At 44.4% G+C, this 144179-nt stretch overlaps 1 protein-coding gene across 1 annotated transcript; it reads right to left on the minus strand.

The window, feature by feature from the left end:
* Positions 1–42369: 42369 nt before the first annotated feature.
* LRIT1 (leucine rich repeat, Ig-like and transmembrane domains 1) lies at positions 42370–110440 on the minus strand. The gene is made up of 4 exons (XM_069240659.1): positions 110218–110440; positions 95570–96036; positions 51833–52138; positions 42370–46407 (listed from the first exon to the last, which is right to left on the minus strand). Exons 1-4 carry the CDS (start codon positions 110337–110339, stop codon positions 45344–45346), a joined length of 1959 nt encoding a protein of 652 aa, XP_069096760.1. The 5' UTR covers positions 110340–110440; the 3' UTR covers positions 42370–45343.
* Between the last annotated feature and the right edge of the window lie 33739 nt (positions 110441–144179).

Raw genomic sequence — 144179 nt, forward strand, 5'->3', positions numbered from 1 at the left:
CACATTGTGTGGTGCAGGAGCGACGCAAAGGGGCTCATAAATTTGCCCCCAAGTATGTGGCCTGACTTCTATTTTAATAAAAAATCATTATCAAGTAGGACACAAAGGCCCACATTTATACTTTTTGACGCAAAACTGCGCAAACGCAGTTTCACGTCAAAAACTTTAGCACTGCTTGCACCATTTTTTAGCACCGTCTGGGCGTAATATTTATACTATGACGCACAATGGTAGCAAAAACTGGTTAGAGTAAAACATTTTGACGTTAACCCTTGCGCCCTGTCATAAGGCAAACTGACGTTAACCTTACAAAATTGACTCTAACCTGTTTTACGGCACATAAATATGTCACAAACAGATATGCACCATTTTAAGTCCACATTAGCATTAACTTTGGATGCTAATGCAGAAAACATTGCAAAAGAGAGACAAAATGGAACCAGCAGTCCAGGAGAGACCCCAGGGTGATAATACAACCAGGAACATTCCAGGAGGTCACACACAAGTCTAGGGGAGGGAGAATAAAAACCGCAAGTGTTGTTTTGGTGCTGGAGGAGCATGAAATCCTAGTGAGAGAGGTGGCGGAGCACCAACATTAACTCTTCGTCACCTCCAACTTGCCAATTGTCATGAGAGAGGCTATATGGCAGCAGACAGTTGACAAGATTAACAGTGTGGCAGAGGTGAGGGGAACCGTAACCAAGTGCAAGAAACGCTGGCATGATTGTAAGTGGAGAACAAAGGAGAAAATGGTAAGGAACAGGAAGGCAGCACTGCAAACTGGTCCAGCACCACAAGCGGACCGGGACGAGATGGAGGAAATTGTTGCAGCGGTCGTCCCCCAAGGAAATGGTCACTGAAATCGCAGGAAAGCAAGGCGCAGACTACTAGGAACAACCACAAAAGCAATGTAAGTTGCATGGGGCAAATTCATGCAAAATTGTCAAATGCAAGAAGGGGGAGGCACATAGGATGTGAAAGGAGCGCAGAGGGACACATTACACATGAATCAAGTTGCACAATTCAAACGTAAGCAACGCACGTACACACTCCTTGGTTGTGCCATGCACCACAACACATACACATCCTGGACATATGTTAATCACCAGGGCTACATACCAACATGTACATATGCAGCACATAGGATGGAAGGCATCTCTAATTACTGTGCCTGTGGTTGTGTCATCACAGCATCCCTTGCATATAGTCAAACAAACCCTACCAACGCAACCAAGACATCAGAGACTAGGAAGTCAGTCAATACCATTCCTGCGGTTACATCATGGTGAAGTCCCTTGCAGAAAAACCTTGCAACTGCCTTGTCCCATTGCCAAAACATGTGTGCTGCATCTTACAGCATACATTAAAATGTAACCATAACCAACATTACTCAGACATGTGCGGGAAGCACCACCACCCTGCACATAAACTACACATCCTCATGAGGCAGCCACTTCCCCATCATGCAGTAAGGATGCCTCTCTGAGTGTAGGGAAAAGTAATCTGGGGAGCCGTAGGGTGGTCCTGTATCACAGAAAACATGGCACTTCCCAGTGTAACTAAACTGGTGTAGTGTGGAGCCACACATATTGACGCTGATCAGAACTGTGCCACTAGAGAAAATATGGACTACAGATTGCAATCTGCAGGTCACAACACATAAAGGCTGAGCCCACAACTACTCTGACACAACCATGTGAGCCACATAGGAATGGGTAAATAACTAAACAAACACAACAAATGGTGTATGTCTGTGAACATCATGGTGTACAATTTCACACTGATGGGAGGGGGATGGTGCATGGGCAAGTCTGGCATTGGTACCCTTTGCGGTTGGCAGTATGAGTTACACACTGGGATGGGGGTGGAAATCTGTCTCCTCATGGCAGCCCTGTGGGGCAGTTACCACTACAGTGTTGATGGATCAAATAGAGTCATTGACAATCTTGGGGTGCATTGGCTGTGACAGCACAACACTGCTCTTAGCACTGCAAATCAGTCAGTGGAAAGCAAAAAAGGGCTGGGCATGGGGCCCCCTGCACTGCCCATGCAAGGTGCAGCACCAAGGGCACACCACACCACATTCCCACCAACCTTTGTGTGGGGGTTTCACCGCCATGCAAAGGCTGGCGGAAAAGAGGGAACATTTCTGGAGGGTAGTGCTGATCGTAATACTGGTCTGGTGTCACAAGACAGGTGGCATTGCCAGTCTGTAACCTGCTGGCAACCTGCCAGTGCTAGGCCATGGACAACAACATGTGCCACTTCCACCTGTGCTGTTGGCGGTGGTCATACTGCCAATAGCAATCTGGTGCTCACAGGACTACCAGACTACCAAACTTGTAATGAGGGTCCATATATGCACCAGTACAACTACCTGCAAAATCTCAGTCAAACTTAAAAGAGGCCCTGATTTTAAGTTCAACATAAGTCAACTAGCTATGTCCATTATTTTGTGGCATCAAGCACTGTCATGTAGAAAATGATGTACACATCAACAAATGCTACCCATGCTGCCCATCCCTGGGACCACCTCTGTGTTAAATTAGCTGCACTGCCACAATGCTGCATCTCTTGCACCACAGTGAAAGGATGGTTACATTGAGGGGAAGATCATAGTTGTGTAGGAAGCAGCACCTTCCAGCACAGCCAGAAACTGGAATGGCAGTCTGCAAGGTCCATGTGTGTTGTGCAATGTAGCACACATGCACTTACATCAACATGAGGAGCAATTAAAGGAAACAACAATATAGCGCTTTGGTAATGCCATCCCTGGGGTGGTGGAATGTTTTCGTGCCACCATGGTGTATATATGTAAAACATGTAGAAGTGGGACTGGGGCATATTGCAATGTGTGTTGCAGTGACTTGACCACTACAACACCCGTGGCAAGGCCCTACCATTCAAATGGATGCATAGGAAGGGTCCACAATAAGGAGATGGTGTCAAGCCACCAAAAGGAAATATATCATACCTAGTAAATATGACGCAGATTATTGCACCACCTGAACTTCCCTTTATGTGACACTCAGGTGGGGCAAAGGGCTGAGAAATTGCACCCATGATGTACAGGAACAATGTTTGGGCTGAAAGTTGTCACTGAGCCTCCAATAGCAAGTCAGTGACGTGACATGTCAGCTGCCACAACATAGAAAAATTGATTTTACACCATCTCATTGCAGAGGATGATGGTTCTCCTGCTGATCTGCCTGGCCTGGAGTTCCCTGATGACATGGACGACCAGCTGACAACCATCAGGCAAGAGACCCTCCAGTTGTCCTAGTATGCCTCCAGTCCCCACCTCCAGTTGCAAGGAGGATAACCAATGTAGTAGCCATCCCAGATGACCCACCCAACACCCAAACAGTACAACTTGCCAGCACCGACACAGCTGAGGACTCAGAGGACCCAGGGACAAGCTTCCAGAGGACAGTGGTGGGAGTCCAGCGGGAGCTGGAAAACCAGGTGGGGGTGAGGATGGAGACCGTGACAGCCAGGCTAGAGGGAGCGTGCACGTGCCTTGTGATGGCAAATGAACACACAGCTGCAAAACAAGCCCTAAACTCCCCACTGCATGGAGTCCGGCAGTGTCTGAAGGACATAGGGGCTGCCATGAAGGAGAGGCCACAACAACTGCCCTCCCAAACCTGCAGCAGCTTGATTGAGAACAAGCTGGACTCCATGCAGCGTGAAGTGGCTTCCCTCAGGGCAGACATGGCTGCCTACCACCAAGATGTTGCTGCTACACCAAAAAAATCAGCTGCTCCTCCTTGCTGCAGTGATGCCATATGTTATTCCACAAATGGCAGCTGCTGGGAATTGGGATTCCATATCTTCAACCACTGAAGTGTGTGTGGCCCCCTCTACCTCCCCATCACCACCACCAATGGCACAGGAGACACCACACAGATCGGAGGATGAAGATATGGAACAGATCACCTTTGCTCTGAAGAGTTCCCGGTAGCACCAGCCTATGCCACATGGGCAGTGTTCTCCTTTGTTCTGTGCTTAATATCATGGCAGTGTTAGAACAGCTAGATATGTGCACTCTTCACCCACACACTGTTGACCTGTCTGCTATGGACTGTCATTGTCACTCACTTACCAATTGGCAATTATTGTTCCTCTGCACTTATCAACACTACTCCGAAGCATGTCCCATGACATGTCCCTCAACCCTGGACTTGTGTTGTGTCACAAATTTATGAATTTCACAAATGGGGTCACTGACCTGGACATTGTAAATATATCACTACAACACTTCCACTTGTAAATAAACACCTTGTACACAATCAGCAAGTCTACGTGTATTGTGATCTATTGACTTAGGTAAATGATTGCAATATGTGAATCCATGTCATTGGTCACAGAATATCAGTACAAGAGTGCAGGACTATGGGGGCACAAAGCTACACACAAGGTCCCTAACATTACAAATGTGTATGCAGGTTGCATCACCTACAAGCAATTCACTGAGTATGTCACAAATGACGAACACATGTATGCCTCCCTCACCATATATCATCAGCTGGGAGTACCAGAAGAACTCATTGGTGTGATACAGAGGTAGCTAACCTCATTAGTGATGTCCACCAGTCAGTTTTGCAGGATAGAGTTCCAATATAGGCTGTTGTCAGATGTGCCACAGTTACCAACATTCCAACACAGGACCCAACACTGACAGTTGAAGTACCAGACCTACCTGTCCAATACAAAGTAAACATAGTCATCATGAGTGGTGGGTACACTGGATGACAGATGCATGGACTAGTAGATGTGATGTAGCTGCCAATGTGACAGCTCAGTTGTCAATAGGTGACAAACATGTTAAGAGAGGTATTTGAAGGCAGGACGATCCCTAGGCCAACCCCCAATTTGCCCTGTGCACTCATGGAAAGACCCTGAGACTCAAGCATATTACACAAATTGTAAGGGAGAATGCAAAAATGTGTATTATAAATTCCAGTGACCTAAAAAAAATGATAACCTACCGTATCCTAAACAAACCTATACTAACTATACTTATCCAACAACTAAAGCTATCTACCCTTTGCTAAACTTAATTGACACATTGAACAGCACACTCTAAACATTGCCCCCTTTACACCCTCCTTAACCCCCAGGTTGCTCAGGATGAGCTGTTCATGCCCTCGGCAGAGACCAGCTCGTCCTCCTATGGTCCCTCGGGTGGAGCGCAAGCACTCCCCCAGGGGCCAAGCACCCCCCTCCCTGGGCAGAGATGGAAGGGGATCGCTTCCCCTTCCATCCCAGATCTCCCCTGGTCCCCCCCGTGCGATCGCGCGCTGACCGCATCAGAGGCCTACCCCTCTGCGCTAGAAGTTCAACTTCCAGTGCAGATCGGAGGAGAAATGCAAAAGCATTTCTCTTCCGATCATGTGGAGGGGTGAGAGAGGCATGAAAGGAGAGGATGGGCCTATCCTCTCCTTTCATGTCTCCCTCAGCATTTCTGCTGCCTGATCGCGCAGCAGAAATGTAACTAGACACAAGGGAAATTGTTATTTTTTTTATCCTATGCATAAGGGGATTGGCTCCTTGGGCAAGGACAGCTCCCCAGGGGGGCAAAAATTATTTTAGGCCATTTCTGTCCCCCTTGGGGGCAGATCGGCCTATTTTTATTATGCTAATCTGCCCCCAAGGGAGGCAGTAACCACTAGACACCAGAGATATTTTTTTTGCCGTCAGTTTCACATGAGGGGAGCGACCCCTTAGACAAGGGTCGCTCCTCTGGGGGGACGACGACAAATATGTTTTAGGCCATTTGAAGATCGGGCTATTTTTATTTGTCCGATCAGCCCCCAAGGGGGCAGAAACCACTAGGCACCAGGGATTTTTTTTTTTTGCACCAATTTCACGCAAGGGGAGCGACCCCTTCGGCAAAGGTCGTCTCCCTGGGGACAAATTTATTTTAGGCCATTTCTGCTCCTCTGGGGGCAGTTAGGCCTTTTACTTTTAGGCCAATCTGCCCCCGGGGGGCAGAAACCACTTAAGCAACAGGGAATGGTGTGTGTGTTTATGTGTGTGTTTTGTTTGGGGGGCCCCACCAGTGGGCAGATAGGGCAATTGCCCTCGATCCACTCCCGAGGGGGAGGGGGCAGGAAGCCTACTAGATACCAGGGAATTAAAAAACATAAAAAAAATATTGGGGTGGTGGCTACCAACCAGTATGGGCATGGTTATGCCCCTACCCCAACTGAAGGGGGTAACAGTCTTTCAGCTCTCCCCCGCACACTAAAACATCTTATCCAATGGCAAGCAAGAGGATATTTGATTATTTTGGATTTTGGTATTACATTTGTGCCATGAGAGCTTGTCTAACTCTCAAAATAGTCCCACTTGGAATGGTGAGGGCTGCACTTTTTGGACTTTGGGACGCAGCCATGTAGAAAAATCCACAAGATCTAGACACATCTGAAAAGTAAACATCTGGGTGAGCCCGGGTGGTGTGCTTCACATGGACCCCACACATTTTCTTACCCACAATGCCAAGCAAACCTCCAACTTTGCTGTAAATCACACATTTTTCCCACATTTTTGTGATGGAACTTTCCAGCTTAAAAATGTTTTTTGTCAAACTGCCCTTTTGGACCCACTTTGGTTCCCCCTCAATTTTGACATGTTTTTGGCTCTTTCCTGTCACAGGCACTTGGCCCACCTACACAAGTGAGGTATAATTTTTACCGGGAGACTGAGGGGAACGTTGGGTGGTAGGAAATGTGTCCCGGTGTAGTGATCCCACACAGAAATGTGGGAACATTTTGATTTTTTACCTAAATTTGAGGTTTGCAGAGGATTCTGGGTAGGAAAATACTGGGGGATCCACACAAGTCACACCTCCCTGGATTCCCTCGGGTGTCTAGTTTTCAGAAATGTTTGTGTTTGGTAGGTTTCCCTATATGGCTGCTGAGCCCAGGACCAAAAACGCAGTTGCCCCCACGCAAAAACAGGTTGTTTTGTATTTGATCATTTTGATGTGTCCATATAGTGTTTTGGGTCATTTCATTTCGCGGGCACTAGGCCTATTTTTATCGGGAGACTAGGGGGAATGCTGGGTGGAAGGAAATTTGTGGCTCCCTTCAGATTCTAGGACTTTCTGTCACCGAAATGTGAGAAAAAAGTGTATCTTTGGCCAAATTTTGAGGTTTGCAAAGGATTCTGGTTAACAGAACCTGGTGAGAGCCCCACAAGTCACCCCATCCTGGGTTCCCCTAAGAGTCCAGTTTTAAAAAATGCACAGGTTTGGTAGGTGTACCCAGGTGCCGTCTGAGCAAGAGGCCAAAATCCAAAGTTAGGCACTTTGGAAAAAAGAGCTCTGTTTTCTTTGTGAAAATGTAATGTGTCCATGTTGTGGTTTGGGGCATTTCCTGTTGCTGGCACTAGGTCTACCCTCACAAGTGAGGTATCATTTTTATCTGGAGACTTGGAGGACCATTGGGAAGAAGGAAATTTCTGGCTCCTCTAACATTCCAAAACTTTCTGTCACCGAAATGTGAGTAAAAAGTGTTTTTTTGACAAGATTTTGAGGTTTGCAAAGGACTATGGGTAACATAACCTGGTGAGAGCCCCACAAGTCACCCCATCCTGGATTCCCCTAGGTGCCAGTTTTAAAAAATGCACAGGTTTGGTAGGTTTAATGTTGTGTTCTCAATCGAACTGGAATGTATCAGGAGTCTTGAATAGCCCTTGTACACGAAGTTTATTTCCTGATCAACATCAACGTCCTCACAGCACGAGTCGCAGCAAACTGTCAACCCAGCATCTGTGAGATCATCGAAGTTCTTTGCTGTTAACATTCCATAAAGGCATACTACAAATTACAGAACAGCATATGTAGAATTCATACATAGGCTGTAGAATTCAAAACGAAACACAATACATCTTCCCCCTTAAAAACAAAATAACAAAATAAAACCCCACAAAACTATTAGCCACTTACTAAAGATACAAAATAGTTCCTAAGACATCACATGTTGATTTAACTACTTTTGAAATGTGACAAATTCTCAATACATAACATATTGATTTAAATACTTTGGTTTAGACACATTCCTTTTTGGCCTATCCAACACATCCTCCTGAATAACACCTCCCTCAGACCTTTCAACTTTATCCAATACACCCTCAACTTGAGTAACCAAATCACCACATACATCCAACACCCCATCACCCTGTATATCTCCTTCCGAACTCCCTGCAAGCACTCCAGAATTTCCTTCCTGAAGAACTCCGCATTGCCTCGCCTTCTCACTCACACCCCTCTCAAAGGTACCACCATCACAAGCATAAACGCCTAATTCTCCACCAACCCAAACACCAGAAAAATTCACCTCTGGAACCGCACCAGCCACCTTCACCACATTCCTCATATTCCACCACTTACCTCCTTCCACCATAACAGAATGTTTTGACACTCTAATAATCTTAGTGGTGGGAAAAAAACTCGAAACTCCCTTTCCTTTGCCCTGAGGTTTCTTCACTCTAACTTCATCACCAACAGCAATTGGAACCACCTTGACTCTTTTGAGATTGTTATATCTCAATTTGCTCCTACCTTGTTGTCTTTTCACATTATCTCTTACTTGACTTATGTCAACATCTCCGGCACTCCCCAAAGTTTCCTGTACCACCCACTCAGGAGAGAGTTTGTTACCAGAGTGTCTGCCTTTCAGAAGCACGAAAGGAGTAACACCTGTAGAAGAAAGTGGCATGTTATGATAACTCCAGATCCTTTCTGAAACCATTTCTTGCACGTTTTTCCCTGAACTAATGGCCAATTGTATAGTCTCCTTGAATATCCTGTTCATCCTTTCAACCAATCCGTTGCCCTGCGGACTATACAAAGCAGTTGTAAGATGCATTACATTAAGTTTCCTTAAAAAAATCAACCTTCTGGTGTGAGATAAATTGTACGCCATTGTCAGTGACTATAGACTCGGGAATCCCTTCCCAATGAAAAATCTCCTTCAAAAAGTCAATTGCGCTGGTGGTATTCGGTTCTCTTAGAAACCTGTACGATACCCATTTAGAGAAATAATCCACTGCAACCAACACATATTTCTTCCCATCGTTGCAACCCCTTATTGGACCCATAAAATCCAGACCCCACTTTTGCCAGGGCTTGTCAGGAAAGGGTACAGGACATAAAGGCACTTCCCTGGTATGCAAACTTTTATCTGCCTCTCTGCAACAACAACAATTCTTAACTGCTACTTCAACTTCTGTGTCCATACCTGGCCACCAATATTAGAAATGTAATCACCTTCTCGTACCTGTGATACCAACATGTCCTTGATGAGCCAACTTTATAAACCTGTGCCTTAACTCACAAGGAGGTATCAAACGTTCTGCCCTCAAAACTAAGTCATCTTCTACATTTAACTCCTCCTTGACTTTGCCATAAAGTTTAATCGTGTCCGGAACACCACTCCCCGTTGGCCAACCTTCACAAATATATTTCTTAAGGAGTAGTAAAGACTTATCTTTGTTCACAGCCTCCTTCCAAACCTGTCTAGAAATGACCTCATCAGCTGCGAACACACCATTGATCATTCCCACCATAATATCCTCATCCACTGATTGTTTCCCAATCCCAGTGTTGCGCACAGGACACCTAGAAAGAAAATCTGCTCTGCAGTTATTTGCCCCCGCAATGTGCTTCACCTTCATGTTGAACTCATACAACTTAGCTAACAACCTGGTCAGCCTAGGGCTGGTCTTATTAAAGACTTTATCATTCCAAAGGTAATCCAATGGCTTGTGATCCGTGACTAACGTAAACTCCCTTCCCCAAACATACGTTGAGAAATGATTTACACCCCAAACACAAGCCAAAGCTTCCCTCTCGATCATGCTATAATTCATCTCAGCTTCAGAAAGACGTCTTGATGCAAATGCGAAAGTATGCTCTTTACGTTTCTCAACTGACTCAAAATAGCTCCCAAACCAACCCCACTTGCATCCACAGTAATCACTAAAGGTAGATCCTCATCGACTGGATGAAGGCCGGGAGCCTCTATGATGAGAGACTTAAGCGTAGTGAAAGCCTGCACCTGCTCCTCCTGCCATAAAAATTTCTCGCCCTTCCTCAAAATCCTTCTTAACGGCTCCGACAAATAAGCAAAATTGTGCACAAAACGTGAGTAGTACTATCAAAGACCCAAAAAAGACCTTAACTGGTCTTTATCATTAGGTGCAGGAGAATTTTCAATAGCCAACAACAAATCCCTCTTGGGAAGAATGCCTTGTGCAGACATTTCATGACCTAAATACTCAACTGAGTCCACCATAAATTTGCACTTATCTTTTCTTACAGTAATCCCGTGATCATTTAGAATTCCTATAACTCTATCGAACTTGAGCACATGATCTTGAATTGATTCGAAGCCTATTAGAATGTCGTCCTGGTAAGCCAGAACTCTCTGTACATCTCCAAATAGCTGAAACATAAGTTTCTGGAACACTGACGCTGCGGAAGCTAACCCGAAAGGCATCCACAAGAATCTGAAAGCCCCAAAGGGTGTGATGAATGTGGTAAGGGAATGGGACTCCTTACTCAACTCAACTTGATGGTAGGCAGACCTGAGGTCAATCGTAAAGAAAACTTTCATCCCCCCTAAACGAGCCAATAAGTCTTGAATTTTGGGTAAGGGAAAACAATCAACCAAGATGTTTTTGTTCAAGGACCTCAAGTCCACACACAACCTCAACTCCCCGGTTTTCTTAACCGTGATTACAATTGGAGACACCCATTGTGATGAGTCAACTGCCTCAATAACTCCCTCCTTGCACAACTCACGCAAGTGCTCTTTCAACTTCCCCCTGACACTCAAAGGCACATTACGCAGTTTATGCACCACAGAAACTGCATCAGGTTTAAGAAAAATTTTGTGCTCGTATCCCTTCACCAACCCAAGCTTATCTCCGAAAACCTCAGACTGCTTGATGAGAACATCCTGGATAGAATCCAGTTTTACATTCACTTTTTCTACCAAGGTAATGGGTTGTTCAGTCCCCGGCCTAAGAAACCTCCCTGATCTTTCCACCCCAAAATATTGTACCCTCTCTTGGCTACGTACACTTTCTTGTTGATGATCTTGTGCTGGTAACCAATCTTTCCAATAAAATACCCCATCATGTCAATCTCTTGACCATCAAACGCTACAGTTTTTATATCAGGAGCGGATAAAGTAAGGTCACCCCAAAAGGAATAATAATTCATGTCAGATACTATCATTATGGGTGAACCTGAATCCACTGTAACTTTCAGCTTAACTTCTCCTATCATGACTTCACAGATAGGATCCGTGGAACACTTAAGGCCAGACTTACAATTGGACGCATCATAAACAATCAAAACACACTTTTTGGACAGATCCAAATCACTATCATCCATTTGCCTCTCAACAAGTTGTTGCTGTTCAACATCAGCTTTTGGGTCTGCTTACATACTCGTGCAAAATGACCAGATTTCTTACATTTCATACACATCTTTCCCAAAGCTGGACAATTAGGGAAGTTTGCCATATGTGATTTAGAGCCACACCTGAAACACAACAAACTCTTGGTGTTGCTCTTTTTCAACTCCGGGGTCGTTTTGTGCTACCAAACTTATATTTTCAACTTGAGTCCCTGCCATTTTACCCAACTCCTTGGAGGCTAACACGGAACGTTCGATGCCTCTAGCAATTTCTAAAGTTTCGTTCAAAGTCAGGTCACTGCAACATAAGATCTTTTCCTGAATTTTTGAATCAAAACAATTTACTACAAGTTGATCCCTGAGATACTGGTTCAAAGGACCTACGAACTCGCAAGTGGATGCTAAAACTCTAAGTTCGGCTACAAAACTGTCAATTGACTCATGCTGAAACTGCTTCCACGTAAAGAATTTGTGTCTCTCAACAATTATGCTAAGGTCATTCTTGAAGTGATTTTCTAATCTTCTCACAGCCTCTGTGAACACGTCCCAATCACCAGTGGCAAAAGGTTGCGCTTGGGGTTGATGGTCGAAAATTCTCTGCCCCTCTGTACCAAGGCAATTGTACAAAATTGCCTTCTTTTGAGCAGCAGAAAAGTTAACCCCATCTATAGCAAACAAATAACTCTCAAAAGATTTAAACCAGTGTTGCCATCTTATGGTAGGGATGCCAGGTTCAGGTAGAAATGCCAACGGTGAGTTAGCTGTTTGCATAGTGAGAGTCAAAAAGGTGAGCACAAAGTATGGCAGCAGACAGCTAGGTGTAAAAACAACTTGAACACGTGACGGAAATGAAAATACAAGGGTCAATGTTTAACACAGATTTTGTGCCGCACGCGTCCAGACGCCGTGAACCTTCATGCGTCTGTAACTAGGTAACGGATTGCAGCGCGCATCCAACTTCGCGTGAACAGTAGACTTGGTGTCTGCTACCCGGCAACAATAACAGTGTTGCGAGCAAGCTAAAAACAGACGGAAAAACAAAGGATTAAAGGGTTACCGCAATAGTATAAATGCGGAGTCCAATCTCCATTCACAGGATGCCGGCTGTTTCAACGCTGGTTACACGAATGGCAAAATGAAGGGCTGCAAGGACCTGAAGTAATAAATTAGGTCGCGTAGGTTCGAATGGTGTTGACAAGCTCGTCGCCAAATAAATGTTGTTTTCTCAATCGAACTGGATTGAATCAGGAGTCTTGATTAGCCCTTGAACACAAAGTTTATTTCCTGATCAACACCAACGTCCTCACAGCACTGAGTCGCAGCAAACTGTCAACCCAGCATCTGTGAGGTCATCGGAGTTCTTTGCTGTTAACATTCCATAAAGGCATACTACAAATTACAGAACAGCATATGTAGAATTCATACATAGGCTGTGGAATTCAAAACAAAACACAACATTTACCTAGGTGCCGGCTGAGCTAGAGGCCAAACTCCACAGCAAGGCACTTTGCAAAGAAACAGCTCTGTTTTCTTTGGAAAATGTGGTGGGTCCACTTTGTGTTTTGGGGCATTTCCTGTTGCAGGCACTAGGTCTACCCACACAAGTGAGGTATCATTTTTATCGGGAGACTTGGGGAAGTGCTGGGTGGAAGGAAATTTGTGGCTCCTGCCAGATTCCAGAACTTTCTGTCACCGATATGTGAGGAACAAGTGTTTTTTCTTGGCCAAACTTTGAGGTTTGCAAAGGATTCTGAGTAACAGAACCTGGTAAGAGCCCCATATGTCACCCCATCCTGGATTCCCCTATGTGTCCAGTTCAAAAAATGCACAGGTTTGGTAGGATTTCTTAGGTGCCGGCTGAGCTAGAGATCGAAATCCACAGCTATGCACTTTCCAGAAAACACGTCAGTTTTCAATGTAAAAATGTGATGTGACAATGTTGCGTTTCCTTTGGCAGGCATTAGGCCTACCCACATAAGTGAGGTACCATTTTTACCGGGAGACTGAGGGGAACACAGAATAGCAGAAGTGTTATTGCCCTTGTCTTCTCAACATTTTGCCCTTCCAAATGTAACACAGTGTGTAAAAAAGATGACTGTTTGAGAAATGCACTGCAATTCACATGCTAGTATGGGCACCCCGAAATTCAGAGATGTGCAAATATCCACTGCTTCTCAACACCTTATCTTGTGCCCATTTTGGAAATACAAAGGTTTTCTTGATACCTATTTTTCATTCTTTATATTTCAGCAAATATGTTGCTGTATACCCAGTATTGAATGAAAACCCATTGCAAGATGCAGCTCCTTTATTGGCTCTAGGTACCTAGGGTTCTTGATGAACCTACAAGCGCTATATATCCCCACAACCAGAAGGGTGCAGCAACCGTAACGGTATATTGCTTTCAAAGATCTGACATCGCAGGAAAAAGTTACAGAGTAAAACGTGGAGAACAATTGCTGTTTTTTTCACCTCAATTTCGATATTTTTTTATTTCAGCTGTTATTTTCTGTAGGAAAACCTTGTAGGATATACACAAAAGACCCCTTGCTTAATTCAGAATTTCGTTTAGTTTTCAGAAATATTTAGCTTTCCAGGATCTAGCATTGGCTTCACACGTATTTCTGTCACTAACTGGAAGGAGGCTGAAAGCACATAAATAGTAAGAATAGGGTATGTCCCAGTAAAATGTCTACATTGTGTTTTAAAATGTGCCTTTAGGATTCAAGTTTGCCTGTTCCTGAAAGCTGGGAAGATGGTCATTTTAGCACCACAAATCCTTTGTTGATGCCATTTTCAGGGAACAAAACACAAGCCTTCTTCTGCGGGACTTTTTTCCCATTTTTTTTTTTAAATGAAACTTTTGCTGTATTTTGGCTAATTTGTTGGTCTCCTACAGGGGAATCCCCCAAGCCTGGGTGCCTCTATAATCCCTAGGATGTTGGAAAAAAAGGATGCAAATTTGGCATGGATAGCTTATGTGACAAACAGTTATGAGGGCCTGAGCGTAAACTGCCCCAAATAGCCAAAAAAAGGCCAGGCACCTGAGGGGGAAAGGTCTGGCAGCGAAGGGGTTAAGTTACAAGACACATGCAGGACAACAAATACTAATAATGCACATATACTTACTAATCCTAAACAAATATATATTTTTTATTTTTTTATTTTATTTTATTTGTTTTCATTATTTTTTAAATAAAACACAGATACCCCAACGCCCCCCCACCCAATCACCCACAAATAAACGCATAAGAAGAAGAAAACCCACCCCTAACTACACATATCCTAACTAATCTATCAAACCAACAGTAACCTAACACTAACCCTCTAAAACCCACAATAAAATATCTAATAACATCATAAGGGAGACGTCTGAACTGGGAGGTGGCAAATCACATAGCGGTCACAGTTTGGCCTTTTTAGCTTCTTTTTGATGTTTTTTAATAACTTCTTCTTGCTTGCAACTTCCTCCTCCAATCTGTCAAACGTGTAAGAATGAGGGACATGTCCCTTTGCAGATCCTACAGCAACTGTGTTGCAATGGCAGCAGGTGGTGTGGGCTGTTGCGCTGGTGTGGTGACTGCTGCAGCCAATGTCGTTGGGGTCGTGCTAGCTGTGCCCCCCTGCACTGCTGAAGAGCCTGAAGCTTGGTGAGCCTTTTTAGGTAGTGTGGGTGCCCCATGTGTGAATGCCCGCCATTCCCCTGTAGCCATCTCTGCCCGGAAGCAGCGACCCATACGTCTGTACCCAGACTCCATTGCCAGGATGTGGCAGTACCGTACTGCCCTCTTCTGGAACTCTCGCCTCCCCTCATTTGTCATGTTGGCAGCTGTAATATGAAGACAAGCAACCGTCAGTGTGAGCATTGGGTGGAATCTGTACATATTACTAGCTTACACTGCTACATCTAATTACACATGCACTCCAACTCACATTCCAGAAAAGACAAAGGCCCTAATAAATGTAACGTCAGCGCCGCCTTTGCATCATACTTTTGACGCTAAAGCGACACAAACTTACAAAATAAACTTATATTTAGTAAGTTTGCGCTACTTTTGCGTAAAAAAGTAATGCAAAAGTGGCGCTAACTTTTCATTAATCAGGTCAAATTTTCCTCCTCATCTGTGTCTAGTTCCAACCATACATCACCAGTAACTTGGACATGTCACTGGGAGGAGGGGATGCTGTTGGTAACCATAAGGGGTCAGAGCTGATAGGTACACAGGCAAGCCTGATCAATATAACTGTAACCTACACTGTACACATCACATCTACCTACAAATTTGGGCCAATATTTATACTTTTTTTGCACCGCATTTGCTTAATTTTTTGATGCAAAAGCGGCACAAACACACAAAAAATGATAGTATTTTGTAAGTTTGCGCCGCTTTTGCGTCAAAAAAGGACACAAATGCGGCACAAAAAAGTATAAATATGGGCCTTGGTATTCCTCTTCCCCTTACCCTAGGGGGGATGGCCATGCTATCCATCATCTCAACAGTCCTGGTCATCCTCCAAGGCCTGACCACTCACACATGGAGTCAAGGACCAAAGGTTAGGAGTGCTGCCAGGTAGGAAGCTGGTATCCATAGGTCAATCCCATTTACATTCATGTGTCCAGGTGTAGGTACCCATCAATACGGGATCTGCCTTAACTATTCCTTTCACACACAGTTCCATGCCAGCACATGTTGGGCCTTGACCTGCATGCAAGCCAATGACAATCCACAAAAGTAAAGCATACATGGAGTGCAAAAGATGGAGCACCATGCTGGGGGACAATTGCCAGCCCAGTCCCCCATCTTCATGACAATACTGGGATGCACCAATTTAGGATCAATATGGTGCACCCCTGTGTTGTCACCATACCTGGGCATACCACAGTCCAGGGAGCCTTGCCTCATAGTGCATATTTGGCTGTGTTTAGGAGGAGTTTGATTATGTGCCGGAAGGCACACCTTCCAACACAATACAGTAATCGAGAAAGAGGATATATAATAGATGTGTGCTGCCTAATCCATCAGCCACTGAAAGATTCCAATGGGAGGATACATAAGAGTATTCATCCTTATTGCGCAGTGCTAAGGCTCCTCCTTGGGGTGTGTGCTGAATTTGACACTGGCTGTGGTGTGAGCAAATCTGTTAATCTAGGACTGTGTCTAAATGCAATGGGTGTTGATGTGGTTGTGCCACAGCAACACCTATTGCAGCTTATCACGCTGCCCCAGACATTGAAGTCTACTTACACCTCAGTCTGAGCAGATTTAGCTAAGTGGTGGCGTTAGCAGGGTGCAATGAGGAGAAAAGTTGCTATATCCCCTTGTTTGTTGCTCTTTGAAAGCACGCTGCACACTGCAACACTCAGAGTAGGAGCAAATCACATATGGAGATACTATTTTGTGCAGGAGAGTGTCCCTCCTGCACAACAACCTACACCCCTTCTCAGCGCAGCCATCCGTGCACCATGGCACAAGGGTGGCTGCATTGGGGCTTGGCTGAAAATTTAGCAACAACACAGGGGACAACACAGGGATGCACTTTATAAGATTAAATATGATGCATCCCTGTGTTGTGAAAATGACGGAGTACGCCACTGTCAATTTTCTCACAGCCTTGCACCCTGTCATTTATAGTTACATATGGACCTATATGTGGCTTGTCATCACCTTGTATACACAATGCTGGCCATTGCACATCATGAGCCTCACAAGATGTGACCCTCTGGTGGTGCTCAGGGCTCTTTAAAATGGGCTATGATATCACCTTCCAGACTACTATGATATCTGACCATTGGACAGTTTATCACATCAGGCACTGTATTCAACACACATGACTCACTCACACCAAACACTGGATTACTTCACAGGACACACATTCTCACACTTACTGGATGCATCAGGGTCTTTAAACTGCACCACTTCACTAATTGTGTAGGGAGGTGGTCTACCTGTAAGACATGAATGGTAAACCATGCTTAGTCTCAAACCTTAGTCACTGTGAGTGAACAACAACTTTCAGTGTGAACTATTTAAGAGGAGTGAGCTAGTCATTCTAGTGGGAATCAGTGCAACAGACACACCACTACGATCACACAATGACACATGCACTCAGGTGAAGCAGAGCCACACATCTGAACACTAGCATGGGCTAGAGACTCCTGCGGTGCTACAACCTGCAACATTTATGTGTGGCATTGTCATGCAGCTGTCTGTGGGCACGACACCTCCATTGCCAAATGGGACTATTTGATCATGTATTTTCCATCTGAGGGCCATGCTATGGTTGCAGCAGAAGCAGAACCACTGTCACACCCATGGCATTTCTGCCTGCAACAGATGTAGGAAACAACTATCTCATCATCATATCTCACAGACATGCTACTACCCTGGGATTGTGTGGGTACTGCAAGGTGTTGGGGATTTGCATTACACACCCTGCAATGAACAGAGTTAAATGTGTGTGCCATCACAAGGCAGACACACTTAAGAAATTGCTATGGCTGTGGACTAATGTGTAGTTAATTTACCTACCTGCACATTGACTGCATTGTGACATGTATGTATTGCAAATAGTGGGTGGCCTGTCAGTGTTGCCATTGTACACTATTGTCAATCCAGTGAGGGAAAAGTACATGGGCATAGAAATAGCGCTCAACAGAGACACACTTGCTCTGTGGTCAGAGGATGCATTTGGTGTTGCAGGTTAGTGAGTGATATGGCAGAGACGGAACTGATGCAGTGCAGCCTCATACTGTCAGTGAAGAAATATAGAGTGGAACAGACTCTGCACATGTGTGTGGTATGGGGGCGGTAGAGGCTGTCTGTGCCAGAACATTAACGGGAACATGGAACTGCAAGTATTCTCTTCCCAATTCATGTTCAATCTCCTTGCCTTATGACACAAAGGGGCCAATAGGACAACAGTGGAGCAGCACCTTGGACTTGAGTGATGAAAATTAAAAGTGAGCGCCACCTTTGCGTCATTTTCCCATGCAAAAGGAAAGCTAAATTACAAATCATGTGTTTGATGTTAATTTTGTGCTGCTAATGCGTCATACAATGATGCAAGGGCAGTGCTAACCTCTCTTGAATCCGGCCCCTAGTTCTGCCCCTACATGAAGCGTGCCCCTTACCACACCCCTGACAACACCATTTGTGGGCCATCTATACAAAACTATTACAGAAATGCCACTTCAAGAAAGTGAGCATTTCTCTGTGCTTATGACTCTGGTGTTTTGCAGCTTGACTCCAATCCACGTCCGGCCAGACTGACTGTTGGGCTTTGTGCATACTTTTCAGACAGCCTGTACACAGGGAGGGTGAAAATGTCACAGAGGTGCATCTACATATTGTATGGTCCCCCTGGGCTGAGAGAAGGGAGAGGCGGGGCACACCTGCATTTGTAAAGGCTGTGCCCTGGCCTCGCACAATAGGGTCGTTCACCCCTCACTGATGTGTGGAGCCTGTGGTGGAAGAGAGAAGCAGCACTCCCAGAACCAGTTGTATCTGGTTGAAACCCCCTCTCCTCCTCATTGTAAAACACACTGTAAACTGAGTATAAGTACAGGGGAATTTTCCCCACAATTTAGATATTCTTGGGACTCCAGAAACTTACTTGAAACTGGACACAGGAAGCTGCTGAATGGATTCACCAGGACCCACCTTGGACTGCTGCTGCTTTGCTGACCTGTGACCTGCCTGGTTACTAGGTGGAACGAACTGCCACCATCTGCATCCCTTGTGCTGGCCTGTTGTTGAGGCCTGGTAGCACTGTGCTACCCTCCCTTTTGTCTCCAGGGTGCTGCGGCCCCTGACCCCTGTACTTCCCAAGCAGCACAAGGAGTGCTACTTTTCTGCCTTTGTATCATCTGGAGAGTTCTTTTCAGCATCCCTCCGGCACTTCCAGAGAACGTTGCTGTAGCCATTCCTCGCCCCGTGTGCAGTGTGCGTGTTTGCCACCTTCAAAGTTCACCGCAGCGACACAGGATACGAGATGTGCCTTAAGCACTTTTAAGAAGCGCTCCATTTTCTGCCTGACTTCACCGCCGCAGCCCAAGTGTATTTGCTGTTCAAGCACGTCACACCCAGGGCACCAAAAGAAGGAAGAAAGGAGCGAGCGCACTTCAACCGTGCCCCCGGGGCAGCGTGCTTTCAGAAGCGGCACCAGCAGGCACCTTTCTTGATGCCTGCACACTGCACCGGCCTGGGAAGAGCAGGAGGGCAGCTCGTGCACGATGTCGGGTGTGGCCGCTTTTGTGCAGGAGAGAAGCCTCATCGGAGGCCCCTGTTCCACTCTTCATTTTAGGCAGCCGCACAGAGGACGAGGCCGGCTGCCTACAGCGACGCAGGGCGTTGGAGGGCAGAAAGGGAGTTCCTTTCACCCCGGCCACTGCCTTAGGGGCATGAACGCCCCAGTAACTTGTTTTGGGCATCTGTGGTTTGTGTGCCCCCCCCGCAAGAGGGTCAGTCGTGACCAGTGGGGGGCCCACCGAATGTGTCGGCACCGGATTCAGGTGCAGGCCCCAGAGGGGCCCCCGAACCTCAGCAATGGATGGGGTGCATACCGCCCACCTCCCCCCAGGATCAACGTGTGGCCCCCGCTTCACGCCTACGAGTGCCGGGGGCCCCTCTAGTGACCTTTGTGCCATTCATCATACCAAAATAGGTACTTTTGCTTGGACATATTTAAAAGTTCCTAATATGGGCTTTAGGGGTTTATATGCTAACCTGTTTGTTTCTTGATGTACCATATTTGTTTTGCTAATGTTCCTTTTATGGACCTGCTCTGAAGATATGTTTTCATGACTTGCCATGGGTTTCTATCATGCTCTTAGGATAGGCATTTTATGTTCCATGACAAATGCATTTATATCTTTATTGTGATTCCTGACTACTACTTAGGTTGTAGAATTCTGAGTACTTACATGTTCTAATGTGACAACTGATTATTCTTGCACAGTATTAGTAACCTGTGTAATATTCTGACAACTGCTAAGGTAGCAACGTATTACTGACGTGTAATGTTTGGTCTAATTATGTTTTGTGCAATACAGTTTATTTTTACATAGCTCAGTGTTGTGTTTACTTTGTGGTGTATATCTTGCGTCACGTGTGTTGTGTGTTGTGCAAACGCTTTACACATTGCCTCCGGGTTAGGCCTGACTGCTCGTGCCAAGCTACTAAGGGGGTGAGAAGGGGTTATCTAGGACGTGTAACTCCCTTGCCCTGACTAGAGTGGGTGGGTTCTGCTTGGCTTAGGTGCATACCCTAGCCAACCAGATACCCCATTTCTAACAATCAGTAACTATGGTTATCATGATTTGCCCAGGGATAGTAACTAATGGAAGAAGTTGAGCATGTGCAGTCTATCCATGGCAAACTGTCCTGCCACTGCCATGGGGCACAATCTTTACACAGGGTAAACATGACCTCACTCATTGCACAGACTCGTCTGTGGAATGCACATTGGTATGGATGAGAATTTATGCAGCTAGTGCTGCAGGTCCACAATACAAAAACAACTATTGGTAAATGTAATGAGTTAAATCAAAAATGTGTGATCAAAGCATATTCTGGCTGGAATGTAGGCAGAGTGTGACACACACACTTTGTACAAAAGATGTACACATGTCAGACAAATATTCTGTCTTCACACATGTCTCCAGAAAATCTAAATCTAACTATGGGGACAGATGCGTGGTTTTATTTCCTAGGTAGCAACAGTTTGCCCATCATCAACAATGCCTAACCTGTGTATGCAGCTTTAAATAGTATGCTCTGTATGATAACATCACACATCATATACCAAACCACAATACACAATCACAATACAGAACAATTGCATGGTACTAAATGTTAAAATGTGTCCCATACATGTTACGGACTCCAAAAGCACAATCTGGAGTAGGTGCGCTACTATGTGTTGCAATGTCCGATATGATCAGATATCCAACATCACATTGAGTCAGAGTACACCTAGCCATGTAGGTAGGTTGTTCCAAGAGATGAATACAGACCTGAGATGATTTCTAATCGTTACATCATACAGTCATGGTTAGAGTCAGCTAGGTTGAGGGATTCTGGAAGAATTGCATGACCATGTTCCATGGAGGGTGTGGATGCACAGCTCAGAGATACCCACTGATAGTTCCAAATAATACATGCCATATCACCTGGAGACTACACAAGTGCTGTGCCATAAGTCATGATGAGTATGCGTGGCACTCATTACATCTCACAAATACCACCAATGGTGCGGGAACTAAAGTTGCCAGTAGGAGGAGGAGGAGGCAAGATCCCAACATCACTCAAGCCATATGTTGGATTCTGACCCCTTATCACCACACAATGTAGTTGTAGAAGATGCATACAAAGCAGTAGCTGCCAAATATCTGTGATTGATGGAGGAGATAATATATAACTTCACAGTAATGACAAAAAATAATAGGGAAATGAACAGAGATACTCCAAAACAGACAGCGCAATACATCAATGATTGCAGATCTATCCTTCACATATATATATTGAGGCTGGCCAAATATGTACATGACCCAGACATCTTTTGCATTACCATAACATGACAATTGGCCTACACCTGGCACCATGACATGAGCACTTTACGTACACCATCTGTATCATGCAATTAGTTGATCGTTGAGACAACTACGCTCACACAACCCCTACACATGTTACAAATGGAAACAGATGATGAGTTCCATGAATGTGAGATGTCCTACATTGTGCAAGCATCCGAGCACTGTACATGAGAGGAGAAGACCTGACACCAAGTGCTGCATAGCAAAGCAGCACATCGTGGTCTGTATGAACATATTTGTGCATGTGTAGCACCACTGGGGAGTCAGCATAGGCTGCTGAGTTCCAATCATTAATGGCCGAGATCCCAGCTTTGTTAACCCTCAGACCACTGTCCTGACTACATCAACATTTGACATAGTCAGGTGCCTGTTGTAGATGCACAGGGGCAAGAACAAAGTGGAGCACCAGGGACTTGCAGCCTCCCCAATAAACATGCGTTTATGTTGCCAGTCATACCCACACAGTGATGATGGAGAGTAGCCCTGCAAAGTATGCCACACTGCAACAGTGGTACAGAAGACTATGTGACAGTAATAACAAACATGAACAAGAAAAATCTGATAGTCCATTTGGAGGCTAGCACACATATACAACATATCACTACACATTTTCAACCGTAATGTCCCTGGCATTGCAATGTGTCAGGATTGAGGACAGTAAACAACCTAGCAGTACTATGATGGCATAGGTAGCAAAACACCTGTGACATCCATACATGGTCTCCACATATGTACCCACATACAGAATAGCTGCCAGTGAGGTAACTGCATATGCAATAGTCAAATTCCAATATCTGCCCATGCTGTAAGATTTTAATGTGACCTTCAACATCCCCTTCAGAAACCAATCTCATAGTGTGTTGCCAAAATGCACTTACACTTGTTTCTAAACACAGGGTATATTATTACATATACCACAAACACTGGTGTACATGACATCACAACCAACTGAGATACATGACACACATGTACCTGAGCCACAAGATGGAACATACAACTACAAACCACAAAGTCAATACACAATGCCACGTAACTCATCAGTGGAAATGTGATGTTAAAGCAGGTAAAGTACACTGCATACTCTAAGTCCAAATTGTAATGGCTGACACATGACAAGCATGTGTTGGAGTAAGGTCATCTCATATCATCAGTCATGGGTATGTCTAAACACTATTGTCACAGAGTTTAGTATGTGGTACACCCACACATTCAGATACCTACATATATCTACACATTGGGCAGACATGTGCCAAGCATATGTGGACACACTGTTGGTGCACATGCATGTATATGCACAACATGCAAATGATTGCATGCTGTTGACTCCATAACACACTTATTGGTGGAAATGACCAATCACTCTTACCGCGTTGCTGCATGGACGTCCACATGTAGTCATACCCCATATGCCACATTGAAGCACAGCCCATGCCATATGTGTGGTGGATCATGGTGCATTCAAGGACAATACAAAAAACACGAAAACAAGAAATGAGGCAAACAGTATGATGCAAATGAGTCAAAAATATCTGCAAACGTTAAGAAAATGGCACAAGGGCCCTTAGCGTGAATTCTAGGTTCACACTCCTCTTAATGCAGCCTTCTGTGAAATTGATGCATACCCGTCATGCGTCAATGTAAACGACAAACATACGTTATGAGTCTAAAAAAACTATGCAAATGCCTAAAGCATCAAACAAAAACATGCATAACTGAAAAATGTGACGCACACGCACAGAAAGTGATATAATAGTATATCCTTTCTACAAACACAGTTCAGTGGTTGTAGTTTCACTTTTTCTTTACAGTCTGTGCCCTTGTTACTGTGTTTGGTTGTGCATTGGAGCTTATGGTCAATTTTTGAGTGTGATTGGAAGTTTGTGGTGTCCCTTGTGCTGTGTCCTGTGTGTTTTTGTGTGCCTTTTGTCCTAGAAGTTATAGTTTTATGTAGTTTTCGTCCAGTTTTGTAATTGTATTGTGAGGTGTCTGTCCGGGGTTGTTAATTAGATGGGATAGTTGGTTTAAGTTAGTGGGGTTAAGTTACCTTTTATTTTGCATCATAATTTATTGGGGTGAACTCGTTACATCTGTCGACATGTTTGGCACAGGGAGGATGAGCAAAATGTCTGCGGATGAGCTTGGAGGATTCATTTGCCTAGTTGCGCACTACCTGCCAATGATGCTGCAAATAGGTGGCTGGGTGATCCTTGGCTACCGGAGAGAGGCCAGGCAGCTGATGGGGCAAGGTGATCCACTACCTGAGGCGTGTCTACCAAACAGGCCGGAATTACCACCAGCTGAAGTATTGTTGGGCTGATCTGGTGGCCAGGGAGCAGGATCTGCTAGATCACCTGGGGATTGAGATAGGCGGAACTGTTGGTAAGTCTCCCATTGACATACTATTGACTGTTTACTGCTTTTGAAGGACAGTAAAAGATAAGTTGGAGTGCTGCATGCAATGCTTGTGAACAGGTTGTATGCAACCGGTATGGAGAGTATCTGCGCCAGTTCAGGCCTGGAGTTCACATGTCCAACAATGATACCAATGCAGGTCAGATGTCTGATGAGTCTTGCACAACCATCATGAAGGCCTAAATTTCAGAGCCCATAGCATCACCTGTGCACCAGCATTGTGTCAGGTATGCAACGCTAAGGAACAGCCACCCTACAATTTTTCCCAGAATTGTGTCAACACATTGACGCAATGCATGCATAACGCTACTTTGTCAACATTTCACGCACATGAACCCTGCCCCAGCCATTATGTTTGCAAAGGGGTGTTTACTCGCCTTAAGGGGGCAATGAATATGCCATATTCACCAGTAAGCAGCATTACAACCATACCAAACATGCCTACGCTACCCCTCATAAATCAGACAACACCCCGTACACATAAGGCAGGGCATTTCGAATGCAATCCTATGAGAAGGCAGCACTCACAGCAGTGAGACACCAAGTTAGGCTGTTTGTCACAACCGGTACAGGCCACACAATCTGGCACATGTCCTGCCTTTTACATACATGGCACCCTGCCCATAGGGCTGGCTACGATGTACTTTAGGGGTGACTTACAAGTAGTAAAAGGGGAGCTCTGGGCCTGGCAAGTAAATTTAGATGCCAGGTCCTTGTGGCACAGAACTATGCACACAGGGCATGCGCTAGAAGGCCTGAGACAGGTTTAAAAGGCTACTTCAGTGGGTGGCGCAAGCAGCCCTGCAGGCCCACTAGTAGCATTTAATTTACAGGCCCTGGGTATAGGGATACCACTTTCAAGGGACTTAGAGGTAAATTAAATATACCAATTAGGTATAAGCCAATCATACCAATTTACAAGGAGACCACATGCACTTTGGCACTCATTAGCAGTGAAAAGGTGCCCAGGGTCATACCGTCAGCCAACAAAGGTTGGAAAAACAAGGAGGACAAAGGCAAAAAGTCTGGTGAATGACCCTGTAAAAGGGCCAGGTCCAACACAGATGAAGTCCCCCATCACACATGTTCCATGCAGCCATTGCAATTATCACACTGAGTTGTGACACTGTTCAGTTCCAACATTAGTGAAGTTAAATTTTTTGACATCCCCTAACTCATGTGTGGGTGCCTTGCATACATCATATTAGGACATGATGTAGTTGAGTGTTATGGGCTATTAATTAGCAAGTTGTCAACATGAATGTACAAAATATGTAGTGGTCCATTGATTGTGTCCTTCAGTTGTCACGTACCAGTGATAAGGCTGTAAGTGATGGTGGCAATATGATCTAAAACATCACATTTGATGTTGCTAAAATACTTGTCAGTTTAGTGTTTGTTACATGCTCCCTGAGGTTGGAGTCACATCTCTATGGTATATGTAGTGGAGACTGAATAAACCAAAGCAGGATTGGGGGAAAACTGTGAACTGTTTATTTACAAATTTGACATGGTGATTGCTGTGGTTCTTATGTATATACGTTGTCAACAATATGTTGTCTCCGGCGTACCCCAGCAGCTGTGTTATGCTATTCCCCCTCCATATCGTCAGCACCATCCTCCTGCTCTTCCTCAGGCAGGTCAGCAACCTGGTAGTGCAATGGCACGTTCATTCTCACACATATGTTGTGCATGACGGCACATGTGAGGATTATTTAACACACAATGGGTGGGGCACAAAGAAGGCTGCCTCCTGTCAGGTCCAGGAACCTGAATCTGGATTTGAGGATGCCAAATGTCCTTTCCACCACACTGGTTTTCTGACGGTGTCCCTCATTGTAGGCACGCTCTGCTGCTGTGTTAGGGTTTGCAAATGGGGTTATCACCCACGGTTGTATGCCGTAACCCTGATCCACTGCAAAGGTAAAAGATGGAAGTTGTTGTTAAAGCTTGCATCATGTTTAGTATGTAGTATGGCAGTTGTTAGTTGGATTTGGTTGTGACTTAGACGTGTTTGTGGTATGGTGTGAGTTCCTGGCCTTGTGCTAAGTTTTACCACCACTGTGTTGTTGGACATGATATTCTTGGGTATTGGCTCAAGGACCTGGGACATATAATTTGAATTCCTAACTGATGCTTGGTATGTATGTACCATCTTGTAGCAATGTGCTATTACTAGAGGAGACATGACATATCCTTGCAACACAATGGGGTCAGATGTAGTAACAACTTGATAGCCCTACAAAGCCTGGACATCCCAACTATTTTGACATGTGGCAGTACAGATGACGATCAACACTTAGGCCCATTTTAAAGAGTAAATGACAGTGTACAACACAGCTCCAAAATTGGCAGAGCCGTGCTGCATCATTTTCACTTTGCAGGAATGCACCATCTGTAATATGTTACAAGGCAACCCTTTGTTGTCCCCTGCACTGGTGCCATATATGCAGCCATGCACCAACACTGCCAACCTTGCACCAGGGTGCTTGGATGGCTGCCATGTGGAGGTGGATACGTCTGTGCAGGAAGGGACACCTTCCTATGCATATACTATTTTCAGGGGCAATTTGCTCTTTCTGGGTGTGCAGCAGTATACAGCACGCCTAGGTGGCACATTCATATGAGATCAAATCACAGTCTATTCCCTTACTACAACCTGCAAATGCCACCTCTGGGGTGGTGCTTGATGTAGACACTGCCTCAGGTTTTAGGAGACACCTACATTTGAGTCCGTGTCCGTGACACACCTACCGCAATACACATTGCATGCCCCTTCCATGCAAAGTGCTGCATGCAAGGGGGCCCTTTTTACAATGTGGGATCAAATCACAAGAGAGTGGGCATCCGCCAACTTATACATACAGTGCAGGGCATGACGATGGCACTAGGGTCTCTCACATATGCCCCTCAGTGATCTTGAATGGCAGCTGATGTTTATGCCAGCCATCTGGTGTATAAGGGTGTGTATCCCATTGTTTCAGGATGATCAACATTACTACAAGTGTTTCTCCCATCTTCCAGTACATGAATCGGAATTTATACTGTCAACACATGCACAGTGCAGGCTATGGGATGTGACACACCTACTTTACAAAATGTGTCATTTAGCACAGTGCATGTAAGGTCAGTGATGTCCTAAATTCTCCTACAGGGTCCCACTATAGCATCCATGATCTGCATTGTCTGACAGTGACTTTGTCCCATGGTGGGCCATTTATTGTTTACGGTACAGACATGATGGTGTTGTGGGTCAGTAAGGGTGCACGTGAGGCAGTACTACAGTATGTGTGGTGCCACTTCTCACAAATATGGCACATGATATGTAATGGCTGTTAATTTGCTATGTGTGTGACCCAATGCATCAGGCAGATGTATGTGAACACTACAGTTAAGTCAGGTATAATATAATGAGATGTAGTTGGTATTGGCACCAGTTGTATGGCATTTGATGTATGTTCTGGCAGAGACTTGCACAGCATAATTTAAGGGGGCTGTGCCTATGTGTGACTTTCTTTACATGAGCATGGTGATTGCCACTGGCATTGCTGTGCTATTCTTTGTTTGGTGTAATGTTTGTGTGAAGTGTATTTAGTAGCCAACCTGTGGGCATTTGTTGTGGTTTGTGGACATCTGCTAACAAAGGGTACATAGTTCCACCTGTCCTTCACGTGGTGTGCCTGTCAAGTTGTGTGTGTGTTACGTACATGTGGGTGTATGTGTTTGTGCTGTGCACTGATTGTGCTGTACTACAACATAGTGCATATGTATTATTACTTGTACATTTGTGTTACCCTGGCCATGTGTTCTTGGAGTGGTATATGTGTCCCACAGGGTTGGTGCGTTGTGTGCATATTGCTAGGTTTTTTGACTTACCCACAAGTAAACCATTGCCATATTGGCCTTCCTGGAAGTGTTTGTTGATCCAGCTGTGCCTGAATATGTAGGCGTCATGGACACTACCAGGATACTTGGCTAAAATATTTGTAAATAGTCCATGGTGGTCCACTATGGCCTGCACATTTATGGAATGTGTATGTTTCTGGTTCCTGTATAAATGTTCTGTTGCTACATTTGGGACGAGTCAGACATGGGTGCAGTCCTTTGCACCCAGCACATGCAGCAGAAATCCAGCTAATTGGTAAAAGCCTTGTTTTATCTTCTGCTGCATTTGCTGGGTGTTGGGGAAGCAGATGTGGTGGGGTGTCAGGGAGATGATTGCATCTAATACCTTCGGGAGGAAGACCGAGAAAGACGGCTGTGACACACCAGCAACGAATGCACCCGTTGTCTGGAATGAGCCACTTTCAAGCATATGCAGGACGGCTAGCAGCTTTGTGACAGGTGATATGTTATGTGGTGTCTGCAGCCTGGCTGTGATCTGTGGTTAAATGTGGTGCAGCAGGCGTAGCATGGCTTTCCGGTTGTGACGGTAAGTTCTAATGAGGCCTTCTTCCCTGAGGCCAAGGAGGGTTGTCCTGTTCCGGAATATCCTCTTCTGCTTTCTGTGTTGCCTTTGTGGGTGCCGTAGTGGTGGTTGTGGTTGCTGCAGTAGTGGTGGCAGTTGCTGTTGTGGTTGTTGTCCTCTACATCATGTCCTAAGCTGGAGCAGTAACACTTTCATCTTGTCCTATGGGTTGCCAATGTTGCTTCTGTGTGTTTTCATGAAGTAGTGGTATGTGAGCCTCATTTTAACACCTGGTCTGACCCAGGCATTAAAGTTAAAATTTGACACAAATCGGGGTCAATGTCATTATTTGCACGGGTGGATAAATAGGGCGCTTAGGCCCATATTTATACGTTTTTTAGCGCTTCATTTGCGTCATTTTTTTACACGAAAGCGGCGCAAACTACAATTGTATTTTCTAAGTTTGCGCCGCTTTTGTGTTAAAAAGAGGCGCAAATGTGGCACCATAAAAATATAAATATGGGCCTTAGAATCATTTTTTGGACGGAAACGGCTACCTTGCATCTCATTGTTGCAAGGTGGTTTCACGCATCCAAATAATTATGTTAACTTGTATATTTTGGCGCTAGCTGGGTCTAGAGTAAAAATATAAATAAGGAGTTAAGTTTTCACTGAATTAGCATCAAATAAAATTAAGCTAATTCAGCGCAAAGAGAGTATAAATATTCCCCAAAGTTCAAATGAAGCAAATCATACTGAGATTTACACATTGCACTCTTTTGTCACATTAAATCCCAAAGTTGAATGATGAGAGGTAACTTCTGTAGTACTTGTGATTGCAGCAAATTGTCTATCAGCAGGTTTTGCCACAGATAGCACATCACGGAGCACTATGTCTGCAGGAAGAAATATCTAACTGTGTGGGCTGTGAGCCACATTTGACATGTTTCTGTTTCCAGCAAGATTACAAAGGGCACTGAAATATTTCTCTTCACTGCAACGGGCTTCTTTCACTTCACTTTCTCCAACCACTGTACTTCCGAACAATTTTCCTTTTCCAAAAGTCAGTCGGTCTGGTGGTTGGAAACACCGTTTTTATTTTATTTCCTTTTGTTTCTGCTTCAGCACACCTTGTTCCTATTTATTTATTATTAAGCCAGCTTATAGTTTCAGATGAGTTATTAATAAATGATGCCCCCTTGGGGCAGGTGCCTTCCTGCTCAGCCTCCTCATCAACTGAATCTTGCCTCACCAGACACATGATGACCTACTCTATATACAATTTTTACTGCACTGCAACATCCCACAAATCGTATCATACAGCCAGTTTGAAAAATGACTCCTAATTCATAGAAGGATGCTACAGCAGTTAGTAGCTTCTGTTTAACAAACTCAATACCTTATCCACAAACGATACAGCAGTACGATTATAGAGAATTGTTAAAATAAGGGACAGACATTTTGTAATGATGCTAAAACACTATTGATGCGGGTGGTGTAATACACAGCGTTTCAGAATATTGAAGTTTGTGGAAGGTGAAAAAGTGGGAACTCATCAGTGCTTACTTTTTTCCACCTGTTGCAGGTGGGCATCAGAACTAACTTTTAGGGACCAGGGACTGAATCACAAAACATTTTGGCGGTCATTACAACATTGGTGGTAAAAGCCGCTTACCGCCGTGCAGAAGACCGCCAACACACCGCCGCGGCCACGGAATTCCGCCACAGCTATTATGACCCTCATTTCGGAATCCGCCAAAATTCAGACACCCACAGAAGTCCGCCACACCAAAGGTCAGTGATAAACTGGCGAAAACAAAACCAACACCGTCACGCCAACAGAAATATGCCCACACTATCACGAAACACGAATCCACGCGACGGTCTTTCAACCACAGTATTCCATTGGTGGTACACACCGTTGCGCTCAAAATACACACACTCTTGCATAACACTACCACATTGGACAATTCAAAATACACACACATGATACACATACACACACCACTCCCACTCACCCATTACAATATAAAACACACACCCACATCACCCAACAACCCCCAAAACCACAAATTCAGAAAGAAGGCCAGCGAGAGACACCACCAGCAACAACAACCGCATCCACAGGCACACAACACCATCACCCACAGAACTTCCACGCACCTCACACAACACCCCACTACATATCAGCACACTTATCACCCCACACATCACCTACACCACCCCATGGCACGGCAAAGACACCCCAGGTTCTCGGAGGAGGAGCTCAGGGTCATGGTGGAGGAAATCATCCGGGTAAAACCACAGCTATTCGGAGCACAGGTGCAGCACACCTCAATTGCAAGGAAGATGGAGCTATTGCGAAGAATAGTGGACAGGGTCAACACAGTGGGACAGCACCCAAGAAATCGGGAGGACATCAGGAAGAGGTGGAACCACCTACGGGGGAAGGTGCGTTCCGTGGTTTCAAGACACCACCAGGCGGTTCAGCGGAGTGGCAGCGGACCCCCACCTCCTCCCCCTCAACTAACAACATGGGAGGAGCAGGTCTTGGCGAATCTGCATCCTGAGGGCCTCGCAGGAGTAGCTGGAGGAATGGACTCTGGTAAGACAAATCTTAATTATTACATCCCCGACCCTACCTGCATGCTATCACATACCTCCACCCTCACCCCCAGCACCCCAACTCCTCACATATGTCCCAACATCACAAACCACCCATCCCAACACCAAGCCCTGCATGCAACAACAAAGCATGGACACCCATCACTAAAGCATGCCCACTGCACATACCCATACATCCCCCTAAACCATCATCACTCAAGGTCCCACACAGGAATGCAAGCACTGGGGTACACGGTCACCCACCCATTGCACACCATGACACACACAGATGTAATAACCATCCTTTTCTACCCCTGCAGGACCCCTACCCAACGTCACCGGACAGGAGGGTCCACAAATGTCCACACCACCAACAGAAGAGGCCCACAGTGACAGCACCTCTGTCCAACTAGATCTAGATGACCAGCCCGGCCCATCGGGGACCTCGGGACAGTTGGTTCCCCTCACACTGGCACAGGCCACCACAGACCTTCCCCCCTCTGGAAACAACAGCACAGCACCCACCCAGCGGGCCCATACCTCCGTCCCCAGGGCACGTCAATCAGCTGTGTGTCCACCACTACAGGGAACCCAGGATAACCCACCACCCCAACAACAACAGGGACCTGGGGGCAGTGGCAGTGGGCACACGGTCCAGGGGACGGAGGCACAGGAACACAGGGGAACTGGGAGGGCTGCTGTGCGACAGGGGGCGGACAGGCCTAGGGAACCCACTCTCCACGAGGCCCTCTCCTCCATCATGGGAGCCTACCACCACTCCCAGGAGACAATGGCAACGGTACTGGCCAAGTTTCAGGAGACCCAGCGCCTGCAGGAGGAACAGTATTTGGGCTTCAGGGAGGAACTCAGAACCATCAATTCCACCCTGGGCACCATCGTAGGGGTGCTGAAGGAAGTACCCAACACCAGGAGGGACACTTTGGCACTACAAGGGGCCCCTGACACTAGTATGGACGATGAACTGCCCACCACCTCCGCCGGCGCTAGTGGACAGGACGCCCCGCCCCAGGACCACCACACCAGCACCCCACCCCGTGCAGAGGGAGAACCACCCCGCAAACGGTCCCTGAGATCCAGGACAAAGACAGAGCACGATGCCAAGACCCTCGCCAAGAAATGAGACCACCCTGATTGTCATCCTACTGTCCCACTTTGTCACCCTGTCCATCCTTAAACTGCCCCAGCTCCACTTCCTATGCCCATTTGGGCAATGCACCTGTGAGACTAATAGACTGGACTCTGCCATGGACATTCCTCCGCCATCACCCCTCACCATTTCACTACCCCCTCCAATATTGAGCACTAAAATAAACACACTTAAAGCACAAAACAATGTGGAGTCTGTCTGTGATTTTGAAATAGTGTATTATCAATTGCAGTGACAAAATGCTCTTTCAATTATAATGTCAACATACCTATGTCACACAGCTCTAGTCCATGAGGAATCTAAGCAGATGTCACACAGTGGGACCCACATCTGTGAAATTGTAAGGGAAAGTGACAACTCAGTGACCATACACTGGGTGAAAACGACAGACAGTAGAGAGGTAGTAGTGTTAAAGTACATGTAGTAGGCAGGTCTGTACTCTTACCTGTGTCTCACTGGAAATATTGCTGGATCACTGAGTCCCTGTTGTTCCTGTCTTCTTCCTCTGCGTCCTCGTCTTCACTGTCCACAGGCTCCACAGTTGCAACAACACCGCCATCTGGATCATCCTCCTGCAGAAAAGGCACCTGTCGTCGCAAAGCCAAGTTGTGAAGCAAAGAGCAGGCCACGATGATCTGGCACACCTTCTTTGGTGAGTAGAATAGGGATCCACCTGTCATATGGAGGCACCTGGACCTGGCCTTCAGGAGTATGAATGTCCGCTCGATCACCCTCCTAGTTCGCCCATGGGCCTCATTGTAGCGTTCCTCTGCCCTTGTCCTGGGATTCCTCACTGGGGTCAGTAGCCATGACAGGTTGGGGTAACCAGAGTCACCTGCAAATGGTGAGAGATAACTGTTAGACACGCACTAACCTGGAGGGATATCCCCAGACCCAGACAACCATTCCCACTGACTTGCCTCCAGGTGCTCACCTAATAGCCACACACAGTGCCTCTGGAGTTGACCCATCACATAAGGGATTCTGCTATTCTGCAGGATGTGGGCGTCATGCACTGAGCCAGGGAACTTGGCATTCACATTGGAGATGCACTGGTCTGCCAAACATACCATCTGTACATTCATAGAATGATAACTCTTCTGGTTTCTGTACACCTGTTCACTCCTGTGGGGGGGGACCAAAGCCACATGGGTCCCATCAATGGCACCTATGATGTTGGGGATGTGTCCCAGGGCATAGAAATCACCTTTCACTACAGGCAAATCCTCCACCTGAGGGAAAATGATGTAGCTCTGCATGTGTTTCAGAAGGGCAGACAACACTCTGGACAATACATTGGAAAACATAGGCTGGGACATCCCTGATGCTATGGCCACTGTTGTTTGAAATGACCCACTTGCAAGGAAATGGAGCACTGACAGCACCTGCACTTGAGGGGGGATTCCTGTAGGATTGCGGATTGCTGACAACAGGTCTGGCTCCACAGTTCCTGGATTGTGGCACGGTCAAGCCTGTATGTGATAATCACATGTCGCTCCTCCATTGTCAACAGGTCCACCAACCGTCGGTACACCGGAGGATGCTGCCATCTCCTCACATGTCCCAGCGGACGGTGCCTATGAAGGACAACAGCGAGCACAGAGTCAAACAACTCAGAAGTACGTACCCACAGTTTACCCAGAATACCAATCATACACAAAAGGTGGCCTGTATGTGTGTTGAGTCTAGGCCTAGGTATGTGGGACGCAGTTGGAAATGAAGCCATGTGGACCCCTGAAATGGCGTCTGCCTGACCTGTAAAGTGGGACAATGGGATGTGAGGTAACTGCGCTGGCGAACTACACCGTCACAGTAGTTGGTTAACATTGTACACTCTGGGTCCCAGGAGCCAATGACATTTGTACGCCGGCGGTGACGGTACGCACCGCCGCGTACGTGACAGCCATTTTCTATCTGTTCAATCACTCAATACCTGATCTTCGACAGGAGAGGACCTACACTGCAAGTGCTGCTGTGACCTCGGTCTGGAAGAGACAATGGCTCGAGTGTCTGGGGAAAGGGCCCCTGCCTTCACATCGGAGGAGTTGGAGAAGCTCGTGGATGGGGTCCTCCCCCAGTACACGCTACTCTACGGTCCTCCAGACAAACAGGTAAGTACACAGGGAGCATGTTGTATGGGCTATGCCTGTGTGGAGAGGGCTGGATGTAAGAAGGAAGGGGGGAGAGTGCTGCATGCATGAAAGATGGTGAATGCGTGTGCCACATGGCAAGGATAGGGATGGGGGCCAATCACTTTGACGGTGCAGCTGGTAATAACTTATCTTTTTCCTCTGTACATTTCATGTAGGTCAGCGCCCACCAGAAAAAAGAAATTTGCCGTACCATTGCCAAGAACGTCCGGACCCTGGGGGTCTACCACAGACGGAGCACCCACTGCCGGAAAAGATGAGAGGACATTCGCCGCTGGAGCAAGAAGATGGCGGAGGCTCAGCTGGGGATGGCCTCCCAACGTGGGAGGGGTGCCCGTCGCACCATGACTCCCCTGATGTTCAGGATCCTGGCGGTGGCCTACCCGGAGTTGGATGGGCGCTTGAGGGCATCACAGCAGCCACAAGAGGGTGAGTTTACTCTCATTCTGGTGACTTTGCGCTCAGTGGAGGTGTCTGGGTGGGGGAGGTGGGCTGTGGGTTTCCCTAGGCCAGGGCGAGTTCCGTAGGCAAGGCCCCTCCGTAAGGCAGGCCATGTGGCACCCCACCCCACCTCTGTAGAGTGCCAAGTACACATAGTCATGCCCCTGTGTCATCTATGTGTGCAGATGTCGTCCATAGCTTTGTAGGCCATTTCCCAGGAATTGAAGAGTGGATCCCAAGAGCACGGCATAGCGCAGGGGGCTTCTGTGTCTGTCGTGTCCGCCAACGGTAGCGGTAATGCATGCACTCATCATGTCTTTCTTCTTTCTTCCCCCCCTTTTTGTGGTCTCCCTGTTCTTGTGTGCATTAGCATCATCAGGCGGAGGAGCAGTGGCACCGGAGCACGAGGGAGCTGCATCCCACATGGCCCTGGAGGGCAAGACTACGGACTCAGAGTTCACCAGTGGGACGGAGGGCGAGGGGAGCTCCACAGCGGGGACAGGAGCTGACACCAGCGACACGGACTCGTCCTCTGATGGGAGCTCCCAGCCACCACACCCCCTACCAGCACTGCCCTCCCAGCAGCCCCTCAGCCTTTGCCCTGTGCCCGCTCACCCAGGAGGGTGGGCATCACCTTCACCCCAGGCACCTCAGGCCCAGCCCCAGTCACCCCTGCTGCCCTCAGTGAGGTGGCCATTTACCTCCTCAGGTCCCTCACTGTTGGGCAGCCTACCATTTTGAATGCCATCCAGGGTGTAGAGAGGCAGTTGTAACCAACCAATGCATTCCTGGAGGGCATTCATTCTGGTCAGGCGGCCCTTCAGCGAGCTTTTCAGACTCTGGCCTCAGCACTGATGGCAGCCATTGTCCCCGTCTCTAGCCACCCCCCTCCAACTTCCTCCACCCCGACCCAATCCCCTGTACCTCAGCCTATCCCAAGCACACCTTCAGACCAACATGCACACACGTCAACACACAAGGGAAGCTCAGGCAAACATAAGCACCCCACATCCCACAGGCACTCATGCAAGCATCACACACATGCAGACACAACAACATCCACTGCCTCCACTGTGTCCCCCTCCTCCTCGTCTCCCTCCTCCCTCCCAGTCTCGTCTACACTCACACCTGCATGCACTACCTCTACAGCCACTACGTCCCTCTCCAGCACACCCACCACCACACCCCGCTCACGTGCAGTCACCACCCCCACTACCATTCACACGTACCCTGTGTCCTCTCCCAGTGTGTCTGTGACGCCCCCTCCCAAGATACACAAACGCAGGCACACACCCACCCAACAGTCATCCACCTCACGACAGCCTCCAGCGCATGCACCTTCACCCAAAGTCGCCAAACGTACACCTCCTACAACCACCACCTCTTCCTCCACTCCCAAACCCCCTCCAGCTACCCGTCCCAGTGTGTCCAAAAAACTTTTCCTGTCCAACCTTGACCTCTTTCCCACACCTCTCCCACCCCATCCGTCTCATAGGTCCCGAACTAGCACCTCAGCCACAACATCTCAGGGACCAGTGGTGCCTGTAGTCACCGGAATCTGGAGTGCACCGGCCACCAGGGCAGCCAGTGTGGCACGGAGCCACAGCACAGACAGTCCCCCACCTGTGAAGCGTCAGAAGTTGCCCAGTGCCCGGCGGGAGAGGGGGAAGACTCCAGCTACCAAAGCCGCTCCCAGGGGTCCCGGTGGGAGTGTGGAGTCAGCTGTGACATCTTCCAAGGTGGGGAAGGGCCACAAGAAACCCGGCAAGTCTGGGAAGAGCAGCACGGCGGAGAAGACAGCCATCATCCCGGATGCCCAGGATCCCACCTCCAGCACAATCCCAGCTGCCCAGGACAGGACCGCCAGCACTAGCCCAGCTGCCCAGGAGGCCACTGACAGCAACAGCCCAGCTGCCCAGGAGGCCACCGCCAGCACCAGCCCAGCTGCCCAGGAGGCCACCGCCAGCACCAGCCCAGCTGCCCAGGAGGCCCCCCCAGCACCAGCCCAGCTGCCCAGGAGGCCACCACCAGCACCAGCCCACCTGCCCAGGAGGCCACCGCCAGCACTAGCCCCGCTGGGCCTTGAAGTATCGCCAGCAAAAGCCCCGCCGGGCCATGAAGGACCACCAGCAAAAGCCCCGCTGGGCCATGAAGGACCGCCAGCAAAAGCCCCGCTGGGCCTTGAAGTATCACCAGCAAAAGCCCCGCTGGGCCATGAAGGACCGCCAGCAAAAGCCCCGCTGGGCCATGAAGGACCGCCAGCAAAAGCCCCGCTGGGCCATGAAGGACCGCCAGCAAAAGCCCAGCTGGGCCTTGAAGTATCGCCAGCAAAAGCCCTGCTGAGCCATGAAGGACCGCCAGCAAAAGCCCCGCTGGGCCATGACGGACCACCAGCAAAAGCCCCGCTGGGTCATGAAGGACCGCCGGCAGCTGAGACCCTGCAATGGAGACCGCCATCTCAAGCACCGCTGCACAGGGCACCACCATCTCAAGCACCGCTGCACAGGGAACTGCCATCTCAAGCACCGCTGAACAGGGCACCGCCATCTCAAGCACCGCTGACCAGGACACCGCCGTCTCAAGCACCGCTGCACAGGGCACCGCCGTCTCAAGCACCACTGCACAGGGCACCGCCGTCTCAAGCACCGCTGCACAGGGCACCGCCATCTCAAGCACCGCTGAACAGGGCACCGCCGTCTAAAGCACCGCTGGCCCATGAGTGGCAAGGGAGCCGACGCAACTGAGTCCTTCACGGGGTGAATGATGCACTCTGGGCACCTATCTCCCTCCAGAACCAGTGGAGAAAAGCATCCACTACCCCAATCCTTGGCAGGATGAAGCACTCTGGGCACCATGCCCCCTCCAGACCCAGTGGAGACTGTCATCCACTTGTGAGACAGTGGTTTTGCACTCCCCAGGATATGGCTGTGGGCAAACCACCCACTGTAGAGACTTGAGAGACTGTGGCTTTGCACTCCCCAGGATATGGCAGTGGGCAAACCACCCACTGTAGAGACTTGAGAGACTGTGGCTTTGCACTCCCCAGGATATGGCAGTGGGCAACCCACCCACTGTAGAGACTTGAGAGACTGTGGCTTTGCACTCCCCAGGATTGAACAGTGGGCATGTGGCCCCCTAATGGATTTGGCGTTGTGCACTCAAGCGGCTGAGGTGCCCCCCCTTTCCCTCCGTGAGGTGCCTATTTAGTTGCTCTATGATGCCCCTGCAGTGTTCTCTCCGTCATGGTCGGGGATCTTGTGTGGGCCTCGCCCATACCGTGTGGTCCCAGTGCTCCACGGACTTTCTTAGTGCAGTACCTGGACTACTATGCTTGGTATATATTATGTACATGGTGTATATATATATATTTCTGCCTACTTGCTTTTAATATATTACAATGGTTACAATCATTTTCTATTGTCTTTGCATTCTTCTGGGGGGTTTGAGGGGTGTAACTGTGATGTATTGATATGCATTAGTGTGTGTGTTGTAGTGGGTGAGGGTGGGGGTGGGGGTGTTGCGTGTGTGTGTGCCTGTTTTTTGCCTCCCCCCTACCCTGTGTCGTAGGTGCAGTACTCACCGTGGTCTTCGTCGCCGGCGTTCGTGCTCCTGATAGAAGAGCAGGAAGACTATTGCAGGGAGAATTTGGAGTTCCGGGTCCATGGCGTCCTCATTTCTCGTGGGGTGTGTAGAGGTGAGCGTTTTCCCTTCGGGATTCCTGTTTCCGCCGTGTTTTAATCCGCGGTGAATCCGCCCCGGAAAAGGTGGCGGATTGGCCTGTCATAATAGTGTGGGCGGTACATTGTCTCCCGCCTGTCTGTTGGCGGTGACCGCTGCTCTGTTTGTTTGTACCGCCGTGGCGGTCAGAGTGTTAAAGTGGCTGTCTTTGTTGGCAGTTTCCGCCACGGTCGTAATTGCAAAATTTTTACCACCGGCCTGTTGGCGGTCTTACCGCTGATTTAACACCGGCCGCCAGGGTTGTAATGACCACCTTTGACTGGTGGTAATTCACGTCTTCGGTGGTAAGCGAAAGGTGTGCATGAGGCAAATTTTACAATTGTTTTATGATATAGCTTCTGTAGTTTCTAATGTGTCAGCCACAGCCTGTCTGTACAGGCAGAGGGGTCATGTCCTCAACCTTTTTCCCAACAAGAAAAGTGTCTGTCAGGCTAAACAAAGGTCAGCCTGACAGACACCCTTCTTATGCACGTCAGGGGCATCCGGGAGCTAGACGTGCACTGAGTGTTCAGGCGGCTCCTGGTTGCTTGAGCTGACCTTTGTCAGGCTGAGTATTTTACAACCCTGTGAGTGTAACCGCCTCAGCCTAGCAAAAGTGCCTCAAGGCCCTCCCCATTGTTAAAAGGGGTAGCGCCACTGATAGCATGTGACCTAGGTGCTTAAGGGACGATTATCACAGAGTAGGGTGGGATCAGCGGTCTTACTAACCCCATCCCTCTCTGTGACAAGTGAGGGACTCCTGCCTTCCCTTGTATAAATGGATGGGTGTGAGTTAGTGTGTACATTTCTGTGTGTGTGTGTCCACCACCCCGTCCCTCCTAAAATTTCAGGCTGCCTCTGTAATGTTTAACACAGACATTTGTGCCTATTTGTTGTGCAGCCTTTTTTGTGCTGGTGATACGTTTTTATATTGTTTGAGTTATTGTGTTTTAGCATTGTATTTTCTCAATGTGGTGTACCTGTCCTCCATTTTGGTTGTAGAGTTGCATTCTGTTAGAACTGTTTTGCTGAGTTGTGCTCTCTTTTGTTTTAATTGTGTTGTTATTTGTTTTATGTATATTATTGTTAGGTTATGTCGTTTATTTTGGATGTGTCAACAACTGATGCTACATTTCTAGCAACAAGCAGCACATGGCTTTAAAATTCCCAGGGCAAGAAGCCTTTTACCACTGCCTGGGGATGTAAAATATTGCTGCAGAAGCTCTTCAACTATTTGAGACAACAATCAACCTGAAACTGTTTAAAAAACTGTGCCTTAACATCTCTTGCGGTGCACACTGCATGTGGTTCAGCAGAAGGACCTATTTTTCTTCAGCTGGCTTTAAACAAAATCAAGTGACAAAAGGTGAAAAAGTGAGAAAGAAGGAGGAAGAGAATGATAAGAAAACAGTGACAAAGTGTAAAAAGAAGATAGAAAAATAAAAGAACTTGCAAGACTGAGGTAAAGAGACAGGTAGAAAAAGGAGACAAGATGTGGACTAAGACTAAGGGCCTGATTTAGAGTCTAGCAGAGGGGGTTACTCTGTCACAGACATGACGGATATCCCATCCACTGTATTATGATCCCATAATTTGTGGAGATTGTAATACGGAGGACAGCATATCCGTCACGTTTGTGACAGAGTGACCCATCCACCAACTTCTAAATCAGGCACTGAGGGGCATATTTATACTTTTTGATGCAAAACTGCACTAAAGCAGTTTTGCATCAAACAGTTTAGTACCGGCTTGCGACATTCCTGAGTGCCAGCCGGGCGCCATATTTATGGAATTGTGCAGGCTAGTTCAAAGGGTGGGCTAGCATAAAAAAAAAAATATGTTAGCCGGGTGGGGGTGGTGGTATTGTAGAATGGGATTTTGCACCAAAAAATGACGTTAGGCTGGTTAGAGGCAAAAAATAATGCTTCTAACCAGCCTAACATAATTTTCTGATGCAAAATCATGCATACCACATGACTCCTGTCTTGAAAAAGACAGGAGTCATACCCACCACCCCAATGGCCAGCACAGGGGTCCAGTGTCCCCTGGGCATGGCCATTGCACCCTGTGTCATGCGGGGGACCCCAAGTGTGGCCCGATGGCACTTTAATTTAAAATAAAAAGTACTTGCCTCTACTTACCCTACTTACCTGGGATGGAGTCCCCCATCCTCTGGTGTCCCTCTGGTGTGGGTGGGGGTCTTCCTGGGGCTTGAGGAGGGCACCTGTGGACCCATTCCATGGTGTTTAACCATGGAAATGGGTCCACACGTCCCCAAACACGTGGTCTGACCCAGGCGTTAAATATTGGTGCAAAGCACACTTTGCACCATTATTTAGCCCCTCATCCCACCTGTGCGCCATTTTAGCACGGGGATAAATATGGACCTAGGAGGTTAGCACCATTTTTTAGATGGGAACACCTATCTTGCATCTCATTCATGCAAGGTAGGTTCACGCATCTAAAAAATGATGCAAAGTCCAATATTTTGACGTTAGACGTGTCTAACGTCAAAATATAAATATGGAGTTAGTTTTGCGACGAATTTGCGTAAATGGAGTATAAAGATGCCCCTAAGTATTTGGTAACCCAGCATTAGGCAACGCTTGTGGAATGCTTCTAAAAACCTTTGAGCTCTTTGATTTACAACTCCGTGGAATTCCGCAGAGGCGGAGTGCCACTGCCACCTGCCCTAGTGACACCCTGTCCTGAATGCTACCGATCTCAGAAGCGCTAGCCCCGACCCTGTTTAGCGCTTCTGAGGTTGGGTGCATTCAGGAAAGTTGCCGTTTCAGGCCTTTTGTGCACTGGCCTCCCCCATGTGCACTGAATTCAGGCCAGGGCCGTAGGCAGCGAAAGCTGCCATTTCAGGCCTCATGTGCACCATGTGCACAACATTTTTTTTAAATGACGGCTTACCTGGGTCCTCGTTCCCAGTGGTCTGGCTCCCTGCCTCCCTCTGTCCCCCTGCTCCCGGACTGCTGGCAGAGGGAGGCCTGGACTCGGAGCTGGTGCTGGCAGCAGCACAAAGTCAGGCGAGAGTGCACACTGCAGCCAGGTAAAGGGCCACACAGCGCAAGCGCAGACTATCTGCACTTGTGCTGTGTAGTCCATAACTGGGCTGCAGTGCGCATGCAGTAAGCTCCGCTTGCGGAGTTTTGGGCTGAAATCATGGCAAAAACTTTGTTCGTTCCACCAGCACAGTGGAACTCATCGCCCCCGCCTAGTTTTTTGTTTTTTTTTTACAAATGAATCACTGAAACATTCTGTGCTTTTCAGTACCTGGATGATGCATACAATATTAAAATGTTGCTTTGTTCAGTGATGCAGTAGAATTTGCAGAAATTAAAAAACCTATACATAGTGTATAACACCTGAAAGATTACATGGTCTTTGGAAGCAAGTTGTCATCAATGCAGAAACTGCTAAAGCCTAAAATTTACATTAATACGTATTTTTATTCATTGTTTACATAGGTTCACATAGATCAATGTACATTTCCATTTACAAATATGCTTATAGATCCTTATGAAACACACCCAAAGTATAAGTATAAACTTTAATAAATCTGACAATTGGCCCTATTCAGTAATGACTGGGCTTTGCTCTTTTTGGCAGAATGAGAGATCATTGTTTACATATCAAAATATCAAGATCTTAAGTATCGACCTACAAAAATATTAACTGCGGAGTATCACTACTACCACTATATTGTCAAGGTAGGTATATACCATTAAGGATAGATTTACTATTCTTAACACCAATTCCGTGTATTTTAGAGACGTATATCATCAAGGTCAGCAGTTGTGGAGTTAAGTATGGGAAATCCAAACTTACCTCAATTATATATATATGCTCTGATCGTTTGTACCACTGACGGGTAGGTGCTGCTTAGCACACCTGATGAATACTTACTCCCAGGAATTCATAATTTATCTGGTATCATAAAATGCGCATGTTTCAAGTGTTTGGGCAATAACATGTAGAGTTTGGTTCATACCGGATGTTGAATGAAATACAGTTTTCTCTTTCACTGCTAAATTCCTGCATGTTTGACCTGCCGTAGTGAAGGGTGCAGAGTTTGTGCAGCCGATGGAAAACTCTTGCCCACACATAACTAAGGCCCGAGTGTCAGTAGACATTGTGCAGCAGATATTTTTGTTGGTCAAAAGTAGAAACTCGACATTATGGTAGCTCACCCCTTCAAGAATGGTGCATGATTTGAAAAGGGCTACTCTGTACTGTCTCAAACTGTGTATGACCTCAAACATGAAAGTCACAGATAAATAGTACACGCCCAGAAAATTGCCTGTTGGCCCGCGGAGTTGTGTCTTAATGTTATATTGTGTTACGTATTTGATTGACCTCAGCAGAATGACATTTGAATACATTTTCTATCTTCCCGGACAAAATATAGCTATGCATGGTCAATGTCACCATGTGTGACCATTGTCTATCCGATTCTTTGACCGAATATTTGGCCAGGCGCTGGTAGAAAGGGCACCCAAGAGGTGTAAGGTACAAAAAAACGATTTTCACGATTTCCCTCTACATTTCTGACATCTTTCTTCGTCGTCAATTAGAACAAAAGTATTGAGTGTGAACACTTTAGTCTAAACCTTCTCTACCCAACAGAATACCAACCAAAGACTAACTTTGCTTTCGGCCATCCTTGTCTTTTTCAATCACAGTCGTGTTTTTTCCGGATCGCTTCCATGCACTATGAACAAATATACAAAATCTGATATAGCAACAGCAAAGTTGCTCGATTTGGCACCGAGCCCTATTTACAGAGTCAGCAGGAAGGAGAGAAAAATCACTGCTACTTTTAGAGACCATTAAAAAGACTGCAAGCTCTTCTTAACCATAAAGCCCACCTCAAGAGCATGCAATCATGATGTAACCCTGTTTTACCAGTTACACAGGGCGAAATTACATACAGATTGGTCTTGGCATTCCTATTGTTTAAAGTCATGGAGCAATCTTGCCACGTGTAAAACGTCTGGCTATAATAGGGCACGAGTAAACATGTAGTAACAGACTAAAATGCAAGTAGAGCAAGTTTAAATTACAAGTAGGTTGCAGGCTGTATGAAGTGCATCAGAGGGTGAGCACATTAGATTTGTGATGTGTGTGTTCCCTTGATGTACATATGTTTTCAAACTTATATAGAGCACAACTAGATGAGCTGTAACAGACTTATAATTTCGTTAAAAACAAGCTCAGGGAGATCAGTGATTATGTCAGTGTCAAAGTAGAAATGGATTGTGTGCCACCTCTACTGATTATCAATTGATGTTGATACCCAGAAAGAACGTTTCTAATTATCCTTAGAAAGAGTGGTCAACTGACCAAAGGCAACGGCATCACTGGTCCTGGCTCACAAAGCAGATGCCATTCATTTATTACTGCAGTTGTTATAATTGCTTATGATTAAGACATTTTGATCTGCAAGTGGGGTGATGAATAAAACAGGACTCGTCTAGTGTGATGGCACATCCCTCACTCTTCTTTGATGAAGACTGTTTGGTCTTTCACCAAAGAAATCCCATTTTCTGACCATTCTACCATATCAATGCACTGTTTTGTCATGTCCTATCATTCTCATCTCTCTTCCTAATTCGTTCTGGAGGATTGTTCTCTTTCTTCCACAGCTGCCAATCATGACATATTCTGTTACTTAAATCCCAAAACGAACCAATCAAAGGCATGTAGAGTTCATGTAGTGTGTAGATCCTTCATCTCATCATTGGCAACATTGGCAACTACCATCACATTTTGTGCTGTGCCCCTTTTAAGTAACCATCAGCTCCTTAATTTGTGATACATGTTTTTTACTTTAAATTTTTATTGCAATCAGATCTAAAGTTTGAAAGTTGGGTTTCAAAACAGAAGCGTTGTGTGCAATGGACTATTGCAAATGTTTCATTATCATCAGGAACATCAGCAGAGTCCTTATGATGGAGGAAATCCAGCCAGTGGATTCTAAATTGCATTTAGAGTTTCCTTCAAAAATAACTAGATTTTATTAAACCACAAAAACTCTAAATCAGGCCTCAAGTGTTCATGGTGTATTTTAAACACAGTGGCTTTCAAAGGGCATAACCAGTTCAATTGCTGGAATCGTCTGGTTGAAGAGAGACTAGAAATGGTGACTGAATGACAACAGCAACTGCTGCCCCTTGCTGATAGCACTTCTAACCAGAGAAAAATCCTTTTTCAAGTTATGGTTAACCCAGTGAGGGACCAGCTGAGTCAAATATCCTTTGCTGCAGAAAACGTTAACAATGTGGATCAAAAGAGACCAACCCTGCAATGCACTGTGATCTCAGGATCCATCCAATTGACATGACCTGCATTCTCAATAACCATGCAGATCAGCAAAGTAAACAGTCTACTAAGTAACTGGGAGTCATCAACAAAAGAACTCATTGGGCTGACCCTCAGTTTTTGGTACTGCTTCAGAATCCACACTTGACCGTGATGAAAGCAATCTGTTAGACTCATCTGGTGTGGTGTGCCTCGTCAGGTACTCCCCTTCCACACCCTTGGGACCTCCTGAGAGGCTTTCAAATGTTACATAGGACTCCTGGATATCCTTAGACTTACGACCTAGTCCTTTTTTGTAACGTCTCTTCAATGCGCCGCAACAGACCACCAGCGTCAAAGGGACAGCTATGACACAAGCTACACTAACGACCACCACATTGATGAGCTTCTGTGTTCCACCTGCACTGACTGCCTCATCTGTGGAAAAGATAACACATTGCTCCTTCCTAGGAATCAGCCCCTTCACACAGATGCAAGCAATGTACTTTGTCTTTGGCATAAGTCCATCTATGGTGATCTTCATTTTCCCTGGCTCCACGTTAATTCGGCGCATGTCTCGCTCACCAAAGACAGCATAAAGTACACTGAAAATGGTGGCATATTTTGCCATGGGGGCTTTCCATGCCAGAGAGACACTGTGATCTGTGTCTCCAATTACTTTCACAGATCTGACTATGCGCTCTGACCCCATCTGTCCAGTGGGAGGACTCAACAGAATATTCCCTTGAACTTTACTGTCCGTGGTTATTGTAAGTCCCACATTGGTCTCGGATCCTTTCCCTTCTTTCTTCATTGGTTCCCCAATCTCATTGATTCTGTACCGTTGGGGACCTCGTGCCTCCTCAGTATAGATGCGAAGAGGTTGGCTTGCCACAGTAGGGGTGACCAGATATCGAGCCACCAGTCTCTCATTGTATGCCGCTGCTTCCATGGGATTTCCATTCCCTGTCCACACCTTCCGAGCACCACTCATGACAGAGTCGGGATCATCCGTGGTGTCAGAATCTGTGACAAAGAGGGATATGAAGGCCTCTGTTGCTCCTAAAAAATTCTTTGCTTTGCAGATATACTCTCCAGAGTCCTTGTATGTAACCAACGGTAAACCGAGGATTGACCAACTCATGCCATCAGTTGAAATCTCCTGGTGTACTAAAAAGAAAGAAATATATTTGCTGTAATTAATGAATGTAAACAAAAATATGCAGAAATAGCTTATCAACAAACTAATAACAAATCCCATCTTAAGATGGTTCCAGCTTTATTTATTATTATCATAGCCTTCTAGTTTTTTTCCCTTATTTCTGAGGTGCGTATCTTCACATTAAATAATAGTATCACATTTGTAAACCTGAGCTTTGTAAACAGTTTAATCCCCTACATATTTCTAATTATATTTACACAAGAAAGAAAGCAAAGCACAACTTGAGTCCAACGGGTGTTTAATGACCCGTTACATTATACTGAATAAGTGTTCTACAACCTTTTTTCCTCTAATTTTATTGTGGTAAACTTCCTCTAGTTTCTGGTGGCCCCACATGGTGATTAGCCGAACCTCTATTGCACTTTTAAAATCACTGTAAATTGCACTGTGCAGTAAGTTGTTCATAATATGCATTTGTATGTTTAGTTGTCTGTATCAATAAGATTGGCTAATTGACATCACTGCTATATGTTTAACACCATTAATGGAGAAATTATTTCAGATACTTGATTTCCCATTTATTTTTTGTGAATTACTATTATTACAATGTGGATGCATAAAAAAATGCATATTGAGGATAAAAAGCTGGAAACCTAATTGTTGGAACCTTTGTTCCAATTAAGAAAGTCACTACACAATTAAGCAATTAATCTCAAATGTAATTGATAAGTATTTGACTGGTCATTGGTTCTTTCTTTGCCTTACATATGTTTTATATTTGTTTACTTTTGATAAATCAATTTACAAAAAATATATTTTATTAAAACAATACTTAAAAACAAACAAAAATACTAATGCCCTATTTCCCTGCTACCCAGGCCTCCAAATGTGTTGGTAAAAACACATAATCAAGAACTGATGAGATATCTAGAAGATCACTCACTTCTGGATACCTCACAGTTTGGCTTTAGAGACATTCATTGTACAGAGTATCACTGCTTTGGATGACTTCAGAATGATAGTCGATAGAGGTGGAAGGGCAGTTCTCGTTATGCTAGCTCTTTCAGCAGCATTCAGCACTGTTAAGCCCTGTGTACTCTTTGGCCATCTAGAAGAGTTAGACATTAGAGACAAAATCTGAACAATTCTCAGGTCTTTTTTATCAGACAGGGTACAAACAATTAATATCAATAATTTTACTTCCAAATCTTTTTCACTCTCTTGTAGAGTTCCTCAAGGCTCTTCCTTGAGTCCCACCCTGTATAATCTTTACATCTCTCCCCTTCCCCATTTAATTAGTTCCTTTGGATTTTCCGTCATATTTTAGCAGATGATACCCAAATTATTTCCAGAAATTAGTAGGAAGTTGCTACCAACTTTCAAAATTGTATGATGAACTCAGACCCTGGGTGACAAAAAATTGCCTTAAGCTAAATGCTGGAAAAAAAACAAAGTAATCTTGTTTGTCAATAAGACATCTTCCTGGATGCACAGTTGATGGCAAAGTGAGCTGGGAGCTCTGCCATCCGCAACCAAGGGCTGATACTTGATGGCAAATTGACATTTTCTGTACAGATCAATCAGATTGTCTCAACATGTTTCCATATCTTTTGTATGCTTTGAAAAAAAATCCCTTTATTCATATTTCAATGCAGAAACTGGTGGTACTTGCACTGTTGTCTTCTCAAATTGATTGGTGTAACGTATGCTATCTTAATATTAATCAGGAGTCACTAAACAAGCTTCAGAGAGTCCAAAATGCAGCAACATGCCTTATTCTTAATCCACCCAAATTTTGATCAGTATCACCGGAACTACCTAAATTACACTGGTTTCCAGTTAGGAAGCAAATTAATTTTAAGACACTATGCATTACTCACAAGACATTGCACAATTCTGGTCCAACCGATGTGAAAGCCTAATTCCATAGCTACCAACCTAAGCAAAGCTTTAGCTCTTCTGAGAGCAAAACTGTCATTGTTCCCAGGGTAGAGAGTCAAAGATTGGGCAGAAGAAGTACCTCTCTGGTAGCTGCAAAATACTGGAAAGCCTGGCCTCCGGGCATTAAATCTATTTCTTCACATATCAAAATTAGGAAGGCTCTGAAGACCAGGTTGTTCACTTCTTAAAGCTCTTTACTCTGTGTGTTGTTTTCATTTACCCTCTGGTTAGTGGAGTGGTTTAGCACTATGACGACTTTTGGGTATTAGGGTGCTTTACAAATAAGATAATTCATCATCCAGTCAATTAGTCGCTGAACCTAAATATAAAGGGAACATACTTACAGTCTAGAAAAATCTGGACTCCTTCCAATTTAGCTTTTATTACTTTTATAGGTGTGACAAGGTCTCTAAATGGTGCAAAAATAAAAACGATAATGGTCTTGAATTAAAGGACAAATATACTGCAGCCCTCTAAGAAAGCCTTACTTGCAGAGTAGAATACTTATTGTGCCTATAGGTGTTGAGAGTACGATGCATGGGGAAGAGTCATGAGACATGCTCTTGGTCTAGTATCAATAACCTATGTTATGATAAGTGATTGGGATCAGCAGTGTTGGTGAATGATGGAATTAATCAGGTTTAGCAATGTTAAGTTAGCTGCTTGTAAAGTGATGGGGGGGGACCTTCGCATAATTTGCTTTTTCATAATTATGTGAAATTACACAAAAATTATGGAAAATTATCTGGATTCAAAACTGACATTTAGCGCAATATTTTAGCACAAATTGAGTCCTTACATCCATTTTGATGCAAGGGCGCATTTGCTCTAAAACGAACAGCACAAGAAACACAAGTGCTGCACACAACACAGTTGAACCTGTGCTCTGCACTAAAATGTTGCTTATTTACATCACATGACATTATGGAGTAATTTTGGAAATTTCGCATAGCAAAAGTAAAATTTACTTCATGAAATTATGCAAGATTACGCCAGCATAATGGAACATCCACGGGGGCCTAATGTAAAGCTAGTACAACACCAGATAAGCCATTGTGAGTTGGGCTTGATTTCACAGAAATTAACCACTTCTTAGCTTGGATACTCTGGGAAACTGCGGCAAATGGCTTTTAGTCAAACCATGACCTGTTGATCACAAGATTCAGGGTCTGGTGGAACTATGTTGGATACACATGTGTGCCATCAGGGGCAATGTGTACGTACTTACAATCATGATTGATATGACATTTAAAATGGTGGCATCTACAGTTTCATGACAAAGCTTTGTAATTTCAATATGCAACCAGAAAGAACATTGAGGCTTAAAGAGCAAAGGGCCAGATGTAAGAAGCATTTTTCAAGTCGCAAACGGGACGATTTACAGAATCGGCCTGTTTGTGACTTGAAAAATGCTTTTTGGGATGTACAAAGCCCAAACTGTGATTCGGTTACTTTTTATTGAATCACAGTTTGGGTTTTGCGATTCGGTATTAGGAAGGGGCGTGTCAAGGGCATCCCTTCCTAATACTGAATCCAAATGGTATGTATGATTGTTTTGTAACCGCAAATGTGGTCGCAAAACAATCACAGTTAGCACCAGTTTCAAATTGGTGCTAACCCATTCGCAAACAGGAAGGGGACCCAATGGCACTCCTTCCCATTTGTGAATGGCAGCAAAGATATTTTTTTAAGCAGGCAGTGGTCCCACGGAGCACTGCCTGCTTTGAAAAAATTATAAGAAAACTTTTCATTTTTGATTTTGAAATGCATCTCAAGGTGGTCTGCTGTCTTCAACAGGCCACCATCCCTGTGAGGGCGGCCATTCCCAATGGGGTCGCAAATTGTGACCTACCTCATGAATATTCATGAGGTAGGTCATTTGCGACCCCATTAGAAATTGCAAACAGTGTAAAGTACACTGTTGTACATCTGGTCTTGTGAGTCGCTAAGACTCGCAGTTTGCGAGTTGCAAAACAGGATCTTTGTGCATGTGGCCGCAAATGCGATGCAAAATAAAGTGAAGAAAGTTAGATCCTTTACAAATAAGCATTATACAGTCATTCAAATTAAGAAGTTGCCGTAGCTGTCAACCACACTACACAGCGTACCACCCACAAAAATGAAAGTGGTAAATTCAGTTTCTAACAAGCAACCAACAGAACTAGTTAGGAATGCCGAGGTGAAAGAAGAAGTGTATTGCACCAATTTCAATTACATATTCCAGGGCTCGGAAGACGTTTATGTTACACAAGCCTTCCGAAAACAACTTTTCTTTTTCCCCAAAAACTTTTTATTTGCATAATTCACTTGACGAATTCATGCTGGTATTAAGTTTTTATATGAATTCATTATCCTTTGTAGTTTTTTAACATTCACAAGAATGGACCTAAAGTCTTCAAAATGTCCTCTAATTTTCCAAACTCCTTGTCCTTCTTCAAGAAATGCCAATTCTTACATAAATGTTGACTTTCTTGTCAGTTAGGAAAAAGGCTAAGCTATATTTTTATTATTAGATTTTAATGAATGTATTACCTTAAAGGTGGGAACAGATTCTTTCCTATGGCAAGACAAAGCATGACACTAAGAGGCAGATTTATAAAAACTTTGCTCTAATGCAAAGTCACAAACATTGATGAAAACCAGAGCATTCTTGATACACTTTTTTGCTCTACTTTGTATTATTTTGTGTCAAGGAAGCATTCCATTGTGATATATGGACATTCATATACTACCACTTATGGTTTTTGAAACAAAGTGAAATCTACTAAAACTTGTAGGCAGGGATTAGTGCCACCTCCTGGCAAGCGCAAAGAAGGGAATACACATTGTTCTGGAAACGTTTCAAACTTTGAACATATGCTACACTAAACAGCACTCATACGAAGTTGGAAAAGTTTTAAAGTATAATATTTTTTACAAAACCAATGCTAGACATCACAAACACGCATTTGCACTGTGGTACAATGGTGTGTCCGTGGCTGCACTAGGCAGCTGGAAAGTGTGCGACTAATTGGAAAGAGAGGCACAGAACCATATCTTAGTAGATATGGCACTAGCCTGCGCACACTAGCCTACCCTGTCACACATCTCAGTATTGCTATTTTGGTTGCTGCACTGCATGATATATTAGTAAATCCACCTCCAAATGCCTTTTGAGATTAAATGGTAAATGGTCTGCACAGTCAATGTAAATTGGAGATCACTTATTTACCTCTCAAAGAGCATATTGTGCTTGAATAGGTTGTATGTTATAACACAGTATAAAAATATAGTCTAACAGAAAAACTGTGTCCTTAATATTTTTATTTTTTTTATAAAAGATTTTCTGTAATTAATTCCAATGAGTGATATTTTTTTTAATGTTATTTAGGACATGATGTTTATGTTGGGCTATATTCTAACTACAATAGCTTGGTACCACCCCATTAAATGTAATAAGCAATATTTTTTGATGCTGTTGCTATTTCACTGAAATCTGCTTTTTGGGCTCACCTGTCCCATTGAGTTGGTATCCATCTGCCCTGCGCCAGCTGAGCTCTGGAATGGGAACACCAGTGGTTCCACATCGCAGCAGTACAGTGCTCCCTAGCATGGTCTTCAGCTTGTCAACCGTTGTGTGTACCACAGGACTCTGACACCTTCTCAACTCCACTTGACTGAAGAGGACTCCAGAGAGACTTCGTGGGGTGAAGCATTTTAGCTGCGACTCTATAAGAGCTACCAAAGGAGACTGAACGGTTAAGAAATGCACCACTTCATATAAACTGCAGTCGCAGGCCCAAGGATTATCCTGCAAGCCTGTAAAGGAAATAACAACACCAGTTAGCCTTGGTAAAACATTTGAAAATAATTGCAAGCCAAAAGTAAACGGTAGCAAAAATGTAATCGCTTAAGTAACTCATCCACCCACCAACAATGTATCTTAATGAGATTGTTTTCCCCTGTCCAAGGGGTGAATATATTCTCTACAAAACAAACACAAAACATGTATAATTTATATCCATACCATTAAGTAATTGAGACAATGGACAATATAATGAAGTTAAGGCTAAACAACATCTTGAATCTTGTGGAGTTTAAAAAAAGGTTTCCCAACAGAGAGAGCAAAATGCAGAGGCCAGTTAGCCTGTCAGCCTGTGGTTTGATATCTTCAGGCAATCTTCAGAAGTCCAATCATGGGTGGTTGGAGTATGCATAGAATTCTATAAATTCTGAGTATACTACGGAGGATCTTGGTTTGTTTGAAAACTGAAATAAATTACTGGAACTCATAGAAGTAGGCCTGGAATGCAAAGACTTTCTTATTATTTCGACAATTGCACTCAATATAAAATAAACATTGATAGTGAGGCGAATACATAAAAGAGGGACAAAAGGAAAAGAAAAGAAACATGGAACAGAAAGAAGACTAAGCAAAGAAAAATCTAAAAATATAGAAAGGAGAGAACTGGGATAGCTGACAGAAGGCAGAAGTGCATGTATTTAAATCAATGAGTTCTATTCAGTGGAGCGAAATCAAACTTGTTACTTTTTTCGCTTAGGCTCTAAAGATTTTTAGGTGAAATGTGAATAATCTGTTGAACATAAAAAAGAGTAAAACATCTTTCAGTTTTATATTGTAATGAATCTGGCATGCCTTTCAGAGACCTGTATCTCATTACACAATATGAAGTTATTGGTGCATTAATAAAGCACATTTCCAAGGAAATTATAAGGGTTTGACTCTAATTCGTTATGAAAAAACATATACATCAGTGTGGTATGAGATACAACAGGATGTGGGGACACAATCCACAAAACTCGTAAATGAAGGACATGTATGTTGTTCAATTAATGCTCTAAGTAAAGATGAATCTAGAATTCAGTGATCTTGGCATGACCCTTCTCAGGGAAGTGAGAAATGAAGAATAGTCCAGACACCTCTAAATCATGCATAACCGTTATAGAATACAGCTTTCCTTATTGGAACACAGCAAGAAGTGGAAAAAGGGACATTAACTAAAAAATTAAAGGAGATGCAGTAAAATATTTGATTATGATTCACCTAATGCAAAGCAAGTCTTTTCTTGATTGAAACTGTGATAACCAATCAAGAAGAGATAATAAAGGACATCATTAAGCAAATTTATACTCCGAATCAGAGAAGAATTTCCAATCCTGTGATAAAATCAATTAGCGATCATAGCTAATCAACAGGTATCTTCTGTTTTTATACTAGGGGACAATTATGGGAATGAGAATGGAATTCAATCTGATTTAATAAACAAATTCACGAAATACATTTTACTAACAGTGCTGTTCTGAATCAAATGAGCAGGGAAATATGGATGGAAATCCTGGAGTGAGGTTTGACTCTATTATAGAGGTCTAATTTATCATGAGAGATGAGTAATACTTAAAAGATCTCAGCCCATATGAAATTCCTGTCAAAGTGTCCTAGTTCCTATGAAGCCGTATCTAACCACTGTTCACACAGTTTAGTTACATATTCCACAGAAATGTGGCAATTTCTCAGATGTAATGAGAAATTGCCTAAACCTAAAAGTCCTCAGCCCACAAGGGGTTCCTGTCAAATTATTCTAGTGCTTCTGAATGTATCTCTTACCACTGTTCAGCCAATTTATTCATTGCATATCCAGCACAAAACCAACAAAAAACTGGATGATGGAAAACATTTCAATTTCTTGCATAAAATGAGCGAATGAAATGAGATCTAAGTGAAGTAGATCAATTTCAATGTTGAGTACTGACAGCAAAATCTTTTCTAAAATTCTTAAAAGTATTTGAGGGCATAGTGCAAGCTTCCAAAAATATTGTTTTATCTTGAACCAGGGCATTGCTGCAGATACAAAACTTGCTATCTCCTAAACAATTATCATTGAAAATGTGGGTTAGGACCCAGTTAAAATATATTGAGCCACAGAAACGTTAGATTAAATATTCAGTCCTTTTGGAATTCATGGAAATGGCAGGATTGCCATAAACGTTTATCTGTAATACATTAGTAAGAGTAAAAAGTGTGTGCTCTTCTAGAGAGTGTGAAGCAAGTCGTGCTTATATTTATTAAGCATAGCATTCTTTTTATATTGTTCCTGTTATTTAATGGTACAATGTAAAATAATAGTACAATACATTTATGTAATTGATTTTAAAATTATGCAATTTCTGCCAACAAAGAACAAAGTAGCTGATGAATGTATTCTTCCTATTGGCCTACAATTGCTTCTCCTGGATGTTCGTCGGAAAAGCCAATGGATGTCAAGGGCTAGGAAAGGTTAAAAAAAATAGCCACTTGGTCAATAGAGTCATGGCCTCAAAGGACCATCAAAGCACTGGTTAATCTGTAAAAAAGATAAGTGCCAAAGGCCCTTGTCAGGAGGCCAGTGTAGCTTGCACCCTCACTGCCCCTGCTATTGCTGCCAATGACAGTAAAACACACCTACTAACCATCACACTCCTACACGTGTGACTATTCAAGGCCCCCAAAAGCTATAAGAATGCTTTAGGTGGGGGATAATTGTCATTTTCTTAATGTATATTCAATTAACATACAACTGTTGTTGTGCTCATCTCTAAAGAAGACAAACAGCATCAGCATGTGCAGAGTGTCATACGTGCCAGTGTTAGTAATTAAGTAACAGTGCCAAGCACCAGAAACCACTGGCTCAAATTAAGCACATCAAAGGAAGTAAATGATAAGAAATCTACAACTCGCTCTTGCCTCCTCAGCTCATTAGAAGAAAAAACAAAATGGGAGTATGGTGATGGATAAGGGGAACTCAGCCCATGCATCATTTATACTGTAAATACTGCTACCCCACAAGAGATAGTCAAGGAACCAAGGGGCCCTCAGGATAAAAAAGAATATGCAATGGAGATTAGACGCTGCGTGAAAGCATTAAGGGCAGTTGAAACACAGCCAGCTGAGAAGTAATCCAACTATTTCATTAACACAAACAGCACAAGAGTATATATCTGATGCTTCCCAGGTAGGGGATGAATGGAACAAGAAGAATCAAGCAAGGAATATTGAGAAAACAAATGAAATAAAATAGAATAATCAGAATCATGCAGTGGATCACCATAGTACAGAAAGTGTGTATCATTGAGCTATAAAACATCATGTATAATTTTGAGACATGAAAGTTTGACGATTCAAGATTCCCTGGTATTACAAATAACACATAAGCCCTCATTATAAGATTGGCGACAAATGCCGCCTACCGCCACGGTGACGGCCGCCAAGATACCCTTGCCGTGGCTACATACCGTCCTTGCCATTATGACCATAGCCGGAATTCTGGCAGAAGGCTGGCGGAATTCTGGCGATGGTAATGGCGGCGGAAAGCCGTAAGGTGGTGCTTCTGCCAGCAGCAGCGTCATGTCAACAAAACACTGCCTACCGTATCATGTTCCATAATATGGCCTGGTGGTGTTTTGCTGGCGGATGCTGCTTCTGGCGGTAGTGCTGCATTCCATCTCCTGCCGGGCGACCCCCTGCAAGCAGGTAAGTCGGGTTCTCCGAAAGGAGAGGGGGTGGGGGGTGTTGTGTGTGTGTGTGGGGGTGTGTGTGACTGTGTTCGAATGCGTGCATGCGTGTGTAGTGCGTGTGTGCATGACTGTGTGTGTGTGTGTACGTGCATGTTATGTCGTGTGCTTGCGTGTGTGCCTGGATGTATGGTTGTGAGTTTTCCAGTGAGTGTGTTTGTATGTATGCATGCGTGGGTGAATGGGTGTATGCGTGTGTGTATGTGTGTGTTTTGCTGTGTGGGTATGTGTCTTTATGTTGGGGGGACATGAGGGGAAGGACTCTGGAGAGGGAGAGGGGGGCAAGGGAAACCCTACCGCCATGGTTTGCGTGGAGGTACAGAAATCACGGAAACCATGGTGGTGGGTGGGGTCAAAATGCCATGGGCGGTCTAGTGACGGCCGCCGGGCTGGGGACTGAAGTCTCCAGCCCGGCAGTCGTTACCACCATGGCGGTCGGTGTATTGACTTGCCGTTTGGCTTTGGCCAAACCGCCAATGTCATAATAGTGGAGGTAGGTACCGCCAGCCTGTTGGCCGTAATACCTCCAATATAGCACTGACCGCGGGGGTCATAATGTCCCCCATAATCTCCTCTGTCACCAATACTAAGAGCAGAGATGAGTCATGCTCACAGTTTAGGGTGAACAGTGAGATTACAAAATACACATTTTATAACAAGTATAATGATGTAGGGCCTGATTCACAAAAAACGTAGTAAATCTAGCACAGGTGATGATTTACTACTTTTTGGGATTCACAAACATTCCCAGAAATACAAATGGAAATCTGTGCCAGATCCAGGTTTCCAGTTGTACTTCGGTGAGTGCAATGTGACTTTTCCCAGAGCATCTATTCTCCACATGGAGTTCTACATAGCAACAAACGCTGCACAGGAGGAAAGAGGGTTCCTGTGCACATCTATTGTTATTCTGTAGGGAAAACATTTTCCATATGGAGAAAAACGTTCCTTTAGATCCCCACTAAATCTGGATTAGAATTACACCCTTGCCATCAGGGAATGGGAGTTATTCCAGCACTAGACCGGAGTAATTTCCCGAACACTCACAGCATAGGAATAAGTCAGAGAGGCATTTCAGAATTCCCATAAATGTGTGTTTCTATACATTCCCAAACCTCCAAGGAAAACTACGATTTGCAATACCCAATTCAAAGCCTCTGAGATGGATTTACTAGTGAGTGTACATAAATTCGTATACTTGAAAGCAATGATGCCTGCTAGAATTCCCTTTGTGAATACATGGAAGGAGGAAAAGGCATATGGCCAGCGGAGCAAAGCGGTTTGAAACTGAAAATCATGAAATTCGCAAAAATCACAGGTTTGAGACTGCAAAATACCTTTTAGGTATGTGTGAAAACTAGTTTGTGAGTCAGAAAATACTTCTTGATTCACAAAATTAGTTTAGTGGTCCATGGGGAACTGCAAATTTGAAGGGACTTCAAAAAGGCTCCCCCTCCTAATTTAGATATTATACATATCTTATGATATTTAAAGAGGGAGACAGTTGTCCTCGGTAAACGTGTGAGAAAATGTATACATTTTGGTTTACACCTTACATGATATATTTGTTTGTTTATTTTGCGCTTAACGATTTTGAAAAATGTTAAATAAGATAACTATGAGAGGTGAAGTTTCAGGCATTCCAGAAAGAGTATCTATCCCATAAAACAGTGCATCAGGGCCACACACTGGTTACTCTAGTGCTTGCTGCAACTAGCTAGCTGCTTCTGGAAAGGATAGCTACATAACATAAACAAGGATCGGCCTTGTTTCTCTGAGCAGGCTGGAACAACACTGAATTAGGAGCAGGGAAGTATGCTGTGGGCCTCTTACTAAGCTCTTGTTTTCGGCAATAATTTGGTACTACTTTAGCCATTAACTATGGCTAGGAAAACAAGCATTTGCAATAGAAAGGGTCTCGCGCTTGCTTGAGTTAGCGTTGTAAATTCCTAACTGAACTTTTCTTGTCACATAAGTTGAAAATGGTAAGTAAACCAGTTGACATAAGCGAGCTGACTCAAAGTGCTACAGGCCCGCGAAGGAGAGACACAAAAGGAAAAATAAGTTTGTTCACAGTCAATCATATCGACAATCATGCAATTATCCACGTAAAAATAGTCGGTGTCCAAGGCGGTAACAAAACCGCCCCAAGGAGGGACAATCATAAAGTACTTACCAATAATAACAAAGGATTTTTGAAAAGCACACCCATGAGCGAGTGATAGTGATGGGCGTGCACTGGGCGTGGCTAAACCCACAGAGAGATTACAACAGGTCAAGGTGTTTGTGCCCTTGACAATAACAAAATAATGAAGTAATAGTTTTATAAAATAGGCTGCATTTCCCCACATTATTTGTCTTTTCTTGCTGCACAATTTTCTAAACCCTGCTGCATAATTTGGTCATGTCTTCTCACATAATTCCAGTGGCCCTGTTTACGATGAGCAGGAGTGAGCTAGAAACTCCTTCTCAGAATGGATTTCTTCATGGGAGAACAAAAGGTGAGATGGAAATCTCTTTGCATAGTGGATTTCCTTCAGTTGGAACAAAAGGTGAGCTGGAAACACCTGCGCAAAGTAGATTTGCTCATGGTGGAACAAAAAGTGAGCTGCAACCCGCTCCTCAGCGTGGATTTCCTCATGGTAGAACAATAAGTGAGCTGGAAACCCTTCCAGAGTGTAAATATACACACTGTAGAACAAAAGGGGACTTTGAACACCCCTCGCCAAACTCCCCCACCTGTGAATTTCCTAACAGTTAAACAAAATGTGAGCTCAAAACTCTATGATGCGATGCAAGAGCATTTGGTTTGTTTAGTAAAATAAGCTTATTTTAGGAGCCATTTGTTTAGTAAAATAAGCCTATTTTCTTTTATGGGAGGACAACACTGGAATAAAGCCAAAACAAAGGTCAGCGTCATGGGAGGAGGTGGGATGAATGGAATGCTGCAATAAAATGCAGGCAGCTACCAGCCTAAAACACCCACAGTGAAAGGGGAGCACCAAAGACATGTCAAAAATAGTCAGTCAAAGCAACAGATAAAGAAACCAAAGTAGAAAAATACAGTAGCAAGTCAATACTCTGAAACAGAAAAAAGAGGGAGAAAAAAGGCAGACCTGACCACTGGCTAGCAACACAGCAACTGACAAATGAAGTTGCTTTAACCCACAGTATAAGTGTACTTAAGTATATACCAGTATACTGTTTACAGTTTAGGCTCAACCTAAAAGGGAGTCAACATATATTTAATCTTGCCATGCCTTGTCATCTACTATGAAAATATGTAGCCAATATTTGTAGTTTTCACATCCATAACGTTTATATCTATATTTACACTTATTCATATATTCTACACTAGACCGTTGCTTCAATATATAAAAAAAAGCCTTTTACAAATATAGAATTAGAGTGGGAATGTCTTGTGTATGTGCATCCTTCCTGGAAAGATGTTCCAGGAGCCCATATCAAAATATGATATATTTCTGGCTACTCCTGCAAGGATGTGATCATTAACTAAAAAACATTACATCCAGATATATAGTGAGAGATGAGTGGGTCACATTAGGACTCTCTTTCCCTCTCATGTTGGGTGGTTGGTTCAACCTGTGCTTGCCTAAAGGCCAAGAAGAATCTACAATATGGACCTCTTAAAACATATCATGAAGTGAACGGTTGTCCCCCTAGACCTGGGTAAAATCTCACCTTTTACCAAGTAGATCTTTTTTTTAATTCCAGATAGCAAAACAATTCCGACTTTATGTCTAAAAGTGCTGGAATCCTGGTGGGTGGATGTAACAAGGTCAAAGGGATGCCATAAACCAAAACATCAGATAATGGGATCAAGCTGCAGGGTCAGTCCCACCAACATCTTGAGATTGCCAGATGGTGGCTCTATTTTGAGTAGAAACAGAGCAGGAAAGATTGGGCAGTCCGGACAGAATCATCTCTTGCCCTGAAAGGCTGAAGATAGAAAATCACTACAGATCGTCTGTAGAAAACTATTAGCAGATAGCCATTTAACTTTACTGGAAAAATCAAGACCACTACTTGATTGATCGCTGTAATCTTTGGAAAATGTAACTCGATACCACACAATCAAAATCCTTCTGAGTCCATTGTAAGAGCTCATTTATCATTGCAATTACCATGCTAAATGAAGTGTAATAGGGGTCTTAGGTTATTCCTTGATGAACAACTTGAAACAAACTCAACTTCCAAAGGATGTACCAGAGTGGGTATCATCTTGTGAAGTCACCCACCCAATAATTTATTTTTTCAGCTGTCTTTTAGCCACAAAAATAGTAAAAACATTAAACAACAATAAATAAATTCCATTATGATTACAAGAACCCTAACTAAAATACTGAATTCATAAATGCTCTGTTACATGGTATTTACTGTAAAAGTGCGGCCAATTAATGTAAACATTTCCTAATTTTATGTGCACTCTGAATAAAATTCATAGCAGCCCTGCACATAACAACAGAGGCAAATTTCTGGAATATAAGAATTGCTGATCTACATTGTCTCTGGTTTAAGAGACGCAATATTAGTAATTAAACCTTTATTGGCATCAAATAAAATGTATAGAAATAAAGTGAAATATGCTTTGTTTCTACTGCGAATCACAAGGGCAACATGGGATCTCTTTACGCCCAAACAACATGTAGACAATAGTAAAAATGCGCCATATTGAATATATACCAAGTCAAATAAAATCTATCATCGGATTAGTAACAAAGGAAAGGTAGGGCACCATCATAGCTGGGAACGAAATTATAACACGGGCTCTTACTGAGGGCTTATTTAATTCAGGCAGAGTTCTTGCATTATCATAACACTTCGAGAACAACTACTTAATAATAGCTTTGTTAGTAGAACCGCTATTATAATTCGGACTAATGTAAATTTCAGGGACATTCAATGAAACACGTGTTTTTATATCTAGAAGCCTCGGGATGTCTGAAAGCAGACAATCTTGTAAAATAAATCTTGTCCAACTTCCCTCAGGCTTAATCCAAACTGAAACCCACAATAGCAATGGATATAACTTGATCATATCCTTCATGAAGATTGTTCCAGTTCTTCATGGTAGGCGTAAGAGGCGCAAAACTGTAGGATTGTCAGAAGTTTGTGCCAAAATGTATTTACCACGTTTGATAAACTGCTAGGCTTGGGTACCCCTACGGACCTGCTCCTTATGTTGCCACTGAGAGGCACTTGCTCGTGTAAATTATGAACATTTTCCTAATTGGTCTCCGTGCTAATTTGGCAGCCAATCTAACAACCAATTGTGTTGCCATTGGAGATATTGTTCCCTAACTCTGTGTGAGAGAACAGGGCTGATTGTAGAGGCCCCCTAAATTTCTCCCCCCATTTTCAAATTTTTGCTGGTGTTTTCCTGACTCTGATCGTGCCCTGGGCACTGCTAACCAGTCCCAGGGCCTGTGCTCTGTGTAAAATCAGTATGCAAATTAGGCTAATTATAATTGGCTAAGTCAACCTACCTATAAGTCCCTAGTATATGGTAGGGCATGTAGGTTTAGTGACCCCAGCATAGGTAGTTCACCCATAGGTGCAATGCTGAGGTGCTCAGTGTCATTTTAGAGGCAGGCCTGCCTTGCTGGCTGCTTTTAAATTATATGCAAATTTGACTTTGGAATTAAAAGTAGTTCCAAAATCTCAAACTACCTTAATTTTGCATATAAGTCACCCCTAAGGTGTGCCCTATGTGCCCATAAGGCTGGGTGCCATGTAACTATAAGCAGGGCCTTATAAAATAGTTTTATAAGTCCTGGTGAGGTAAAAACAGCCAAATTTGTTTTTCCCTCATTGTAGTGAATGGATTGCGTAGGCCAGAATGGGGAGACTTTATTTTAATTTTTAAAGTCCCCTTAAGTAACGGATACCAGAAGTTTGTTATCAAATAATTGTTATAATAAATCCCACAACTTCCAGTTGTGGGATTTAATATAACTTGTTCAGGTAAAGAGTATTAAACTTTAACTGAAAAGTTGCCAACTTCAGCCCTGCAGTGTTTTTGCTGCTGTGCTCTGATTGGCCAATCTCTGGCAGCCTGGCCAGGCTGCCTTGATGAGGTGTGAAGTGGCCTGGCTCCACACAAAGAGATGTGCATATGGGAGGAGATCTCCCCTCAGCAGATGGTGAAGCAGGAAGGGGGAGGGCTGCAAAACTGGTCTTCAAAGGCAGAGAAGGACCTTTGGAGCAACCCAACAACACCCCCACATCCTGCAAACCCAGACAACTTGGTGCCCCCTTGATTAGATTAGGAGAGGGTGGGAGAGGGGTGTGTTTAGGATTTTTAGCTTCACCAGTGTGTGGGCTCAGCCAGATGTAACCTCCAAAAATCACTTTCCGCCATGATGGATTTTTGAGGAATGTTGCTCCCTGGGATTGATTTTTGCCATACTTCCCAGGAAGTGGTCATCACAGGGGGAAGGACCCTGCCCCTGATTGGAGAACCAGGACCCCCCTGTTTTTCACCCAGGAGCAGGGATAAAACTGGCAGACCTGCAACCACACCTCAGTTCGCTACCAGATCCCTACTGGGAAGAACTACAGAAGAAGAAGAACTGCCCTGCTGGACCCCTGGCCTGCACCTGGACCCTGCACTCTGAAGGACTGCACCAGCTGCACACTTGGGCTTCACCACAAGAAGGACTTTGCCTGGCTTCAACTGGTTCAAGGAGGAACTCCCTGTTTGCTACAGGTGAAAAATTGCTAACCAGAGTCCCCTGCACCAACTCCTCAAGAACCCAACCAGCTCACCACTGTCCAGTGGCCAAAAAGGAGTTTGCACCAGGTGCATTCTGGGAGTTGTAGTCCACACCCGCAAGGATCATCTCAGAGCCTCTGGAACCTTGGGGTGAGCTGTGGACCCCAAAAGAACCTTAAAGGAACATCTGGAAGAAGATCCAGAAGTTTGGAGAAGTTTGGAGAACTTTTGAAAAAAAGTCCATAGAGGGACCGACCCGCCGTGGCAGCTCTAGCCAGCATGCCTCAACCGCGACCTGGCCTGACTTGCAGGTTCGTCCCGGTGAAGAAAATCTCAAAAAAGAGACTTAAACCGAACGTAGGTAGTTGACCAGGACCTCCCATCCAGCGTATCCGAGTAGGGCTCCAAGGACATTGGATCAAGATCCAGGTTTGCCCCGGTCGAAGGATTTTCACCTCGAAAAAATGACTAAGTCCGAAGGTAAAAATCTCTACCGAGGGCTCCCGTGACGTGTATCCGGAGAAGAGATCCAGGAGGTCGGACTGGACTGGCAGGTTCGTCCCGCTGAAGATAATCTTCAGAAAAACGACTACGTCCGAAGGTAAACTTTTGACGGAGGTCTCCTGCAGGCTGTAGCCGAGCCAGGCTCCATTGCGGGCGGCCTTAAACATTGACTTTGCCCAGGTCGAGTTGCGACCAGATGACCAGATTGGCGCTTTTTGTTTCTAGGCGCTAGAAAACAATAATTCTTTAAAAATTAATATCTCCGGTTCCCCTTATCCGATTTTATTTGTTTTTGTGTCATTTTAAAGATAAAACTATGATCTATTGTTATAAATTCGTTTTGGATTTTTAAACTGTTTCCTGTGTTTTATTTAATTACTGTTTTGTGATATTTGAATGCTTTACACTCTGTCTCCTAAGTTAAGCCTTGTCGCTCGTTGCCAAGCTACCAAGGGTTGAGCTGGGTTTAATTTACTGGGACCTAACTGGACCTAAGTGGAGGTTAGTGGCCTATTGCTAAGTGTAGGTACTTACCTGCCCTTAACAATAACCCATTTTCCAACACTCTGGATAAATGCCCCAAATTAAAAGCTCTATCCATCGGTATGCCTAAATAAGTAAAAGCCAGCACGCAAGCTCTCATTGTTCTGGCTATGCTATGACAACGAATTTTAGTAGGTTTTGGCCCACAAAGCATAGCATACGATTTTGATAAATTAGTCTCTAGATCAAGTTCCTCAAAAAACAATTAAACAGTCCAATAAAATCTGTGGGCCATTAGCAGTTCTAGACAACAGGACTGCATTATCAGCATAAAACAGCACTGGTATAGGACACCCTACCAGCTAAGGCAAACCCCTTCCACTGAGTAATAAAAAGCTCTCCAAACCGTTTATATATATTATAAATAAAAACAGAGCCAATACACAACCTTGGCTGATGCCTCTAAGATGTTAATCCAATCTGTATGTTTCCTATTGGACCCAAAATATACCTTAGCTGATACTTCCGAGTGCAGATACCTCAATAAGCAGACAGATGTTCCTCTGCACCCATTCCCAGAATCATGAACCAGAACTAAGAGCAACTGACTGACACTTTACAAAGCACAGCTCCACACCTTAAATCTTCAGTGCAAAGGTTCCTTCTAAGACGGATGTATTTTGTCATTAACATATAAAAATTTTAAAATTATTCCAAAGTCCCCCAGAGGCTATACTGAACTTTCCACTCAAGTTTAACAACTGAGCCCAGTAACGATATGGGCCGATAACAACTAGGATCAGTCTTGGCCAATACACAATTGGGTAATTTATAAAATCCTTCAAGGGCCAAATTTAATATCTTCAGAGGGTAACTTAAAAATAGCCCTAAGCAGCAGATTATTTACTTACAGACACACTTGTGGATTTGAGCAATCAGTGAAATGCAGTTTCAATTCCACCAGGTCCATTTCATTTTTAATTGCTCCCATTAGATTCGTCAAAAACCTGGTGATTGATGTTGTTTCTGCTACGCCCTCACTCTGGTCCATCGTATGACTGTATTTTTGTTTACCAGTCTAATGGCACCTTTATCCCAAGAAGTAGTCGTTTTAAAATCCTGAGCCTAGAGGGGCGGCCAAGCACAGCCTCCTACGGGTTCTGACTGGCTCAGACATGCCTGTCCTTGCTTGGTCTTTGCTTGGGCACAGTCTGGGTGTGCCCCACACTGCAGGAGAAGAATACCTTGCTTTAAAGAGCTGGTGCCCCTCCTCCTCCTGAAAGGGGCTTGTGGGTGATGGAGTCCAGCCAAAGAGCAGAAACCTCTCTGAAACATCAGTAGTGTGAAGTCTCATTATCAGGGCATTGGAAACCATTGTATTTGGGTTAATGACAACAAGTTAGCCTGTAACGGAAGCAAAGACAAGGGGCATTTCCAGGATTAGGGAAACAACAACAAAAGGTAACCCTATTAACGCCTGAGTCTAAGTAACCCTGTCAATTTAACATCTTTAAAACTTTGCATAGTAGTGACAACAGTCAGGTAATGTCTGAATGATATACATCTACTTGTAGGACATTTCACCCAGTTCTTTTCCAGATGTCTAATTTTTATTTGCAATTTGAAAATTAATAAATGGGAAATTTCACACATTTCACACAATGTTAAATTCGGGAATCATTCAAATATTGTACAAATCCCTAAAACATATTAGTTCATAAAAAACAATTGCTAAAATGTACACAGCATAGGCTCAGCTAAGCAAACGACAATTGCACATAACAGTTAAAACTTGCTTTGTCAAAGATAATTCAAATCTTCACAAGGGTGGTTCCTCCGCTAAGGCGGAGGAGCGTCGCCGCACTGTTTTTTTTCAAAAAGGAAAAATAAAATGATGGTACAATATGTTATTATCATTTTATTTTTCCTTGTAGGGCGGGGTGGGGCTGTCTGGAGGGAGTGGGCTGGAGCAGGGCTATGTGCACACAAAGTGTGCATGTCTGTTTGGCTGGCTGTGTCTTGAGCCGGCCAAAAATACATACGCACTTTGCATGTTCTCTACCTGGCTGTATAGCACAGCTGGGTAGAGAACATGGCAAGGCTCCCATTCCCAGTTTGAGCGGTGAAGCAGGCCGCTTAGACCAATCACAATGCTTATTGGCTGGGAGCCTGTGTAGTCGGAAAGAGGAAGATGACGGAGGGGAGACAAACGCGTCTCCCCTCGAAGGTGAATGTTTTTTTTTTTTTTTTTACTCTCCCAGTCCCTTCATGCATTGTCCTGCCCGCCATCCCTGTTCAGTGGCAGCCGCCACTGAATCTTAAAATTCAATCTCAAATGTACCTCTTGAATAGAAGGAATCAATAACCCTGCTCAAAATGTATCATCATCTCAACACATCCCACACCATGTGGGAAACAATACATAATTTATTTGAACATTTTAAGGTTCTTTTTACCTTTATGACCTATGCCCAAAGGAGAGACCCTAAATATCCCACAGAGGAGGATTGGCTACAGAAAAAGGTAAGCACCTATCAGGAGGGGTCTCTGACGTCACCTGCTGGCACTGGCCACTCAGAGCTGTCCATTGTGCTCTCACACCTCTGCATCCAAGATGGCAGAGGTCTGGGACACACTGGAGAAGCTCTGGGCACCTCCCCTGGGAGGTGCTGGTCAGGGGAGTGGTCACTCCCCTTTCCTTTGTCCAGTTTTGCGCCAGAGCAGAGCTGGGGGGATTCCTGAACCCGTGTAGACTGGCTTATGCAAGGAGGGCACCATCTGTGCCCTTCAATGCATTTCCAGAGGCCAGGAGAGGCTGCTCCTCCCAGGCCCTTCACACCTATTTCCAAAGGGAGAGGGTGTAACATCCTCTCTCAGAGGAAATCCTTTGTTCTGCCTTCCTGGGACTGGGCTGCCCAGGCCCCAGGGGGGCAGAAACCTGTCTGAGGGGTTGGCAGCAGCGGTAGCTACAGTGGAGACCCTGGAAAGTTATATTGGTGACTTATACGTTACTTAAGTGCAGTGTAAAATGGCTGTGAAATAACGTGGACGTTATTTCACTCAGGCTGCAGTGGCAGTCCTGTGTAAGAATTGTCTGAGCTCCCTATTGGTGGCAAAAGAAATGCTGCAGCCCATAGGGATCTCCTGGAACCCCAATACCCTGGGTACCTGGGTACCATATACAAGGGAACTATAAGGGTGTTCCAGTGTGCCAATTAGAATTGGTAAAATTAGTCACTAGCCTGCAGTGACAAATTTAAAAAGCAGAGAGAGCATAATTACTGAGGTTCTGGTTAGCAGAGCCTCAGTGATACAGTTAGGCACCACACAGGGAACAGAAACAGGACATCCTTTATGAGCACTGGGGTCCTGGCTAGCAGGATCCCACTGACACATAGGCAAAAACAAACATACATACAGTAAAAATGGGGGGTTAAATGCCAGGCAAGATGGTACTTCCCTACAGTGCTGGACTCTGATTTTGCTGTTTTGTTATTCTGGACACTTTACCACTGCTAACCAGTGATAAAGTGCAAGTGCTCCTTTACAAAATGTGTATGTAATTGTCTTATCCATGATTGGCATATTTGATTTACTAGTAAGTTCCTAGTAAAGTGCACTAGAGGCATGCAGGGCCTGTATATCAAATGCTACTAATGGGCCTGCAGCACTGGTTGTGCCACCCACATAAGTAGCTCTGTAATCATGTCTCAGACCTGCCACTGCAGTGTCTGTGTGTGCCGTTATAACTGTAAATTCGACTTGGCAAGTGTACCCACTTGCCAGACCTAAACCTTCCCTTTTCTTACATGTCAGACACCCCTAAGGTAGGCCCTAGGTAGCCCCAAGGGCAGGCTGCAGTGTATGGTTAAGGTAGGACATATAGTAATGTGTTTTATATGTCCTGACAGTGAAATATTGCTAAATTCTTTTTTCACTGTTGCAAGGCCTGTCTGTCTCATAGGTTAACATGGGGGCTACCTTTAAATCTGGTTAAAGGTTAGATTCCCTTTGGGAGAGGATGGACATGTGGAGTTAAAAAAAATACATATTTTAGTAAAGTTGATTTTAAGATTGTGTGTTTGAAAATGCCACTTTTAGAAACTGGGCATTTTCTTGCTTATACCATTTCTGTTTGTGGATTCCCTATGTGGGTCAGTTTGACAGTTGGGCTGGTTGCACCTCACACTAGACAGTGACACAAAGGGAGCTGGGGTGTAACCTGCATATCTGATGAGGCATCTGTGCTGGGAGGGAGGGGAGGAGAGGTCACTCACACCTGAAAGGGCTGTGCTTGTCCTCACACAATGCAGTCTCCAACCCCCTGGTGAGTGTCTGGGGCCTGGCCTGGGCAAGGCAGGATTTCACATTCAAAAGAAACTTTACTTTGAAGTAGGCCTACTTCAAAGGAGAAATTGGGTATAAGAAGGGCACCCAAAACCACAGACTTTAGAACACTTCTGGAAACAAGAGGAACCTCTGCCTGGAGAAGAGCTGAAGGGCTGAGGAAGAAGGGCTGCCCTGCCTGTGACTGTGCTTTGTGGAGCCATCATGCAGTTGCTGCTTCTGCCAGAGTAAGAGAGCAACGACTGGACTTTGTGTGCCTTCCATCTTGAGAAGAACTCTCCAAGGGCTTGATTTAGAGCTTACCTACTGTTGTTTGGGACAGGAAATACTTCTCTCTGCCAACAGCTGGAGTCTCTGGAGAGACTCCTACTCTACCCTGTGGTACCCATCCAGTTCCTGGGACCCTGAAAGGAGAAGCTGGCAGACTAAGAGGAGGAAATCCACGCACATAGCGCCGTGCGGGGAAAAGATTGACGCAACTCCGATCTGCGGCTTAAGAAAAGACGCGCCGCCGGCTCCACGGCTGAAAATCGACGCGCGCCAGAAACACGACTGAAGAATCGATGCACGGAGCTGGAGAAACTATGTGCAGCATCGCTGATGGAGGCTGGGAGATCGCAACCCACGCTGCGTGGTTTTTGGATCATCGAGCGGCTGGATTTCAGACGCAAACACCACTGGGCGTGTAAAAACAACGCAAGGCCTGCCCGGACCCGAGAGTGCTGACCGGATCGAAGCATCGCTCTCCTGCTGAGAAAAGAAACGACGCGCCCGACCCGACGAAAGGAGAAACGACACAAGGTCCCGCTCGTGAGTGGAATCAATGCATTGCAAGCCCTTTTTGACTCACAGTCACCCGTGCAGGGTTACTTTTGATGCACCCAAGGTACATTTTTATGCTAACAGTGTTAGTGTGTGTTTTAAACTACATACTCTTTTTGCTTTTTAATTGATGACTTGACTTGTGTTTTGTGGATTTTTTTCATTTTGGCCTTGTTTTGTTTACATAAATATTTCCTATTTTTCTAAACCTGTGTTGTGTCATTTTGTAGTGTTTTCATTAAGTTACTGTGTGTGTTGGTACAAATACTTTACACCTAGCAGTCTGAAGTCTTGCCAAGCTACCAAGGGGGTAAGCAGGGGTTAGCTGAGGGTGATTCTCGTTTACTCTGACTATAGTGAGGGTCCTTGTTTGAACAGGGGGTCACCTGACTGTCAACCAAAGACCCCATTTCTAACAACTAGGGACTTATAAGTAAATTAAATAGTCCATTTGGGTATGATCCAATGTTACCATGTTTAAAGGGAGAGAGCATATGCACTTTAGCACTGGTTGGCAGTGGTAAAGTGCGCAGAGTCTAAAAACCAGCAAAAACAATGTCCAAAAAGTGGAGGGAGGCAGGCAAAAAGTAAGGGATGGCTACCCTAAGGCTGTCAGGTCTAACAGGAGGCAAATTAATTGAAGTCCTTGGTATTCCTATGTAGATTTTTTCATAAATAATATGCATTCTCTACTGTGGTTGAAGTACCCTGAGTTTTGAAAAATAAGCACATTCAATATTCAACTAGACTGTGATTACTGTAAAGGTGATGTTATAAAATTTTCAGAATTCTGATTTTGAGATTGATTTATTTGTCTAGAAAAACACAATCTTATTTTATCTCACGGTAATTATGGACAGTGGTAACAAAAACACTAAACATGATTCAAGCAATTGGGTTTCTGAACAGTATGTCCTTCCCAGGGGGCATTTCTCCATAGGCATCAGAACTTTTCTGGAGACCCAGGAAATACAGAGGTTCCAGGGCTCAAACTGTATCATCAGATCAGTTCCCTAATGGAGTCCTGGGGCATAATCTTACTGTGGGACCCAAAACTGAGCACAAAATACACCAACTTGAGTCTCAGGTTAGAGAAAGCAAACAGTCTAAGGCAGTGGTTCCCAACCTGTGGGCCGGGGACCCCTGGGGGTCCGCAAAGCCTCCGCAGGGGGTCCGCGACTGCTTAGAAAATTTAATATTATTAGGTTCCAACTATCAGTAATGACTCAGTAGGGGGTCCCCGGATTCCAATAATTACTCAGTGGGGGTCCCCGGGCTCCAGTATTGATAAAATGGGGGTCCACAGAAGTCAAAAGGTTGGGAACCACCGGTCTAAGGCTTACTCAGGGAAAAGGTGTTGGGTTAGAAGATCAGAACTCGGCAAACCACTAACACTAGTTAATAACTGAATGTCCATCCAAGCCTTAGGTCCTGATTTAGATGTTGACAGCGGGGAATACTCCATCACGAATGTGACGGATATCCCATAGGCTATATTATGATCCCCATAGGATAGAATGTGATCGTAATACAGTGGACGAGATATCCGTCACATTCGTGATGGAGTATTCCTTGCTGCCAGCATTCAAATCAGGCCCTTAGTCTTTTATAAAGAAAAAAATACTTTACTGAAGATCACACTCATTAATACTGTACATATTTTTTCAAAAGAAACAAGGTACAATGGGTGTCAATAATACCCTTCAAGCAATCAGCACAATTAGCATGCCCAGACACACAAACCAACCATCCAAATAATCTCTCTGAAACTTGGGTGATTTTGGAGTGGGTTGGGGTTAGCTTCAGGACAGCTCAACTTGACTAAGATCCCAGAGAGCACCTGTGGCACTAAGCACCTTAGGATGGATCCAAGAGCAACAACAGCATTGTCTACGCAGTTCATACATCTGGTTGCCAAAGTTGGCTGATTCTTTATTAACAGTAAAGTTAGCTATTCATCCATTCTGGGTGGTATGCAGAAATGTACATGGTATAAATGAGCCTTGCAAAACCTGCCAGGTGTTAGCTTATTTGAAAGGGAATAATGTTGACATTGACCTCCCGCAAGAGACCCACCTGACTGATCAACTGTCGCACAAGTTATATGGCTTAACTTTGCCAATAGGTTTGCCACTGTTATTAAAAAAGGCACATCTTTGTATCCATGTAAAGTTATGTGTGGCCCTGAAGGTAGGTTACTTTGTATCGCATGGTGAACTATAAGGCAGTCTCCTTACGATTCTCTGCATCTAGAGTCCTAATGTTGATTGTACATACCTTTTCCAACATTTTTGAGTGTCACATGCAGCAAGGTATTCTTCAGAAGAAACAACAGGTGGTACAGGAGAAGCAACAGCAAAAGAACATTATCAGAAGGAAATAAGATAACATTCTCAATAAGAACACATGTTCAAATGCTTTACAAATTAAATACCAGGAGTTGTACCAACTGAAATGGTGTACACTTTAAATTAGATTGCAGTCTTTGGAACTAAACATTTAACCACCAATAAGCTAGTTACCTATGTTCCTGAAAGCAACCACTCGGAGCAGTAGTGGATTAGTTACTAAAATAAAATTTCTAAAACACAGCCCTATTCACAAACTGCATTTTATAGTATGTGAAGTCGTACTTTCTGTCAGGAATCTAGCAAAGTTTGAGATAATCCATGAGGCACACTACAGGAAAGGTGATAGGTACTTGCTGACTGCAGGAACAAGGAATGTCCAGAGAAGGGGTATAGCCTATAAACAGGAGAATATCTAAAGGCTGGGAGGAAGGCAGGACAAAACTGAGGATAGAAGTAGGTTGGAATAGACAGTGGTCAGGAAACTGTGAAGTCTGAAGGATAAAACAGGAAGATAACACGAATACAAACCACAGAAAGGGTATGCAGGGAAATGATAAAAACTTTTATAAATGATTTTCTTTTGCTCTTCAGATGTGGTCTCTGTGAGATTAAATGGATCATACAAGAAGACAATGAGCAGATTAATTTTACAGAGTTCAGGTGGACCCCAGAATCTCCTACAGATAAGGAGTGCATGGTGGTTCTCTGTGCCAAAGGTACAAGACTTAGGGGCAGATTTACAAGAAAGTGGTGCATCAGCCCTGATCTGCCTCTTTTCTTGCGCCCCCCCCCCCCCATCGCCACCTAACGACACTATATATATAATTCTGAGCACCATGGCAGTTGTTAGCACAATAACGTCATCATTTGTTCAAGCCTCCCTGTGTTGGAACACCCCCCCTTGCAACCGTTATGCCTGACGCAGGCATAATGTGCCACAGGGGGTCGCAAAGTGGCGCAGTGCAAGCATTCTGCCACTTTGTGAATCTGGCGCAGGGAAAAGGCCACCTCACCACTGCCTCAGCATAAATAAAATGGTGGTAGGGTGTAGGAAGGTGGTGCAAGGGGCTTGTAAATATTTCCCATTAGAGTCTAACTGTTAACATTACATGCAGTTAAAATCACATAAAAAGGCAAAGGGAAGCAGTGGAAGGTTCACAGAAACAGGAACTAGGCACAGGAAAAACAGAACTAGCATAAGGACCAGGGACAGGAATGGAATACACAGAACTGTGAATACTGGAAAATTGCACACTGACTGAGAAAGGACAGGAATATGCAATCAGAACAGAACAGGAATACTCAATGCAAGAAAAGGATCTGCCTATACAATACATGTCAGGATGTGTACAGTCAGAACGGAGAAAAAGGCAAACACAGAAACAAAGAAGCCTAAAGAACAAGAGAAGGCAACAGACAAAAATAACTATTCAAAGCAGGACTATGGAATCAAGCAGAAATGAAAGCAGAGATTTAAAGGCAAGCCTGGAATATATTAGGAGGATCAAATAGAGTACAAAAAGACTCAGCAGTGAGGTCAGTTGTAAGCCACTGCACTGTGGGCTAACAAGGTAGAAATAGCAGGAGGCTCAGGGTCACTGCACAGATGCAGGGTGAGAGCAGGGTGCAAGGGAATGAAGCAGGTGCAAGGAATCTGAGAAGATAAGGCTGATATTGGACCTGGAAAGGGAAAAAGCAACAAAACCAGAAGGCACAAAAGGCAGGACACAGGAAAGCCAGGGCCAGAGGTTGGGTCAGCACCAAGAGAGTGAAAAGTCAGAAAAGCAGGTATAAAAGGGTCAGAAAGTCTGTCGGGTGCAGTAACCTAAAGAAAGGATAGTGCACCACCACCAGGTCATGGTTGGGGACAGGGTTTGGAGATAGAAAAGACTACAGGGACCATAAAGCATCAGGAAGGATGTACACAAACCTGGACTGGAATATGAAGTACATCTGAAAATGCAAGTTTTAGAATTGTATATAATCATATTCAGGGATAAACACATGTCCTCAGAGGGCCTTCATGAACACCACCTAGTAGCCCAATGGTAAAATCCTGGCAACACAGTAACCATACTCACATAATACAAAATGTTATTCACAAACCTTTTTGCAGATACCTCTGCATTCCCCTATCTTTTCTGTACAGAGATCTTAGCCAAAGTGGTGGAGATCCAGTGGTGGACCATAATGTGGCTGTGCAGTGGAGAGGACACACATGCACACACTCCCTGCCACCAATTCACTTACAAGTGTAGAAGTGCATACACATATTCACACCCACCCATCCACATGCATACTCACTGACATCCATCCATTCACAAGTGTGTACACATACACCCAACGTTCATAAGCACATACACATGAACACATCCGTTAACCACATGCTGGCACAGATACTCATACATTCATCCATACACACATACATTCTATGTTCAAGAAGCACTTACTGGGCCATAGATTTGATATTGAGTGGTTGGATGGAACAGCATAAAGGTCTTCAGTGGTTCCTGCAGACTTCAGGGAAGTAAGGACAGACAGAAAATCCCACTACCTCCTCTCATATGCTGACCTTGTAATGGGTCAACCGATTAAAGGAGGACCTTCCCTAAATCATGACAGTGTGATGGGGTGAGTGATAGTTGCTGACCCTACCCTATTCTGTGAGAAGGCATCACTGATAAAAAGTCAGCCCTGACTTCAGGGCTTAAACTTGAAGCACCCAGGTCTCATTCTATCAGTAACACTCCATCTGATCATGATGGAGAGGACCTCAGAGGACTTTTTGGGCGGATCAAGCCACACCCTCAGGGCTGCAAACTCTTTAGCCTGGTAAAGCTTGGCTCAGGCTGCCAGGCACCTGCATATTAAGACTTTTTGAGCACTTGACTGCCTGACCTAAACATGACGACTTATTTTCAGCACAACAGACACTCATCTTGCATGCAAATGGAGGACGGATGGATACCCCTCCATGCTTAATCATGAGCTGCATCTGTTAGAGATACCAGCACATATAGGAACCTTTTTTATTTAGTAAATGTAGCAGAGACCAGGGTTTAGCTGTAAACTGGGGAATACTTACTAATAAATGGGAACGGTTTAGGGAAGTTTAAGGAGGGGTTTAGGAAGGAGTAAAGAGGGGGTTAGGGAGAGACATGCAAATAAATTCACCCACCCACAAAAGAGTAACTCCATCACTATTCAAAAACTACAATTCTAAAGGTCAACATATAGTAGTAAATGTAGTCCAGCCCAGTCTTCGAGTAGCACCACATGTGACCACTTACAGGGACTGCAACACACTCAATTAGAGCTTAGTGGAAGTAGAAATTTAAAATAGCACCACATAGGAAATATTCTAGAATAATTAAATTATTTGACTCACTCTCTCTCATATATGTATATATGTGTATATATATATATATATATATATATATATATATATATATATACATATATATATATCTGTATAACATATGTGTATATATAGTCATTTACATTAATGAAACACACCTTTTAATTATAAGTCACATTTAGTAATCAATAACAATAAAATGTTAAGGAGGGTAGTTTATTTTAGTTCACTTAAATTCACATTGATCAAATACATTCATATATTTAAATTATTTATGTTTTCTCAAAGCCTTACTGTACTCTAACATTTTAATATTTTCAGCATGCCACTTATTATTTTAATTTATTTTATATTGATATTTTGCATGGATTGTTAATATTTTTTTTAAGTTAATAAACTTGATGACTGTTCTCTATACCTTCGCAAAGGGAGAGCTCCTGCACAGTGGTCAGAGATCTCTAACAACTTGTGAAGAATTACTAGCATTAACATTACACTTGTAAATTCAGTTTTTGATACCTCCACCCCCTGAATGTAGGGGATGGTGGCTTATACTTAGATGGCAATCAAAACTCTGAAATAGTAAATAACAAAAAGCTGTAAACTTATACATAAGAGTAGGAGTATATTTACATGTGAGTACATCTATATGTGTACATTTACCTTTGTGAATAGCACCACTGTCACGTTTAGCAAATATCTTTGTTTAGAAATTAGTTTTTGAACAGAATAGCGAGATTCTTAAGACTGGTACCATAACATCTTACCTGATGCTCCAAAATCTTCAAACAGGCTTATTGATTACAAGGATATGGGTTCAATTGGAAAAAATGGAAACAGGCTTTCCACTACTTTCCGTCAGGTCACACCCAAATGTCCACTCAACACTAGAATCCTTGACCCTCAGAGAATATGTTCTCAGATTCCAGAGCATGCCAGAGATGTCACTACACAGTCCTTTTACCTGGGAGAAGGCTATTCTCTCAGCACATTTGTTCAACATTTACTATTTTATATCTTTTAATAGCCTCACTCTACAATACAGGCTGACACTGAGCTTTATAGTGAAACAGACTGTGGAGAGGGAGGTTTCAAATTACATTGAGGCAAAACAGTGGGGAATATAGATCCCAGAGTTAAGAATGAACAAGCTGTGGTCATAACTGTATCACCTAAAAACAGTATCTAACTGGGAGCTATGGTTATTGGGCATGTCATAGTTGCTGCACAAAACAATCGAAAAATACATTTCCCAAATTAAGATACCCACCATAAAGTACTCACTTAATTTTAACTCCTCTTACCTAGGGCCATAAGGGCTTATAGCATATCCTATATTGGTTCTTTGCCACACTACTGCCCTCACTACTGCCTCATCTGGTAGGTGGTGATATATTTTTGACCCACCTTGTAGAGGATGGCTACATGCTAACCACTTCCGTCATGTTGCCCAAGTGTGGGGGTTGCATCTTCTCCAGTCTTAGAGGAGATGGGCATGTGGGATTTGTCACAATTCTCTGTTCCCTGGGACAGTCTTTTATGCACTCCTTCTCTGGAGCCTGCAGTACATTGCGGAACACAAAGGAGGGTGCAGCTCATGGCTGCCCCAGCACCCTGTTTACAATAATGAGCTTGGCAAATGGATAGATTATAGCTGCCCTACTTGTTCAGAATAAACAATATGCTGCAGGTCAGGTTGAAGTGGGACAGGTCAAAGTTGGCTTGATCATAAAAAAAAAACTAATCACCCTTGAGCAGAGTGAGGGGAGTACGAGTCCACCCTAGTCCTTAGGAAAGAAAATTATACTCCAAAGGTGGGAGTATATTAACTCACCACTTACATTGTCTGGTGTAGAGGTGATGTGAAACCCCTCAACATATATTTTTTGTCTAACTACCTTTTTCAATATTTTCAACTATTTTCAATACATTAAAACATAGAAGCTCAGCTGTGGCAAAGTATGTGGTGGTGATATTACATTCACCATCAGCTTTGTGATTGGAACTGGAGCATTAGGGGCTTATTCTTGCCTTTCCTACGGGTGCTAGACTCTATATCATTCACATAGGGGAGGGCATGGATGTCACTTGCCCCTTTGACCCTTGCCACTGTATTTGTGAACCCTGGCCGCAGCTGTAGCAAACTCAGAGACAAGAACACAGTGGCAGCTTGTTGTTATGGACATCGGTTGTGGCTCCAATCTCCTTGTATTATGTTAATTTGTATTATACTAATAGTGAATAGCAATATATTATTCAATATTAGTGTAATAAAAAAGGGAGTAAAATCAGCTGGAATATGACCCTCCCTGGCAGCGGAGGTAACCATGTACATGTGAGCATGTGAGAGTCTGTTTATGTGAGAGAGAGTTTGTGTACGTGTGATTGTGTGTTTATGTGTAAGCAAGTGTTCGTACATGAATATAATGGTCAAATGGCTTCTGATGTCAGTTCCCCTACCCCTGGCTTTCTCAGTAAATTGCTGTTCATGGGGGTGAGCTGCCACTTTTCACCTCCACTGGTAAGTTTTCACATGTGCTGAGTTTGACCTAGAGCTCCTAACCATTGTGTGTGCTTGTGTACCACTGCCACTCTCATGCACGGCACAATGGTGCTGAATAAAATTATTCAGTGCCTAAGTTAGGTATGTGGTTGCCGATGGAGGCTCCCAGCACTTATTTTTGAAGACGGCACATATTTTTCCGCATCAGATGTTTACAGAGTGCAACAGAGGGAAACACACAGATCAGAAAGAAAAGGGAAAGGAACAAAACAAAATCATTACAAAGGATGAAAGCAGAAACCTGCACGAGTGAGACAAAGGGGCAGGGAGTTTCTGGTAGTGCATTAAAGAGGCACACTGTGAGTTAAAGGCTTCCAGCCTTGGTATGTGGCTCACCAACATTTAATTGCGCCGGCTGTGTGCTTCTGAACAAGGGTTCAGGCACTGGCACTTGTTGGCGCATAAAAACTTAGTAAGTATGCTTACAAGGGGACGCAAATAAGTCGATTAACCTTTTGACTCGCAATTTAGAAGCCCCTACCATAGCTCCAGTACAAAATCAATGATCAATACACAATAATCAATAATCATTAGTAATCAATAAAAACAATAATCAATGGAGTCAGTAAATGTCACACACCATGACCTTTCAGCCATGAATAGACACACCTTTAGTAAAAGTTTAGTAAGTTTATTTCCCTATATTAACAATGCTAAGATCATGTAGATTAATCTCAATATTAAATGAAACACATATAAAAACAACACTGGTTGTCCAAAGCGGCAGAAGAAACGCAATCCAATCAAAGCTCGGATTACAACACATTCTAAAGTTACATTGCAAATCATTAGCAGAGTCAGCTGTGTTAATGAAATGTAATACATGTAGTTAAGCGGAGAATTCCATTAGACATCAGTCTCTTCGTCAATAGTCAGAATCCTCAACTCACCTCAGATTAGCATTGGCATGTTGGGCTTCATGCAAACAATTTAGAAACACAAATTTGGAAAACATCTAACTATGATTCTATCAAAACAGCGCAGTTGGTACCTATAAAGAAAAAATAAAATATGCATAGCAGTCACAGTTATCATTTATACCTATCCTCAGTATGAGCCAGCAAAGCAGAATCAGTCTTCGTTTTCAGGTCATCAGTCGATCAGCAAGGCTTCAGGTCTCGGTCAGGAAAGTATCGGCAAAGTCATTTAGCATTAAAGTTAAGCACGTCTCTAGTAAAGACGCACAAGAGTAATAAGGGTAATGGCTGTCTTCTCTCAAAACGTCAGAATGAATTATCTGAACTGCCTCCTTTTGCGGCGTCGTTATTTCTGTTATTTCTAAGTCACCTAACCTATACCCTAGTTCCCTATTGGTCAGTTAATCAAATGTTTATACTTTATCCAATAATACTTTTCTGTCAAATCTATGAATTCTAATATTTCACCATTCAGAGACAGTCGATTGGTCCATCTTACGATGTTCTCATCATCCGGCTTGCCAGGTAACAATATTGTTGCAGCTTGAACACCAGTCAGTATCTTCATTGCACTTGTTCTGGGAAAGTCAGTCTCACACACATTGCACATAAAATGTTACACTAGCACGAACATCATCTCCAAGCAGTCAGTTCTCACAAAAAGCTTCTATTAAGCACTTTTAACAAGACAATAGACATTTCACATTTGAATCCACTGGGTCAGAATTTTTCTCAAACACTGAGAAATACAGCTTCTGCATGAGGCCTGGTAAAATAGGCCATGACACTTGCTAAGCTGAGGCCTACAATTAATAAAGCTAAAGCATACTTTATAACCCTTAATATAACATATAACTGCATTAATCTAACATCTTCTCAACATTTCATATGTATTAATCATTAATTAGAACATTTTGTGAACATTGGTGGCCATTCTTCGAGATGACATTTTCAAATGTGTGCATTATTCTTCTACATCATTCATTTTCTACATAAACTCAAAGTACATAAACACTCATCAATAAATTGTATTAAAGACACCTGCGCTAGCACACTCTTTCTTTACAGAGTAAGCACTGCTTTAGACCCTTTCAAAGAAGCTCAAATAATTGTTTCTGCAGGAGAGCGCATTTGGAATGGGTCTTGTCAAGAAAGTGCATTGCAATGATTTGCTGTTCTTTTGCTCGGGTTGGCAGTGACAAGCATGTCACAGTTGTATTTTTAGGCTCCTAAGTGAATTATGTTTGCGGTAAAGGATGTGCAATACATCATTCCAGAGTGGTTCAAGGAACATGTATAATCCCCAAGGTAGGGAGAGGCCTTGAAGCTCCTGAAAGTATCCACCTTTCACAAATAAAAAATAAAAGAAGCTGTTGTAACCAATGAGTTAGCAAAGACGCTATAGGCCTTAATCCAACAATAAAAATGCCACCCCTCAGTCCCTGTTGGGTAGTAAACCCATTCACAATCTGGGGCAGAGGACCCTTCGAAACTCTGGTCCCTGATGCCACTGGACCTCCTGTACCATATATAACTACTCCTCTGATATTCTAACAGCCGGTAACGCTTCCCACAACATAAAAGCATGTAGCATAGAGGGAATAACAGGCGGATTTTTGTGCTTAATGCACCAAAATCGGCATCCTATGGTAAATACTGTATGTATTCCCAGGGTTAACCTGCTGAAATTTAGCGAATGTAGGGCAGTGGCGTAACAAAACTGGAGGCCCCCCTGAAAACAACATGAAAGGGGCCCTCCTCCAGACTCATCCAAGAGCGGTGCTGAGGGGGCACCCTGGAGCTCGGGGCCCTCCTGCACCACAGGGGATGTGGGGGCCTTTGTTATGCCACTGATGTAGGCTTATTTAATGCATCCCTCGTGTATACCAAATAAAACGAAACTCCCGTCCCTTGTGTACACAGGGATTTACACATGGCATGAAATTTGAACCACTCATAATTGGGCCCACTGTGGCATCAGATGCACTTGAGGTCAAAGGGGCCAATTTAATATTGCCTAGAAACTGAAAATCCTTCCATTTCTGATAGAAGTAAATCCTCAATTGGAGCCAAAATGTAAGATATATTTTAACACTGGCTTTCAGCATTTTGTGAAAAAGATTATATTACTCAGTCTCCTGTATGTGTTCCAGCATCTCATAAATTTTATTTACGATTCATTTCTGAGAAATTGAGGCAAGACTTGATACCTTTATTGGATTGCAAAAGTACTTATGCCAGGAAGAAATATATGGAAAGGCACCTTCTCCAAGACACAGATTTGACATGCTATTATTAGGGGCTCAGCTTCAGGGGGGTGTTTGGTGTGCTACACCCCCTAATAAATGTAGTTTTTGGTAAACAGTTGGTACGTGTGCTTTCAGTCGGATATATTGAGGTGTCTGTCGGATTTCACCAGGAATTTTTACACAGGCAAAAACGCACACACACATTCCTCCCTCTCTCAGTTTTGAAAGTTTTCAAAAATGTTTGTTACTTTATAAAATATTGTGTTTTATCTCACTTAGGGCCTGATTTATACTTTTTTAGCGACTCATGTGCGTCATTTTTTGACGCAAATGCGGCTCTAACTAAAAAAATATGATTGATTTGTAAGTTTGCGCCGCTTTTGCGTCAGAAAATGACGCAAAAGCAGTGCTAAAAAAGTATAAATCAGACACTTAGTATCCCTACCAATCCGCATTTATTTTGCTTTCCATTGCCCCTTAAGCCACACACATTCGCCCTGCTTGTTCTAAAAAGTTATTTTAACATTATATGTCAGTGTGATTGTTTAAAAATATGAAACTCACACCCCTCAATATTACTGACAAAGCTACGCCCCTGGTTATCATTAGGCTATTTTCCTTTATAAAACTGAAGTTGCCGTCATGAGGTCAGATTTTTCAACATTTATGGCCTTTATACCTCACTTTTAATTAGAGTGTGTCGTGATAAGTATGTCTCATAAGAGTACTTGCAAACCCTTCGTTTTAGCTTTATCAATTGGCACTTTAAGCTTTTATGGTCCTATTCTCAAATATAAACCTTACTAGAATCGTTAATTTACAACCTAATTTACCACTTTACACCTGCCAGGAATTCATAAAGGAATTCCTGGAATGCGTAAATTTATTTAGCACTGCAGAGTTATCCGTCACAAGTGCAGAAAAGTTTGGAAAATCCCATATAAGATGAGGAACGTAAACGTTTTAGTGTGTGGTTTGGAGTGGAAGTTTCAGAACACGTGTAAACGTGTTTCTTTGTGGCCATTCGTAAACTCCAATCTGATGATTTCACCTATGGAAATGGTCAGATATTTACATCCTTTCCAGAAAGGGAAGGGCGATGGATCATAACCAGACTTGCTGGGAGTGTAGATGAAGGACTTTCTCCACAAGGTAAAATGTGTTCCTCGTAGAGCAACATGGTGCATTTGCACAGGAGGCTGCTATTCTTCCTGTGCAAAGTTTTCCACTATGGATGACTGCACATAGGGAGAATATCAGCCTTTGGGATCATTCACATTACATTTCCAGTCCAGAAACTTGCACCGTGTGGAGCTTTACAGGAGTATTTCTGAGAAAGTTTGTGAATCCCACAAAAAAGTGTAAAAGTGGGTTTGCTGGAGATCTAAATATGTGCACTTACTTCTGTGGTGTTTGTGAACAGAGTCCTTTGTTTAGTGCACTGTTTCTAACATTAGCCATTTTTTTAAAGCATGTTGCCCTCGAGGAGGCAGTCTATATTCTCGAAACTCAGGTGGCTGACAGTGTATCGAGCTGAAATATGGATACAGCTGCATTGCAATAGAAAGCTGAAAAGCCTGGGGAGGTGAGGTTCAGATAAGTAAACACTAACTTTTGTGAGGGGCATGGTGTGTTTCATATACACTAATAAAACTACAATAATAATTTTCTTCTACCGCATCATTTCAGTAACAATGAGACTGGGAAGACCTATCAACCCTGCTTCATATGATTTTAAAACCTTCTTTGTGTGTGAATTGCAGCCTGACAAGACTTGGCATCTTGATGCCTGGCCTGGGCAGGAGAGTGCTTTGGTCTCGCTATGTGATGGAGTGCACTTGTTTGTGTGTCTGGTCTGTGTGTCATGGGTATCAGTGCACCAAATGAACTTACTCCTAAAAATCAGGGTGTCGCCTAGAATACATTGGGGTAGATTTAAGAGCCCCTACCATCTCATTGTGCCACAGAAGCATATTTTTTTTATGTTAATGTGGCCAACAAGGCCAAAATCACCATGTCAAATTTACAGTGGTGCAATGCATATATTGCACCACTTTGTAAACCTTTGCGCTACATTAAGCCTGTGCCAAGCATCATTTCCGCAAAGAGGCCATTCCCCCGTTAAGGGGGCCATAAAAATGTTGCAAAGAAATCTTAGAGGATTTTTTGTTTATTTTTTCTGCACTTTTAACACCGGCTCAGAGGAGGCGTTAAAAGGAGGCACATCATTTTTTATAATGGGCCTCAATGGACTTTGCAGGTTTAGGCTCAAAAGTTTTCACACTAATGCTGCAAAGCTCTGGACTAGCTAGTTTTATGCGAGTTCTGTAACTACCGCCATGGTGCGCCATATCTTAGATACTCCGCACACAAGGTGGCGTTAAGGGGAGTTCTAGGGATGCAAGAAAAGTGGTGATGTATTGAGTGCAGCACCACTTTTCTTAAATCTGGCCCATTGTTTCATATCAGAGTGATGAGTAGTGGCATATGTCCAATGTTGGTTTCTTGTTCAAAGAACTGACATTACATTGTATTGTATTTGTATTTATATATCGCTTACTACCCCTGACGAGGCGTCAAAGCGCTTTTTGGCGAGAAGCATGCTGCTCCGGAACCCAAAAGGATTAGTGGTGGATTAAAATAGGAAATATGAGTTAAATTAAGCGGAGGACATGTGAGTCGGGTAGTTGGATTGAATAGAATAATAGAGGGCTAGAAGAGGGAAGAGTCTAGAAAGTATTACTTGGGGGATCATAGTAGTGAGATGAGGTTTGGGAGGAGTAAAAGGAGAGATGGGGGATGGAAGAGGCTGTAGAACGGATTAGGGAGATCATAGTAGTGAGATGAAGTTTGGATGAGTAAAGGAGAGATGGAGGATGGAAGAGTATAGAAGGGATTAGAGAGATCATAGTAGTGAGATGAGGTTTGGGAGGAGTAAAAGGAGAGATGAAGGATGGAAGAGTCTGTATAAAGGGATTAGGGAGATCATAGTAGTTAAATAAGGTTTGGGATGAGTCAAACGAGAGATAGAACACAACAGCTTACTATTTCTAAAAGATTTTCTGTTTTTTCATGCCTCTCCACCCGCCTTCCCCCCATAGCTCCCTCATTCGCCCTACCCCCCTCTCTTCTGCCTTCCCCTCTTTCCACTCCTCACCCTCTTTTGACTCTTTTAATCTTCCTCCCCTCACTCCTCTCTCGTGCCCTGCGTATTAGTCTTTCCTCTAAGTTCCCCTTCTTCACACTGCTCCTCTCAAAACTGATATTAAACGGGCATGGCAGCTGTGGGAGTGGGGTGGTCGGGGTTTAGAGTTTGGGGAGCATATCCCCCTAAGTTTCCAGATGGGCATTGAAGAATAAACATTTGTAGATATAACATGTCTTTCTGTAGGCATGGTGCACATCCCTGTCTCCTTTAGGTGTTGTAACCTGAGGTGAAAACTCCTTGGGGGATGCGGTGGGAGGGATCTCTATGGCCTTTTTGTTTTGTTAATTATTTAAATGGCGCTTGAACTGTGGGGCCTAAAATCAGTCTGTCGAGCCCCAGTAACCAGCACAGCAAGAGGAGGAAGGATGTGCTATTTTACATTAATGTCACTGCTCTTTTCACTGATTGAGCACAAGAGTGACCACAATTAATTAATTAGCAACAAGGAAGGGGTCTCAGACCCACGCCAATGTTAGAAATGGTGTTTCTGGTTGGCTAGGGTATGCACCTCAGCCAGGCAGAACCCACCCACTCTAGTCAGGGCCAGGGAGTTACACGTCCAAGATAACCCCTGCTCACCCCCTTGGTAGCTTGGCACGAGCAGTCAGGCCTATCCCAGAGGCAATGTGTAAAGTATTTACACAACACGCACAACACACAGGACGCACTATCCCCCCCACAAAGGAAACACAACACCAAGTTATATGAAAATATACTCTATTGCACACAACGCAATTATTAGACCAAACCTCACATATCAGTGGTATCCTGCTACCTGTGCAGTTGTCAGAACTCTACACATTAGTTACCACGCCATTGCTGGTTTAACTATAACTTCAGGGCCATGGATTGGCTAATTGGCTGTTATTTGTGGGGTGGAAGCCAAGCAGCAACTGTTGTCAAGCTTTTTTATTTTTTGCATGGATGCTTTCCTGTCCACTAATGTGCAAACTGTGCAGGTTCTGTGTGAAGTTTGAATTTAAGAAGGGCCTGGCACCACCTAGCGCCACATTGGCATATATTTTTTTTAACTTTCACCACCTTGCGCCACTTTGTAAACCCCTGAGCCACATTATGCATGCAACAGGCATAATGTATGCAAGTGGGGCCTTCCTCCATTAGGAGGCCCATAAAAATGGCAGAGTGGAATTTATGATATTCCACTGTGCCATTTTTTTCATAATTTTTAACGCCTGCTCGGTGCAGGCGTTAAATTGAGGTACACCATTTTTTTTAATGGGCTTCTATGTACTTTCAGGCAGGGAAAAGGCTATGTCAAAGGAGTGAGAGATAATCGACTTTTTGTGCATCTGTAAGGAGGAATAAGAAAGTGGAAACATAGGAAGGACCTAGCGCAGCATTGTAATGGCTAATAGGTGAGAGCTTCAATAGGAAAATGTTTCTTTCCATTTATAGTTCTTTTACAAATGCTACGTCCAGGCAACTGGATTTTGTGAAAGAGCTTGTTATGCATTGAGGTGTAAAAGGGACCTGTCTATTCCATCAATCGCAATATTCCATGGATGAATTATCTTTACAGACAGTCGCACTATTGGTAGAGTTTACACAATCGAAAATTTACATCATATGAGAGTTTGACCTGGAGATGATAATTCTGACAGCCAATCACGGCTGGTGACTGGGCCAAATGGCGGGGTGGGGGCTAGGGCAACAAAATAAAAAAGTATTTTTAAAAAACTTAACTTGAGTGCACTGCTGCACCGCCCTCTCTCCGCCGCACTGCAGGCACCTGCGGTCAATCCTGATGCTGTTCAGAGTAGCATTAAGATTGGCTGGAGTGCCCAGCCAGGGTGCTCCTAGGCAGACTGGAAGCCTAGGCCTGCTCTTTCCCTCCCGGCACACCGGGGTGAAGAGAGAACAGTGCACATGTGTGCTTGGCACTCGCAGCCAATCTTAACAGTGTCAGGATTGGTGTAGGGCAGGCTGGGACCCTTTGCCTGCCTGTAGCGAGGTGACAGAGGAGAGGAGTGCCGGACGGTGGTAAGGTAAGTGTTTTTTTAAATGTTCTTACTTTTTTTAATTTAATTTTAATTCCCCCCCGCCCCCGTGCCGCCCCGGCCCTTCTGCTTCGCTCGAGCCGGCAGCTGCATAACTAAATTTAACCCGTATCCTTAGTTAGCTTGGTATCCACTATAAAACAAATCAGAGATGCAAGTCTCTTTAAAAGAAGGGCTTGTTTTCCTCCATTTGTCACCAGCTTTGTACCACAGAAACTTGAAATTCAAGTCTTCACTGTTGACATCCTTAATTAAGTGTGTTCTTGAATGCCTGCGGATTTGTCAAGATGCCACTTAAACTTGCATCATAATATTTTGATGCAGATATTTGTTCAAGGTATGTCCAGAGCACACATTTTCAAGGTGATATATTGCTTTGTAGCTCTAATGAAAATAATCAAGGTGTGAGAGGCTGATAAGGCTGGAAATAAGTCATGTGATACTTAAATGGGAAAAATATCAGTTTAGGGTTTCTTTGCTAAGGTATTCGGGTACACCATTTACATGGAAGAAGTGATACCAAAATGTAGCAAAACAGCAGCTGATCATGCATGACAGCACGTGGGCACCTCCCACCCATCACGCACATAAAGCTGCTTGGCAGACCTTGAATGAAGGCATATCAGGGTCATGTTTTAATGTACACTACCGGAGTGAAAATCAACACACTGGTTCGTATCCGTGGGCTTCATTGCCAATAGTATGTAAACTGCAGAAACAGTACTCAGCAGTCTGCAGATTGATTTCTGGATTGCTCATGTGTGATGAACGTATGTCAGTTTTGCACTGCTTAAAATTCTAATTACATCACTTTATTGTTTGTGGTAATTCTCACAAAAGTTCAATCGAGAGCAAACAGGCTTGCACTTACCCTGAATTACACTGGGTTATTTGTCTTCTAAATGAGCCTGCCAGCAAGGCTGAAGATGTTCAACCTCACGAAAATATTAAAAGCTGGGATAGTTCATCAAGAACGAGCAAGAAGACAGTGTGGGTGGGAGTGGTGAGTCCACCCCAGTGTCAGACTGACCTATAGGTCAATCAGGCAGACCTGAAGGGTGGTCTGATAGATCGGTTTGTGGCCCACTTTTTTAGCAGTTTGTGGGTCAGATTTATGGTCAGGTGGGCCGGGTTTTACTGTTGACATCCCAAACAATACCACAAACATTGCTCGCAGCAAACACAGCCGCATGCAGTCTCACATACCTCGCAAAATACTAATACATCATGTCTTTACAAGTTCAAACTCTTTAACTTCAAAGTCGCAGAACGAGGCAGTGAAATTTCGTTGCATCAGTTCTGCGTGGCTTTTCCCTAGGGAACGCCTACCTTGCATACATTATACCTGGCGCAGGTATAATGTGACGCAAGTCTTTACAAACTGACGCATTGGGCCCAATGCATGAGTTTGTAAATTTGGAGCAGTTTAAAGCACTGCTTGCTCCGCCTTTGCGTTACAAAAAAATGACACAAAGGTGGCACAAAGGCCTTGCAAATGAGGCCTATAGTGTGATGCGTTTCCTTGTGTTACTTTGCATTAAGGGAGCATTCCATGGGTGGTGCATAGGTGTGCTCATGCAACCACCTGTAAGTTTTACCACAAATCTCAATCTTAAACGAACTGTAGATAGACAGAAATGTTTTAATAATTTTTTTCCTCCTCTGCATTTGTGCAGCATTCTAAAGCACACGCACAAAGAGATAACATTCCTTACAAAATAGTTTTTTGTACAGAAAGAAACCTCCTCCTGCACAAAAACTATGCTGATCACAACGCAGACATACTTTCACTATGACACTAGGATGCTTACTTCTGAACATGGATGCCAAAAGTGTACCAGCGTACGTAGAGAGCAGAACTCCACTACTTCGTTGTAAGAAGGTTACGGTGTGATCTCTCTCTCGTTGAAGCACTGGAGGACAGTAACCTTACCTGCTCTGCTGCTTGGAGTGAATTCTGTAAATCTGGCCTACGCAGTGAGTAAACCATTGCTCTGTATTTCTAAGCTGAACTCCACTCATCACATTTAATTTAATTTGAAGAAAAGCATGGTTGAGGTCAGTGGCTATATAGCACCAAATTTGTGCTGTTCCATCTGCTAATTTCTGTCATTGATATATACTACTGAAGACATCACAATAGCTCAATAAATCCAGCTCAACTTTCGCAGGCACAGCATTAGTAATTTCAGAGTACAGAAATTATCTTTCCTTATGTCTTTCAAGGGCTCTATATCGCGTCTTCAGGTAATTCAAAAATTGGCTACACTGTTCCTTACTTCAGTAACTCCTCCACTGAAGAACTGTTAGACTTTCATCCTTGGCGTGGTCTCCCTTAACTTTTTGCCTCTGTGCCCCAGGTTGTTGATGTGTGCTGGACTCTGATTTTACTGTTTTTTGGTACTCTGGGCACTTTACCACTGCTAACCAGTGCTAAAGTGCCAGTGCTCCTTTACAAAATTTGTATATAATTTGCTTATCCATGATTGGCATATTTGATTCACTAGTAAGTACCTAGTAAACTGCACTAGAGGTGTCATGGCCAGCAAATTAAATGCTACTAGTGGGCCTGCAGCACTGGTTGTGCCACCCACATAACTAGCTCTGTAATCATGTCTCAGACCTGCCACTGCAGTGTCTGTGTGTGCAGTTTTAACTGTAAATTCGGCTTGGCAAGTGTACCAACTTGCCTGGCCTAAACCTTCCCTTTTCTTACATGTCAGACACCACAAGGTAGGCCCTAGGTAGCCCCAAGGGCAGGGTGCAGTGTATGGTTAAGTTACAACATATAGTAATGTGTTTTATATGTCCTGACAGTGAAATATTGCTAAATTCGTTTTTCACTGTTGCAAGGCCTGTCCCTCTCATAGGTTAACAGGGGGGCTACCTTGAAATTTGATTAAAGTGTAGATTCCCTTTGGGAGCGGATGGACATGTGGAGTTTTGTGTCTCTGAGCTCACAATTTCAAAGTACATCTTGTAGTAAAGTTGACGTTAAAATTGTGTGTTTGTAAATGCCACTTTTAGAAAGTGAGCATTTTCTTGCTTATACCATTTCTGTGACTCTGCCTCTTTGTGGATTCCCTGTCTGGGTCAGTTTGACAGTTGGGCTGGTTGCACCTCACACTAGAAAGTGACATAAAGGGAGCTGGGGTGTAGTCTGCATTTCATGATGAGCCATTTTGCTAGGAGGGAGGGGAGGAGTGGTCACTTACACCTGAAAGGGCTGTGCCTGCTCTCACACAATGCATTCTCCAACCCCCTGGTGAGTGTCTGGATTTCAAATTCAAGAGAGACTTTGCTTTCAAGTAGGCCTACTTCAAAGGAGAAAATGGGTATAGGAAGGTCACCCAAATCCACAGACTTTAGAACACTTCTGGAACCAAGAGGAACCTCTTCTTGGAGAAGAGCTGAAGAGCTGAGGAAGAAGAGCTGCCCTGCCTGTGACTGTGCTTTGTGGAGCTATCTTGCAGTTGCTGCTTCTGCCAGAGTAAGAGGGCAAAGTCTGGACTTTGTGTGCCTTCCATCTTGTGAAAATCTCCAAGAGCTTGATTTAGAGCTTGCCTCCTGTTGTTTGAAGTCTCAGGGACAGCAAAGACTTCTCTCTGCCAGCACCTGGCATCTCTGGAGAGACTCCTACTCTGCCCTGGGGTGCTCATCCAGTTCCTGGGACCCTGAAAGGGGAAGCTGGCAGCCTAAGAGAAAGAAATCCACGCACAGAGCGCCTTGCGTGGAAAAGATCGACGAGACTCCGATCTGCGGCTGAAAAAACGACGCTCCGTGGCTGAAAATGTATGCTCCTCAGAAACGTGACCGAAGAATCGACGCACGGAGCTGGTGAAACGACTTGCAGCATCGCTGACGGAGGCTAGGATATCACAACCCGCACTGCATGGTTTTCAGATCATTGTTCAGCTGGATTTTCGACGCAAACACTGCGGGTGTGTAAAAACAATGCAAGGCCTGCCAGGACCCACAAGTGCTGACCTGATCGATGCATTGCTCTCCTGCGGAGAGAAGAAACGATGCGTCCGACCCGACAAAAGGAGACATGACGCAAGGTCTCACTCATGAGTGAAATCAACGCATTGCAAGCCCTTTTTGATGTACTCTCACTCGGGCAGGATTATTTTTGATGCACCCAAGGTACATTTTCATACTAACAGTGTTAGTGTGTGTTTTAAACTACATAAAGACTCTTTTTGCTTTTTAATTGATAACTTGACCTGTGTATTGTTGATTTTTGTCGTTTTGGTCTTGTTTTGTTTAGATAAAAATGTCCTAATCTTCTAAACCTGTATTGTGTCATTTTGTGGTGTTTTCATTAAGTTACTGTGTGTGTTGGTACAAACACTTTACACCTAGCACTCTGAAGTTAAGCCTACTGCTCTGCCAAGCTACAAATGGGCTATGCAGGGGTTAGCTGAGGGTGATTCTCTTTTACACTGTCTAGAGTTAGGGTCCTTGCTTGAACAGGGGGTAACCTGACTGTCAACCAAAGACCCCATTTCTAACACACTCACATTCACAAAGAGAGAGAGGTCCCTTGGGGCCCCTTCCCATTTGCAAATAACTTACAACCAATTTGAAGTTGGTGGTAACCTGTGAATGTTTTGCAACTGCATTCTGGTTACAAAACATTTGTACATACCAGTACAAGTTGCTATTAAGAAGGTACGCCTTTAACACTCCCCTTCCAATTACCAAATCGCAATCCCTATTTTGCGATTCAGTAATAGGTTTCCACCTGGAAAAATAGGGTTAGTACATAGAAAAAGGCTTTTTAGAGGTCAAAATTGGCCCGATTCTGTGACTTGAACTCTTTGCAACCGCGAAATAGTTTTGGCCCTTAGCCTCTAGTAATTTTGTCCAGTGGTCAAACAGAGGTGTTCAGCATGTGGGGTAATTGGACAGTTTGCTACAGTAAGTAAGAAGAAGAAAGGTTTTTAAGTGAAGTGTGTGAATGAAGGAAGTTCCAGTGAGGATGAGAGCAATGTTAAGAAAATTATGCACTGTGATTTACACAGAGATGCACAACACGATTTAACCAAGGAGTTATTTATTTTTACCATTAATGAGAAACAGAGAGGAGACAAAAATAAACTGTTGTGCAAGATGACGATTGGAGGAGCTGAAGTGCAAATGTATGCAGATTCATGTTCTCCCTAAACTATTGTAAATGAGGCAGTGTGGAAAACTACGTTTGGGAAATTGGGAAACAAATTACTAGAACCTGATATATGACCAGAATGTTTTTCTGGAGAGAAAATAGATATGGTTGTTACAGATCCTTGGTGTTCCGGTTCAAGAGTAAAGAATGTGTGCATAAATTATTTGTTGCCAGGAAAGGATCCCGCTGTGTTAACCTGGAGGGACCAGGCTGATTTGCACATTACTCTGGATCCTAATAGCACTGAGCCAGTTATGATTGTGAGAGTGAAACCATGGGGACCGAAATGTTGTGGAAGTTTCCATTAGTTTTTAGTGGGGAGATTGGTATATTGAAGGGCTTTGAATACCGTATTGTTTTAAGATCTGATGTTTGCCCCAAAATACATAAAGTAAGGAATAGCCCTATACTTCTCATGGAGGAGGTTGAGAAAGAGTTAGAGAAATGTATTAATGCTGGCATAAAAGAATCCACTGAATAGTCTGGATTTCCCCAGTGGTGGGAACAAGACAGAGTAGCGGTTAAATCAGGTTATGAACTGACTCGCGTCACTTAAATAACAATACTGTTGTGGATAAATTCCCACTTCTCAAAATTTCAGAGATGTTAGCATTGGTAAAAGATGCTAGGTGGTTTTCCACCATAGACTTATTAGAAGCATATCACCAGATTCAGTCAAAGGAGGAGAGCAAACCATACAAAGCTTTTATCACCCCTACTGCATGTTTTCATCATAAACAGTTGCCATTTGGGCTGGCATCAGCTTTTTCCAAAGACTCATGCATCAGTTATTTGGACAATACTCAAAAGTAAGGTGTTTCCAAGACTGCATCTTAATTTGTGGCTGGGATTGGCTTTTGCGGTGCAGTTTTTAACTTCCTGAGTCATGTTCTATGTGGTGAAGGAGTGACAATCAAACCAAAGTTAGTAGAAGCTTTACAGAGCTTAAGTCATGTCATTCCGGGGTCTGGTTGGATTGTATTCAAAATTTGTGAAGGAATTTTTCAACAGGGTAGAGAATATAACATATTTGTTGAAAAACAAGGTAAAGCTCATGTGGACTGAAGAATGCAAGACAGAATTTGTGGACATAAAAAAGGCTATAGATGCAGCCACAGTCTTGAAATGTTTTGGCCCTGAGTTAGAAAATGTAGTCATGATGGATGCTAATAACAAAGGGTTGGGAGGTGCCTTGTCTCAGGTTGATGAAAAAAACAAGGAAGTTATAATTGCTCACGCTTCCCATGCAATATCACCAGTGGAAGAGAAATTCCCTGTGGTAGAGAAAGAAACTGTTGCATATGTGGAACAAAGATGGCCAAAGAAATTCCTTGTTTCAAATGAATTGAAACATTTTTGGGAACTCAAGAGTCAATTGTCAGCTATTCATGGATATACACTCACGGGATGGTAGAGTCATTCCACCATCCATCCTGAAGGATAATATAATGATGTTATGTCATAAAGGTCACTGTGGTATTGTTAAAACAAAACAGAGAGTAACACATGGTAAGGTGGCCTGGTATGGACATTTGTGCAGAAAGACTGGAGAGAAATAATGGGTGATGGACAAATTCAGATAAATCATTAAGAACTTTGAGGCCTAATATGTGTGAGCCAATTATTCCTAAGAGAACCTGGCACACTGTAGCTAACAATATCTTGGGCCCAATTGGTGTCCCATCAAAATAGTTCATAGCCAATATAGATGTGTTCTCAAGGTGGCCAGTGATCAAAACGACGCTGTGGAAGTGTTGACATTTATTGACAAGGCTTTTGTGGATGAAATGTTACCAATCCAAATCATTAGTGATAATGATGTACAATGTATTTATAAATGTAGCAAATTATTATTTTGAGAAACTTGAAGTGAAGCATAGAACTACTTCTCTATATAATTCAAGTGTACATGGTATGATCGAGAAGTGTCAAGAATGGTGAGGATTGTGAGGTTCAAGTTCATAGACCTGTGTGGACATATAGAACCACCACTCCTGAAGTCTGGGGAGGATCTCCTTTTAAGGTAATAATAGGAAGGGGGCAAGAACAAAGTGCAATCCTGAATGGTTACTGCAGGCATCTGATTTGAATGTGCCTATTGAACAGGTATGTAAAAGAACGATTGATAAACATTGGGAGCACAAAGAAACATTTGACCGCAAGGGCTGCTTTTTTGAGAATGTAGAGATGTGTGAGGGTATTCGGGTGAGGGTAAATAAAACACAGCGGTGAAAGGTGAAAGTCAACTTTCTGAACATAGAATGTAGAGATGAGTGAGGGTATGTGGGAGAAGGTTAAAAAACTACGAAGGTGAAAGGTGAAGGTAATTATCTGAACCATTGCAAGTGTCTAAAGTCTTACACAATGCTGTCCTTTTGAGCGATGGAAAGGTATGGAACCTAAGCAGAATTGCTGATCTAAAAGGGGACAGTAGATTGTACGAAAGGACCTCCAGGAGCTTGGGTGAAGAGTTGCATTTCAATCCTGTCATGAAAAATCAGGATGTGGAAGTGAGCAGTGAGATCAATAGTACCGCAACAGTGAGACGGGAACTGTTAAATGAGATGGATTTGCAAAAGGAGGGTGAATATTCAGTGATGGTGACTGAAGCAGAGATAGCTAAAGCAGCAAATGTACCTGTTGGGGATAGTAATTATGAAGGTGACAAGTGTTCAATTGGAAGTTTGAATGACAATTGAAAGGAGAAGGAAGGTCATAATAGAAGGGTAAGTGCTAGCTAGGATCAAGTGAATGTTGGATTTTGTGTGTGACACAGATGTACTTTGAAGCCATGAGTAGATTTTTTATCAGTTTTTATTTTGGAACTCATTAAGTGGGGAAGATGTGTAAAGTTTACTTATGTATAACTATCTTTACTATTGTATACGATGTAGGTCACAATGTAACCTTTGTATATTATTGTGTGTGTTTACACTTGTATGGTTCCTTTAATTCCTTCAGCATGCGCCCTTTGGTGTACTATTTTCCTATATCTTGAAACAGTGAGCAGTTGCTCGAGTGGGAGGGCCAAGATAGGACGTGTCCTTGTATGCTGTACATTGGTGCTTTAACTTAGAATAAATTATACTTGGTGCTCCTTGGTTTCCGACTTTACAGTAATGCTGAGCTCGGCAGATCCATGTTAAATATTAGCATGTGATGCAAACATGATGCAATAGTGCTGAATGTTGTGAATGCAAATATCTTCTGCTTTCACGAGCTAAAAGTAGAAACCAGTCAGGTGACCTTTGAAAGTTCATGGAATAAACATACCTCTACATGTGGGATATTTATCACTATTTATCGCGTTTTTGCAGGAATAATGACGTCCCTCATACCACATTGTATACGTATTTAACCATACTAGTTGACAACTGTTAATACTGAAGGTTGCTCTGGTGTATTTTAGGTTGTGAGGATAATTGGATTTATTTCCCACAGCCTTATATTTAGACTATGGTGGGCCCATATTGGCTTTCCTACTGGGTTAGGGTGTTGTCATTTGTTGAAATGCATTTTTCCTCATCAGCTACAACCCTATACTAAAGGTGCTACACCAAAATGTGATAGACAGACTTCCCCTTAGAATACCCGATGCAAGTTATTTTTGTCCAAAAGTTGAAACAAAGTGCGGCTGAAATTTCTGTTTCACCTGCAAGGTCTCACAAACGTCACACTACACTTGTTATGTCGAATTCCTTCAAAATGTCTCAGCAAAATGTTAGCACATGTTGATGGGAACAACGCGAACAACCAAAATGTTGTGGACTTTAAGCATTTTTTTGGTGATTTGCATTCTCATGCCCAAAATAGATGCAAATTATCATTCTGCTCCAAAATATAATGCTAAATGACAGGTTTGTATTTAGCACAACTTCACAGAATTGTATTTAGTATTTGCATAATTTTACAAAAGCAAATTACGCGAATGTCACTCACCCGAGACTAAAAAACCTAAACGTTGCCATTTTTAAACTGCTTATAATATAGTGTCTTATGCCTTGAAATTGCCCAATAGGACACAACTCTTTAAAGATACAGATACTTTTTGTCCAGACTAAACATTAGATATAAGCAGCAGTGATCAGTCTGCTTTTCATTGTTGTTTTACACTACATGAAACAACCAGGAAAGCACTTTTATTTAATTTTTTATTTTTCATATTGTAGAATTTCTTCATGATTGATAATTGTATGAGTAATTTCATATTTAGCCTTGCTGTGTCTATTCTCATGTAATGTTCCTTATTTGTATTCATGACCTTCATGAAGCTTTTTGTAAGACACACCGTTCGGATCCGAAAGAAATCAAATGATACGTTAAAGATCACCTAGGTTGCAGTGTTTACCCTATGTTTTTTCTCTCTCACTTTAAGCCAATGGCATGCATCAATATTGCATGTTTAAGGCTATTGCTTTGTCATTGTTTATTGACTCCCGCCTAGCATAAATAACAAGAGTAGCTGATTTACTAAGGCACTCCTCCCTCTTTCATACATATGCTACTCTCGATTTTCCCATTCCAGAAAAATCTTAATTGAACAGGTAGTTGAGCCCAATGTGGATTTAAACCCCCTTACACTCAGGCAAACAAAATAGTCTAAAACTAAACATATGTGGAGACAAAACCAAAACCAGTCTGCTACCTACATAGGCAAATTTAACTCTAAGTAGATAGTTTTTTCCATGCATGGGGTGTGTTCTATGTCATGGAAAGTAACTGCTTGTTGGAAATATTTTTTCTCGCTTATAACAGGTGCCCTGATGTTCTACAGAGAGATTACACTCTGGGTATTTACAAGATTCCCTTAAATTCTGTGCAGCAATTTTCTCCTTGCACCATTTCAGGGCTTCTGATTTCCTACGACCACAGCTCTATAGAACTCATGTGATACCAAAATCAAAAACAGCATGCACTCTAACCATTTAGTAACTTATCAACAATATTCCTCTTACCTAAAATTAGTTTAGATCGGTCGTTCATGATGTAAGGAGCTGACGGAAGGTTCATCCAAGTTTTAATCAACTCTTGAGGAAGTGTCATTAGTTTATTGCTGGAGAGATCCAGAAAGCTGATGTTCTTTATGTACTGAGCTGCCTCCTTGGGGACAGAAGACAACTGGTTGTTGTGCAAGTTCAGCAGCCTGAGCTGAGGCATGTCACTTAGAGATTCCCAGGGAAATGTGACGAGGTCATTCCCATCCAGCCGGAGCTCCTGTAACCTGCGTAGTCCTCGGAAGGTGATGAGACTGAGGCTGACCACAGAATTATAGGGCATCCAGAGGAACCTTAGGTTGGATAAAAGGTGGAACGCTTCACCAGGCACCCGCCGAATGGCTGTTTTTTCAATCCGGAGCTTGACAGTGTCCACTGGAATATTCACTGGTGTTAAAGTCATCTCATGGTCATTGCAAAGCACAACTCTGTTTTTAGAGAAAAACAAGGAGCTATTAGTGAAATAATCAATGTTCTAGCACATACTACACATTAACAATGTGTTTTATTTTATTTTTTCTGTACGACATGTGTAATAGCTACCTTGCTGTAGACAACATGCGTAATTGCATATTTGCTGACATTCATGGCCCATTAGTTTTCTCTGAAATCTACCAGAGCACATTGCCGCCTGTGTGCCCACCATACAGGTGTAGGGTAAAAAAATATGTAGCTCTTTAATTATGAATAACTGTCTTTTTATAATAAGATCTGTGATGTCCCTTGCATGTGTTTACATCAAAAACCATGCAGAAACTAAAAAAAGCTGTTTCACTATACCACACTCTTTGCACAACATAACACTGGCCTAAATATGTCTAATTTAGATGTGCAGATAAATAAGAAAAATACCTAGTACTAGGTTCGACAAGATCCATAGAGCTACCAGTGTGCAGGTGTTCACTTGATTGGCATTGTGTTGTGCTTCCTACTCCAACATGGCTCCACGATTGTACCAGTAGAGTTAGCAAAAGTGGAAGCCTACAAACTGAACTGCCAGGTCCCTCAAATATCTAATTGATGTTGTTGGCACCAGAAAAAAATGAAAATAGAAAGTAATAGATCAATGAGGGTATCCAAAGCAGATGGGAAAGGGGGTGTCACTAAGGCACAAAGTACAATTGCAAGATCTCAGGGAAGACAAATCTCCAATAAATATTCTGCAAAACAAAGCCCTTCAACAAATGATAGATGTGGGGTTCTAGTGGCTTCACTGGTTCCATCCAGGCGTTGACAAAAAAACATTATGGTCAACCACAACTCTTTAACTATTGTGAACACCAATCCTTGTCAAAACTTCACTGGTGAGAATCTGAACTCTTAGGGGAATCACAGTGGTGTGTGTGCCTGTACATCAACATTAGATGACTCAACTTGAAGAAGTATGCAATAGTAACCTGAAAGCCGTCTGAAGGAGTGTTCTACTTCTGCTGCTTAACAGTTTAACCATATACTTTATGTTGTCTATTGGAGATCTCTGACACAAATTTTGGAGGACAGGAAATAATGAGTGTGAGTGCAACATATGGCATCCATCCGCTGAAGTTCGGCGGCCTAACTTCTGTCGGGGAAAACCATTAGCGTTCGATGCAGGCAAACTGTATTGATCACATGAATATTAACAAGTTATTTACACTCCCGAAGTCTGAACCTTAAAATGGTGTGATAATATCCCGCACAGTAAATACTACACTCCACAAGATTTGTTTTTATTGCGTATGCAGTTACTACCAAGCATTGTTCGGGATTCAGAAAAAGCTACGACCGAGGGATTCGGAAATGCTACATATTTGAGAAAGTGCTACCAAAATACCAAACCCTTTAACTATTAAGATAAATTTAGAGTAAACAGACTATTCTTTACATGCACAACATGGCATTATATCTGGGTATAGGCTAGTCGTCTTTTCATGCCATTCTAGAAAACAATCAGTACAAATCAGGCAATGGTCAACCGACCACTCGCCTCAACAAAAAAAGGTGAAGTTAGAACACAGATCTATACACATGATATACAGGCCCATACGGCATGACACCCTACAAAGATATTTTCAGGATCAAATTAATCTTGCTTTGACATTAAACAATGCTTACTATTGTAAACAAGGTTTTTAGCAAAGAAATCTAAACAAATAATGTGCAACCACATACAACAAAACAACCTAACACAGTCATTCAGTAAAAATCCCAAACCAATCTATAAGGCATTGAGTCATTTGTTGAGAGGGGTAGAAGCCCCGCTCAAGCAACAACCTCAATCCTTCTCAGGGTAACCCACACAAGTCACTAAATTACCTGTGCTTAATCCTCTGGTACCTTGGCACAAAAGCAGTCAGGCTTATATCAGAGGCAATGTGTAAAGTATGTATGCAGCACACAAACAGTATTATAGTGGAAACAGAACACAAGAGAAATCCCAAAACAACGTAGGAAAATAGAGTAAAATGTAATAAATGAAATGATAACGGAATAACAACAATCCAATCAGTAGCTATTCATTTTCAAACTTTTAGGTAACTATAACAGCAAGAAGCACACAGCGCCTCTTGCAGTTAGACTGGGGAAAGTCACAAGTTCAGGACAACAGTGATGAAGTGAAGGTCAAATTCGGGGACCAGGTAGGGTCTTGCGGGCTGTTGTTGCTGAAGCGCAAATAGCTAGTTGTAACTTTAGCTTCCTGGTGGTTGATTGTCAAGGACAGTCACTGTTGGCATGAGGTCTCATGTTGCCAGTCTCCGCAGACTGTCACTGACCAAACTTTGGGGCTTTCAACTTTTCTTCAGAAGGACCTATCACCAATGCCAGCCATGGGTCCATGCCATTCATGCAGGTACCTTGTGTGGATCAGACTGACTTCAGCAAAGGTCAGCAGCAGGGTTCAAGCATTTCCATGCAGGTCCATATGGTGCTGGTCAGCTGGGCAGTTGCAGTGAGGCCTCTGTAAACTTTTTGTGTCCTTGTAACTCACACAGGAAATGAGCCAACTGGCCTTTGGAGTCAATCTGGGTATCCTAGAATCAAGGCAAGCAGGTCCAATCTTCCTTCTTCTGAAAAATCGCCCTTCCAGCATCAGGGCAGTCCTTTAAGCAGCATCACAACCCTTCTTCTGAATGTTCCACTGGTCTAGGAGTGTTCTGAAGAGTGGTTCTGGCCCTCCTATTTTTTTATACCTGATGCTAGCCTTTGTGCAGGAGAATTCCCTGACCTACCCCAAAAACAGGTTCTGCTCAGTTCTTCTCCTTACTCTCTTTGAAATATAATCAGGGCAGAGGGCAGCTTGGCGCTAGTCATGATGTCAGGAAGACCCTCACAAACAGGTTTCCTTTGGAAGCAATACACAAACCCTAACAGCAGAACCATTCACAGGCAACTTACTCAGGATACTGGCAGAAATCATAATTGGTTTGGATGAGAAAATGCCAACTTTCTAAAAGTGGCATTTTCAAAATTGTAACTTAAAATTCAGCTTTACAGTTAAAGATGATTTCAAATTCCAATGCATTTGAATGTAAAAAGCATTTCTCTAGCTGCTCACAGTCTAAGGTTAGGACTCAGGAAATGTAATAAGGTGCCTCAGTGTTAGTCCATGGAAGGGACATGCCTTACAACAGTGAAAAATTGAATTCAGGAGTTTTTCTCTGCCAGAACACGTAAAAGGTAAACAAATAAGTCCTACCTTTTAAATACTATGCACTTGCCCTTGTGGTGTTTAGGGCCTACCTTAGGGACGACTTATAAGTTTTAAAAGGAAAGGAATAAGTCTGGCAAAAGGTTTATTTTCCCCAGTTGAAATGGCAGTTTAAAACTGCACTACAGGCCTCAACCATGGGGGGGTGTACAATATGTTCTGCGTCCCACTAGAAACACATAACTTACAGGTCCCGGGTACAGGCAGTACCATTTAATAGGTACTTACAAGCATAGGTAGGCAAATTTTACCAAGTTTTGAAGGAGAGAACACAAGCACTTTAGCACCTGTTAGCAGGGGTAATGTGCACAGAGTCCTAATGCCAACAAAAATGAATTAAGCAAAGTAAGGGGGCGAAGATAAAAAGTTTGATGGAACATCATATCAAGGGATGTCAGGTCGCACCTTAGGCCCATATAATGGCAGAGAAAATAGCAACAATAGATTATAGCCATCATACAATTTCTTTAAAGCAGCATCAAAGATCTTATCCGCCTTACCTTGGAATATAGGCAATGTTGCATTCACCTTAAGCACTTAAGCAAGGCCTGTTTTTGCTTCTTTCACTGACACATTCCAGACATAACAAAGAGCCAGATGTCTCAAATGTTTTTACCCGTTCTGTCTCTATGGGAAAATGTGTTCGTACATATGGCCCAAAGTCCTTCAAGTTACGGTTACCACTACTTAGAACGAAAGATGAACCACCATATTGATCATGCACAGGAAGACATTTTTATATTTTAAATCAAGCCTTTATCAATCTCTGGTATGACCACACATATAGTACCCTCAGTTGAAGGATAGGTGAGTGGGTCACAGGAGATTGACTCAGACAGTGAGCCACCCAACTCAGTGCTAACTCACCCAAATGGGAAGGTTACTAATAGTTCTAATGAGGGGATATTATACATCTGCACTGGCCTTGTGGGACATCTCATCTTCGCATCGGGAGCACCTCTCTGCCCACCACCCCCAGAGCAGTGTATTTCTGCAAGGATGTCAGTGGCATACTGTTTTTATAAATATATCGATGCTGCAAAAACCACATAGTGGATCTGAAATAAGGCTGTTATTGCTAATATATCGACGCTGTATGAACTATATGGATCAGAAATAAAGTTATTGGAAAATTCACGAGCTGTTGAGTTGGACATAGATTCTCTACCGAACTTTGAGTGCTCAGAACTTTCTGTGCTTATCAATTATTGAACCCTTACTCGTTCAGACGGTATCGGTGAGCGACTTCCCTTTGGCCTGGCTAATTTGTTTCTTGGAGTGTGCTGAAATAACCCGATCCAAATAATTTCTGCACTGACAGTGGTGATGGAATGGTGAAATTATAGATTTAGCAGTACACACCTGGTATTTCATGTAACTTATACAAAATAAGTTTATGTGGCCACAAAAACTTAAGTCTGAACAATACGCTCATTAGACAATCAAAATTAATAGGACTTGTGATAACAGGGCATTTCTCACAGCCACACTTCTATGTTGAACCAAAATCTTTAAGCACAAATATACGGCCCGATCAACAACAAAATCTAAACGTACCAGTAGAGATTTACACCTCTGCCTGGATGTACTTTTATATGTTTTTTCGATTCACAAAACTTCCCAAGAAGTATGCCTGAAAAGCTACACAAGATGCTGGTTTTTAGGTGTAATAGTATGAATGTCAGGTAGCATTCATTCTGTGCGCAAATCCACAGTCCATATATTTCAGTATGCGGGGAATTGTACCTGATCTTCAAATGCACACATTTTTCTTATTTAGTTAAACATGTTGCCCATGAAATATGTGAGTTGTCTTTTCACATTTCCATTACTGTAAAGAGAATATACGTTAGCCTTTCGTAAAATAATTTTTCTAACCATTTCCGGGATGGAAACGGATCATATTAGAGTTTGAGAATGCCCACAAACATATATGAGAAATTTGTGGCTGTTGGTGTACATTTATGACTGAAAATACCTTTGAGGAAAAAACCTTTTTCTTCTAATAGTAAATATTAGCATCAGTTGAAATACCAGACAGCCGTGTGCCAGTAACTTACTAGTTCTTTACTGATTATCTAGTCAGTGCCTTTTATAACTGTACAGGAACAATGGACTCATTGAACAATGCTTTTCAGAACAGTAAAAGGCTGTTCTGTAATTGCCTGAAGCAAAGGGATTTTAAAACTATGAGATATCAGTAGGACAGGTTTTGATGTGCAATTTAAGAATTTCATGTTTGGAAAATTACGTTTTCGTAAACTGGTCTGGTTAAGATGTGGGAGTGTCAAATAAAAGCATTTTTTATTTCAGGTGTTCCGGTGTGCGCTGCACAAATTACATTATCAAGTCGGTCATTCCATTGCTTCCTTTAGTGTATCTCTGCTAGGGTACATTAAGATTGTCACAAATTCCATAACGACACTTTTTCGAATCGTAGGGCTTCCCACAGTGACTACTGTGTAGCAATATTCAAATTGATGACTTTATTGAGTCTGCAAAACAGCAGTTTTGAATGATCATAACTATGACTGTCCGTAGCGGCTTCAGTGGGTAATACCAGAATTGTTGGAAAACTGTAGTTCCTATATTTTCATTATTGTACTTGCTGACTTTCGTTTATTTCTCTGTCTTGAAACCCTATCAAATAATTCGTTGTTGGGTGCTCCAGTACACTCAGAAGGTAATCGATCAGGAGTGCCCTACCCCTTAGTCCATGGAAACTGTGGATGTCTTGAATTCCCTTATATTTCTGTACAAGCTTCACAGCAGAAAGCTGCGTTGCAATGACAGTTTAATGAGAAACAACGTGGTCCATTCAATGGCAAGGTCATGGTACGTTTTAATATTTGCAAGGTTATTGCCATTTTGGATACTTTTTTAATTTGGATTTTTGTTATTACTTTTCTTACTTGTTTGTGCACATTTTGTGGAAAGGAGGCATGTTTCTTAAATGAATGTATAGCAAAGCTTTGCATCTACTGACATTGGAAGGTGTAATGGATTGATTGCACGGCAGAGAATATACAGGCATATGTTTGTGGAGACGCACCCTTGAACATTATTCCCACTCCCATTTTTTTGCCTCCACAATGAAAACATTTCTGCATGTGGAATCGCTTTCTCTACACACTAACACATATTTCTAAAATATAGCACGTAATATACCCCATTTGTACCACTTCTAAAAATCAACTGTTAGTATTATACAATGTATTGATACTTTAATTACTGGCCTAATAAGGGAAGAAGAAAGCCAGTCTTCCTGGGATTCAAACTCATGACTTAACTCTTCTTAATGTCATAGGCTTAACTCACTAAGCCATCGAGCCAAAAGGAACCGAATGACAGAGTTTAGGGGTTTGTTCCAAATCAAACTGCACTACTTGCATCAACTTGTTGGTATAAGGTTCAAAAGTCTATTTACGCTGGAAAATCAGTGCAAATATTTCAAAACACCAGCAGGGTTTAGATGTTTTTTTCTTTTCCCAACCTGAGGAATAGTTATTCTCATGTATCCTAGACACTCAAATGGGAACATGCATTCCACCGCCCTTATCAATCAAGGCGCCCAAATAGTCCAACCATCTGGAACAGTTTCTGCATTCTGTGCATGGAAAAGCGGCAGATCTAGATTCGGTGACAATGATTCTTGGAATTCTGTGAGCAGGGTGAAATGTGTGGTCCTGTAGGTGGCACCCACAGGATAAAGAGATAAGGAATGATAGAGAATTGATTTACTATTTTAAAAGTTTTACTCCTTGTTCGTTCTTTGGGTCTCCTCATGAGTGGCCCATTTATTCTGATGGGGGCCAGTGACTGGTGTCACAGGACCACTGCGATTACAAATAACTTGGGAGCACCACACATCAGATTTTTTTCCTGGATGATTCCAACACTCCAAAAGTCGATGAAATGCCATGTTGAAAATACTCTTTAAAAATGGGTAAAGACAGGCCCTAGATCACACCCTCATACACGGCACCTTAACCACAAACTACAGATATACGATTTGACACTAACCAAAATTAAGGATACAATTACCACCTTCCTTAGCACCAATGATGCATTACACACTCCTGTTGCCCTCTTATGGGATACACTGAAAGCAGCACTATGAGGCAGTTTCAGTGCTATAGCTGCATGACTCAACAGGGACAGAAAGGACAAATGACTCAGATTAAAGGGGTAGATGAAGGAATTAGAAGGGGCTCAAAAACAATCTGGTTCCCATTAAGAGCGGTGCCAACACATGATAGCCCAAAAGCAGCTTAATACCCTAGGTTCCATATTTATACTTTTTGGCGCAAACCAGAGCCGGTGCTGGTTTGCGTCAAAAACTTTACAGCTGGCTAATGCCATTCCTAAGCACCATGCGGGTGCCTTATTTAAGGATTGACGTTAGCCGGCGCTGCGGGCTGGTCAGAGTAAAAAAAAAATACTCTAACCAGGCAGTGTCGGCGTAGGGGAAAATGGGGGTTGTGCATCAAAAAATGGTGCAAGTCAGGTTTGAGGCAAAAATCATAGCTCAAACCGGACTTACGCCATTTTTTGATGCACAAACCCCATTGAAATGACTCCTGTCTTAGCAAAGACAGGAGTCATGCCCCGCTGCCCAATGGCCATGACCAGGGGACTTCTGTCCCCTGGGCATGGTCATTGGGCACAGTGGCATGTAAGGGGGCCCAAATTAAGCCCCCTTTGCCACTTATAAAAAAAAAAGAAAATACTTACCTCAACTTACCTGTACTTACCTGGGATGGGTCCCCCCCCCCATCCAGGGGTGGGTGGGGGTGGCAGGGGGTGTCCCTGGGGTCAGGGAAGGGCACATCTGGACTGCTTTCATGGTCAGAGAACATGGAAGGGAGCCCACAGGTCGCTTAACGCCTGCCCTCACCCAGGCGTGAAAAAACGGCTCACATCAGGCTGGGCGCCGTTTTTTAATGCCTGCCCCCCCCTGTGCGTCAAAATGATGCAGGAGTATAAATAAGGCGCACAGGCCTTAAAGTCATTTTTGGGACAGGAAAGCTTACCTTGCATGTCATTAACGCAAGGTGGTTTCCCGCATCCAAAAAATGAGGCACACAGAGGGTTTTTGACGTCCGCGGGGTCAGGTGTCAAAGTATAAATATGGGGCAAGGTTTCCACCGAATGTGCGTCAAACTTTTTGATGCACATTCAGCACAAACAGAGTATAAATATGCCCAGATGTGGATAAGGTGAAATACGCGCTTCTTCTCACTAAACAAAAATATTAAGCAGGGTGTAATAAGGCAGGGTACCTCCTGGCACATCGACTGTGTGCTCAGGTGCTCAAACAGAGAATACCAGAAATTGAAGGGTCACAGGGCTATAGATTGTATGAGGATGCATAAATAGCCCAGGAGTTTGAACACTTTTATTCTACCTTTTACTCAGTGGAAGCACTTAACCTGGGGAAGCTGAGGCATATCTACTGCATGCACCTATGGAATACATCCCCAAAAATGATGCCGTCCACCTGGACAGTGATATCCACCCAGCTGAGGTACTTTCAGCTATTGCCTGCCTGCAACCAGGCAAAGCTGCCCCAAGCCAGGACGGCTACACATATGATCTTTAGAAAACGTTTGCTGTCCAAATTCACTTCTTGCCCGCCTTTAAAACTCCTTCAGCATAACTGGGTTCACTTATGGGCACTATGAGGGAGGCATCACAGAACTCCCGAAGTCTGGGAAGGATCCAATACTTTAACATCATAACACCCTATCTCATTATTATATGTCAGTGCCAAGATCTTCACTAGTGGCTCATCTGGATCCTTATATGCAGTGTCTGGTTGGCCCTGATCAGACCGGATTTATCCCTAAGAGGGGCTGTAGTGACAAAACAAAGGCTCAGACTTAAGAGGACCTAGTGCCTCCTTGCGCCACATTAGCGTCATTTTTTATGAACCTAATGTGGCCCAACAAGTTCAAATTTGCTGTGCCATATTTACAAAGTGGTGCAATGCATGCATTGTGCCAGTTTGTAACCGCTTATGCCACATTATGCCCGCACCAGACATAATATATGCAAGGAGGGCATTCCCCCATTAGGGAGGCCGCAAAAAATGGCACAGTGGAATCTAAGAGATTTTAATGCCTACAGAGAGTAGGCATTAAAAGGGGGCATACCATTGTTTTCAATCGGCCCCTATGTACTCCACAGGATTAGTGCCAAAATGTTGGCGCTAATCCTGCAGAGTGAGTCAATAGCACCAACAATGTTGATGCCATTGCCCCTACCCTGCATGCGCAATGGTTTGCATATATTAAATATGGCGCACACATGGTGGTGGTAGGGGGGCACTAAGGGGCACAAGAAAAGTGGCGCTGCATTGAATGCAGCACCACTTTTCTTAAGTTCAGGCCTAAATGTCTTCTACATCTTTGAGACAAAACCCACCACTCCTGAATACCTGCACTCTTGCTCTCGGTTAACGTCGAAAAGGTGTTTGACTGGATGCGCTGGCCATATCTCCAACTGGTACTGACCAAGGCAGGGCCTGGAGCCAGGTTCCAGCATTGGATATGATGTAGTTACAAAGATCCTGAGGCCTCAGTCAAAGTTAATGAGATGATGTTGCAATCCTTTAACATAGCATGTGGTTCCAAACAGGGATATCCTCTATCCTCACTCCTTTTTCTCCTCTATATGGAGCCATTCGTAGAAAGGATCCACAGGAACCCCCTTATAGAAGGCATCACCATTGGACACCAAGAGCATAAGCTTGCTCTTCATGCTAACAATGTCATGGTAGCTATTACACAGCCCTTCACTTTTGTCACCCCACTCATGCAGGAGGCCTGCTGGTATTAAAGTGAATCTTCAGAAATGACAGGTTCTTTACCTCACCATTCCACAGAGCACCAACTCCAGCTAGATCATCTCTTTCCCATCCCCTGGGCGACTCAAGGAGTCACACGTCAGGGCATACAGATCCACTCCACACTAGAACATTCAGCAGAATGTAACTATGCTGCACTACTCTCCACCACCAGTGCTGACATGGAAGGGAGGCCTTATCTCTTGGTTGGGTAGGATGACAGCAGTCAAAATGACCCTTTATCTGAAAATACTCTGGTCTGACCGCCAGACCGCCAATATGGCAGTCGGGAGTATTACGCCCAGTCAGCAACCTTCCCACTGCCAAATTATGACACTACCAGCGGGCTGGTGGTAGTGTCTGCAGCGGTGTCACTACAGCAGCATGCTTCAGCTCAGAGGGTGAGCCTGAAGCACACGCCGCCTCAGTTCAGCGCCAGATGCACCTCAGGCGCACTGTTGCCATGCTCAATGCTGTGCATGGCAACAGTTTGCACCAGCAGTGCAGGCATAGAGGGGATTACATGTGCCCCCAGCCACACTGCCCAAATGGCTTAAAATTGCCCAAGGGTCCTGTTTCTGCCAAGCTTTTCATGGCTGGGTCCCTGCCCTGAGAAACTTGGTGGAAAAGCAGGTTGTGAGTAGCATGGCGGTGCCGGCATCTGCACTGCTGCAATTGGCTACAGCTTTCCCTACCACCACCGCTATGGGATCCAAGATACTGGCAGTTGCGGCAGTCTTGTGTCGGTCCGACCACCTTCCTCATAATCTGGTGGGCGAACTGCCAAGGATGCAGCTGTCGGACCACCACCATGGGTACGGAGATCCCAGTACTGCCGTACTCGTAATCAGGCCCTCCATGTCATCTAGATGTGCCCCTGCAGCCTCCAGACCATGAAATTGGTAAGCTACAATATTTACTCGAAGGCTACATCTGGGAGGGTAAAAAGGCATGTATGCCAAAAAAAAAGGCATATCTTTCTATGGCAGAGGGTGGCCTGGCATTCCCCACGTGAATCAATAATACCAGACAATGCAACTTAGATGTATGGTAGAACCAAATAGGACTTGTACTGAGAAACACTGATGCTTTATAGAGCAGGCAGTGGCGTGGATGCACATTTTGAAAACCCCATGGCTCCCTATGCCATACCAGCTGGCAAGCATTTATATCTCCCCAAGAGTAAGGCCAGCAATGGGAACATGGGACAAGATACAGCTCAAACAGAAATGATCTACTCACATATCACCACAGGCACCTATACTGGGGAACCCAGGCTTTCTGTCAGCTTTACCGGAAGCAGCATCCCTGCCATGGCAGGAAGCCAATTGCAAATGGGTGGGGGGCTTGTCTGATCACAGTAGGCTATTTCTCTCCCGCTTTGTGCAGCCAAGCAAGTCATCTTGTCCAAATGGGGCACAGCTAACACACCGACGCAGCTGGATTGGCAGAATAAGCTCTGGGAACTCCTTGGCATGGAGAAACTAACAGGAATCGATGACCACAAGCTACCACAATTTTATACAAGTTGGAGGCCTTGTCTACGATTTCTAGCCCGGGACTTCCCGGAGCTCTCACGCCCTACCTACTTGCTAATACCTTGCCTCACTCGACCTGAACACTGAACAGAATGAGCTGTGGAAGCTGCAAACTGGATAGTGCTCCCTCCTGCAGGATCTGAAACGATCGCACGCTCTGATGGAGGATGGTTTTGAGAATATCCCATCCCTCTTTTTCCAGGACAGTCACTCTTACACCTGCCCCCCATCCACCTTCCCTCCTCGCCTCCCACCTCTTCCAGTTTATTCTCTCTCCTTACATGTTTATCTCACCGGCCACTGGATGTTGGTGAGGGTACTGTAATGTGTCGTTTTAACCCTAAAACTGTCAATCAAATGAATTTAAGCCATACAAGGGAGTAAAGCATGCTGGAAACAGCATAGAAAAACAGTTGATGTGTGCTATTTCTAATTATACACTACTTTTAAACGCACATTTTGCATCCTCAGGCTGCTGCTAAATGTCATTTTCACACTGGACAGCCAGTGTAAATATAATTTTTAGTTCTGTCATGAATGCAATGTTGTCTGCAGGATGCATTGTTGGCAATACTTTAAAATAGCCAAACACTGGGTGTAGCTTCACCAGAGGTGTATTACTCTCTCGACCATGATATTGGCTATTTGGTGTATCACTCGCTTTCCAGGAAGTGCTCCTATTGCGATGCTTGAGGGTCTATTTCACATCTGAAAAGTTTACTCAATCATAACGCTGTTTGTGTCATTCACTTGTTTACCTCCATCAATCGTTTTCTAGAGAAGGCACCCCGTTTTTGCTACTTTGTCTCTGTATTGGCAAAGTCAATAACATATGGATTCATTCGGGTAACCATAATTTGCATATGCAGAACATGTCAGTAGTTTACCAATGACACTGTTTACATGAGTTGGCACATTAAAGCATGACACGTTAGCCTTACCAATGTGTGTTACCCTTGTCATCAGTCAAATTTCACTTCAAATAACATTGTTGAGCAAAGTGTATAGAACAGGGGCAGAACTACTGAGTATCACCGCAGTTTCATTGATACAGCCTCAAAAATGGGATCTATATTTGGAGAGAGTGTGAATTGTATGAATTGAAGAATCCCAGCAGCCACCACACTAGCATTCTCCGTGCTCTTGGACATACAGCCAACTGAGTTCAAGAAAGTTCATAAATAAGAGCGAAAAAACACTTTACTGCTTGTGGGCCTTGTTTCCAACTGTTCAATACTTCAAGCGTGGCTTTCTATCGTTCTTTATTTGTGAAACTGTCAATTATTATATTTTACCTTTGAATAACTATTACATGGCTTATTCCTGATTTGTGTCTCCAGTATGGGTGCGTGTATGACATGATGGAAAAAAAAAAAAACTACAGTCGGGACATAGAAATCATTGAATGGCTTTAAACAAAGCTTACTCGGATGCACCTTTATTAGGTTAATGAATTGGATGGTTGCCAGTGTTGTTGCATCTTTTGGCAAAGCAAGCGACTTATTTTATTGTAAAAGATAGCAACAACGAGCAGGCAGATGCTTATTCAAACCATTATGCTGCAACCCATGTGTTGCGTTTTTCCTTTAAAAAAAATAAAAAAATGTCAGGTTTATAAAATAGCATCCCATCTACTTTTAAATGGTATCATGCCGACAGACTTTTTCCACAGTATTTATGTGGTGACTTTCATAGAAAAAAACTGGCCGGTTGTGCTCGAAAGAATCTCTTTAGATGCTCTAATATATCTACCTATTATTATGTCCTCTGCTGGGTCTAATAAAATCAGCACTACCAATGTCATTTATTGCGTGTCCTGCTGGAGGCAGGGGGCAACCTATGTCCAGGAGAGAACCAGGTTTTCAGTCTAAGAAAGGTAAATGTACCCTTAATTCATCGAAATAGACCTCATACACACAATCAGCATTTATGCTGGAAATCTGGGATAGATAGGACCTAAATGGGTTGCCCCTCTTCTAGAGTCTGCATTGCCTAGTACTTCATGATCTTCTATCTCTCAAGGGAAGTAGTCAATGAGGACAAATACGCCTGCTTGTATTACTTTTTCAACTACTTAATGTCCTCACTAAGTTTTCAATGCACCAATCTGAATTATCTTTCCCGTTGTTGGTGTGTTAATTCCCCCCGCCATAATATTGTTCTCAAAAAAACGGTGCACTAGTTTCTCTAGAGCAGTATGGCCGAGCGTCTTCAGTTTCATCAGCTAGTATCGTATATCAGTATAAAACTGACGAATGCAATGCTGCACCGGTGATAATTACATTGCCTGTCTCCTGTGTGTCACAAGCATCGGCCTGCTGCTTTTGCTGAAATCAGATTACCCGGTGCTCAGAAGTTAATCCTGTGGAGAATAAGGCTGCAGGGCAAAGTGATTGCAAAATAATTAACAAAGGAAACAAATAACATTGTTGGAAAAAACATTACATTACACGTCATTTTGTTTTATACACGAATAATAACATCTGTATTAAATGCTTATTCTTTAGAGTCTATGTATTGTATGGGAAAAACGTACCTGGATTTGGTCCCATCGCCCAGGCCTTGGAATGTGCAGACACACTGGGAGGGACAGGAGCAGATTGCCCAAGGCAGACCCCCTAATGCCAGGCAGCAGAATAGACCCACCGCAGTCCACATGGTTGCCTGACCATGAGAATATGGGAGACCTCGACAGATAGGTAGGTAGGTCCTGCCCCTCCGGCGCTCGACGATACACGGTCACATCTTGTTTGCTGCCTTCCGCCTACAGTGGGACGCAGGATGCCTCAGCCCCAGCTGATTCCATCAGATAAAAAAGGCTACGCAGGGGATTAGGGATGGGGCGTGGGTTATTCTCGTGTGAATGCTTACAGCTTCCTGGAATATCGCTGTAAAGCACTCCCGTGTACAGGGGGCTCACCACAGGAGCCTGAGGTCTATAAATGTCAGCCATGTGCCATTTGTGAATGCACAGCGGCTGTCATTAGACATTGGCACTGGTGTCAGCCCTTTCTTATTCTTATCCCCTGGCCTAGTTGTGCACGTGCAGGTGATTCCGCCTGTTGACTAAATGCACATGCGTAGGAGCAGAAATAAATGATTTTAATGTCTGTGGTTATTTGAAAAAGTGTGGAAGGGGCTTCATGTAAAGGTTTATCTATCTCCTGAGAGATTTTAAAAATGTTTGCCTTGTGGTATTTAATATTATTGTATAAATATACATTCAAACTGTCGTATACTAATCTAGCTCAGCTATTGGTTCCGCATTACATCATTCCAGTAAGCACCATCTGCGAGAGGTGTGTCACAACTTTCCTTTTAAACAAGAATATATTTGTGCTCATCCGAAAAATACAGTGTATCCGTTATCTGATTAGGCTGAGATTGTGGTGTTTCTTGCTCGAGTAAAGAACATATGCAACAATCATAGCACAGATAAAATATAGGTATGGCAGAGAGGGCAGGGTAGTAAAGCACTGTTAACTAATAGTTCTTTTACTACCACCATTAAGTAACAGTTTTTAACTAGCATAGTTAACTAACAGTTCTCACGATCTAATTATACAATGCAACCTCCTCACTTAATGACTTATGTCTTGAAGAACCTGTTCATGCCTCCCTACCAAGATCTTTGGATGAGCACTGACGGCTTTCTATAGGTCACCAATATTTAGTAGTTTTGTTCCCAGCCGTTGAATGCTCTCCTCTCAATGTTATTTATTCGTATCTACCGAAAAGGGCTCCTCGACAACAAGCATAAAATGGAGGGTACTTCATGCTTCACCCCGTCTGTTTTTTTTAGATTGGTGCTTCTGCCGAAATCAATCTTTGTTGCCTCAGCAAGTGTTAGGGGGGGAATTTAACAATACTATACTGTGTTCATGTTATACCAACCTTTCTGGGAAATGTTCTGTTATAATACTGGTAGCTTTCTGAATACATTACATGCACATGCTTCAGTGTCTCTGAAATAGAACGCTGTCATAGTCCGTGGTTGAGGATCCCAGCCCCAACCTAATCAGAATGTTATATTCATATCATTTGACTGTGTAGATGTAGTGCACCGTCATCCACTGCTTATTCATTTGGTATGATTCATCTCTTTTTTACCCCTCCTCCCTGCACTTTCCATTCTGCGTCCCCAGTTCCCAGCTCCCTCTTTAGCTACAATGTTGATTTGTTTGATTTCCAAGATTCCCCTGCCTGTGAATAGGTCCCCTAGACAGTCTTTGGACAAGGTGTTGATGGTATTTGTTCTCTAAACCTCTCAGTCCAACTTTATGGCGGCCTCTTTAACTTTTGCCGAACATAATCGGAACAAACTTAATGTATGGCGCTAAAGCGTATTCTATTAATTGTAAAATATTGTTTTTGGCTCCCTCTTATTATAAAAGTGTTTATCACTTATTCAATTACTATTTACTCTAAATAACAAGGTCTCTTCTAATTGGATTCAAAGTAATTGAAAGAAGAATTACTGAGATATATTTTCCATTTCTTCTTCACATGGCGGCTTCTTACTGTAAAAAAGTCTTAATATTTTCGATTTGACACGGGTTTTAGATTTTGTTTTTCCCTGCATTTTTTGAATAAACAAAAAATAAAATACGGAAAATATTACAGGCTACTTCGTTTTTAACAAAGAATATTTAAACATGGAAAATCACAAATAAAATAACAAGTGACTTTTTCAAGACTTTTGAAATGAGACTGCAACTAACTTTGATACTAAATTGTAGTAGCCATAAATGTGTGGCTCAGACTATCTTCTCCCTGAGACCAGTAAGGAAGCTTGCGATGGTAAAACCAATACTTTCTGAGTCTGGCTACAAACAGAAGTATCATATCATTGAAATAGTAATCTACTTAGCTGAAAGGATCAAGTGTCAATGCACTTTCCAGTTTACAATAATTCTTACCATGTTTGTACGTAAACATTTATTTGGGTTCTAGAAAGTTTTCTTTGTGTTAAGAATTTACGTTCTTGCTCACATAAAATGGTGAAATTTGGATGAGTACACCTTTGTCTGTTTTTTTACCAATATGCACAATATCTTCCTAAAATGCAGTTGGTGCACTCAGAATAAATGTAACAAGATTGATAAAGATTATCTAAAAGGGAGTTAAGTTATGATGGTGGGCATGGCCTAGTCAGAGACCAAGATGGCCACACGTCTCTGAAGCTCTGACGGAGCTTGCCCCTAAAATCTGGCCATGATGAACCTATGACCTGGTGCATGCACGACTGCTAATGCTCTTTGGGACAGCTGCGGTACCCTCTGATGATGAGTACCATAGAATAGGGGGCAGCCCAAACTCGCCTCGAAGATCCCTGCAGTGACAGGGCCCCCGGGTGAGCCTGAGGCACCAGGGACCACCGGGTCCCCCTAGGCTGCCTGCCCACCCTCCATCCACCAAGAATATTGCCTGTCACCCACCCCCACACTTTTTGTGCCTATGCTGTTGCCACACTGTGCCTACGTGATCACAGCACCAGCCTGGGCTGCTGTGAGGCCTAGCACTTTGCCTGGGCCCGGTGCTGTGCTGAGTGGAGGAGCATGAATCCCATCCTCCACCCTAGGATTGCCTGGAGGCCTCACCTGCGATGGGCAGACACATCAGCTACCACGTCACGTGCCTGTAGTGCCTGCTCAACAACAGGGCCTTCCTCTCTGAGGCCTTGGAAGGCAGCAGTGTTTTCTGGGCCTGGGCTGCAGACCATCTGCAGGGCTTGGTGGTGATGTGGCCTACATTCCTGATCACCTGAGAACCGTGGGTTGCAACCTCAACAGTCGGGGGGCTCCGTGGGAGGGACCTGCCACCTCCAGAGAGTGCAGGAGTGCCGCCCCATAGCCAAGGTATTTACAGCAATGGTGAGTGTCCCACTCTCCAGGAAACTTCAAGACTGTTCTGAACACTGTGTGAATTCTCCCTTGACCTTTTGAGCCTTCTGGCTCTCCTCTGTCTAGTGACCACTGCCTCATACTGATAGGCATTAACATACACTGCCCTCTACCCACCTGTGTGTCCGGCAGTTGAGACCTCTGGAGGGACCTCACCTGCTTGACCATGGTGCATGGGACCACACGCAGCGATGCCTCACCTTTGAAAGAACAGATTGGCAACTGGGGGCCTGAGGCTATATAGGACATGGTGGGCTTCTCTGGGAGGGGGGCGTCTGGGGACCATCACCTGGTACTGACAATAATGGTTGAACTCAGGGTGGGCTTGCGGGCCTTACACACCAGATTTGATGCTTTGGCTGAGCGCCTTGAAGGAATGCGCAAACGACTCGACCGCCATGACACCAGGCTGGTCGCAGCAGAGGAACAGAATTCAGATCTTAGATAGATGGGCTCGTGCAGACTGTGAAACACCTGGACAGACTGGAAAAATGTATAACAACTTTTGGGGCTAAGAATGACCTGGAGGCCAGGGGCAGACGCAACAACCTGTACATTTTGGGACGCGCAGAGTCCACTGAACTGGACACCTAAACCTATTTGTCAAACAGCTACTTACTGATTCTCTAGGCAAGCAGAACTATACATCCACTTTTGTGGTGGAAAGAGCCCACAGATCATTGGGGCAACACCCTGTCCCAGGCTCATCTCCCCGACCGATCATCACCAGGTTACTTCATTTTCAAGACTGTGATACAGTGTTTTGACTGGCCAGAGAACATGGTCTGCTACAATTGCAGGGATCCACAATATCCCTTTTTATCTGACTTTACCATGGCAGTACAGGATGGCTACATGAAATTCACCAATGTCAAATCTACTCTGCAGAAACTAGGCCTAAAGTATGGCATGCTGTACCCGGCATGCCTGCAAGTTGATGTAGATGGCAAACCTCACTACTTCGCCACCCCGGCAGCGGCACAAGTCTTCTCCAAACAATAATAGAAAGATTGCACAGCACCACAGGACCCCCCCTGACAGGTAACCCACTTGGGGGCGAGCTCCGATCTCTTCCCTGAAGAAAGCAGAGTTGTTCCCCTGTGTCCCTCCTGCTCAGCGCTGCACGAGTAAACATTGGCATGACTCCTCCACACTTGGTAACTGTACCCATTGTGAGTCTTCTGACATTGTTTCTTGCTTGTTTATCTTAATCCACACCCATTACATTCCATCTCCAGCATGGATCCGACCAGGACTAGACTTTCTACCACAGCATTGCCACCCACCCAGTGGTATACAATTCTATGTCTTATGTTCTTGTTTTTTGCGTTATGGCATTCTGGTTTTTGGGGATTTACCGTGCTGATTTCAGTCGGGTGTGGGTGGGGATATGGGGAGTGAGGTTTGTCCAGTTCTATTTGCTCATCATTGATGTTTTCTCCTTATTGCTTCTTTTTGATAACATTGCATACTTCCATTATCCCACAGATTTTGCCATATTACCCAATGACACCATTGCATCTGGCTGAGCCAACAACATTGAAGCTCACTATTAAGGAACATCAGGGGCCTCAATAACCTGAAGAAAGGGAAACAAGTATTGCAATATCTTACACATCATGACACTCAGATCACTTTCTTACAACAGATGCACCTCCTGCCCAACAGGTCTTATACATTTACAGCCTCATGGGATCCCAATCGCTATTATTCCTACTATAGCATATACTCCAGGGGGTATGCACTTTGATCCGCAAGAGCCTACCATTCCATCCTACTGACTCCATAGACACACAAGGTAGGCATGTTCTGGTCACAGGGACCTTAGCAGGGCATTCCCTTCTTTTAGCCAACATTTATGCCACAAATACAGATCCACCTGATTCTTTTAAGGTGCTGCAGGTGCGAATTGACTGGCTGGACTTTGAACACATAATTATGGGAGGAGATTTTAATATGCTGATGGATGCAACATTGGAAACCATGTCGGTCTCTCCATCAGGCAAACCAAGGTCGGTCCAGGTATTGTGCAATACCTGTGACACCTACCAGCATAGAGATGCCTGGTGCTTGAGGGGCGTCTCAACCCTTGGTATACACCCATTATTCTGGCCCTCTTAACACATGGTTGCGCCTTTACTATTTTTTCTTATCCAGCACACTCTGCCCCTGGCTGCAAGAGGCCCATCACCTGGCTCAGACCCTCTTGGATCATGCCCTGGTTCTCCTTGCACTACACGTCCTGTTCGGCAGCACTGTGGAGCGATGGTGGTGCTTTCCCACACTGGCATTACAAGATGCACTATTGCGCTTAGAGCTCCACGCCGCAGTGGTTGACAATTACCAGCCTAATGAAGGATCCGTTACCACACAGGCCACCCGCTGGGAGGCGTTTAATGCCTACATAAGAGGCATTTCCATCTTCAAATACTCAGGAGTACTGTGAGACATGCGTGAAGTGATCTCACACATTGAGAATGAATTGACTGAGATTGATGTGGCTGACACGCATCAACAAAACACCCCTCAAACAGTTATGCACACTGCATTACTTTCAGAATATTGTGAACTAACTGACTGCAAAGTCCTCTTGCTGGGGAAACATGCTAGAGTCTGCCACTATGGAGAGGGCGAGCATCCAGGGCCCACCATGGCCTACTTGTTACGGCCACCTAGGAGCTCCGATTATATAGTCAAATCGAGCCAGGGTGGTAACTACAGGGTGGCTTCTAATAAGGCCATTCTGACAGTTCTCCTTCAATATTACACACATCTATATACTTCTTGATGGTCTGTGGACATGGCAGCTCTTTCATCCTATCTGGAGGAGATTGCTATGGTGTGGTTCTCACCCACCCATGACCAGTTTCTAAGGGAACCAATCTCATGCAAGGAGATTCAACAGGCAATTTACTGTTTAGATGGATCCAAGGCCCCTGGCCTAGAAGGGTTCACCGAATAACACTTTAAACATATTCTCGTGCCAAGGTTGCTAGCTATATATGCAGAATCCCTTGAGTCTGATGTCTTACCTCCATCACTGCGTGAAGCTGTCATAACTCTTCTTCCCAAACATGGCAAGGACCTGCACCACTGTAGCTCTTATAGACCCTTATCACTCCTAATTGTTGCCACCCTGCTGATGGAATAAATAATCTCCCTTGTCCAGTCTTGGTTCGTCCCCCACCTGTCCACCTCTCTTCTCTGTCCTCAATAGAATCTCCCCCAGGACTCCAGCTGCAGTCCCCTTTTTGAACACAGAGAAGGCATCCAATCATTTAGAGTGGCCATTTCTCCATATTACACTATGCAACTAGGTATCCCAGGTGGGTTCCTATCGCTGATTAAACTCCTATATACCACTCACATCACGTGCATTAGAGCCAATGGCTCCCCGTCCCTCCCTTTTCCTTGAGGCAGGACACAAAGCAAAGGTGCCCTTTATCCCCTTTACTTTTTGTAATCACCTTGGACCTGTTGATCAGACACCTGCAGGAGACCCACATACACTATGGCCTGCAGTTTGATGCAGGCCCTCTACTTATTTCACTCTATACGAATGTTTTGTTGCTATTCATACGCCAGCCTAAAGATTACCTGGCTCCAGTACTACAAGAGGTGAATAGATCTGGGTGCCACTCTGGCCTCCAGATCAATTGTTCTAAATATGAACTCTTCCTTCTCACAGACACTACTGCTCCTTTCCAATGTGACTTCCCGTTGCAGTGGTGTACCGATATGGCCAAATACTTAGGTAATGTTCTACATAGGGATAGGGAGCAGGTTGTGGGACTAAACTATGGCCCTAATATTGAAACATTAACAATGAGGTAGATCGCTGAATTGCTTGCCTTTTCAATGGTCGAACGCATATAGATCATAAAAAGGGTGACCCTCCCCAGACTCCTATTCATTCCACTGACCAATGCATTTTTCAATACACAACGTAGCTTGACCATAAAAGTTGTTTGAGCTGGTCATGTGCTGAATAGAATGGGATATGCTAAGACTTCCCTATGAGTGGGGTGGCTTTGGGGTTCCATACCGACCATTATATTGCCTAGCAGCACAGTGCCAATATGCCCACCATTGTTTCCACCCAGATGCTAGAATCCATTACACCAAGCCCAAAAAGGACTTAGCTGCACCAACATCTTTGGCCTACATTTACCTTAAGGGGATCATTTTAGATCCCTGATATATACAAACTATATCCACAACATGATGGGCATGCTGGAAACTCCAGTGAAACTCTAGCATAAATTAGGGGGATTCTTTTTTTACTTCCCATGAATACCTGTGGCAGATAACCTGTGGATCCCCATCAGTTTCGAAGCCCTAGTGAAACATACTCTGGCATGGTGCAACTTCCACATACTTGGGGACTTCTTCCCTGATGGTCATGCCATTACACACTTTAGTGACTCTCGCTTCATTTCCGCCATCCTTTTGGACAACTTCATAATGCATTGTATGCCCAGTGCACTACGAGTGCTTGTACTGGTATACCCACTTGCACAAATGAACTACCCCCATTAAGGCTAGTGATAGGTGATGTGGAGGTGCTCGGTTTATGTTGAGACTCTATCACACCATCGTGGCCATGCTCCCTACTTGTGACACTCAACTTCGTGGCTACTGGGAATACGACTTGGGGCATCTCCTGACAGATAAGATATGGACTGCTTGCTGCACACAAACTGGACTGGTATCGCCTAACCACTGCCAAAAACTCCTTAACTTCAAATTCCTTAGATGAGCCTGCCACCCCCAAAGACCAACGTAGATTCGATCACATGAAATCATCCTGCTGTCCTAGGTGCCTCGTCGCTTGAGCTGATTTCATCCACATGACATGGACATGCAGACACCTTGTTCTCTACTGGAGCAAGATCTTTTTCAAATTGGCTCAAATGACAGAGCTCCCCTTTATCCCATTCCGCTCCTAGCACTATTAGGCTACACACAGGATCTCCTGAAAAACATCAGATGCGTTACGGACATAGCTCTCCTCCTGGCAAAATGCAAAATTACTATACACTGGGGCGACAGGTTCACCCCCATGGTCCATGACTAGTTGAAAAGACTAGCATGTTGTGACATCACTGGCGAGGTATATGCTTCACTCCAGTCCCCTGTCTCCAGACCGAAGGACACTGGCAGCCCCTACCAAACTACTTTCTACTGACCACAGAGGAGCCTTTTGGTTCTAGCACCACAGACACGCAGACCCTACTTAATACCCCTCTCTCCGCTCCTTCATCACCCATATGACTGTATCCTCCTCAGTAAATGCTAGTACATCTACATGCATGCTCTAGATATGACTGCTCACAGCGTACTTCCCTGCCCTCCCTGGGACTTCCTACTGGCTCTAGCCTGCACTATATGACACAAGATATGGATGCTTTACAAACAATGTGCAAAATTATAAATCTTTTTTCAGGAAATATTTTTTTTTGCTTTTATCTCTTCGTAATTGTAGGCTTGTATTATGGTTTATTGAGTATATTTGCAACACTCACTGAGATTCATTGACCATTTACAGTGGATTACCATGCCTTCTCCTGTATGACAGTCTTCTCTGCACGGTCTCATAATTATTGGCCGTCGTATGCTTTTAAAGCTTATAACATTGACTACTCTATTGCCTACGATTTTGTATAGATGTATAATTCATATGCATACTGCTTATTCTGTTGCACTGACACTGTGTTGCAAGTCATGTATGTTTGTCCTTAAAACTTAATAAAAACATTACAAAAAAAATAAAGTTATGCTTGGATCTCATAAGGGTGACTTTGCATTTTTTCTTCAATCTTTATTGCTCCAAAAGCAAGAAAAGAGGGGACAAGTTGAAAGTCTTGAACAGTTAAGCATATCATCCTTACATTTCAAATATTAATTATTTTACTTACAACAACCTTAAACCTCCCATAGAAAAACAATTATAAATACCCACTTATCACCATCATTCCATTTAGTTATATAAGCATTGTGGATGCATGAATTGCGTTCCTGGTTGGAGGCAGAAATGTATTATATACATTTTATTATCCTTAGAAAAACATTACATTAGAAAAATATTATATAACTACTCTGGAGCAGGCCTTCAACCCAGCTTTTACCATTCTGTGGTATCATGGTGATACAAGCAATACATTTTCTTTATTGAATTATTGTGGTTTTTATATCTACCCTTATATTTAAAATATTTCCCAGGTGGCAATGACCTTAACCTCCGTTGTCCACTCCTCAAAATGGGAAACCTTTCATCTTTACATTTTGGGTGATAATTCTCTGGACTGCTGAGGTACAGAGAAATACTATGCAATATTTCCTAGCCCAAGAAGATTTATATATGGCAGGCTGTCATCAAGAGTAGTCCTAACAGCTAGTACAATAAGATGACTCATCCACAATTCAATCTGTGGCCAAAAACTTTAGAACTTTGGACATTGTCTTAGTATAAGTTCATGGGTGCCACTTCTGTTTTTCAACTTTATCAATTAGGACTGGCCCAGGAGGAAATTCATTTCTGAACATACAGTGGAGTATAACATAATCCACTACAATTAAAAATAACCTGATCACTAAATAGTGCTTCCTGGAAACTGAATGTTTATTTTTTCTAATGATTTTGAATAATCTTCATTCATTATTCAACATCAGCCGTGTTGCATTTCCTAGATATATATATATACAAGCCATTATATACAATAGTTATCAAGAAGAAAGTTTTGGTAGATTATGCCAAGTACACTCAGGATGTTGAGATCCCTAAGTCAGACAAAGGTTATTATTGATACATGCATGCCCTATTAGTTGATTGCCAATTAATCAACTGTAGATACTTAAAGAAGGTACCTTCTCAAGATAGAAGAAATTCTTCCTGTCTTGAATGAAGAGGTCTCATGATTCCTTCAGTTATAATATCTCCTAAACTAGATAAATCTCTCTCTCACCAGACTCAACTATTTTGTTACTTTGATGAATATCACTGGATAATCACAAAGTAATGTATTTTCGTGGTATTTAGGAATTATCAGCTTTTTCTATGTCACAAAAAGTCTGACCAAAAAAATTCTGATTGTTATAGTTTAGCCCCCCAAAATTCTTAAATGTTTTAAATGGCAAAGTATAAACATAAACCCCTCTAATCCATGTTGTCCTGCCCTGCTAGTCAATATGTAACTATCACTCTGCCCATTGTGGACTGATTAGCCTGTGCAAATTTCCTAGCGGACCACTAGCTGAAATCTGTGTGACGTTACTTTCATTAGAATATTGTAGTCAGTATTAATGACTGTAGTATCAAGACATCAGCAAATGTTTTTTTAGACTTCATTGCCGAATTCCATCTGTCCCTTGCACTTTACCTACAGGGAGCTCCTTGATGGCTTAATCTATCCTGATTCTTTGAATTAGTGATGCTAGTAGGGTAACTTATTCTGATCTAATACATGTTATTGGTAATCCTTGCAGAAAAGGTGCTGTCAGGTGAGGAGTTAGGTTCCAATTCTGTGTACAGATCAGAGAAGAACTGATGAGAAATGTGGGCATCACCTGACTATTGTTATTTGGCTCTGCTGGGCTATTTACCTAGTTTGAGGCTTTTGTTTTAGCCTACCAAGCAACAAGTCTTCCAAATTTACTTTCCTATTTATGTAATCACTGTTGATAGCTGATAAACTAGGGAATTTAGCTTTCTCATAAAACAGTTAAAGTTACTTTGAATTTCTTCTTTTTCCCTTCAGTGTCTTTGGCCCTTCCTAATCTCAGCCAATGTAATACCAATCCCCAGAAATTCCAAGCAACATAGTTTATTAAAGATGAAAGAGAGTTGAACAGGGCAAACAGATATAGTTGACAACAAAGCACTCTTTCATGTATATCGACAGAATACTGGGGGACTTGCCATTATTAAAAAAAAAAAAAAAAAAAACACTAGGGAGCCCTGTAACATTGATATGATTTTATGGTTCTGTAATGAAGAATCTTGAAGAAATTATGCAAGTGAAAACTATGGGGGTCATTACAACCCTGGCGGACGGTGTTAAAGATGCAGCAATACCGCAAACAGTCAGATGGACAAAAAAAGTGAATTATGACCCTGGAGGAAACCGCCAACAAAGACAGCCACTTTAACACACCGCCCGCCACGGTGGTACAGACAAGCAGCGCGGCGGTCACCGCCAACAGACAGGCGGAAGACAATGTACCGCCCACAGTATCACAACAGGCCAATCCGCCACCTTTTCCGGGGCGGATTCACCGTGGATAAAAACACAGCGGAAACAGCTTTTGCTATGGGAAAACGCTCACCTTCTACACATCCCTCGAGGAGCGACGACTCCATGGACCCGGAACTGCAAATACTACCTGCCCTTGTCTTTCTGCTCCTTTACGACCAACAGTGACGTAGGCGCAGAAGATACCAGTGAGTACTGCACCTACAACACGGGGAGGGGGGAGGCAAAAGTTAGGGGGACACCCAACAAACACCCCGACCATCGCATATTACAACATACACACCAATGCAGTCACAAACATAACAGTAACAACCCACAATCCCCCCGGAAGAATGCAAAGACAATGCGAATTTTGGGCAAACTTTGTAATGTGCCACTATACATGTCATAAAAAAATATACAAATATATGTATTCTAAAATCACTCACATTTACATATACAATCCAAGAAGTAATGCAGATATGTACACAACAATGTCCGTGCACAAACAGTCCAAAAATGCATGGTCGAGGCCCACAATAGATACCTGACCAAAATCGGAGAGAACACTGCCGGGGCATCAGATAGAAACACTACAGGCACCTCACAGGGAAGGGAAGGGGGGGCACCTCAGCCAGATGAATGCAAAGCCAGATCCACGACGGGGCTACATGCCCATTGATGTATCTTGGGGAGTGCAAAGCCACAGTCTCTCAAGTCTCTAGAGTGGATGGGTTGCCCACTGTTCAATCCTGGGGAGTGCAAAGCCACAGTCTCTCAAGTCTCTACAGTGGGTGGGTTGCCCACTGTGCCATCTTGGGGAGTGCAAAGCCACAGTCTCTCAAGTCTCTACAGTGGGTGGGTTGCCCACTGTGCCATCCTGGGGAGTGCAAAGCCACAGTCTCTCAAGTCTCTACAGTGGGTGGGTTGCCCACTGTTCAATCCTGGGAAGTGCAAAGCCACAGTCTCTCAAGTCTCACACATGGGTGGGTTGCCCACTGTTCAATCCTGGGGAGTGCAAAGCCACAGTCTCTCAAGTTGATGTAGGTCCATACTGGTACTGGGGGGTGACTGGTGCCCAGACTGGATGAGTCTCCCCGTGAAAGGTAGTGTCCTGTCACTGTCCCAGCTGCACATGGGATAAGGATGCCTGATGTGGTGGGCCATTCATTCCTACCCGGTGCATTGCCCTGTTCAGCGGTGCTTTGACATGGCGGTTCTGGACTGTTCAGCAGTGCTTTGCCATGGCGGTCTTTGCCCTGTTCAGCTGTGCTTTGCCATGGCGGTCTTTGCCCTGTTCAGCGGTGCTTTGACATGGCAGTTCTGGACTGTTCAGCGGTGCTTTGCCATGGCGGTCTTTGCCCTGTTCAGCGGTGCTTTGCCATGGCGGTCTTTGCCCTGGTCAGCTGTGCTTTGACATGGCGGTTCTGGACTGTTCAGCGGTGCTTTGCCATGGCGGTCTTTGCCCTGTTCAGCGGTGCTTTGCCATGGCGGTCTTTGCCCTGTTCAGCGGTGCTTTGACATGGCGGTTCTGCACTGTTCAGCGGTGCTTTGCATTGGCGGTCTTTGCCTTGTTCAGCGGTGCTTTGCCATGGCGGTCTATGCCCTGTTCAGCGGTGCTTTGACATGGCGGTTCTGCACTGTTCAGCGGTGCTTTGCATTGGCGGTCTTTGCCTTGTTCAGCGGTGCTTTGACATGGCGGTTCTGGACTGTTCAGCGGTGCTTTGCCATGGCGGTTCTGGACTGTTCAGCGGTGCTTTGCCATGGCGGTCTTTGCCCTGTTCAGCGGTGCTTTGCCATGGCGGTCTTTGCCCTGTTCAGCGGTGCTTTGACATGGCGGTCTTTGCCCTGTTCAGCGGTGCTTTGACATGGCGGTCTTTGCCCTGTTCAGCGGTGCTTTGACATGGCGGTCTTTGCCCTGAACAGTGCTTTGACATGGCGGTCTTTGCCCTGTTCAGCGGTGCTTTGACATGGCGGTTCTGATACGGACATTGGTGTGTGGCATGACGATTTCCACACTGGACATTGGTGTGTGGCATGACGATTTCCACACTGAACATTGGTGTGTGGCAAGACGATTTCCACACTGGACATTGGTGTGTGACATGACGATTTCCACACTGGACATTGGTGTGTGGCATGACGATCTCCATACTGGACATTGGTGTGTGACATGACGATTTCCACACTGGACATTGGTGTGTGGCATGACGATTTCCACACTGGACATTGGTGTGTGGCATGACGATCTCCATACTGGACATTGGTGTGTGGCATGACGATTTCCACACTGGACATTGGTGTGTGGCATGACGATCTCCATACTGGACATTGGTGTGTGGCATGACGTTCCATCATTGCCCAGCGGGGCTGTGGCATCCTGGCCCCGCCTGGGCTATGACTGCGGCGGTGGTCTCTGGACCAGTGATGATACTTGGGCCCTCCTGGGCTTTGTCTTGTGCGGTGGTCTCAGGACCAGTGACAATACTTGGGCCCTCCTGGGCTGTGTCTTGTGTGGTGGTCTCAGGACCAGTGACAATACTTGGGCCCTCCTGGGCTGTGACTCTGGCGGTGGTCTCAGGACCAGTGACGATACTTGGGCCCTCCTGGGCTTTGTCTTGTGCGGTGGTCTCAGGGCCAGTGAGGGTACTTGGGCCCTCCTGGGCTGTGTCTTGTGCGGTGGTCTCAGGACCAGTGACGATACTTGGGCCCTCCTGGGCTGTGACTCTGGCGGTGGTCTCAGGACCAGTGACACTACTTCGGCCCTCCTGGGCTGTGTCTTGTGCGGTGGTCTCAGGACCAGTGACGATACTTGGGCCCTCCTGGGCTGTGTCTTGTGCAGTGGTCTCAGGACCAGTGACGATACTTGGGCCCTCCTGGCCTGTGACTCTGGCGGTGGTCTCAGGACCAGTGACGATGGTGCTGGCGGTTGTGTCTGGACCACCGGAAATGATGGCGCACTTCTCCGCCGTGACACTCACAACAGGCTGGGCAGACTTCCTCTGGACCTTCCCCACCTTTTTTGGAGTTACAGCTGACTCACCAATCGCCTTCGATCCCATTTCACTTGTTGTCCCACCAGGAGTCTTGACACAGTCCCGTCGTCCACTCTCCAATTTCGGAGCATTTACAGGGGGTGGGCTGCCAGTGCCTTGGCTCCGGGTCCTACTGCCTGCCCTGGTGGACGGTGCACTCCAAAAACCTGGAACACGCACCACTGGTACTGGAGGCTTTTTGGCTGAGGCGTTACGACAGGACTGATGAATTGGAGGGGGGGTGGGGGCAAAAAGGTCAATTTGACAGAGGGACAGTTTCTGACGAACACTGGGATGGGTAGCTGGAGGGGGTCTGGGAGTGGAGGAAGAGGAGGTGGTTGTAGGAGGTGTCACTTTAGCTGTTTTGGGTGCAGGTGCAGGTACTGGAGGCTGTCGTGAGGTGGATGGATGTTGGGTGAGTGACTGCGGGCATTTGGGTACTTTGGGAGGGGGCGTCACAGACACACTGGGAGAGGACACAGGGGACGTGTAAATGGCAGTGGAGGTGGTGAGTGCTGGTGAGCGGTGTGTGGTGCAGGGTTTCCTGGTGCGAGTCCTAGTGCCTGTAGATGTGGTGCATGCAGGTGTGTGTGTAGACGACACTGGGAGGGAGGAGGGAGAAGAGGAGGAGGGGGACACAGTGGAGACAGTGGATGTTGCTGTGTCTATATGGGTGTGATCCTTGTGTGAGTGCCTGTGGGATGTGTGGTGCCTATGTTTGCCTGAGCTACTTTTGTGTGTTGACTTGTGTGCATGCTGGTCTGTAGGTGTGCTTGGGATGGGCTGGGGTACAGGGGATTGGGTCTGGGTGGAGGAAGTTGGAGGGGGGAGGCTGGACACAGTGACAATTGCTGCCATCAGTGCTGAGGCCAGAGATTGCAGGGTTTGCTGAAGGACAGCCTGACCAGAATGAATGCCCTCCAGGAATGTATTACCGTGTTGCAACGCCCTTTCTACACCCTGGATGGCATTCACAATGGTAGACTGCCCAACAGTGAGTGACCTGAGGAGGTCAATGGCCTCCTCACTGAGGGCAGCAGGGGTGACTGGGGCAGGGCCTGAGGTGCCCGGGGCGAAGGTGATGCCCACCCTCCTGGGTGAGCGGGCACGGGGCGAATGCTGAGGGGCTGCTGGGAGGGCGGTGCTGGTGGGGGGTGGCGGCTGTACCTGTATAAGTGGGGCGCACAGATGGTGCCGCCACCACAGGGGAGCTTACATCGGCGGACGAGTCTGTGTCGCTGGTTGGTGATCCGGTGGCCGACGTGAAGCTCCCCTCGCCCTCCGTCCCACTGGTTTATTCAGAGTCTGTGGTGTGGACCTCCATGGCCATGTGGGATGCAGCTCCCTCGTGCTCCGGTGCCACTGTACCTCCGCCTGTTGATGCTGATGTACAAAAGGACAGGGAGAGCAGGAAAAGGGGGGGAGACAGAACAATGAGAGTTTTAGTGCATGGCATACTGCTACCGTTGGCGGACAAGACAGACGCAGCAGCCCCATGCACAACGCCGCGCTCCTGCCCTCTGCACATGCAATTTCTGGGACATGGCCTACATGGCAATGGTGGAAATCTGCGCACATGGATGTCACAGGGGCAACTATACCTCAACTTGCTAATTTACTGAGGTGGGGTAGAGTGCCACATGGCCTACATTAAGGAGGGGCCTTGCCTACCTAACTCGCCCTGGCCTAGGGACACCCACAGCCCACCTCCCCCACCCATACACCTCCACTGCACGCAAAGTCAGCAGAATGAGGTTGTACTCACCCCCTTGTGTCTGCTGTGATGTCCTTAAGCGCCCATCCAACTCCGGGTAGGCCACCACCAGGATCCGGAACATCAGGGGGGACATGGTACGACGGGCACCCCTCCCACGTTGGGAGGCCATCCCCAGCTGAGCCTCCGCCATCTTCCTGCTGCAGCGGCGAATGTCCTCCCATCTCTTCTGCCAGTGGGTGCCCCGTCTCTGGTGGGCCCCCAGGGTCCGGACCTCCTTGGCGATAGCATGCCAAATGTCCCTCTTCTGGTGGGCGCTGACCTACATGACATGCACAAGGGAAGAGGAACAGTCATTACCAATTGCACCATCAATGTGTGTGTCCCCCTCCATACTCTGACCATGTGGCCCATTTATTCCCATGCTTTACTGTAGTATGACTTCTGCCCCCTTCCCTCTTCCACCAGCACTGTCCACCCAGGCCTAGCCCCTACAACGTGCTCCCTGTGTACTAACCTGTTGGTCTGGAGGACAGTAGCGTAGCATGTACTTGGGGAGGACCCCATCCACAAGTTTCTCCAACTCCTGTGCAGTGAAGGCAGGGGCCCTTTCCCCAGACGCAGCAGCCATCGTCGCTTCCAGGCCGAGGTCACAGCAGCAGTAGCAGTGTAGGTCCTCTCCTGTCGAAGGTCAGGTATCTAATGATTGAACAGATAGAAAATGGTGGTGACGTCCGCGACGGTGAGGTCCATGGCGGGGCGCATCATCACCGCTGGCGCACCTGTTCATTGGCTCATGGGACCCATAGGGTCCAATGTTAACCAATGCAGCATTGCGCCGCGCTCTACGACCGCCTACCGCGACGGTGTGCAACGCCAGCGCTGTTACCCCACAATCCCATTGTCCCAGTTTAGAAGTCAGGCAGCCGCCATTTTAGGGGCCCACATGGATTCATTTTCAACTGCGTCACACATACTGAGGCCTACACTCAACACACACATACTGGAAGGGTTTTGTGCCTGGTGTAGTCTTGTGTGTAACTGTGGGTACATACCTGCAGGAATAGTGACTGTTTCTTCGCTGTTGTCCTTCGCAGTCACCGTCAGCTGGGACATATGAGAAGATGGCGGAATCCTCTGGTGTACCGACCGCTGGTGGACCTGTTGACAATGGAAGAGAGACATTTAAATGTGACCTACCAGTTTGACCGTGCTACAATCCAGGAACTATGTACCCAGTTGGAGCCAGAGCTGATGTCACCAATCCGCCATCCGACTGGAATCCCCCCTGACGTGCAGGTGCTGTCAGTGCTCCATTTCCTTGCAAGTGGGTCTTTTCAAACAACAGTGTCTATGGCATCAGGGATGTCCCAGCCTATGTTTTCCAACGTGTTGTCCAGAGTGTTGTCTGCCCTGCTGAAACACGTGAGGAGATACATCATTTTCCCTGAGGTGGAGGATTTGCCTACAGTGAAAGGTGACTTCTATGCCCTTGGACATATCCCCAACGTCATAGGTGCCATTGATGGGACCCATGTAGCTCTGGTCCCCCCCGCAGGAGTGAACAGGTGTACAGGATCAGGAAGAGTTATCATTCAATGAATGTCCAGATGGTCTGTTTGGCAGACCAGTACATCTCGCAGGTAAATGCTATGTTCCCTGGCTCTGTGCATGACGCCTACATCCTGCGGAACAGCAGCATACCTGATATGATGGGTCAACTCCAGAGGCACTGTGTATGGCTATTGGGGGACTCTGGTTACCCCAACCTTTCCTGGCTATTGACCCCAGTGAGGAATCCGAGGACCAGGGTAGAGGAACGCTACAATGAGGCCCAGGGGCGGACTAGGAGGGTTATCGAGCGCACCTTCGGCCTCCTGAAGGCCAGGTTCCGGTGCCTCCATATGACAGGTGGATCCCTATTCTACTCACCGAAGAAGGTGTGCAACATCATCATCGCCTGCTCCATGCTCCATAACTTGGCATTGCGACGCCAGGTGCCTTTTCTGCAGGAGGATGATCCAGATGACAGTGTTGTGGCAGCTGTGGAGCCTGTGGAGCCTGTGGACAGTGATGAGGATGAAGCTGAGGAAGACGAAAACGACAACAGGGAGTCAGTCATACAGCAATATTTCCAGTGAGACACAGGTGAGAACATTTTCATTTTTACCATTACATTAACTTTCACACATCTACCTCTATCCTGTACCGACATTTCACTCACTATTTGTTAACTGAGTTGTCCCCTTCCATTTCAGTTTCACAAATGTGGTAACCTACGTGCCAACTGTTTGCATCCTTGAAGGGCTTGTGATGTGTGACATAGGTATGTTAGCCTTCCAATGGGTAACCCATTATGAAACTGTAATTGATAATACAGATTTACAAATCATAGACTGACTCCATTTGTGTTTAGTGTTTCAAGGGTGTTTATTTAAGTGTAAAAAAATGAAGGGGGGTTGTAAAATGGTGATGGGTGATGGTGGAGGAATGTCCATGGCAGAGTCCAGTCTATTAGTCTCACAGGTACATTGCACATCTGGGCATTGGAAGTGGAGCTAGGTCAGTTCCGATTTGGGCAGGGTAACAAAGTGGGACAGTGGGGGACAAACAGGGTGGTCTTATTTCCTGGAGGGGGTCTTGCAATCTTGCTCTGTCCTGTTCCTGGATCTCAGGGCCGCTTGCGTGGTGGTTGTCCGTCTGCAGGGGATGGGGTGCTGGTGTGTTGGTCCTGTGGCGGGGCGTCCTGTCCACTAGCGCCGGCGGAGGTGGTGGGCATTTCATCGTCGTGGCTAGTGTCAGGGGCCCCTTGGAGTGCCACGGTGTCCCTCAAGGTCTTTTGAATGTCCGTCAGCACCCCTACGATGGTGCCCAGGGCGGAGCCGATGGTCCTGAGCTCCTCCTTGAACCCCAAATATTGTTCCTCCTGCAGATGCAGGGTCTCCTGCAACTTGTCCAGGACCGTGGCCATCGTCTCATGGAGTGGTGGTATGCTCCCATGATGGAGGAGAGGGCCTAGTTGAGAGTTGGTTCCCTAGGCCTGTCCTCCCTCTGTCGCACAGCAGCCCTCCCAGTTCCCCTGTGTTCCTGTGCCTCCGTCCCCTGGACCGTGTGCCCACTACCACTGCCCCCAGGTCCCTGTTGTTGTTGGGTGGTGGGTTAGCCTGGGTGCCCTGTAGTGGTGGACACACCGCTGATTGACCTGTCCTGGGTAGGGAGGTTTGGGCCCGCTGGGTGGGTGCTGTGCTGGTGTTACCAGAGGGTGTAAGCTCGGTGTTGGGCTGTGGCTGGGCAAGGGGAACCGACTGTCCTGAGGCCCACGATTGTCCGGGCTGCTCATCTTCTGGGGGTGGAGTGGTGTTGTCTGGACCCTCTGGTGTGGTGACGTTCCTTCGGGTTCCTCCGGGGGTATAAGTACATGATTATTGCATGTGCGTGTTTCATGGTGAGCAATGGTTGGGTGCTCGTGAACCCCAGTGCAGGCATTCCTGTGTGGGGGCTTGTGTCCTGATGGTTGGGGGGTGCTGTGGGTCTGTGCAGTGGGCATGCTTTGGTGATGGGTGTCCATGCTTAGTTATGTCATGCAGGTCTTGGAGTTGGGATGGGTGGTTGGTGTCATGGGTAGATAGGTGAGGATTCGGGGTGATAGGGGAGGGCGTGATGGTGGGGGTGTGTGATATCATGCAGGTAGGGTGGGGGTTATGATGGTTAAGATTAGACTTACCAGTATCCGTTCCTCCAACGACTCCTTCGAGGCCCTCAGGATGCAAGATGGACAAGACTTGCTCCTCCCATGTTGTTAGTTGAGGGGGAGGAGGTGGCCGCCGCCAGTCCGCTGTACCGCGATGTGGTGCCTGGATACCGTGGAACGCACCTTCCCCCGTAGGTCGTTCCACCTCTTCCTGATGTCCTCCCTATTTCTTGGGTGCTGTCCCACAGCGTTGACCCTGTCCACTATTCTTTGCCATAGCTCCATCTTCCTGGCTATGGATGTGTGCTGTACCTGTGAGCCAAATAGCTGTGGCTCTACCCGGATGATTTCCTCCACCATGACCCTGAGCTCCTCCTCGGAGAAGCGGGTGTGTTTGGCGTGACATGGGGTGGTGTGTGTGATGTGTGGCGTGGTGTATGTGTTGATGAGTGTGGTAAGTGTAGTGGTATGTGGTGTTTTGTGCTTGGATGTTGCATAGGTGATGGTGTTGTGTGCCTCTGTGTGATGGGGTTGTCTGTTCTGTGCTATCTCTCTGGCCTTCGTTCGTGAATTGTGGTCGTAGGGGTTTGTGGGTGATGTGGGTGTGTGTTTTATATAGTATTGGGTGTGTGGGAGTGGTGTGTGTATGTGTATCAGGTGTGTGCATTTGGAATTGTCCAATGTGGCGGTGTTTTGTAGATGTGTGTGTATTTTGAGCGCAGCGGTGTGTACCGCCAATGGAATACCGCAGTTGAAAGACCGCCGCGTGGATTCGTGGGTCGTAATGGCATGGGCGTGTTTCTGTTGCCGTGGAGGTGGTGTTATGTCGCGGCAAGCGCCGTGGCCGCGGGCTCGGGTTGCCGCACCGCGGCAAGTGCATTCTACCGTGGCCAGCGCCCGGACCGCGGAGAGCGCCGCGGCCGGCGCTTGGGTCGCGGTGGGTGCCGCGGCCAACGTCCGGGTCGCGGGGGTTGCCGCGCCCCAGACAAGAGCCATGGAGGCTCCTGGCAGCCAGTCTAGGGGTCGCGGCGCTCGCCGCTGGCCCTACTTCAAGTTCTGCCGTAAGTGCAGAAGCGGCAGAGCCTGAGACCCCGAAGGGGGTTTCAGGCATGGCCGCAATTAGCACAGTTTGCGCATAACATCTATTTTTCCTGCATGACTAATACCTGCCAATCACTTACCGATGTTATCAGAAACAAACCGAACCCTTACACTTGGGGAACTTTATACTTGTCTCTTTTCCTCTCAGCATGCTGACCACTTCCTCTCTACCCAGCATGCATTGTTTTACGCATATATCTAATTCACTATTGTTATCTCTTCCCCAATCCAAGATGGCGGTGTTCTACTTCCTGTTTCCTGTTTCCTGTCCAGGGGTATTTAAGGGGATTCCAACTGCCTGTTCATTGCGTTGCAACACTCCTTGGTGATAGTCACGCTCCTAGTTGATATCCTTCTACGAATCCTGTCTGTTCCTGAGCTGCCTTGTTTTCCTGCCTTCCTGATCTGCGGTCCTAATACCCTGGTGTCCTCCTTTTCGTTTCAGGGAGTTCCTGTGGAGGTTTTTTACCCTACTGGGGTTTTTCCTCTGGGACTCCTTCTGGAGGGCACGGACTGTAGTGGTTCGCTCATACCAAACAGCACTGTGGCTACCGGAAGGGGTCGCCCTGACCTCGGCCAGAGCAGAACCCGTCAGAACAAGGACCGTTCCCCTACACCTCTCAGCTACGAGGGTAAGACCATTGAAAACCACGACAGATTGCAACGCCCAAAATTCCCGTTGCAGTCCGGAACTATGGATAACCCAGTGGCAAACACAGAACCTACTAACCAGGACCTAATGGCGACGATACAACAACAGGCTCAAGAACTCCAGCAACTACGTACTGAGAATACTGTTTATCGACAAGCCTTTGCCTCCAGGACCACAGATGTCCCTGCAGTAGCCGTCTCTACGCCTCGATTTACCGGGGATCCCACCACATTAAAAGAATTCCTGGATGCCTTAACGGTGTACTTTGCCTTTCGCCCCTCGCAATTTGTACAAGACCAAGGTGGGGTATTTGATTAGTGCCTTATCAGGACCAGCCTTGGCCTGGGCCACACCTTTAGTAACCAGAAACGATCCCTGTCTATCTAATTATTCCACCTTTATCACTACTTTCAAACAGATGTTTGAACGCCCTGGACTCGAGGCGTCAGCAGAAGAGGCTCTTTGCGAAGTCCAACAAGGGAGTCAAGATGTATTACAATACATCACCCGTTTCAGACAATTAGCTGCAGAAACAACCTGGGTGGAACGTACCTTGGTGACACTCTTCCGTAGGGGTCTAAGACAGGACATCAAAGATGAACTAGTACCTTCTGCCAGGATAGAAAACCTTAAAGGATTGATGGACCAGGCACTAACGATAGAGTATCGGTTGAATGAACGAAGAATGGAGAAAAAGAAGAGTCGTTTGCCTTCTCACTCAGTACCATCTCGTCCCTTCGCCCATCGTTCCGAGGAAGTCCGCCCTGAATCCAAAGGGAATATCGAGGAAGAGCCCATGCAGATTGACACAGCTCGCGGACCTCTATCTGCCAGTGAAAGGGAACATAGACGAAGGAAGGGGCTTTGCCTATATTGTGGTGCAGCTGGTCACCTAATTCGCACCTGTCCCATTCGTCCAACCAAGCCCTTGGGAAACGCCAACTCCCGTCCTCAGTAAGAAGGGTGAGGGCGGGATATCGTGATATACCTTCTATTTGCTCTTCCAGGGAGGAAGGAACTGCTCTTTTTCTCTTACCAGTTACCCTCCATTTGACTGATGGCCGCGAAGCAAGAACTTTGGCTTTATTGGACTGCGGAGCCAGTGGCCTCTATTTAGATGAAACCTGGGCCAAAGAACGACAGATAACACAAATACCCAAAGAAATACCAGAACAGGTACATACCGTTGATGGGTAGCTCTTGGCCTCTGGGCCTGTACAATACACCACTCCTACTTTTTGTTTACAGTTCGGTAAACATCAGGAAATCCTCTCGTTTGACTTAATCTCATCACCACACCATGTCATGATCCTGGGAATTCCATGGCTTACACGGCACAATCCTTACATCAACTGGGAAACAAAAACCATTTTGTTATCCTCCCACTTTTGTCAACACCATTACTATCCGGCTGGGGATTATTGGTCCCCAAAATGTCTCTCAACAGCACCTTCTCAGGTGGGAAGATCCATTAATGTCCTACAGGGAGTTCCCAGACAGTATCAGGACTATATCGATGTATTCCAGAAGCCAGAAAGACCTGAATTGCCACCCCATAGAGAATACGACTGTGCCATTTCTTTAGAGCCAGACACTGTAGTTCCTTTTGGGCGGATGTACTCCCTCACTGAACCAGAGAAACACATTTTGAAGGAATACTTAGATGAGAATCTACAAAGTGGGTTAATAACTCCCTCCTCTTCACCCGCTGGGGCTCCTCTTTTCTTCGTACCAAAGAAAACCAAAGATCTGCGTCCCTGTATCGATTTCAGAGGGTTAAACAGGATCACTATCAAAGACCGGTATCCGTTACCTCTCATCAAGGACATCTTAGAAGCAGTCAGAGGAGCCAAGAGATTCACCAAGCTGGATCTCCGAGGAGCCTATCATCTACTAAGAATCAGAGAAGGTGATGAGTGGAAGACCGCCTTTAGAACACCTTTTGGTCACTTCGAATATAGAGTAATGCCCTTCGGACTCACTAATGCCCCGTCCATCTTTCAAAGATTTATGGATTCTATCTTTTTTGATCTTTTGCAACAAACAGTGGTAGTGTATCTTGACGATATCCTAATTTATTCGGTTCATCCAGAGGAACATTCCAAGCACGTCCGCCAAGTCTTAGAGAGACTCCAACAACATCATTTGTTCTGTAAGCCTGAAAAATGTGAATTTGATCAGATAGAAGTAAAATATTTGGGATACTGTATAGACCAAACCGGAGTTGCCATGGACTCAGACAAGGTACAGGCAATATTGGATTGGCCATCTCCTTCTTCCATTAAGGAGACTCAATGTTTTCTGGGACTAGCCAACTTCTACCGACAGTTCATAGCAGACTTTGCCCAGAAAACCAGCTTCATTACCCAAACCCTCAAAAAAGAACACCTAAAGAAAGGTTTTTGTTGGACACCAGGGCCGAGTCAGCTTTTCAGGACTTAAAGAAAGCCTTTATTCAAGCTCCTATTCTTCGACACCCAGACACCAGCAAACAATTCATTGTTGTCACAGACGCCTCAGAAAGAGCCATTGGGGCTGCCTTGTTACAAAGACAAGACGATGATGACCTAGAACACCCTGTATTTTATCTATCACACATTCTATCTGATTCTGAGCGAAACTATTCCGTGCTAGAAAGCGAATTACTTGCCTTAAAGGTCGCGTGCACCGAATGGAGACACTTTTTGATGGGATCCAAGGAGCCCTTCGAAGCCCGAACCGATCACAGAAATCTACAGTGCTTAAGAAATTTCCAGTGCCAAAACAGCCGGCAGGCTCGATGGGCCTTCTTCTTCAGCCAATATGATTTTTATATCACCTACATCCCTGGTTCTCAGAACATTTTGGCGGATGCCCTGTCCCGACGTTATCCTGGGTGCGGTGATTCTGCGGTTCAAAACTTATTTGACAACAATAAAATCATAGGGGTAGCACAGACCTTTTTAGATCAAGTCAAATCTGAATATGCCCGTCTACACGAAACAGAACTAAAAAGGTTACGTCCACAGTTGCACATAGATCATGACTACTATTATCATGATAAGGCCCTGTTTTTGCCCACTAAAACAGTACAAATCGAAGCTTTACGCATGTGCCATGATTCCCCCATTGCAGGTCATCGAGGAATGAAAGCGACTCAAGATCTTTTGCTTCGCTCTTTCTGGTGGCCAACTCTCAAGGCTGACACTGCGGCATATGTGTTATCCTGTCCTACATGTGCTCAAGCCAAGACACCCCGAACCAGACCTGTGGGGTTACTCCGCCCATTACCTGTTCCCCCAGGCCCATGGCATACCATATCCACCGATTTTATGTGCGCATTACCTTCCTCCATGGGAAACCACGTCATAATGGTAACTGTGGACTCCTTCACCAAGATGGCCCACTTCACAGCCTTGAGAAAGTTACCTACGGCAAAAGAGTTAAGTCAGGTCTTTACTCAAGAAATATTCAGGCTACATGGGCTACCCCAAGTTATTATATCGGACAGGGGTCCTCAATATATCTCCCGTTTCTGGAATCAATTCTGCAAGATCTTGGGGATCCAAGTAGCCTTATCATCCGGGTTCCACCCTCAAACCAATGGACAAACGGAACGACTCAATCAGGGTCTCGAACAGTACTTACGTAGCTTCTGTAACGCTACACAAAGTAATTGGGCTCCCTACTTACCGCTTGCAGAATTCTCCTATAATAACTCTCTACACAGTGCCTCTAAACTCTCTCCTTTCTATGGCTCTTATGGTTTCCATCCCAGGGCTTTCCCAACTCCCCTGAGAGACAACTCCAATCTTCCCGCTATCTCCTCCTTCGTTCGACAGTTACGGGGTATACAGCGAATTATCCATTCCAACCTTGTGTCCACTAAGTTCCGCATGAAGAAAATGGCAGATAGGAGACGCTGTGCGGCTCCTCCGTATCAGGTCCATGATAAGGTCTGGCTCTCCTCTAGATTCCTACCTCTCCGACTCACCCAAAACAAATTCAAACCCCGCTTTTATGGTCCCTTTCTCATTCTCAAGAAAATTAACCCAGTATCTATGCGTCTTCGCCTACCTCGGACATGGAAGATCCACCCTGTATTCCATGTCTCGCAACTGAAACCTTACCGTCCTGATCTTTTTCATAGGCAGTTGCCCTGTTCCCCTCCTCTGTTGGTTGACAATGTGCCTGAGTACGAAGTTCAGGAGATCTGTGACTCTCGGTTTTTTCATGGGCGCCTCCAATTCCTTATTCATTGGAAGGGATATCCTTTGAGTGAGTGTTCCTGGGAGGATGCCTCGTCAGTCCATGCTCCTCTGTTGCTCAACCGCTTTTTTCGGCTCTTCCCTCACAAACCTGGGGCCTCGGGGGGGGCATACTGTTATGTTGCGGCAAGCGCCGCGGCCGCGGGCTCAGGTTGCCGCGCCGCGGCAAGTGCATTCTACCGCGGCCGGCGCCCGGACCCTGGAGAGTGCCGCGGCCGGTGCTTGGGTCGCGGTGGGCGCCGCGGCCAACGTCCGGGTCGCGGGGGTTGCCGCGGCCCAGACAAGAGCCATGGAGGCTCCTGGCAGCCAGTCTAGGGGTCGCGGCGCTCGCCGCTGGCCCTACTTCAAGTTCTGCTGTAAGGGCAGAAGCGGCAGAGCCTGAGACCCCGAAGGGGGTTTCAGGCATGGCCGCAATTAGCACAGTTTGCGCATAACATCTATTTTTCCTGCATGACTAATACCTGCCAATCACTTACCGATGTTATCAGAAACAAACCGAACCCTTACACTTGGGGAACTTTATACTTGTCTCTTTTCCTCTCAGCATGCTGACCACTTCCTCTCTACCCAGCATGCATTGTTTTACGCATATATCTAATTCACTATTGTTATCTCTTCCCCAATCCAAGATGGCGGTGTTCTACTTCCTGTTTCCTGTTTCCTGTTTCCTGTCCAGGGGTATTTAAGGGGATTCCAACTGCCTGTTCATTGCGTTGCAACACTCCTTGGTGATAGTCACGCTCCTAGTTGATATCCTTCTACGAATCCTGTCTGTTCCTGAGCTGCCTTGTTTTCCTGCCTTCCTGATCTGCGGTCCTAATACCCTGGTGTCCTCCTTTTCGTTTCAGGGAGTTCCTGTGGAGGTTTTTTACCCTACTGGGGTTTTTCCTCTGGGACTCCTTCTGGAGGGCACGGACTGTAGTGGTTCGCTCATACCAAACAGCACCGTGACTACCGGAAGGGGTCGCCCCTACCTCGGCCAGAGCAGAACCCGTCGGAACAAGGACCGTTCCCCTACACCTCTCAGCTACGAGGGTAAGACCATTGAAAACCACGACAGGTGGAGGATGTGTTTCCGCCAGTTTATCGCTGACCTTTGGTGTGGCGGTGTTGTGTGGGTGTCTGAATTTCGGCGGATTCCGTGATGTGTATCATAATAGCTGTGGCGGTCTGCCGCGGCGGTGTATTGGCGGTCTTCTGCACGGCGTTAAGCGCCTTATACCGCCAATGCTGTAATGACCCCCTATGTTTGTCACTTATCCATCCTGTATTATATATGAAGGTACTTGCAGCTCAACTATTTTAATAATTTTGAATGTGTGGATGGATTTTCAATAGTCTGTGTGAATGCTATAAAAATTTCCATCAAAATCTCTCACGAGTATCACTGCATTAATATGGATGTTTTCCTCTGTTGAATTCCTATCCCTCCTATGATGTTGGATTCTCGTTCTGGGTGCAGCTGGCCTGTCGAATCTTTTAATTGCAGCCACAGATAATATTTAATAGGATCAGATTGTTCTTAAAGGGGGGGGGGAATATTTCAAAAGTTTCTTAAAATTTTAGGAATGGTTGCTTTGGCTTTCTCCTTTGTAATGGCAAGTATTTAGCACCAGAGGAGGAAAGACCTAACATAGATCATATTTGTCGTTTTTGCCCTGCTGGCTCTTTAACTTAAGCCCTCCAGAGTTTAAAAGAGGCTTTGTGACCAGCCCTCATGCTTGTAATTTTCAGTTTTTTGTAGGGTTTTTTGCTTGCACCATCTGTTTCATCAAATCAAGACCAAGCCAAATAATTTCTTCTTACAGTGATGTGCCAATAACCTTTCTATCCCACAATAATTGTTTTGTTTAATCATAAAGATAACAAACCTACTTTGATTTCATGTTCTCTTGTCCATCCTATTGGGACACAGTCAACAACCAGAGAGATTCTCTTTCCTTCTTTTGATTTCACTGCTTTTCACATGAAACAACAGGTGTCTTGTGTTGGCATTAGGCTGGTGATACAGCTGTTTCCGGCACTATTCTTCAGCCAACTCTCTTGTGGACTGATGTTGCACCAAACTGCATTGCTCCCTCATCATGTTACTGCTAGCAAACTTTAAAGTCTAAAATAGGTGCCATGAGGTGACAATACCCTACACAGCTTATTTATAGCAATTAGTTACATTTGTGGAGACTGTGATCGACTAAAGGTGAGGAAATAGATAGTTATGCTGCTACATTGCTATGTCATTCCTCTCCTGAGAAGTTCTGTTCTAGCTAATATGGGCTTTTGCTACTGAGGAATGTTTCCACTGATTTAGGTACTCTCTTGGAAGGGGAACATGTCTTACAGCATTTGGTTGCTTCCATGATGCTGTGAAACAGGCAGACTTTACCCTCCAAGTCCAATTTCTTCTGAGCCGGATGTAGCATAGAGTACTAGACATTGAGCCCCGTCAGTGTATGGTTCACCTATTTGAACTTACATTGTGCTTCCCCAGTTGTGGCACTGATTACTGGAAACATAGATATTGCAGATCCTTTTTGTTGTAGAAGTACTTTATCAGGAGCTAGTTGTGAGGCAACTTTGTGATTATGAAAATTAAGCAGGGTGACAATTATTAGCCAAGTAAGTGCACATGGCGAGGGACGTTGGACCCGGCGACCAATGTGCACATTCCTTCAGAAACAAACCTGTGAAGTTGTTGCAGTCAAACAGGCCATGAGCATTAATTCCACATGGGCATCTTTCCAACCAGTGTTTTTCAATTCGGCAGTACCCTTAATGTGCACGTTGTTGCGCCTAGAGTGCTCTTCTAAATATTAGTTCCTTGATGCAATAACTGGTGTTTGCTTTTCAATTTCGGCAAATTTGCCTCTGATATCATTTGTTTTGCCTTTAGGATCACAGATCCTGCATTCCACTCCATCCATTGGGCATTTTTACTATTTATTCTCTCTGTCAAGTGGTCAATGCTTTCATGTCTATTTGCCATTAATAGACTGCAGACTGGTTTTAAGATCCAACAAGATAACTGCTGTGAAGTCTTGCGGCCCCTCTCCATCAGGACCTAGGAGCCCAGCATCACCAGACTCCATCTTCTGGCATCTTCCTAGTATCAAATATAAGCTTTCCCTGCTTTTATTGCCTTTGCTTATTGTGGAGTTCATGAAAACCAACTAAGGGCATGTCAGGTTTCAAACCACTTGTGTTGTTAGCTGTTGTTTCCTCAATAATGTTTTCAATTTTTTGCCAAATACGTTATTGTGCAGCCCTGTCAAGACCTGTTTCACAGTCACCGTGATATGTACATCAATGGGTGTGTCAAAAGCTATATTTAAGTCACAAAGCTTCACATCTCAAACTTCTAATGCAAATGGCATCTCCAAGTTGGTGGGAGGAGAGAGCAATGAGTTCCCATTGCAGACCAACTGTAATTTCAATAATCGCGTAATGTTGCTTAGCTCAAAACCAAGCATCTATATTGCAGAAATTCACAGTAAGGGCTAACATGGTGTCCCTCATCTAGATCTGTGAGACTTCGAGACTGCTCTGGAGGTTCTGGACACATCCACTATTTTAGCGCCACCACCTCCCTCCAGACAGCCCAATGACACTACGTTATTGCTCCTCAACAGCTGTCAGCACCCTGCTCGACCCTGTGGCCAGTTGTGATGGGTCTTGTCTGGGGGTCAGGGTTTGGAGCCTGCGAGGTATTTACCGCCAGACCTGCCTTTCCAACTAGGCTGAGGTCACAGCTAGGTGTGCAGTTGTAGTGATTCTACCCCAGGTCCTGCTTGTCCCAACTCCTCTCACCCAATGTTGGAATCAGCTCTGGTCACATGAATCATCAGCCTTCCTCCAAGGATGTTCCTTGCAGGATGGAGCTCTGCACTAATCTGCCACCTTGGTTGCCTATTTCACCTTTAGTTTCAAAACTGTATTGTCATAGACTTATAAACCTTTAAAACCAAGTGGCCCCCTCTAGAGAGTGTTGTGAGAAGATCTAGAAAATGTGGTTGTGTAGTATGACCAAGTTTCGAAATGGCCACCTTTGATTTAAAAATTCTGTAAAAATCAAGACCATGCAGTTTAAATTTGTTCTGCAGTTTTCTTCATTGAGATCAAGAAGCACTTCCTCTGCTGCACTGATTCTTGCTTCATGTTTCTATTTCCTATATTTATGCCCTCCATTGTTCTTCATGTGATTTAGAATCACTTTTGTGTGTTGGAATCTGAAAGGGTGAACAGTGTGGAATCGGAGTTATGCAAGTTTGCAATTCACTCAAACATTGTATAAATCACTATTTTTTACTTGCAGCTGTAGCCTAAGAGTCTTTATCTCGAGGGCAAAAGTCAAAGTTTTAGGCCACCATCGATGGAGCTCGGGTCGATTGCAGGGGCTGGCTTGGTCTGGTAAAAGTTTCACACTTAGAAACTTTGGGCCCAATTGACAAAGGTGAAGTTAGACTTTTGGTTTACGTTTGAACCAAAAGTCTAACTTTACAACTTTTTGGTATTCAGAAAGGTAAGATACAATTCATATTTTACATCTGCCCTTGGGGTGGAATCTTTAAACCTGTGGTGGACAATGGTGAGATTTCACTGTCAGGGCATATAAAGCATAATTAAACCTTGCTCTTCTTTTTAATATTTAGAACCCTGACATACGGGCGTCTAAGGCATTCCCTAGGGACAACTTGAAATTATTAAAAAGGAGGGTATGGACTTGGCAAAAGGTTTTATTTTGCCATGTAGAGTTGACAATATAAAAGGAACTCAAATGAGCTTCAACAGCAAACCTTGAGCCATGTTCTCACTTTGGCACAATTAACTGCTACAGTCCACTAGTGACATTTAACTTATTGGCCATGGGTACACTTTGTACCACATACTAGGGACTTATTGGTAAGATAAATATGCCAATGAGGTATTAGTCAATTGCACATACACTTTGAGGTGTCAGAGCACATGCACTAGAGCCAGGTCAAAAGATCCAGGGCACTTCAAAGTTGAAAAACCAGCATCAACAGTCCGAAAACTGGGGGGGGGGGATATAAAACAAAAAGAGTCCTTTCCGCACAATCAATATTTGAGAGTTAAGTGGAGAGTTAAGTGGAACCTGTCATTTTGTTGCCATGAGGCAGTAGGCGGAAATTCCAATATGATAATTTTTTCTCCCATTACCTACACCTTCCTGTAGTTGTACATGATCTAGGGAAATAGGGTTTACTTGACAGTGCAAGAACCCTGATCTTCAGTGGCACCTCCTCATGGCAAATACATATATGTAGATGCATATACTTGATATCTTCCACCTCCTTGCACTCCCTATTTTTAGGAGCATCCCATGTACGGCTTGCGGTGCCACTGTGAAACTCTATCTGTCCCGTGCTGCTCTTTTTCAACATTAGGAAAGGATTCAACATTTGACAGGCTTACCTCTGTGTGCATTTCCTTTCTGAATCACAATTCCTTGTTTCTGGTTCAGTCCTTTCTGAGTATTTCACAACATTTGCATTGCCTATATTTGTCAAACATATTTTGTATGCAAATTAAAATGTCTGGTCTTTCCTCCCACCACTACACACATTTTTGCCTCTAACTTTATATTTTGGACACCTATGCAATTTGTGTACATATCAGGTAGGTTGTGCACATGCTGCACAGTGACTTGCATGAGAAAGTGTTACAATTATTTGTTTCTGAACACATTGCGGTGTACCTTGACACATTCTGTGTTAATTTCATCAATACCCCATTGTTTTTTTTTTTTTTTTTTTACAGTACAGCTGTTGTCACATCTTAGATGACTAACTAAAAGAGTGCTTTAAGAAGACCTACTAAGAGAGGAAATGTTGACTTCTTTGAGTACAGTATTTAATAGTTAGATGTTGGGTGCTGCCAAAGAAAGATATGTCACTGTTTTTGCACTTTCTGACTTGTGTGAAAGCATATGCTCAACACAGTAGCCTTCCACTAGTGATAGATATAAACCCACAAAATCCTATAAGAGTTGTTGCTTCATGGTGAAATTTTTTTTTCAGACACTGTAGACCTGATTGATTTATTATTTAATGTTACAACAAATGCTGTATGTCTAAAATGTATTGTGAAACATACATGTTACATTCAATAGGTTTTTAATGGTGGCCTGGTATAACACAGTTAAAGCCTGTAGGATAGGAATTTTGTTAAGTGGAACCTCTTGAGAATCCTTATTTGTCCCACTTCTTAGAGGTTTTACTTTCCTTTGCTGACTGCAATTTTGTACATAATTGTAATTTTATGACTGAATACCTGATCATTCCCTTTTGGGAAATTATATGCTCAATTATATAGCCCTTTATGTGTAGATTGCTATTACACAGTGTTAAAGCCTGTTGACTAGTATCATGTTACATAGGATCTTCAGATTAATGTAGTAGTCAAGTACTTTGGGGTTGGTCACTGTCTCGCACAAACCCCGGGGATAGAAGATTTTGCCTTAAACATTCTTTGCTGACCTTTACAGGGTGGTTGTTTATATTGTCTTCCCAACTGCATTTTTTCATATTTACAATTTTATGATGTTATGGCTGATGGTTGCCTTGTGAGAATGCTTATGTGGTGTATATAGTAGACCTAAATTGGTTTTGGTGGCTACTCAATGATAAAGGATATATAGCCTGATAACAAGGCTGGGACAGCCTGGCGGTGTCAGTCAGGGCCGCCGCTGCTGTGATGGTCCGACTGCCACAATATTACTCTGGTCAGACCGCCAGGGTACTTCTGTCTCCACCAGGATCAGTGATCCCGACAGGCTGATGGTGGAAGAGGTCCGAAGCATCGCCGCCCTGCTGATTGTGACCTGGTTCTCCCCCAACCTTTTCATGGCAGTATCACAGCCATGGAAAGGCTGGTGAAGAACAGGTGCAGGGGGCCACGGATGGGCCTGCACTGCCCATGCACTTGACATGGGCAGGGCAGGGGTCCTCCTGCCCAGCACCCTCGCAATGCTGTGCAGACAGTGAGCATTGTGAGAGTGCTGGTGCACACTGTGTAGGCAACATTGTCGCCAGCTCGACTGCGAGTCGGTGACAACGCTGCTGGCACTTTCCTGCTGGTCTGAAGGGTGGAAACCTTAGCTTTTTTCCCGCCAGCCCAGTGGGAAAGTCGTAATGGGCCCGACGGGGAGGTAGCCAGCATGGCGGAAACCTTTCTGTCGGATATTCAGCAGACGGGTTATCCCAGTTGCCAAACTCGTAATGAGGCCATAATCATGATTGGTTCAGTGGGAAAACTAAAAGCAGATGTCATGGGTTTAAATTATATTAAACCACATTAATTTCTTATTTTTATGTATAAAAGTATTAAAAAAAGTGATTAATAAAGCTGCAAACATTGCACTCTGACTTTGTAACCCACAAAAACATAACATACACACGCTCACAATATGTACATGCCAAATACTACATAAATGTAACATTAGAAGTCTACAAACATACTACAAGTCATAACTATATACACAATAACACACTAATATTAGCAAACTAGAGTTTAGTTTAATTAATACAGTACACTACATAGAAAAGCAACACAAACTACCACTAAACATCCTTACCACTAAAACTAACCACACTTACTAGACCTACCCACATCCCCCTTACCATTAAAATCCAAAATCAACACTTTAAAAAAAAACATCTTATCTTACCCATCAAACAGCAACAGTTAACTGTGATTGACATGAAGAAAATCCACCTCAAAATTACACTGATAGAGCATAACATACAGGTAGGGGTAAATAAATTGCAGCTAAATAAAAAAAAAGAGTGTTTTAGCATACAAATCAATAGAAATGTTACCAAATGTATTCAAAACTGTTGAAAATGTATGTAAAAATGTATGAAAATTATTATAAAATACTAAATGATATATTCAACAAGTACTAACA

This window comes from Pleurodeles waltl, chromosome 6 (assembly GCF_031143425.1).
Source record: "Pleurodeles waltl isolate 20211129_DDA chromosome 6, aPleWal1.hap1.20221129, whole genome shotgun sequence".
Taxonomy (NCBI): domain Eukaryota; kingdom Metazoa; phylum Chordata; class Amphibia; order Caudata; family Salamandridae; genus Pleurodeles; species Pleurodeles waltl.

What these genes read in the sequence shown, in the direction of transcription:
- LRIT1 (XM_069240659.1), bottom strand. Translation starts at nt 110,339, where the DNA reads ATGTGGACTGCGGTGGGTCTATTCTGCTGCCTGGCATTAGGGGGTCTG. An exon ending in GGCGATGGGACCAAATCCAG is followed by an intron (nt 96,037 to 110,217) that starts GTACGTTTTTCC and finishes CTCTAAAAACAG; the next exon opens with AGTTGTGCTTTGCAATGACC. An exon ending in ATACCAACTCAATGGGACAG is followed by an intron (nt 46,408 to 51,832) that starts GTGAGCCCAAAA and finishes CTTTCTTTTTAG; the next exon opens with TACACCAGGAGATTTCAACT.